Here is a 139401-nt window from a genome sequence, read left to right as displayed (position 1 = left end):
AGAAAAATTCTTTCTAATTATAAAAAGCTCATGACAGAGAATGAGAGAAAAACTCGAGGCCGTAAAAAGTGCTCTACAAGAAAGGAAATGTAATTATGGTATACTAGGTTTTGCAATGAACAATATTTACATAACATTAATAAGTTAAACTTATTTTTTAAACTATATTGGCAAGATGAGGGGACAGAGCTACAAGTACGCTAAGTCTTCATCTAATGATAATAGATTATGTTTATAATTTCTATAATTCCTATCTATAAACAATGTCTAAAAATGGTAAACCTAGGTATAGCAGTAAAAAAACCCGCATTATTTACAAATAGGTAGCTTAATTACTCTGGGAATTAAAAGCAAATAAAAATTAAAGCAGTTAAATATTAAAAGCAGTTATCTCTAGATCTAGGTGGACTCATAGGGAGGGGACACTCAGTATTATTTGACTTAACATGTGCATATAATACATTAATTTTTTTAAAGGGAAAAGAATAAGATCATAACAGGGACTTTAAGGCTGTATATACGTTCTCACTCCACTTCTGCATTTTAATACCCAATGGAGAGGCAACGTGGTGTGACGGTGGTTGGATTTGGATCCACACAAATATGGGTTTGAATTCTGGCTCTACAACTGACTGATTCAAATGTCTGTGGGTAAGTCAGTTAATATTTTTGAGACCATATTGGTTTTGTATACAATTAGGCAATAATGATTTCCAGCATGCAGTGTAAGGACCATCAATAATCTATGTGAAGCATATGGCACGTAGAAAATGCTTATTTAATAGTAGTCGCTATAATTAATCATTATTTCTTACTAATGAAAACAGCAAACTATCAAAGTTTATAATTCTTTTTCAAGGATTTTTATTTATTTATTGACACAGAGGGAGAGTGCACAAGCAGGGGTCGCAGCAGGCAGAGGGAGAGAGAGAAGCAGACTCCCCGCTGAGCAGGGAGCCCGATGTGGGGCTTGATCCCAGGACTCTGGGATCATCACCTGAGCTGAAGGCAGATGCTTAACCGACTGAGCCATCCAGGTGCCCTGAAGTTTATAATTTCTAAAGCTACAATCTTATTTTAAAATCTGAATCATATAACTATCAGGTGAGTTTTATTTTCTGTATTTTATAGTTGAGCAAAAAGGAAAAGCATACTTGCCCAAATCTATTAGTAGGAACTTAAATTGAAACAAAACTGCAAATGCTCAATCTCTTTCAAAAATAATTCTCATTCAAACAATAAATAGGAAAGCAGAGAAGGCCTTTTCTGAGTAGAATGTTTTAATCAACAAAATTCTTTCATTATAGTTAGCAATAGGATGATTAATGGTGGGAAAGATATAAGAAAAGTTTCAAAGAGAAAACAGCTGTGAATCTAGGTATCAGTTCCAGGCCCAAGGTTTCCTAATACTCAAAAGATAGAGAGAAATTTAATTATTTTTACCTAAAGTAGCCTACATAATAGAACTAACAGAACTCTAATAGTAGAGTTAGATTCAATTGTGATCATGTACTTCCTGACCTAACTTTGTTACTCATTTGTACCTTAGCCCTCATAATTTTGTAAAGCATGCTCAAAAATTTATCATTCCTTTAAAATGACAGACTTTCAGGAAGGTGGGCTCTAATGTAACTTTTCAGGTCTTATGCTGTCCTGCCTTGTTATAATTCACTGAATCAAAGAAAGAAACATGACATCTACTTCCTAAATCTCAAGCACAGTGTCTAGGACACTGTCAACCACCTATGAACCCCCTTTGAAAGGCTGGACTTGCAAATCCAGGTCTGTGAACAATGAACTAGAATTCCAACTAAATTTAAACTTTGATGACAGGGAAGTTGGTGAGCCTTATTCACCACTGTATCACCAGTGTTTACCACAATGCCGGGCAAACAACAGGTGCTCAGTCAATATTTGTGAAATGGATAAAAAGTGTATGAAAGAGTTAATAATAATTACTAAGTGATTATTTGAGTTTTCATTCTGCAAAGATAAAAGGACCAAGTACAAAATTAATAATAAATTTATTTTATTCATAAATCATAAATTATTTTTCCTTAATTAAAAAAATAATGTAGATTAAGTGAAGTGCCACTTTTTGGAGTAAAAATTCTGCCACCTGCATACACATAAAGTCAATATTATAGTTTCACTACTTCTGTTTCATAATGTACTTTTACCCATCCCTTAATAACAAAAATAATTCAAACAGTCATAGTAAATGCAACAGGATTTTCTAATCTAAAATACTATGGTCGTTGTACTATAGGCCTGACATACATTATCTCATTCACACTTTACAACAAACTTATGAAACAGATATTATCACCACATTTGACAGATGAAGAAAATGGAATTTAAAGAGGTAATTTGTGCAAGGTCACAAAGATGGTAAAATCCAGATTTAAGGGAAAAAAAGTCTAATTCTAAAATAACTGGTTTAGCCATAGGGACAGTTAACACACACACACAAAGTCACACCACATCTAGCCTGCTATCCAACCCCAACCATGAGAGAATATTTTATCTATTCTTTCAACATCTATTGTATACCAGTTATGCTCCTGGTGCTATGCTACGCTCTCCTAATGATCACTTGTAATTCTGAAATACAGTAAAAAATGGTACTTACCAACACTGCTCCCTGGAACCATACTGTTGAGATCCATACTCTGAAAGTTTACACACTCTGTTCATATGCATGTGTGACATGTGTGCTTTTGTTTGTCTTACTAAGCTACACACTTCTTTTAGGCAGGGTGGTACCAGGTTTATTTTTATATCCCCTAAAAATGCCTAGCACAGTGCTTTGCTCATAAAAAGTTCTTAATAAACACTGTTCAAAAATAACACTATGTGTAAATTGAACTAAATTTCCTGGGCTGAGAGAAAATGTAAATGAAGATTTTATCTTCAAATCTGTGCAATTATCTTATACTTAAAAAAACCATAAATTCCAAAAACAAGACAGTTTTATTATTTTAAATATTTCATTGGTAAGCTTTAATAAAATTGTTAAATTTTCATGGAAACAAATATAAAATCTATTCTGATAAATCTCATTTAGTATGTAAATAGACTTAATTTGCTTTTCATATATTAGAACCTAGGTAATGTTCTTTTTATAATGTGGTCTTTCCCTACAATCGAAGTTAGTACATATGATTGCACAAGGATAAAAAGATTCCATTTTAAAAAGGATAAATAATAATTTTTCTATTTTTTCTCAGAGACATTATTATGATTACAGAACTATATGAATACTTGATTCTGTAAGAATTATATATAAAAAAAGAAACCACATCCTGGCAGGAATTATTTTATTTCCTTTTCTGACACTGCATTTTGCTTCTTAGTCTAGATAAAAATAAAATCAATTTGAAAGGACAGATTTTAATCTCAGATGATACTGAGCATTTATTTATTTATTTTTTTGGTGGAAAAAAAGATGTGGCAATTCATACTATGCATTAGAGATCAGAATCTGGCCCTGAGTTTACATGATTGATGGGTTTCTATCCAAATAGGCATAAATGTGAATAGTAACTGTTATAATGCTTACCAGAGAGAATGGATGTGACCTCAACCAGTTTCCCTTTTTATCTTTAGCATTAAATTGCTTCCTCTATAGTGAAATGTTTTTGAAAAACACACACAAAATCCTATGCATTACTTAAAATATAACACATATTAACACATATACACATCCATAACATGATTTCAGTAGACAAACAATGATGTTAACTATTCATAGAAAACCTCATTCAATAACCAATTTCTGAAATTACATGCTTGCCCGGGGTACAAATCATTCATTTGTTAGTTATAAGTAAACCTAGAGGATGGAATAGTTCATTACCTCGTGGTATATTTTTTTACTATTTTCTTTAATTACCATATACACAAACACTACTTATTTTACTAGCCCGGAGTATTCTCACTGAATATTCTGTCTGGCTCTAAAATTGAAAACTTACTTAGACTCATTCTTCTCTGATAGGAAAAAAAATACTACCGTGATTATCTTTTGGTTACCAGTCAGTTGGCTGGCTCCTAAGGGCTCATAGAAGAGAAAAGGACATCACTCAGCACACTGACCATGTAGCCTTACTGCTAGTAATCTTTGTTTTGTTGTTCCTCCTCATGGAAACAAATATAAAATCTATTCTGACAAATCTCATTTAATATGTAAATAGTTTATTTGCTTTTCATGTATTATAACCTTGCAATTACAATCAGGCAGTTTCTGCTTCTTACATGGGATAATATTGAAACTGGAACTCCTGGGAGGCATAAACTTATCCTGAAGAACTGATTTAATTAATCTGTACTCCTATTATTTAGTAATAAAATCTTAGGTAAGTCATCCACATTCCAACCTTATAGAATAATTATAGTAATAAAGGGTAGCAGCATTTATGAATGCCAATGAAGTTCTAAGCTCTGTGCCACATGTTTTACATATATTGTAAATATTTGATATTCAAAAGCCACTAAGCTTATAAGGTAAATATGATCATTTCCATTTTATATATAAGGACACTAAAAACCAGAAATTTGAAGTAATGCCATAATAAATGGCAGAGCTGGGAATCAAACCTAAGTCTAAGTGACTAAAATGATCATGAAATGAAATAATATACATGAATATAAAATAATGAAGTAAATAGGTAAATATAAAAGTAAAAAAATCTCAGGAACTGCAATTCCAATAATGGTGGAGTAACTTGAACCAGACTTGTTATCCCATGATAACAATTTCAAACTGTGAAAAAATACTAAAACAAATAAATAAAAAACAACTATTTGGAGATTGACCAAAAGTAGGCAAAAACAGAAAGAGGCTCAGACCCTTGAAAGAAGAGAACATTGCTGGACAAGATCTGTATTTATATAGCTTTTCCTTTGAGGTAAAAAAGTTGTGGGAATAGCCAGAGCTGAAGCAGAAAGCCACATTCCTATTGGCTTGAGGTAATAAAGACCACAGTTCAGGGCTGAAAGAATGGCTGATAACTGGGGGCTGGGGGAGGTGATTTTGGAAAGTGGGGAAGTGCAGAGGGGGAGTTAAAAATTTGTATATACATTCCCACTCCTGAACTATATATACATGGGGAAGACTCCAAAGAACCTACTGGAAAATAATACCTGAAGGTTTGAAAGGGATTTTTGCTGTTGCCCATTGCATGAGACAGAGTTTGGAGTTTGAATTCATGCAGCTTGGTGAACAACTTAGGCTTTCCACAGAAATCCCCAAAGGACCACATTTCAGGAGTAAAGACTATTCCTGTATTAAAAGAGTCACCTGAGGATTTAAGGCAAAACCAAAAGAGACCCACTCTAACAAAACATAGAACCAAGCCTTTATTAGACAAAGATAAGCAGCCAGTAATTTAACTGTTAGATTAAAAAAAAAAAGTCATATTCTTCAGAGGAAGATAACAGAATCCAGAGTCTCAGAAGTATATAATATACCCAATATAGAATAAAAAATTTCTACAAATGAACAAAAAGGAATATGTGATCCAAGTTCCATAGAAAAACAGCAATAGAACAGATTCTGTAATGACTCAGAAAGTACTTCCATGCAAGTACTTTATTATAAAGAATGTGGGGCACCTGGCTAGCTCAGTCAGTCAAGCATGTGACTCTTGATCTTGGGATTGTGAGTTCAAGCCTCATGTTGGGTGTAGAGATTACTTAAAAATAAAATCTTATAAATAAATAAATAAATAAATAAATAAATAAATAAATAAATATTATCAAGAACATTAAAAAATCATCATGATTGGGCACCTGGGTGGCTCAGATGGTTAAATGTCTGCCTTCAGCTCAGGTCATGATCCCAGGGTCCTGGGATCGAGTCCTGCTTGGGCTCCCTGCTGAGCAGGGAGGCTGCTTCTCCCTCTGCCTCTCTCTCTCTGTCTCTTATGAATAAATAAATAAAATCTTTCAAAAAAAATCATCATGATGAATGCATAAAAAGAATCAAGAGAAATGGAAACAAAAAAGAGTACACTTAAAAATGGTTAAAATTATGAACTTTATTATGTATATTTTACTACAATAAAATTTTTCTAAAGATTTAAACTGAAATTATAGAACTGCAAGTGTCATATCAAAATAAAAAATTCACTGGATGACTTAACAGCATATTGAAGATGACAGGGAGAGAACTTGAAGACAGATAAACAGAAATTTCTGAAGAGTCTCAGTGACCCACATAGCCAAGAAACAATATCAAGTAATTTATTATACATGTATATGGAGTCCCAGAAGAAAATGAAAGAGAAAATGGGGCAGGAAAAAATATTTGATGAGGTAATGAGTAAAATTCCCCATGTTTGCTGAGAAAACATCAACCTACAGATCTAAGTAGCTCAGCAAGACTGAAGAAAGAAACACACGAAGAAACATCATCTAGTCATGTCAATTGCTGAAGAACACAGATAAAGGGTAAATCTCAGAGTAGCCATTGGGGGAAAAAAGACAATTCTGTCATCAGAGAATTGATTCTTATAATTCATATAACTCTAGAAATTCAACTGTTCATTCAGTTCTGTTTCACTTTTTTAAAGAATTTTTTGATTTGCAATTACTTATTTTTCCTTTCCTCAGAGTTATGAGAGCTGTAATAGTATGTATTATTAAAAGTATTTGTGGGCCCAAAAATGTTAAAACAATTATATTAATATTGTTCTGGATGTATTAGCTAATTATATAGGAGAAAGAGATATAAATATTAGAAAGGAAGAGACACCACTCTCAACAATGGACAGATAAATCCAAACAGAGACTTAATAAGAAAATAGTGGATTTGAACAATAATATAGACCAAATGGACCTAACAGATGTGAAAGAACATCCCATCCAGTAGTAGTAAAATATACATTCTTTCCAAGCACATATGGAACATTTTCAAGGACAGATCAAGTATGAGGCCACAAAACAAATCTCAACAAATTCAAGAAGACAGAAATTATATAAGTATGTTTTCTATCACAGTGGTATGAAATTAGAAATTATAACAGGAGGAAAGCTGAAAAATATACAAATACATGGAAATTAAAGTGTACACTCCTAAACAACCAATGGATCAAAGAAGAAATCAAGAGGGCACCTGGGTGGCTCAGTTGGTTAAGCGACTGCCTTCAGCTCAGGTCATGATCCTGGAGTCCCAGGATCGAGTCCCGCATCGGGCTCCCTGCTCAGCGGGGAGTCTGCTTCTCCCTCCGACCCTCTTCCCTCTCGTGCTCTCTATCTCTCATTCTCTCTCTCTCAAATAAGTAAATAAAATCTTTAAAAAAAAAAAAAAAAAAAGAAGAAATCAAGAGAAATTTAAAAAATATCTTGAAACAAATGAAAATGGAAACACAACATACCAAAACATATGGGATACAGAAAAAGCAGTTCTGACAGGAAGGTTTGTAGTTATAAATGCATACATAAAGAAAATAGATCTCAAATAAACAACTTAATAGTACATCTCAAAGAATTAGAAAAAGAACAAACTAAGCCCAAAGTTAGCATAAGGGAGGAAATAATAAAGATTAGAATAGAAATAAGTGAAATAGAGAATAACAATAGAAAGGATTAATAAAACTAAGAATTGGTTCTTTGAAAAGATAGACAAAATTGACAAACCTTTAGCTAGACAAAGCAAAAGAAAGGACTCCCAAATAAAATTATAAATGAAAGAGCAGGGGCGCCTGGGTGGCTCAGTCGGTTAAGTGTTTGCCTTTCGCTCAGGTCATGATTCCGGAGTCCCAGGATTGAACCCGCATCTGGCTCCCTGCTCAGTGGGGAGTCTGCTTCTCCCTCTGACCCTCCCCGGTCTCAACTCACTCTCTCTCTCTCTCTTTCTCTCACTCTCTTTCAAATAAACAAAATCTTAAAAAAAAAAAGAAAGAGAAGACATTATAACAGAAACCACAGAAATACAAAGGAAAATAAGAGACTACAACAAATAATAATATGCCAATAAATTGGACAATCTAGAAAAATGAATACATTCCTAGAAACATACAACCTACCAAGACTAAATCATGAAGAAACAGAAAACCCAAACAGACCAATGAGTAAGAAGACTGAATTAATAATCAAAAACCTTGTTACAAACAAAATCCCAGGATTAGATGGTTCCACTGGTGAATTCTACCAAACATTTAAAGAAGAATTAATACCAATCCTTCTCCAACATTTCAAAAAATTTAAGAGGAGGGAAGATTTCTAAATTCATTTTTACAAGGCCAGCATTACCCTACTACAAAGGCAGATAAGAATATACCAGCATTGTTTACAATAGTCAAGACATGGAAACAACCTGTGTCTATCAATGGATGAATGGATAAAGAAAACATGATATGTGTGGATGTGTGTGTGTGCTTATAACATGAAATATTATTCATCCATATAAAGAAGGAAATCCTGCCATTTGTGACTATATGGATGAAACTTGAGGGCATTATGCTAAGTGAAATAAATCCAACAGGGAAAAACAAATACTGTATTATCTCACTTATATGTGGACTCTAAAATAAAACTGAACGCATAGAAACAGAAAGTAGATTGGTGGTTGCTGAGGTGGGGTGGGAGATAAGGTGGGAGAAACGGGTGAAGGTGGTCAAAGGGTACAAACTTCCAGTCATAAGATGAGTAAGGTCCTAGGGATTTAATGCACAGCATAGTGACTGTAATTAACAATACTATATTGTATACCTGAAGTTGCTAAGAGAGCAGATCTTAAATGTTCTCACCACACACACACACACACCCCTTCCCCAGCGTAACTATATGAGGAAGTGATGGATATGTTAACTAATCTTATTGTGGTAATCATTTGCAATATATACTTATATCAAATCATCACATTGTACACCTTAAACTTATGTTATGTGTCAATTATTACTCAATAAACTTGGTTGGGGCGGAAGAGACAATTCTGTCCTTATTTCCATGATGACATGCATGTATACATGCATGAAACCCAAGAAAATCAATGGAAACCCCCCCTGAAAAGTTTAGAAAGGTAGCTAGTTACACAGTATATGAAAATACATGATTCTCCTATATATAAGCCATGCCCAATTAGAAAACAAAAACTAGAAACAAACCCATTTAATATGAAAAACACAACATAAATATATAACTCAGAATAAACAAATCCAGATATCTGTCAGACATGTAATCTGTTTTCAGGACGGATATAATCAATATTCAAAGACTCATTATTCCGACTAAATTAATCTATTATTTTAATAAGATTCCTATTAAAATAGCAATAGGATTTTTTATTTTCAAAACTTGAGAGATGATACCAAAGTTCATCTGGTTAAAAACATGTCATTACCTACAAATATTTTGAAAAAGAAAAAAAGAGGAGTACAGAGGACACCAGTCCTTCCAGATAGTAAAAACACTGTAAAGATAACAGCAATTAAGGAGTTTTATACTAGAGAAGAAAATAGACAAATAGAAAATGTATACTGGAGAATCCTGAATATACTCCAATATACATAAGATTTTTATATGTAATAAAGGTGACTAAAAAAAAGATTAATCAATGCCCCCCCAAAATTAAAATTAAAAGATTAATCAGTAAAAGCTGCCGGTACACTTACAAGATGCCAGATGATTTAAAAATTTAAATATAAAATATTTTATTTAAAAATATTGGAGGATGAATAGGCAGAGTAGAGAGGATTTTTAAGGCAGTGAAACTACTGTGTCAGATACTGTGATAGTGAGTGAATGCCTTTATAAATTTGTCCAGATCCACAAAATGTACAACACCAATAGTGAACCCTAAGGTAAACTGTAGACTTTAGGTGATAATGATGTGTCTATGAGGTTTATCAATTGTAACAAATGTACCACTATGGTGGGTAAATTGCTAATGGGGAAGACTATGAATGTTTGGGGGCAGAGGGTCTATGGGAAATCTCTATATGTTTCTCTTACTTTTGCTGTACACCTAAAATTGCTATAATAAAGTCTCTTAACAAAAATTAATCCATAAGGGTGGGAAAGAAGAAATGGTGTTATGTATTTTATAATCTTGGACATAAACTACAGAAGCCCTCAGAGGAAAGACTGATTATTTGATTAAACCAAAACTTAAAATTTCAGCATGGGAAAAAAGAAACTACCATAAATCAAGTTGAAGTGCAAATTAAACAGCAGAAAAATGTTTGAAACACCTAAGAGAAGATACCTTTTATTAGTATTCCAAGAGCTCTTAGAAATCAACAGTAAAGAGACAAAGGAAAGGCCACTAGCAAAGAACAATGGATATGCTGCATTTATGTAAAAAAAAAAAAGCATATGCATGTGTATGTACATGTGCATATGTGTGTACACACATAAACTTGTATGTGGATAGAAGATTTCTGAAATGACACATAAAATAAGCTAATACAAGTTACTTGTGGAAAGTAGAAACAGGATGGTTTCAAATTTTACTTTTTATTTTATACTTTTCCATATTATTTGTTTCTTATTTTAAAAATCATGAGTATGTGTTGCCTCAATAATTCAAAAGCAAAACCTAACAAAACATATTCCTTCTGAAGAAACTCACCAGTAATATGCTGATTGTTTAAACAAATATATGTGGTCTCTCTCTTCACTCATTGACAGTATTACATATTGAATTCTATTATGGAGTTAAAACATTTCAAAAAAGGGACTGACTTACTAAAATCCAGTAAAACATAAAAAGAGTAAAACTCTAGAATAAGGAAAGTTATCTAAATATAAATGTAAACTCAATTTTACTTGTGGACTTTTTTCTTCTCAAATTGTTTTTGAAATATACAGCAGAAGAAAGGAAATAATTACTGCTGTTTTCATTTTGCTTCTTTCAAGTCAGAACTACAGAGTTTTCTCTAGAAATTCCTTTCCCTTCACTCCTGCTGGGGCTCCGGGATCAATTGAGTCCTGTCCTCCAAAGCCCATTACACTCAGACCTTTATCTTATGGATGCTGTTTCTCTATCCTCAGCAGTTTTTATTCCAGGAAACTGGCCTCTCTCCCCAAGATTCTAGCTATTAACAAGCAATAGCTGCATCAAAAACAACTTGATCAGTTGCATACTCAGTAAAGGAGCATGCAGGCAAGGAACAATGAGAGTAATTAACATTAGGATCTGAGTCTTAGCCTTTAGTAATTAGAGCGAGATATAGTATATTGCACATTGTATAGACTTTTCAAGAAGTTTCTCCTCAAACATCCTGGATCGAGATGACATTTTTCTAATCATCATAATGCAATTTCTTTCTGACCATTTAAGTATATTGGGATTCCTAGCTCATGTATTTCAGTTAACTCCTATAATAGAAATAACCAACACATGTATAAATGAAATACAATTATTTAAATGTTTCCACTGATTTCCACTTCCACTTTATCATAGTGATTATCAAACCTAGTATATTCTATTTCTTCATGTTCACAGATTTTATCTTTTGGTATAGTGTCTGGCACATAAAAGTTTTCAAAATGTATAGATAAATAAATACATGTAAAGAAAGGACTGTCGATTATTTACAAACATAGCATGTTAGAGTTGTAAAGGGCCTTAGAGGTTTTCTAATCCATAAGAATTCCATAAGCTGCCCCTACTCACCACCATAACTACCAATGTCATACTTCTTGCAAATACGCTCATTTACTCTCACAGCGAACACGCTATTGATGTTAAATACTCCATCTAAGAAATCAGTCCATTCCAGTTTCAGGCATATCCTGGACCTTCGAATACAGACATTGAGGGCAAAAGTACAATATTCTCATATTCTCCCTAGGTATTTTTACCAGTAATACGAGGTATTTACTTTACTGTTACTGATGTCTATCAAACTATAAAGTCCTTATTTTTCAGTTCAAAGTTTTCCTAATTAGATCAGCACACCTCTAAGTAGATATTGTTTCCAGTTTCTGTGAGGCACATTCTTATCCAAAAGTCCAGTACTTTTGTATCATCTCCACTTCTAGAGAATCCAATTTTATGGAATAAAAAAATGCTCAGTCACACAAGTAGTAATTAGCAGAACCAAAATTAACCAGTAGAGATAGGGTGAAAACATTTACATTTTTAAAAAGCTTTCCAGGTTATGCTGGAACATAGGGTGGAGAACCACTGCTTGATCCATAGTTTAGAAAATCAAACCTCACTCTTTAGTCAACTAGTCGTTTAACCTTGCACTTTATGTTTTCTTTTCCCAAAGTTTCAAAATTCATATGGAAAAGGAGATAAAAATACAAACCAAAACCATAAGTCCCTCAGTTTACTGAAAAATTCTAGGAAATAAAGAATTTTCTCCACTTTGCAGCATTTCAAACTCTCTAGTTACAATGTGTGTTTATCTTTTATACCAAATTTAAAGAAAATATTTAACATGAAAGGTGTGTAACTGAGTTAGCTTCAGAGTTGCCTTACTTTCAATATCACTCCTGGATGCTGTCTATAAGCAGAGAGGCTAATTACAATGTCCTTCATGCACTTCATAAACATTTATTAAGTACCTATTATATGCAAAGAATAATTTGTAGCAGGTTTTACCTGCAAGAGAGTATGTTTTGGAAATTTTATATGTTTCATGCAACAGTGAAAAAACACAAGGGCCTGAAAACAGGGTTTTTTTTTTTTTATCTTACTATTTTTTAAAAATATTAATTCCAGTATAATCACAATAAAGTATTATATTAGTTTCAGGTGTGCAATATAGGAATTAAAAAATTCTATACATTACTCAGTGCTCATCATGGTATATGTACTCTTAATTCCCTTCACCTATTTCATCCATTCTCCCATCCACCTCCCCTCTGGTAACCATCACTTTGTTCTTTATAGTTAAGAGTCTGTTTCGTTGTCTCGTTTTTGTTTGATTTTGTTTCTTATATTCCACATATGAGTGAAATCATATGGTATTTGTCTTTTTCTAACTGACTTACTTCACTTAGCATTATATACTCTAGCCCCATTCATGTTCTTGCAAATGACAAGACTGCATTTTTTTGTTATGGCCAAGTAATATTTCATTGCCTATCTATACCACATCTTCTTTATCCATTCATCTATGTGTGGACACTTGGGTTGCTTCAATAATTTGGCTATTGTAAATAATGTGGCAATAAACATAGGGGTGCATATGTCTTTTCCATTTAGTGTTTTCATATAGTCTTTGGGTAAACACATAGTGGAATTACTGGATCACATAAAGTTCTATTTTAATTTTTTGAGGAACCTCCATTCTGATTTCCACTACGGCTGTACCATTTTGCATTCTAACCAAGAAGGCATGAAGGTTCCTTTTTCTCCACATCCTCCTCAAAACTTGTTTTATTTTTTATCTTAGCCATTCTGACAGGTGTGAGGTAATATCTCCCTGTGGTTTTGATATGCATTTCCCTCATGCTGAGTGATGTTGAGCATCTATTCATATATTTGTTGGTCATCTGCATATCTTCTTTGGAGAAATGTCTGTTCATGTCTTTGGCCCATTTTTCAGTTAGATTATTTGGTTTGGGGGTGTTGAGTTGTATCAGTTCTTTACATATTTTGGATACTAACCCTTTATTGGATATGTCATATGCAAATACCTTCCCCCTTTCAATAGATTACCTTTTAGTTCTGTTGATTATTTCATTCACTGTGCAGAAGCTTTTTACTTTGATATAGTCCCAATAGTTTATTTTTTGTTTTGCCACCCTTACCATAAGAGACATATCTAGAAAAATGTTGCTATAACTGATGTCAGAGAAATTACTGCCTATGCTCTCTTCTAGGATTTTATGGTTTCAGATATTACATTTAGGCCTTTAATCGATTTTGAGTTTATTTTTGTGTATGGTGTAAGAAAGTGGTCCAGTTTTTCCAACACCATTTGTTGAAGAGACTCTTTTTCCCATTGCATGTTCTTGCCTCCTTTGTCAAAGATTAATTAACCATATAATTCTGGGTTTATTACTGGGCTCTCTATTCTGTTCTACTGATCTATGTGTATGCTTTTGTGCCAGAACCATGCTGTTTTGATTACTACAGCTCTGTGGTATGTCTTAAAATCTGGGATTATGATATCTCCAGTTTTGTTTTTCTTTTTCAAGATTCTTTTGGCTATTCAGGGTCTTTGGTGGTTCCATACAAATTCTGATTATTTGTTCTAATTCTGAAATTCTGAAAAATGCTTTTGGTATTCTGATAGGGATTGCACTAAATCTGTAGATTGCATTGGGTAGTATGCACATTTCTGCAATATTTTTTTCTTCCAATCCATGAGCATGGAATGTCTTTCCATTTGTTTGTGTCATCTTCAATTTCTTTCCTCAATTTTTTTTTTAAAGATTTTACTTACTTATTTGTCAGAGAGAGTGCAGTAGGCAGAGGGAGAAGAGGCTCCCTGCTGAGCAAGGAGTGTGATGTGGGACTTGATCCCAGGACCCTGGGATTATGACCTGACCCAAAGGCAGATGCTTAACCAACTGAGCCACACAGGCATCCCTTCTCAATGTTTTATAGTTTTCAGAGTACAGGTCTTTTACCTACTGCTATGTATTTTATTATTTTTGGTGCAATTGTAAATGGGATTGTTTTCTTAATTTCTCTTTCTCTACATTATTAGTGTACAGAAATAAAACAGATTTCTGTAGGTTGATTTTGTATCCTGCAACCTTACTGAATTCATTTATCAGTTCTAGTAGGTTTTTGGTGGAGTCTTTAGGGTTTTCTATATATCGTTTCATGTCATTTGCAAAGAGTGAAATTTTTACTTCTTCCTTAGCAATTTGGATGCTTTTATTTATTTTTCTTCTCTGATTGCTGTGGCTAGGACTTATAGTACAATGTTGATTAAACGTGGTGAGAGTGGACATCCTTGTCTTGTTCTTGACCTTAGAGAAAAAGTTTTTCACCATTGAGTATGATGTTGGCTGTGGTTTTTTATATAGCCTTTATTATGAGGTATGTTCACTCTAAACCTCTTTTGTTGAGGGTTATTATCATGAATAGACATTGTACTTTGTCAAATGCTTTTTCTGCATCTATTTAAATGATCATATGGTTTTCATCCATTCTCTTGTTGATGTGACATATGATGTTAATTGATTTGTGAATATTGAGCTAGCCCCTGTATCCCAGAAATAAATCCCACTTGTGGTGAATGATTTTTAAAAATGTATTGTTGAATTTAGTTTGCTAATATTTTTTGAGGATTTCTGCATCTATTCATCAGAGATATTAGCCTATAGTTTTCTTTTTTTGTAGTGTCTTTATGTTTTTGATATCAGGGTAATGCTGGCTTCATAGAATGAATCTGGAAGCTTTCCTTCCTCTTCTATTTTTTGGAATAGTTTGAGAGGAACAGGTGTTAATTGTTTAAGTGCTCAGTAGAATTCACCCATGGAGCCATTTGGTCCTTAACTTTTGCTTGCTGGAAGATTTTTGATTACTGATTCAATTTCATGGTTGGTAATCAGTCTGTTCAAATTTTCTATTTCTTCCGGATTCAGTTTTGGGAGGTTATATGTTTCTAGGAATTTATCCATTTCTTCTAGGTTGTCCAATTTGTTGGCATATAATTTTCCATAATATTCTCTTATAATTCTTTGTAAATCTGTGGTGTTGGTTGTTATCTCTCCTTCTTCATTTCCAATTTTGTTTGAGTCCTCTCCAGTTTTTGATGAGATTGACTAAAGGTTTATCAATTTGGTTGATCTTTCTAAAGAACCAGCTATGGGTTCTATTGTTTTTTGTTTTTGTTTTTTTTTAGTTTCTATTTTGTATATGTCTGCTCTAATCTTTATTATTTCCTTCCTTCTACTGATGTTGGGTATTGTTTGTTCTTTTTCTAATTCATTTAGGTTTATTTGAGATTTTTCTTGCTTCTTAAGGTAGGCCTGTATGGCTATAAACTTCCCTCTGAGAACAGGTTTTGCTGCATTTTGAAGATTTTGGACCATTGTGTTTTCATTTTCCTTTGTCTCTTTTTGATTTCCTCTTTGATTTCCTGGTTGACCCATCCATTGTTTAGTAGCATGTTATTTAACCTCCGTGTGTTTTTGGTCTTACCAGAGATTTTTCTTGTGGTTGATTTTAAGTTTCATAGTGTTGAGAATAAAAAAGATGCATGCCATAGGACTCCAATCTTTTTGAATCTGTTGAGATTTACTCTGTGGCCTAACATGGGATCTATTCCAGAGAATGTTCCACGTGCACTTGAAAAGAATGTGTATTCCACTGTTTTAGAATGGAATGTTCTGAATATATCTGTTAGATCCATCTGGTCCAATGTGTCATTAAAAGCCACTGTCTCCTTTTTGATTTTGTGTTGGATGATCTATCCATTGACATAAGTAGGGTGTTAAAATCCCTTACTATTACTGTTTTACTATTCATTACTTTTATGTTTGTTATTAGCTGCTTTATGTATTTGGGCGCTTCCATGTTGGGTGCATATATATTTACAATTGTTATATCTTCTTGTTGGATTGTCCCCTTTATGATTATGTAGTGTTCTTCTTTGCTTTTGTTATAGTCTTTTTTTAAAATTCTGTTTTGCCTGATATAAGTATTGCTACCCTGGCTTTCTTTTCAATTCCATTTGCATGATAAATGCTTTTCCATCCTTTCACTTTCAATCTGCTTGTGTCTTTAGGTCGGAAATGAGTCTTGTAGGCAGGCAGCATGTAGATGGGTTTTGCTTTTTTATCCATTCTGTCACCCTATGTCTTTTGATTGGAATGCTTAGTCCATTTCCATTCAAAGTAATTATTAATAGGTATGTACTTATCGTCATTTTATTTCTTGTATTATGGTTGTTTTTGTAGTTCTTCTCTGTTCCTTTCTTCTCTTACTCTCTTCTCTCATGGGGTGCTGGATTTCTTTAGTGATATACTTGGATTCCTTTTTTTGCATATTTATCACCCGTTTTTTATTTGTGGTTATCATTAGGTTTATATGTGACATCTTATGCATACAGGAGCCTATATTAAGTTGATGGTTGCTTATGCTTAAACCCATTCTAAAAGCACTAAATTTTAACTCCTCTCCCCCCATGTTTTAGGTATATGGTGTGATACTTGACATCCTTTTACTTTATGAATCCCTTGATTTTTATATATATAGTTAATACCGCTGTTTTTGTGCATTCTACTTTTCTTCCTCCTGCGTATGGTCTCTCTTTTCCACTCTAAGAGTTCCCTTGGAGCATCTGGGTGGCTCAGTCAGTTACGTATCCTACTCTTGATTTTAGCTCAGGTCATGATATCAGGGTTGTGAGATGAAGCCCTGCATCCGGCTCCATGCTCAGCCAGGAGTCTGCTTGGGACTCTCTCTCTCCTTCTCCCTCTGCCCCTTCCCCCGCTCTTATGCTCTCTCTCTCAAATAAAAATCTTTGAAAAAATGTCTCTTTAACATTTCTTGTAAGGGTAGTCTAGTCATGATGAATTCCTTTAGCTTTTGTTTGTCTGGGAAACTCTTTGTCTCTCCTATTCTGAATGATGGCCTTGCTGGGTAGAGTATTTCTGGTTGCAGGTTTTTTTTCCTTTGAACACTTTGACTATATCACACCACTCTCTTCTGGCTTGCAAAGGTTTTGCTGAAAATCAGCTGATAGCCTTATGAGGTTTCCCTTGTATGTAACTGTTTTCTTTTCTCTTGCTGCTTATATAATTCTCTCTTTATCAGTACTTTTTGCCATTTTAATTACTATGTGTCATGGTGTGGTCCTCTTTGGGTTGATTTTGTTGGGGGCTCTCTGTGCCCCTTGGATCTGGATTTCTGTTTCCTTCTCCAGATTTGGGAAGTTTTCAGCTATTAGTTCTTCAAATACATTTTCTGCCCACTCTTCTCCCTCTTCTTCTTCTAGGATCCCTATAATGTGAATGTTATTATGAATGATGGTGTCGTTGAGTTCCCTTAATCTATTTTCATTTTAAAAATATTTTTTCTCTTTCCTGTTCAGTTTGATTTCTATTACTCTGTCCTCCAGGTCACACTGATCCATTCTTCTGCTTCCTCTAGTCTATTATTTATTCCCTCTAGTGATTTTTAATTTAGTTATTGAGTTCTTCATCTCCTATTTGTTCTTTTTTATGCTTTCTATTCTTTTTTAAGGGTCTCACTGAGGCCTTCCACTCTTTTCTCAAGTCCGGCGAGTATCTTATGATCATTATTTTAAATGCACTATTAGCTATATTACTTACCTAGGTTTCATTTAGCTCTCTTGCTGTGATTTTGTCCTATTCTTTCATTTAGGACATATTCTTCTGTCTCATTTTGTCTACCTCTCTGTATGTGTTTCTATGTGATAGGAAATGTCAGCTGTATCTTCTGCTCTTGAAAGTAGTGGCCTTACAAAGAAGAGATCTTGTAGTGCCCTGCAATGTAATGTTCCCTGTTCACCAGAACCTGGTGTTTCAGGGGTGTCTCCTGTATGTGTTGCATGTGCCCTGCTGTTGGGGCTCTGCTGCATTTGTCTTCAGTTCACTTGTCAGCAATGGCTATCTTTGCCTGTTAGGGCATGGTTTGGTCCCTGTGTTGTTAGTGGGCCAGTGTGGGGCCACCTTGGGCTTGAGCTGAATTAGAGCAGGCATTTGCCAGAGCTGTGGTAACAGTGAACTGCAGTGCTCTCTCCCTGTGTTGTTCCCTGAAAAGCTTTTATTGATGAGTGGGGCCTGCAGTCAGACCAGAAGTCTAACTCTAGCCCACTAGGGGTCATAGTGGGACTGGTGTGTATGGTTATCTTTCCTTCTCCCCTCAGGACAAGAGTCATTTTGAAGTGGTGCTCACCCCTGTTGTACAATGCCACATTTGTGGCACGACTTTGGATCGACTCCTCCTGAGGGCAGGTCCGCAGGAGAATGCAGGGGCAAGGCTTGTGGGTTCAGCAAGGTTTGCACTGGTGCGCCATGGGGAAGGATCTGCTGCTGATTCAGAAAACTTCTGCCCCTGGGCTGGAGGGGATGAGTCTGTAGGAGAGCATGGGGGGGGGGGGGCGGTTGGGCGGAAGGTGACATGCTATTAGCAAGGTCCATGGGAGGAGACCTGCAGCTGCCTGGGAAAACTCCTGCCCAAGCTAGGATAGAGGGGCTAAATCTACAGAAAAGAGGGGGTAGGATGTGCTATTAGCAAGACAGTGTTTATGTTGCACTGATTCTTACGGGTGTCCATTTACCTAGGCTAGGGGTGGGGGAGTGAAGTGGTGCCCACTAGCTCTTTTGTTATTGGAGAAATCTCCAACAGATCCCTGCCCCTCCAGCATACACTTTGAGATTAGTAAACAAATCTCCCTCCCTTATACCCCAGGCATTTTTCAATTGCTGCTTCTAAGCTATATTTCAGCAGGGTTGTTTGTTATTCTGTCTCTTTAAGGGTGGGGACTCAGTTTCCTCTCACCCTCCTGGCTCTCACAGAGCTGAGCTTGCTGATTTTTAAAGTTCTAGGTGTTAAGCCTCACTAATTATAAGAACTCACAGAATTATGCTCCACTGGTTTTCAAAGCCAAATAATATGGAGACTTGTCTTCCCTGTGTGGGTTCCTGTTCTAGGGGTGCCTGGTGTGAGGATCTGTCTTTTTCCTCTCTCCATGCCCTCAGCATCTTTCTCTCCTGCAGACAGTCCTGTGGGTTGATTTGACTCCTGACCACATCTCCTACTCTCTACATTTATCTTTGGAGAGTCTGTTCTACCAGTCTTTGAGTCATTTTCTGGGTTATTTATACTGATGTGGATGTTACCTAGTTGTAGCCATAAGATAAGGTGAGCTCAGGATCCTCCTACTCCATCTTTCTTCACTCCCCAAACAGGAGTTTATAATGCTTTACATCCCTTCCTTGTCAGAAGCTCAAAGACAAGAAAATACACATAAAATCCTCTCACTGAACTTCTGAAATAAGAGTGTACATCCTATGGAAGTTTTATTACATGGAAAATTTGTGACAATTATCTAAATATATGGAAGATGATCATAAAGAAGATAAAAATGTAGTGATGATCTATATACCACATACCAAGTTATACATTAAAAAGACTTCACTAGAATTAGCTTTACTAGAATAAGCTGTAGAATTAATGTTAAAAATATATAGTAGCTATGTTCATTTTGAAAGATTAAGAATATTTTTAAATTTGAATTTAAAGTGAATTTCCTATTCATGAAAATAAAAAGTGGCTCTGGTTTGAATCAAAATTAGCAAAGGAAAAACTCAGTTCATTTACAAAGTGTAACTACCAGTACAATTATAAATATAAATACAATACCACCTCTAAAGTCTTTAGAGAATCTTATTTGTTGATATATGTAATATGGATACAAGCCTTAATCATAAAACTGTAACTCTATTATTTGAACTCTGAGCTCAAGTAAACAAACAAAATGGTAGATATTGTTTTATAATTAAAAAAAATATAGCTATAGAGTACATGGGCAAAAGTGTTAACAAGAAATTATGTTCAAGAAATGGTATTGCCGGGGCGCCTGGGTGGCTCAGTTGTTAAGCATCTGCCTTTGACTGAGGTCATGATCCCAGGGTCCTGGGATCGAGTCCCGCATCGGGCTCCCTGTTCAGCGGGAAGTCTGCTTCTCCCTCTCCCACTCCCCCTGCTTGTGTTCCCTCTCTCATTGTGTCTCTCTCTCTGTCAAATAAATAAATAAATCTTAAAAAAAAAAAGAAATGATATTGCCAAATCATTATAAGCAAAATATGTACATCTACTCATAGACCATATCTTGTCACAAGTGAAACAACTTCTTTCCCAGGAAAAGAAAATTCTCTTGTTTTTAGAATCAATTTTTCTGCCCTAACTTTATTCTCAGTTCAAAAACATATATTAGAGAGTGTTATTTGAAAATTGTGTCACCTCCCAAAAATGTGTTTAAATCCTAATTCTTGACACCTGAATGTGAACTTGTTTGCAAATAGGGTCTTTGTAGATGTAATCAAGTTAAGATGAGGTCATACTGAATTATGGTGGGCTCTAATCTAATATGACTGTGTCCTTATAAAGAAGAGCCGAAGAGACAAAGAAACCCGGGGAGAAAACAATGTGATGAGGGAGGCCGAGATTGAAGTAATGAGTTTATAAACCAAAGAATGCCAAGGATTGCCAGGCAACACCAGAAGCTAAGAGAAAGGCATCTAACAGATTCTTCCTTAGAGCCTTCAAAAGAGCATGGCCCTGCAGACAAGTTGATTTTGGACTGTTGGCTTCAAGAATTGTGAAAGAGTAATTCTTTAAAATTTGAGCCATCCAGTTCATGGTAATTTGTTACAGCACAACTAGTAAACTAATATAAAGACCCAAACTACTGTTTACTTTTATTTTTCTAGTGTAAATATTAGTTTCTCAGACTAAGCATCTGATCAATGTATACATAAAAGATACTTAAATTCTTTTTTTTTTGAAGAAGAAGAAAATTCTTCAAATCACTCTGCCTTGCCCATGGATTATTTCTCCAAATAATAGTGGTTGATACAAAGTTCAAATTTTACAACAGGCAGTGAGTCCATGAACACTCAAGTAAAATTACTTGCAAAATTTGGAATGTACATTCAAAGACTCAAAGGTTAACAATAATTTTTTTAACTACATTTTTAAACAGTGAATTTTTTTTAGGCTCTGTTTTTTTTATTTATTTAAATTTTGTTAGTTAACATACAGTGCAATATTGGTCTCTGGAGTAGAATTCAGTGATTTCATCACTTATATACGACAAGTGCCCTCTTTAATACCCATCCACCCATCTAGCCCATCCCCCACCCACCTCCCTCCAACAACCCTCAGTTTGTTCTCTGTCATTAAGACTCATTTATGAAAAAAAAAAGAGTCTCTTATGGCTTGGGGCGCCTGGGTGGCTCAGTCAGTTAAGCATCTGCCTTTGATTCAAGTCATGATCCCAGAGTCCTAGGATCAAGCCCCATGTCAGGCTCCCTGCTCAGTAGGGAGTCTGCTTCTTCTTCTCCCTCTGGCCCTCCCCCCATCTCAAATGAATAAATAAAGTCTTTTTTTTTTTAAAAAAAAAGGAAAGAAAACAGTGAATATATGGAAAGGAGTAGAGGAAAAAAAAGAGAGAGGGAAACAAGCCATAAGTGACCTTTTTTTTTTAAGATTTTATTTATTTATTTGAGATAGAGAAAGCAGGAGTGAGGGGGAGGGGCAGAGGGAGAAGGAAAAGCAGACTCCCCGCTGAGCAGAGAGCCTGACATGCAGCTTGATCCTAGGACTCTGGGATCATGACCTGAATCAAAGGCAGATGCTTAACTGACTGAGCCAACCAGGTGCCCCCATCTGTTTTCTTTCTTAAACTCCACATATGAGTGAGATCAGATGGTATTTGTCTTCTCTGACTGACTTATTCCACTTAGCATAAGATACTCTAGCTCTATCACATTGGTGAAAATGGGAAGATTTCATTCTTTTTGATGGCTGAATAATATTCCTGTGTGTGTGTGTGTGTGTGTGTGTGTGTGTGTGTGTGTGTACACACATATATATATATACATATATATACCACAACTTCTTTATCCATTCATCAGTCGATGGACATTTGGGTTCTTTCCATAATTTGGCTACTGTTGATAATGATGCTATCAACATCAGGGTGCATGTATCCCTTTGAATCTAAACAGTGATTTTTCTTATAAATTGCATTTTCACATGTTTCAACATAAACTACTTGTTGGGAAAATTCAATGAATACAATTTAGTAGCAGTATGACAACAAAATGATGTAAAAGAAATTTGGCATGAGTATAATGGACAAATTCATTATTTCTTTTGTAAGAGTTGAGCTGGCCATTAGGAAACCTGTTTTCAATCATTTTACAAAAAGTAGAATAACTATATCACCTATTTATTGAATTATGATCTAGGCAAGTGCTAAATACCCAAGATATTTACTTAAAAGATGTACAAATTGGGAGTGAAAGAGAACCAGTAATTTGTCTAGGGTCACAAAGCTGGTAGGTGTGGCAGAGTTGTGGTTGATCAGTTTTTGTTGTTTTTTTTAAGATATTATTTATTTTTTGACAGAGAGAGAGACAGTGAGAGAGGGAACACAAGCAGGGGGAGCGGGAGAGGGAGAAGCAGACTCCCCGCTCAGCAGGGAGCCTGATGTGGGGCTCGATCCTAGGACCCCAGGACCATGACCTGAGCTGAAGGCAGACACTAAACAACTGAGCCACCCAGGCACCCCAACCACTGATTAGTCAGTCTTAATATGTTCTTTGAATTTGTGTTTTTATACAGCAGACTTGTAAGTCATACCTGGTGTGTTCTAATTGCCTTTCAAAGTACTAAAAGTTTTTACAACCTTAGTATTCAAATAAGCCTTAAAATATGGGAAATAAATGAAATAGCACTTTTGATGAGAATTATAAGTATCTGTGGCTTATTAATGACACGGTCATAAACAGAATCAATTCAAAGAGAACAAAGGGCTGTTTCTTAATATAAGGTGGAAGAAATATAAATTAGAGCTATCTGACATAAGATACATTGCTGTGGTTAAAGAATAACTTAAGATCAAAATAGGATATGTGAATGAGTTAAAAAAGGAAATATTAGAGAACAAAATTTGATAAAATAGGTTGCTCATGGAGAAGCACTGTTTACAGAAACTATTTCTATTAATTTAGCAATGGTCAATTTTAAGTATTTCCCTTTTTAAAAAACTATTTATTTATTTTAGAAAGAGAAAGCACACGAGTGGGAGGAGGGGCAGAGGGAGAGGGAGAGAGAGAATCTCCAGCAGACTGCCCATTGAGCACAGAGCCCACCATGGGGCTCAATCCCATAATCCCGAGATCATGACCTGAGCGTAAATCAAGAGTCGGACACCCAGCTAATTGAGCCACCCAGGCGCCCCATTAAAATTTTTCTTAAAATAGTGAAGTTGATTATATCAAACTAAGGAAAGATTTAAATCGTGATTAAAGTATAAGAAAACCTGTTTTAGAAACGATTACTAAAACTACGCAAAGGGTTATTAGAAAGAACTTCCTACTCCCGAGAGCTGTTATACTAGATTGGTTTGCTGAAGGAAGTAGTGGAAACTATTTCTTTAAAGATCCTTAGGAACAGAAGGCATACATTACCAGCAGCTCAGAAAGGGTTAGGTGTGTCTCTGTCAGAAGGCAGCCAGTGGATAACCACTCTTGGTTCTATAAAGCCCAGTGACTACACAATAATGCTATTCTTATAACAGGGAGGCAAGGGCAACACAGCTGCTTTTTCCTTTCTTTGGTGATCAGGATTTGCTTTCCAAAAAGTTCCAGAATAATTTGAATGTAATTAGATGAAATTTTCCCCAACAGAAAAGCAAGAATTAATTTTGACTCTAGTTACTGAAAAAAAACTGAGAAGCTCTACACTGGGCTTTTTAAACATTTATGTTCTCCTTTACTTGGAAAAGTGTTCCTCTATGTACAACTTAAAAAGCAGACTGGTTTGGTTTGCTAGATTACCTTAGGCTTATGAGTTGAATTAATACTAAACAAAAAATTGTGAGCACATCTACAGTTTCTTTGTATAAAATCCTTTGAAAAATTCAATTTTTGTGCATTCTACTTAAATTTTATGAGTTTATTTTTATTTCATTTTATATTCATCTACTTAAGTCTTTATATTTCATGAAGGTGGAGAAGGCAGATTCCTTATATTTATAATTTTTTTCTTTAAAATACAGTCAATTTCTTTCCAAGCCAACTTTCCCTTTAACTGGTAATGTAATTAATTTCAATTTTGAAGATGGCACTGTGGTCCACAATCCTTGGTTGACTGTTCTTCCAAGAGCAATAAGAGCTGCTGGAAAAGGAACTAAAAGTTCCATAAGTTCTTTTGATGCAGGATTCTTACAAAATATAAAGCTGTGAGGAATGTAAAGGGATTACTTCCTAAGATTTTGGAGCACTTCAGAATAGTTGTTAAAAATAAGTGAGAAAAAATGCTGGAATTAAACAAAAAAATTTCATAAATGGTGTGGATAATCCCAAAATAAACAAAAAATAATTCCAACTTCCCGAACTATTTAGTATTTGTATTTAGATGATTATGTGTCCAAGAAGGATACAAACGGCACTGTTTTCAAACATGGGTACTTAATTTCTGTTATTTAAATTTTTATTTTGTATTTAAGGATTTAATGCAGCTCTATATTATGAAATACAATATGCAAAAAGAGCTTAATGTAGCTTTTGACATGCAATAATGCTCAGGAAAAAAGAAAAGGAAGAGAGAAATAGCTATATTAGCTATGCTTAATATATAAAATTTCTATATTAAAGAACACTGTTTTTCTTCATTAAAATGCAAGCTAAAACTACCTGTTTCCACATACTTAACAACAGAAAACTCATAATATAAACATTTCATTGCTTGCCTCCAAAAAACTGTTGACATCCTCTGTGGCCATCTGCCAAGGTGGTCATTACTTTGTGTGTGATGGAATTAGAGAAGTATCAGGGTTCTATGGATTGATGAAAGAAAATATTCTGTGCTCTTGGCTTCTGGTATTTATTTCCTTGGTCCTGTTAAAAAGGAAAGAAGAGTGAACTTACCAAGTCTGAACAGACAGCCAGTTATTCTGTATTTCTTTAGATTCACATTTAAGGACATTTTGAGAGTTTTACGAGTTCTAATTAAGAATCATAGAATTTTAGCCTTACACACAAGACTTGCTAAATTCAAGAATGCAGTAAGAAAGAGCTATGTCAATCAGATGATTCAATTCCCACACTTTGCACTATAGGAAACTGAAATCCAGACAGGTTAAACAACTCAACCAAAGTTACTGTAGTGGCAGAGTTAGCATGAGAAAACAGTTCTTATTACTCCCAGTTCAAGGCTTTTTCATCTGGTTGTCTCTCAACAGGTACAAGAGAAGAATCTTTTTTTTTTTTTTTTAAGATTTATATATTTTGAGAGAGAAAGAGAGAATGAGCAGAGGGAGAAAAATCTTTCAAGCAGACCCTGCCAAGCAAGGAGCCCGACATGGAGCTCAATCCCACAACCCATGAGATCATGACCTGAGCCAAAACCAAGAGTTGAACGTTTAACCAAGTGAGCCACCCAGGTGCCCCAAGAGAAGAATCTTTGGAAGAGGAAGGGAGACTGGGAAAAGCATTATCATGACCAAGCTAACTTCTCAGCCTTAATGCTGAGCGAAAATTCTAGAAACAAAAAACACAATAGTTTAATGGTATTTAGATTAATTCATAGCACAGGACTTGCTCAAATAAATATTTTATTAAAGTATGACTAAGATATTGTTTTATTAATAAAATAAAATTTCACCATTAAATTTCTGAATTTAACTCAGAGCCATGGTCATTTATTTTTCTAAATCCTTACTACTGTAACAATCTATCATCCACATAGCAAAAGAATGGTATTTTTATTAGAGTAACAGAGTGACATTTTTAAAAAGAAAATTGGATTTTAGACTGCCTTGCTCAAAACTCTCCAAAGATTTCCCATAGCAGTTAGGATAGGGTCTTACCCTATGTGACACGATTGGGCCTCTGTTTACCTGTCAGCCTATCTCACCACTTTTCCCTTGTTTGGTATTCTACAGCCTTAGTGGCCTTCTTGTTCTTCCTCAAATATGCTAGGCACACTTTTGGTTTATGTCTTTGACCTTGGTCTTCCCTCAGACTGGCACACTTTTCCCCAGATAGCCACATGTTTGTCCCAATAACTGAAACACTCTTTTCTTTTCCTTTGAGAGCTCCATTGCCTGTTTCAAGAATCTGCTCAAAAGTCACTTCCCAGAGAGGCCTTCTCTTACTATGTAGCCAAGCAACCTCCACTCTCAACCCCCATTCTTTATACCCATACCTGCTTCATTTTCATTCATAGTATTTATAATTTCTAAATGTTATATAGCCCAACACAATCCTTACAGTGACCAGATGTGTTTTGGAATTAAGTATTATTTGAGTTTTTAAAGGCAATATGGTACATGTGCTGTAATTATGTAACATGCTCCTCTTCCCTCTGTATCTGAGAGGTGTAGTAGGTTAATACATCTACAGGAAAACGTATATTCATTCTAGGTGGAATTTTTAAAAAAGGCAATAAATAGCCTCATATCACTTTTACTACTAAACGAGGTAAGATTAGGTCAGGTTTTACCACGATATGAATTACAAACACTTTCAATTTCAGAGCTTTTTGATTTTGGAATTGCACAGAAGATATTATAGAATATCCTACCTATTGTTTGTGGAATATTCTACATATTAATTTGTTTATTGCCTGTCTCTCCTGTATGTTTGTGTCCATCACACACAAAGGAATGAGCACTTGGTATGCTCACCAGACCAAGGATTATTTTTTTTTACTGTATGCCCAGTGCCTAACAGATAAGTATTCCATCAGTATTTGCTTCTGTAAGGACTCGTTGTTTTTGCTTTTTACATTATAAGTAAATCCTACCCTATAATGTAGTTCCTCTCAATTGAAGGAATAGTTAAGAAAGCATTTTAAAAACTTCTTAAAATTATTTCTTCTTTTAAGGTTCACTAAAAGAAAAAAACATGATAAATGGCATTTCAATAAAACTATAGGAAACAACACCTGGGCTGTATGATACAGTGAGCTAGAATTCCACAGATCTAGGTTTGCCCTTCTCTGCATTCTTGTTTTCTATTTAGTTCCTTATCTATCGGTCATCCATCCATCTTTATCCATCTAGCTCTTTCTCTTTCATTTGGATATCTTACCATTCTTGGCCCAATGCATTATCTGTAAAACAAGAGGACTAAACTCAGTGGTCTTTAGCAGTTCTGTGATTCCACTTAACAGTTAAATAATTGAGGTAGTAATCACTCTATCCCAGAAGTTGGCTTACCAGTCTGAGAGACACATAATCTTGCTCATCTAATCATAGTAACAAAAAGAGACTAGTTTTAAATTAAATTTAGCATGTGTGTTCAACACCAAGGAAATGACACATGTCCCAAATACGTATTTTATGTAACATATATACAACACTGAACTTTTGTGTGAGTTTCTCCATAAGAGTATGCCCAATAATAATAAATACTTATCGAGCATTTACTCTTTGCCAGGCACTATTTTAAGGTCTTTACGTATACTGAACTTATAATAATTCTATTAGATAAGTAGTAATTTTACCCACTGTGGTAGATTGGATCATGCCCTTTTTCCCTAGCACACCTCCATGGAAGGTCTATGGAAGAGGTATATATGTATATACCTCTGCTTTGTGACTTTGGGCCTAGATTTGCTTTGACCAACAGAGTAACAGAAGACATCATGCAAATAGCCTTGAAATATGCTTGTGCAGTTACACTTCTTCCCTTGTTATCTTGTTGTTGTTTTTTCTTTAAGTAGGCTCCATGCCTTGTGCAGAGGCTAACGTTGGGCTTGAACTCACAACCCTGACATCAAGACCTGAGACCTGAGCTGAGATCAAGAGTCTGACACTTAACTGACTGAGCCACCCAGGTGCCCCTCTTGCTTTTTAATCTGAGAAAAAAAAATGCTTTAGTTAGCTCCAAGGAAAATGAGACATTTGGCTCAGACTTAGACCTTTCCTCCACTTGGAACCATGTCCACTTGAGGCCAGGCTGGATCATACCTACTTCAACTTACCCACAGACTCCTGAGCAAAAACTAGAAGCTTATTGTGGTATGACAGTGAGATTTTATGGTTTGTACTACAGCGAAAGCTCACTGATAAACTTTTTACAGACAATAAAAACGAAGGACAGACACTGTGTAATTTATCCAATCTTTCACAGTTAATTAAGTGATACGGGATATGAAGCCATGCAAGTCTGGCTCAAGGGCCACTCTCTTAACTCCTATGCCATAATGCCACTACATTATACTGGCTGTATTATATGATATTAAGCCATTTATTAATATAGCAGCAGGTGGCTTGGCACAGATTAAAATTCATAATTATACAGGTAGTCTAGCTATCAATAGACAAAGTTGTCTTACAGTGAAATGTTTCTTTTGGAAAAATTAGTAAGTAGAAAATAAATGTACTATTTCCCAGAAGGAGATTAATAAGACTAGATAGCTCTCGAGGTGGCTTTCTAGCTCATCCTGCTAGCATACAGTAGCCCTTAGCACTGATATCTCTACTACACGATTCCACTATCTGACCCTGGCTGACTAATTCAGGCATGCATCTGTGATTCAAGCTGGATCAGTTGGGTTTCTCTTCTGGTATTTTGAAATTTGGACCCATCACTGGGAGCCACCGTTAATGGCCCTATACTGGAGAAAGCTGAAATCTCCAGAGCTACTCCTGTTACGTTCTTTCCCACCTGTCAATTCTATGATGGTATCTTCCCAGACAAATGTGCTTTTTAAGTAAGCTTACTAAAACCTATTTTTCTTGTTGCAACCAAAAGAAATTTAACAAAATAGATTTTTTAAAAAATCCATTGTTTTTATTATAATTTAGAAGTGCAAAGATTTCTTAAAGAAGAGACCTGGTAAAGCTTGCATTTGTTTTACATTCTATCAAAGTAATTCTGCAATTTATAGTTATGGATTGTGTGTTTTCTGATAACTAGTTAGAAATCCTTCCATATTTTAAGAGCCAGCACCATGGACTGTTTGTGAATAGAACTACCTCTCAGGAAAGTTGAATAAAGTCAATTTTTCTTTGCAATCCTCTGTGCTTTATTTTATGCATTTAAAAACATTTTGTTTACAATGAGCTTTGTATATTCCTTTTGGTAACAAAAAGCAAGTAAACATATGGGATTATTTTCATCACTAATTCAACCCAGAAACTGTATATGAGACCCAAATATATCCTAGACATTGTTTTGTGTCCTGTGGATACGGCAAGTACAAAATAGTCTCTGCTCTCACAGAATAGTATGTGGAATATAATTTGAAAATTTCATAGTACTACTAGTAATTAACATGATAGATCTAAACAATAAAGAGATAAAAGTAGCTTAAAAGTGTGAGTATGGAGGCAAAATGCCTGAAGAAAATTTATGTGCAATCTTTAATCTATTCCTAGACTGAAGAGGGATATGTCAGCATAGGGAGCTCTGTCCGAAATCATATGTAAGAGTAAATAAAAAGTGCAACAACCACCACAGTGGCATATTTATGTGACACTTTTTACTTTACCAGTGATTTTCATATCTCAGTGATTTCATGTATTACAACATGACCTCTTAATACTTCCTTGAGATGAGCAAGTGAGAAAATGGCGCCTCAGAAGTTTGAGAAACCTGACCACTTAGAGTAGTGGTAGAACGAAGGCTACTGTCTGGTTTCCAAGTCTCCCAGTTTTATTTCCATTACATCACATTACATCATCTTTACAAAAGACAATTCGTTTCACAGCAGGCAGGGATGAGGATGTTTTTATTTACTTCTATGAGATACTTGTGGAGTGGGACTGAGAAGCAACATTATTGGAGTCACACAGAAGCTGCTGGTGACAAACTGAACATCTTTTGTCATCAGGCATATGCTCAAATTAGTAAGAACTCTGGGATGGTGTGACAGACTTGATAGTGGAAAAGTTTACGAGCTGATTACTTAAAGCAGATTTTCTTAACTGGAGGATTTAACCATTTACAACAGGAGCTAGCAAACTTCAGCATGTAAAACAAATCTGGCCTGACACCTGTTTTTGTATGACCCGTGAGCCAAGAATGGTATTTACATTTTTAAATGGATCAAAGCATCAAAAGAAAAAAAATTCTATGACATCTGAAAATGACATAAAATTTAAATTTCAGTGCCCATAACTACAGCTGGAGCACAGCCATACTCATTTGTTTATGTATTGCTCATGGCTACTTTCACACCTTAGTAACATAGCTGAGTAGAGCCAGAGACATGCTGGCCTGTGGAGCCTAAAATATTTACTATTGACCTTTTACAGAAAAAGCTTATTGATCCCCATCTAGAAGATCACAGTCTTCCGAGGAGTTCATAATGATAACAGCAGTAATGACATCTATTTAAACTTGTAATTAAAAAAATTAATAACTGCATAGTTAACTATTTCTTCCCCTTAAGAGCATCCAAGGCATAGGAGTGAATGACTATTATAGGGACCTTAGAAGCATGCTTGTTTCAAAGCCACTCAGATATTCCCGTGGATGACCTCCTTGACATTATGGTGTTTGTGATTATTATAGAAGTTTAAATTGTTTAGCTCTCAGTCCTACCTTTTGAAACTTATTGTCACATAGATTGCTGGTTAAAGATAGCAAGCACAAAGAACTTTTGGTGGCATATAATTAAGGAGAAGCATAAAATTACTATGAAACCTGTAAATTTGCGTTAGGATAACCATCACCAAACCTGTAAACTGCACTTATATAATCAAAAGGAACTCCTAAAAGTCTCAAATACTTTTAAAAAGTCATAACTAAAAAGAATATGGTCCTATCCTTAATTTTCTTGAGCACCATTTTCTTATTTAGAAATTAAAACCAGCTGATTTCAAAAGCATAGAGGATGAACTCTGAAAGATGAGATCATAAAAGCAGTTTGGCACCTACTTTTGATGCTGTAACTTAGAGTTTTCAGTATACATTTAAATACTCATTTGGCCACAAAGTCAAGCATTATTTAAAATATTGTCATAATTTTAAATTTACTAATGTCAAATCATTTTCTCTCCACATAATTGAAGATAAATTAAATAGCACTTACTAGCAGTGAAACCACTTGAATGTCCTTATTATGTATAATAAATATTAATTTACAGGGGCATCTGGGTGGCTCAGTCAGTTAAGCGTCTGCCTTTGGCTCAGGTCATGATCCCAGGGTCCTAGATCAAGCCTGGCATCAGGCTCCCTGCTTAGCGGGAAGAATGACCAAATTCTCCTTCTCTTTTAATTTCCAGATACTACAGACAATCACTCATACAAAATTTTTGGGAGCCAGATGCATTGTGGAATTAAGAAGTTTTTAGAATTTTGAAAGGCAAGCTTAAATCTCTTACAACTATCAAACAGACACACAAAAGCCTTTTTTAAAACACCAATTTTAGTGTCTAAAACACATCAAAGACTGCTCAGTACCAAACTATAATTTCAGGTTTTTTGTCACTGAAGATTAATAACTGATTCAAAAAGAATGGACTCTCATGAACTGATGAATAGATACACAAAATGTAATATAATCCATACAATGGAATGTCATTTGGCCATAAAAGGGAATGACATTCTGACACATGCTACAAGATGGATGAACCTTGAAAACATTATTCCATGTGAAAAATAGACACAAAAACCCACACACTGTATGGTTCTATGTATAAATGTCCAGAATCGGCAAATCCATAGTGACAAAAAGATTAGTGGTTGGAGGGACTTGGAGTAGAGGGGAATGGAGAGTGACTGCTAAAGGGTGTAGGTTTTTTTCCTGGGGTGGTGAAAATGTTCTGAAAGTAGATAGTGGTGACTGATGTACAACACTGTAAATATACGGACAGAAAAGAACCAAACAGCACAATTTAAAATTGTGAATTGTATAGCATATGAATCATATCTCAATAATGCTATCATTAAATTTTTTCTTTAAAAAAAGAATGAATTCATTTTTATCAGATAATCTTATAAAATAAGCTGCCAAGATACTAGGGGAAATATTTCGGTTCATGACTGTGAATAACTGTTGATCTTATAAGATATACCTAAAGAAAAATAGTTGTATATTTCTTCAGATATTTCACATTTAAAAATCTAAACATACATAAATAAGTCTAAACATGGAACACACATAATTAGTATAGATAAAAAAAGAAACATAGGGAAAGAATTAAACAACAGAATAAGGCTGGGCTAGACTATAGTATGTCCTTATTGCAATGCTGAAAATAGTTATAGAAAGTTAATCTGGCAAATTTCTCCTTAAATCTAAAGTCCAATTTCTTTTAATTTCCATTTAAGTTAGAGAATGTTTATAAACCAATATAAAGCTACTTATGTTGGTGAACAATGGCTTTTGGAAATGAGAAAATTTAAAATTGAATATTTAACCAGAAAAATGAAAGAATGAAAAAAACTAGAATCTGTCTGCATTTGAACAATGTTAAGTTTTAGCTTATAAAAGATGAATTATAGAAGAAAAAAGAAAAAGAAAGCAAAATCCACCAAAATCTATGTTAATTTATTTGGGTTCCTGAACTTGATGATCATCCTGCACTGAAGATGTTTTACTCACTAGAACACATAAATTGGCTTGATAACTAGGGTATTAAGATCTACTAAATGTCCCCTTCCAGTAGCAGATCACAGTTAGTTAACAAAAAGTAAAAAGAGAAATTTTCTTCAGTAGATTAGGAAAAGCTACACTGATTTTATACTGCATGGTTTTCTCTTGTATATATACATATATAATACACACATATATACACATATGTATACATGTATACATTTATATATAAAAGGAAATAACTAAAAATTTTTAGAATATAAATAATAAAACATAGGTACAACTGAAAATTTATTAAAAAACCCTGAATATATGTAGCAAGAAACCAACACACTTTCTTTGATATTCCTAGAAAATAAATTTTAACAGGATAAAATTCTTACCAAATTACCAATGTTTACTTAGTCATCTAAATTATTTTTTATAATTTATGTGTTTTATTCACATTGAATAAGTAAAATGGATAAGCTTCAATTTATAAATACAACATACCATGATTACTAGATTCTGTTATATAACCATGAGCTAAATTCAAGCTGCTCCCAATATTTATCCCAGTATGTGGTATTCACAACATTAAAATTTCTTTTTTGTTTTTTGTCCTTTAAGATTAAATATAAGTTTAATGTTATGAAAATATTTAATAAGATAAAGTATAAAATATAATTGGATCTAGGTAATTTAGCAAAATGTGATCTTCCCATTTTATAAAACATGCTATTTCTTGAGTAGTCTGTGTAAAATAATACGGCATGTCTGAAGTATTAGAAAAAAATAATTCAGCCGTCTTTCATAAATTGTATACTCTTAACATTGGAGGTAGAAAGGAATAATGGGAAGGGCACATATACGTTAAGATAATGTAGCAGTAGCAACTGATTTGTATGAAAATCAGTCTGTAGGTCTTATTTAGGATGAAGAAATTCAGCTAACGTTTGCAGTTGGAAATAAAGTAGTAGTTATATAGAAATAAGTAGTTTCATGACTTTACTTTTCTTTTTTGAAATGAAAATGATATTAAGATCTACTATATAACATAAAGACACTGTGATCAAATAGTACTCATTAACTTCTTAAATGAAGTTCACACTAGAATTTTAGTTGGAACTGAAAAAGCAATAAAAGACTAATGCCTTCCATATATATATATATATATATTAGAGGGAGAGAGATAAAGAGCATGCGCACATATACACACAGAGGGAGATGGGGGGTGGGAAGGGGCAGAAGGGGAGAGAGAGAGAGAATCTCAAGCAGGCTCCACGCCCATCACTGAGCCTAACACGGATCTCACAACTCTGAGATCATGACCCCAGCTGAAATCAAGAGTCAGTTGCTCAACCCACTGAGCCACCCGGAGCCTCTGTATTTTTATTACTAAGTAATATGTGAAACTAAAAATCTCAAACAGCATAAGAATATATATAATTAAATGGTCATGTGCAGCAAATTCAGCTATATGGACTACTTTGTCACCACAATCAGTTTTAGAAGGTGATAGAAAAAAACTATGCATTCATGGTAAAATCAAATGAAGTTGCATTATATTAGGCTAATACCAATTAAAAGACAGAAGTAATAAGAAGGGTTAAAATCACATTTGGATTTGGAAAAATTTTGTATTAAATATAAATATGTTTAATAAATCCCCAAACAGAAACATAACTGGAGACACTTAAATTCAATTTGCCTCAAATAAACTCTTTTACTATAATTTATAGAATAGAGGCACATGGTGACACTATTTCTACTAATTTTATAATTCATGGAAATATTTGCTTTGTTATTAAAAGCTTAGTTTGAGAGTTTCAAAGAAAAATAAGTAAGAGAAAAGTTGGGGAATGAAGAGCTCATATAAGTGACAAACAGGCAAAAAGAATCTATAAAAATAATTGTAATAGTCAAATGATCTTTACAAATAACTTAAAAAAAGATAACTAAAAATGTTGAGTAAGAATTAGGTATGTGGCAAGATCACAAAATTATTTCTAGTCACACATTTCACCTGGAAGAAATGAAGAGTCTTATAATTTAAGCCTATTAATGTAGCTATCAGGGTAAAGCAAAAACACAGTATACTGCCCTTATTTTATGTTTTCAAAATTGTATGACATGCAAGCTATATTAAAATCAATTGATTAATTAACTAATTAATGTGGAATAATGAAAGGAAAATTCTACCTTCTCCATTCTCCATTGCAGAATATTTTCAAGTCCTATATATACAAATATAAAGTATAACTGGGTATTATAAAGAAAAATTAACAGATCTGTACAACTGGAAAGGCCAGACCAACCAAAGTATACACCATATGTATTTTTACCTTATATCACCTTTCCTTCTGCTATGCTTTTCCATTGCCTGTCTCATTATCATATTTTAAGACTTAATCCAAGCCCCAAATTTTCCATAAAGTCCATCCTATCCACTCTAGCTCATAGTTATCTCCACTTTCTCTAGACTCTTGGTTAAGACTACCACCTACTTAAAAATCGTGAGATAGAATGACAATTTTTCCTATCACAGAGATATACCATAATTCATTTTTAAAATAACTTTTTATATTAAAGAAATTTATGATCAATATAATTCAAAGTGCATAGAAGGATATGAAGTGAAAAAAAAAAGCCCCAATCTTCTTGCCACAGATAAACACCACCAATAATTTCTTATGTGTCTCATTTTACAAATTTTATATACCTCTTAGAAACTCTTGGGGACAAATTATTTAAGAATTTGTGGAGTTTTTTAGACTTAGAAAGGTAATCTGATGCATTTACTGCATTACTCAACACCAGCCAATGGTATCTAGGCAGCATGTCACAATAAAATACATTAATATTTCTGGAGTGAATAGTCACACTTTGATTTAAATACAGAACATAAATAATTTCACATATTTGCAATAAAATAGCTTTTATTTTTTTTCCTCAGAGGATGTCTTTTTTCGCCAACTTCATTGAGGTATAATTGACATATAAGACTAGTAACTTCAAGGTATACAACATGATGATTTGATACACGCTTATATTGCAAAATGATTACACAATAAGGTTAGTTAAAAATTTCATAAATTCACTTAATTACATTTGTGTGTGTGTGTGTATGTGTGTGTATGTGGTGAGAACATTTAAGATCTACTCTCTTAGCAACTTTCAACTATATAATACAGTTATTGCTAACTACAGGTACCACGCTGAATATTAGATCCCAAGAACTTAATTCATTTTATAACTGGAAGTTTGTGCCCTTTGAACAAAATCACTTCCCCATTTCCTTCACTTGCCAACCCCTGGCAACAACCACCATTCTATTCTCTGTTTCTATGACTTGGAGCTTCCCTCCACCCAAGTTTTCATTTAAATTCCAATTAGTTAACACACAGTGTAATATTAGTGTCAGGTATAGAATTGAGTGATTCAACACTTATATACAACACCTGGTGCTCATCACAATTTTTTAAAAAAAAATTCCACATATAAGTGTGATCATACATAAGTCTGGCTGACTTATTTCACTTAGCCATAATGCTCTCAAGGTCCGTCCATGTTGTTACAAATGGTAGGATTTCCTTCTTTTTCTATGGCTGAATTTTATTTATCTATATTTTCTTTATACATTCATTCATCCACTGATGGACACTTAGGTTGTTTCTGCATCTTGGCTATTGTGAATAATATTACAATGAGAACAGGAGTGCAGATACCACTTTGAGACAGTGATTTTTTTTCCTTCATATATATATATACCCAGAAGTGAGACCATATGGTAGGTCTATTGTTAGTTTTTTGAGGGACCTCCATCCTCTTCTCTAGAAGGGCTGTACCGTTTATGTTCCCACTAATAGTGCATAAGATTCCTTCTTTCCGCATCCTTACCAGTATTTGTATCTCCTCTCTCTTTGATAATAGCCATTCTTGTAGGTGTGAGGTGATATTACATTGCAGTTTTGATTTGCATTTTTCTGATGATTAGTGATGCTGAGCATCTTTTTATGTACCTGTGGGCCACCTGTAAGTCTTGTTTGGAAAATGTCTATTTGGGTCCTTTGGCCCATTTTTAATCAGATTATTTGTTTTTTGGCTATTGAGTTGTAAGTGTTCCTTGTGTTTCAAATATTAACTCCTTGTCTGTTATATGGTTATGTATAGCTTTTAAATTCATGATGAATTTAAGAAGGCCTGTAATGTCCTCAGATCAGTTACGTTTTGCCCAAATGTGCTGAGGGAAAAAGAAAACTTTTGGATTGCAGAGCTTTTTGCCTTTTAGAATTGTAATTATAAACCTGTACTAATACTACCCATAAAAACACAATATACTACATGTATGATGATAAATTGTATTCTTTTGTTCATTCATTTGCTCCACTATGAATGACACACAACCTTGTTCTCAGTCACAGTGCTCAATGACTGAAATCTATAGAGAATGTTACATATTTGACTCTCACTGAATACGGAGAGTAAAATTTAGTACCCACTAGAAAAAAGTCTTATTGCTCAGTTGTTTCTGGATTTGTATATATTTCCTAGAAGGAGATCAGCAGAGAATTCAGATATTGGGGCAACTGAAGATGCTCTATCAGATGGCATTTGGTGTATTCACTGAATGTCTTTAACTACTGTCTCCAGTATCATCCCTTACATTGCTTCTGGATGTATCCCACATTCCCTCTTTTGCCAATGATTATAGCTTATTAATTATAGACATCTTTTATACATATTTAATTCATACTTTGATATTTTCTTCCTTTCATCTTCAACTGTTGTGGTTTTTCTTTTTATGATCTCCAACCAGCTATTTTCAGTACATGCTCATTCTGGCTGATAATCCATCTAACTCTTTCTGATATGCAGGTATGGATTCAATTTTTCTATCCAGATAGCCAACCCATTATCTGAACAACATGTATTAAATAGTCCACCTTTTCCCATTGATATGTGATGCCATCCATATCATTTTCAATATTTCTTATCAAGTCTATTGTTAGAGTTTATAATCTTGTTTGTTCTGTCAATCCATATAACAATACAGCCTTTTCAAACTAGGGTTCTGTGAGAGAATTAAGTTCTAAAAAAGTGATATGTAACTATTTTCTCAATTATCCCACAGGTAGTACTTTTCTGATTCTCCCAAAGACAGTACATAGCTAGCACTATTTTACATTCCATAGAAAGGAAGTTAATTCATTATATACATAGGCTGAATAATGGCTACCAAAAGATACCATGTCTTAATGCCTGGAACCAGTAAACATTACTTTACAAGGAAAAAGGGTATTTTCAGATGTGATTAAAGGATTTTGAAATGAGCAGATGATCTTGAATTATCCAGATGGGCCCTAAATGCAATCATAAAGGTCCTTATAAGAGAAAAGCAGATGTATACAGAAGACCAGGAAGCAATCAGGCCATAGAGCCTGATATCGAAGTGATGTGGCCATAACTCAAAGCATGCTGGTCGCCACTAGAAGCTGGAAGAGACAAGGAAAGGATTGCCCACCTAGAATCTTTAGAGAAAGAAAGCCCTGCCAACATCTTGATTTTGGCCCAGTGACACATATTTCAGATTTCTGGTATCTAGAAAAGTGAGAAAATCATTATCTGTTGCATTAAGCCACAAAGTTTATGGTAATTTGTCATAGAAGCCATAAGAAATTAATATACAAACAATGTACCTAAGCTTATTGTAAATACCCAAACAATATGTCCAGGCACAATATGGCACTAAGGCTTAAAGTTATTTTGGTATACATGAAAGTTACTCATATGGATACACTATTAACCTTGTACCACAATATATCTTATTATTTAAAGTAGTTACTCAGTTGATTTTATTTCGGGTGATAATTCCAGGTAGATAATCATATCATCTGCATGCAGGGGTTTAACTTCACCTTATTGATTTTTAAAAAACTTCTAATATCTTTCCCGTGGCTGGTTCCCTTCATCACAATGTTAATGATAGTCATGGCAGTGGGCATCTTTACAATATTCCTGACTTGTACAAATGCATTTGCAGTGTTTCCTCTTTCCTTCTTTTCCTCCAACACCTGCTCAATCTGTCATGAACTGTGAGGAAAATGAGTAAGCTTCTCATGTCTAGTGTGTTTTTGACTATTTTCTTGTACCTGCACTGTTTTTGTTATATAATTGTTGGTGTCATGGTATTTGGTTTTAGATATTCATAAATTATACATCATCATTGAATTACACTCTTTACATTAAAAAATAACTTCGTTCATTCTCATGGGATGTTAAAGTGGATGGATTCCTCTGGTCTGAAATAAGTATTTTGTTTGCTTTTATTTGGCTTAATTTTTATCTTTAGTTTTCAACATTCCTAAAATTCTTTTATTTACTTGTGTTTCTTGCATATATCAGAGAGTAGAATTTTGCTCTGTGCTTTAGGTGGAAATCCACTTTTTAAAACACTAACATGAATTAAGTCCATTTATATTAATTTTTCTCTTGGCTGATTCCCTTCAGTATGATGTTAAATGATTATTGTGACAATGGGCATGTGGTAAATAGAAATATCTTCATTCTATTATTACTTCAACTCGTTTTCTGGATTTCAAAAAAAGAATATATTTTATCATTGTTGTTTATCTCATTTTTCTCCATGTTTAGTTCCTCTCTCTGTTCCAGTAGTTACAACTTTATGCAACTTTTTTATAACTTTTTCATTTCCTTATTCAAGATCTATTTGTTTACTCCCATAAGTAATTATGATATTAACATATTTTCCACTGCCGTGTCCTGCTTTTTCATTCATTCATAATATTTCAGTTAATATTTTTCAGTGTTTTTCTTTGTACTATTCAACTCTGCTCATACTTTTATTATTTGCAGCTTTAATTGACCTAGCATTTCCACCAACAGTGAAGAGGGTTCCCCGTTCTCTGCATCCTCACCAACATGTTTATTAAGGTACTTTCTATAATGCTTAGTTTCCCTCGTGGTCTTTCCAATTTTATCTTTGAAATAAATACTTCTTTCATAAGTTTGGCCAACTCATAATTCATCTCTTACTATCTTTACAACATTTTCCCAGACTTCTTGCTTTCTAGACCATGAGTTTCACTCTGAGGTAATTGCTTTATTCATTTTCTCTCTTCTCTCTCTGCCTGTGTCCATCCATCCATCTATCCCTTCCACCCTTCCTCCCCACTTTCCTCTTCCTTCCCTTTTTTCATGGGGAAGCCCATACAATAGATTTTCATCAATATTAAGATTCAGATAATAATGCTCAAACCCTAAAATAGGCAAAAGTAGCTGAGACTAGCAGAAACCACATAAGAGTAGGTGAGGAGAAACAGTCTTGGAGAAATGTAGTGGACCCTTGTAGTGTTAGGACTATAAAGGACCCCCAAAAAATGAGAGCAAAAAGTATGCCCTAAAGGTATATAACATTCGTAAGTTGTCTTGTTTGCAATCAGGGTGTGGAACAGAGGTGAGCTGAGTTGTCAGCAGAATCCACAAGACTCAGGTTTAAAGAAGCAGAGAGGGTAGGAGCTACACAAAGAATATACAGACAAGCCTACTCCTTTGTGAAGAATAGCAAACATGAACCCTCCTACCAAAACACACACCCCTCTTAAAAATTCTTAGCCAGCTAAAACCATTATAATCAACCAAATTCATTAAAAAAGAACTACTACAGCACTGTTAATACTCTAAGAAAAGAAGATGAAAAGAATAGCAAAACATAGTAACAGGCAGCAATCAATCACTAGGAAATGGTACTAAAGTGCAAGGCAGAGGTTGGACAATTGAATATTTTCATATGTGTATTAACCATTTGCAATTCTTCTTTGATAAACTGCATGTTCATGTCTTTTATACAAATGAGTTTTTTTCTATATTGAATTGTTAGCACTCTTCCCATATTAAGAAAATCAGCATCTTCCTTATTATAGTTACCAAATATTAATTCTTAGGTTTTCAAGTAACTTCTAATTTAATTTTTGGATTTTTTTCTAATTACTTAGAAATTTTTATAGTAAAAAAATCAGCCTATTATTTTATGGCTTTTTAAGAGTTGCTTTTTAAATAAAACCCTAAAGTTATCACTCAATGTTTTGCAAAGATGTCTTAATTTCCACAAATCCCATCAATCCCATACTTAAAACCCACAAATGGCTTCTTGTCATGGTCAAAATAAAACCTAAATTTAGTATTCCTTAACATGACCTCTAAGGTCTTTACATGTTTGGCCCCTTCAATCTCTTCATTCTCATTTCAAACCACTCTTTCTCTCACTTTCTCCATACGAGCACATGGGATTTCTTGCATGCCTCAGACACATTAGTTCTTGCTGACCAACCAGCCTTTCCATTTGCTGTTCCATTCAGTTACTCTGGTGACTCTCCCCCCATTCATGGCTTCTACTTCCATCATCTGGGTGGTTTCTGCTTCGGTATCATTTCCTTAGAGTCTTTCCTGACCACCATATCTAAATTAAAATAGCACTCCTAACTCTTCATCGTCTACTATCTATTTACCATATTTTATTTTTCTTTCTAAAACATGTCACTTTCTGAAATTACAGTATTTAACTAATTACTGGCTTATTGTCTATCTCCCAAAATAGGTAGTGAGCTCCATGAGGGCAGGGACTTTGTCTTCTTCATTGTATATATGAGCTTCTACAATAATCCCCAGTAAATAGTTGGTGCACAAATATGTATTTTAAATGAATGAATGAATAAATAAATGATGTTTCCAATGCTTAATCTTAAAAAAATATTTTAAAGCAGCTTTAAAAAATTGCCTCTATTAGTTTAAAAAAGGCATATGAAGACAAACTGTTTAGATCAAAAGCACTTCTTTAGAAGTTCTTGTTTTTAAATTTTGCCTTTATGATATTCTGTGTTTTTAAAACCCATCAGTACATGTATAACATATAATTCGTTCTGTGGTGAGACCAGATCATATGTGTATTTGAAAACAATTTAACTTTGATTTACATTTGCTTTGCATGTTACATTTTTATAAAAACTGAGATTTTTTACCTAAAACCAATTTGAGAAAGTAAGTGTAGTAAATTGCAAAATCCTTGTCTTAGTGTCATTTAGCTTCTAGTGTGGGCACACAATAATTATTACATTACATACTGCATTAGAAAATTTAAGCTTATAAAAAAAGAAAAACAAGGTAAGATGAAAAAGGGTTGCAGTTTAAAGTAGAATGGTCTTACAAGAAGAAAACCAGAAAATTCATAAATATGTGGAGATTAAACAACATGCTACTAAACAACCAATGAATCAAAGAAGAAATCAAAGGAGAAATTAAAAAGTACCTTGAGACAAATGAAACTGGAAATACAACATATCAAAACTTATGAGATGTAACAAAAACAGTTCTAAGAGGGAAGTTCATAGCAATAAAGGCCTGCATCAAGAAACAAGAAAATTTTCAAAGAAAGAGCCTAGCTTTACACCTCAAGGAAATAGAAAAAGAGTAACAAAGCCCAGAGTTAGTGGGAAGAAGGAAATAACAAAAATCAGAGCAGATATAAATGAAATAGAGACTAAAAAATAGAATAGAGAAGAGAAATTGAACTAAGACCTGGTTCTTTGAAAAGATAAAATTGACAAGATAGATGGTCATTAGACAGACTCACCAAAGAGAAGACTCGAATAAATAAAATCAGAAATGAAAGGGAACACATTACAACTGATACCACAGAAATGCAAAGAATCATAACTATGAAGAATTACATACCTATAAATTTGACAAAGTAGAAGAAATGCATAAATTCTTTTTTTTTTTTTTAAAGATTTATTTATTTATTTGAGAGAGAGAATGAGATAGAGAGAGAGAACATGAGAGGGGAGGGTCAGAGGGAGAAGCAGACTCCCTGCCGAGCAGGGAGCCCGATGCGGGACTCGATCCCGGGACTCCAGGATCATGACCTGAGCTGAAGGCAGTGGCTTAACCGACTGAGCCACCCAGGCGCCCCTTCAATAAATGGTGTTAGGAAAACTGGACAGCCACGTGCAAAAGAATGAAACTGGACCACTATCTTACACCATCTACAAAGATTAACTTAAAATGGATTAGACTTGAGTATAAGACCTGAAACCATAGAACTCTTAAAAAAAAAAAAAAGGTGGTAAGCTTCTTGATATTGGTCTCAGTGATGATTTTTTGGATTTGACAACAAAAGCAAAGGCAACAAAAGAAAAAAATAAATAAGTGGGACTACATCAAACTAAAAAGCTCTGCCCTGCCAAACTATCAAGATGAAAAGCAAACTACTGAATGAGAGAAAATATGTGCAAATCATATATTTAAGAAGCGGTTAATATCCAAAATATATAAAGAACTTGTAAACTCAAAAGCAAAGCAAACAAACAAAAAATATGATTAAAAGGGGGCAGAGGATCTGAATAGATATTTTTCCAAAGAAGACATACAGATGGCCAACAGGTACATGAAAAGATGCTCAACATCACTCATCATCAGGTAAGTCAAAACCACAATGAGATATCACCTCATACCTGTCAGAATGGCTATTGTCAAAAAGACAAGTAACACATGTTGGTGATTATGTGGAGAAAATACATGCACTATTGGTAAGAATGTAAATTTGTGCAGCCACTATGGAAAACAATATGGAGTTTCCTCAAAAAAATTAAAAATAGAACTATTACATTATCCAGCAATTCCACTTCTGGGTAATTTTCCAAAGAAAATAAAAAAAAAACCATTATTTTGAAAATATATCTGCACCCCCATGTTCATTGCAGCATTATTTACAATAGATAAGACATGGAAACAACTAAGCATCCACCAATGGATTAATGAATGAAAGAAAACAAAAAACAGACTCTTAAATATAGAGAGAAAAACTGATGGTTGCTAGAGGAGAGGTGGGTGGGTGAGGGATGTGTGAAATAGATAAAGAGGATTAAGAAGTACAAACTTTCAGTTATAAAATAAGTAAGTCATAGAAATAAAAGTTACACCATAGAGAATATAGGCAATAATATGGTAATAATGTTGTTTGGTGATAGATGGTGACTGTACTTGTTGTGATGAGCACTGAGTAATGTACAGAATTGTTGACTCAATATGTTGTATACCTGAAACTAATATAACATTGTATGTTATACTTCAATAAAAAAGAACTTGTTTAAAAGAAGAAAATGCATATATAATGGAATATTACAGAACCATAAAAAGGAAATGCGAAATGTGGTGTATATATAATGGAGTACTATTATTCAGCCATAAATAATAAAATCTTGCCATCTGGGACAACATGGATGGACATTGAGGGCATTATGCTAAATGAAATAAGTTGGACACAGAAAGACAAATACCAAATACCATATGATCTCACATGTATATGGAATCAAACAACAACAAAAAACTCCCAAAATCATGAGCTTGTAGATACAGACAACAGATTGATGGTTGCCAGAGGTGGGGATGGGAGTGGGCAAAATGGGTGAAAGGGGTCAAAAGGAACAAATTTCTAATTATAAGATAAATGAGTCATGGCACTGTAATATACAGCACAGTTACTATAGTTAATAATACCGTACTCCATTTTCAAAAGTTGCTAAAAGAGTAGATCTGGAAAAAAAAAAAAGAAATAGAATGGTGAGATAAGTCTTGTTGAGGAGGTGAAATTTAAGCAAATGTTTGAAGAAGATGAGGGGACTTAACAATGTAGTCAAAAGAATGCATTTCAGGCTCAGAAAACAATTCTAGAAGAGCAGTTCCAAATTTTTAAGAAATGTTAGCATGAGATAAACATACAATTTCTCAAGATGATTATTTTAGAGGACTTAACATTCATTTGCATGGTATGATATATTTGTTTAAAAGTCAAATCACTTTAGTCATATTTTAAATTATAGTATACTATACATGGTATCTTTGTAGAGTTGACACTCATAGGAAATACAGAGAACAGTGTCAATAAAGAAATTCACAGACTCTATATTGATAACAAATGTTTTCCCCTTTAACACATTAGTGTATTTATTATTTGTTGTTTTTCTTTCAAATGCCACAGTTGAAAGTATGAATACTGAAATGCTAAAATGTATTAATATTAAAATCACCATCAAAAGCCTGCCATACTATTTGCCTTTCTAATGGTTAGTTTTTTGCATCAGTTTGGATAGGCTAGAGTAGTTATTCAGTTAAACACTAATCTAGGTATTGCTGTGGAGACACTTTACATATTTTTTATAGATGTTAACATCTTCAATCCACATAATCTATGAAAATGTAGAATCATTACAAGTTCTCTGTATGAGAAAATCTAAACTTATTGAGCATTCTTTGAGTGTTTAAAATAATATAATATTAAAAAACTAAGGCAAGTGCTTTATGTAAAGTATTTCATTTACTCCTTACAAGAACATGAGATAGGTATTATTCATATTCCCATTTTAATGAGGAAGCCAAAGCACAGACACTGAGAAACAAAACTAGGTATTCAGAGGTAGAGTTGTCATGAGACCATGAGAACCCAGGCAACTGTAGTGCTAAACAAAACAAAAAGCATCTAAATAGAGTTCAGACTTGTTCGATCTTGGTACAAGTTAAAGAAATTCAAACTACAACAACTCTGCAGTATACCTTTACACTTTTAGCAGTTAAAAAGGATAATGTTAAAAACTATCAAGGCTTGGGAAAAAATAATGCAATCTGTATTGATTATGGTAATGTAAAATATTTTAACTTTTTTAGAAGTTAGTGTAGCTAGTCATTAAAAATTTCAGATGCTATGGCATGATAATTCTACTACCAAGAATAAAGTCTCTACAAATAAAAAAAAGGAAAAACATTTTTTTCCTAAATCACATGTAACAGCAAAATGTTGTAAATAACCTAAATGTTCAAGCAAAGATACATAAAGAAGCATGATGGTTTATCAAAAGAATACATAGCCATTAAAATGATGACTATGGAGAAGCATTCTCCAATAATATATGAGATGCTTTATACAAAGTACTCTATGATCTTCTTGGAGAGCATCACACATATTAGCACATGAAGGCTTTCCTATAGAAGAGAAACTTCCTTTGATGTTCAATTAAGTATTTTCCAAACTTATCTGAAAACAGAATCCTTTGTGTACCAGTTACTTATTGTTGCAGAATAAACAATGCATATTGTTTACAAGTTTAGGCAGAGTTCAGCAATAATAGCTGTTTCTGCTCAACTCAGTGCCAATTGGGGCAGCTTGAAGACCTGGGAGTGGAATCATCTGAAATTTGCTTAATCACATGCCCAATATGACATCTCATGTGACCTGGACTTCCTCACAATATGGGGGCTGGGGTCCAAAGGGTTAGCACCCCAAGAGAAACAGGCAGAGCTGTACTATCTATAATGACTAAGCTTCTACAGCTATCTAGTGTCACTTCCACTACATCTACTCATCAAGGCAGCCAAATTTCAGGGAAAAAGGAAATATTTCACCTCTTAATGAAAGAGTGGAAAGGTTCTGGAAGAACATGTGGGATCAGAAATATTTCTGTTATCAGTTTTGGCAAATACAATTTGTCACATATTTTTCAAGTAATAACTACTAATTTCCCAAGTTTGGTAAATGTTGGTGGATGTACAACAAAAAAGCTATATAATGTTTATATCACATACATGTTATATATCTATATATTAGTATATATATTCATATATACACACACAAACACACACACACACAATTTGGCCTAGAGAAAAATTCCCCATGTTTGACACAGTAAGATAGTCCCAATCATTGTGAATGTATCCATTCAAATTTATATGAAATAACAAGAGGAATTAGTTTTCCCATCGACCAGCTCAGTTTTCCCACTGACCACTTGGGTTATCGTATTGTCTACCTTCTTGTATTTCACAAGAGACAAGTTTTCAAGATAGTGATGAAAAAAATCTTAGTAAGTTATCTACACAAATGGACATGTATCTGTTTTGGCAAACACGGTTGTAAGTAAGGAAGTTTCTTGAAGGGAATTGATCCTTTTAATAGAAATGTCTTCTGGAATTTTCTTTTTTACCAGAGAGAGTTTTTTAGAGTACTTCCCTTGTGTAGTTACAACCACTAAATAGAAACTATTTTTTAATGGTGGTGCAAAAACATTTTTAAACAGCTACTGTTAATTACCTTTACAAAACATGACAGGTTAAGGCAATATAAATGAAACCAAAGTGGAAAATTCTAATGTCTATGGAAATTTAAAACTTAGTGAGAATGTTGGGAGTAAAAAGTACAGCATAGGGAATTGAGTCAATGATATTGTAACAACTCTGATAACAGATATGAACTACACTTATCATGGTGAGCACTTTGTAATGTACCTAATTGTTGAATCGCTATGTTGTATACCTGAAACTAATGATATGTCAACTATAACTGTTTTTTTAAAGTAATACAGGAGTAAAAAAAAAAAAACACCAGAATTAAAATTACCTCCTATACATCCTTTCTCAAGAAACCTCTGCAAAATTCACTCCACAAAAATGAGAGAACAAAAGAAAAAAAGAAGGTTTAAGAAACAGGAGTTTCACATAGAAAAGAGAAAAAGGGAATGTCACAAACAAGGAAGAGATAGCCCAGAACAATACCTGTGCCATCAGGGATAGCAGCCAGACCAGACTGCAATGTGACTCAAGTTGAGGGCTTTCACCAAGATTCCCCACAGGCTATTTTAGTGGCTTTTCCTCTTTCTCTCTTTTATTTCTGTATCAGTCTAGCAAGAGGTTTATCAGTTTTATAGGTATTTCCAAAGAACCACCTCTTGCTTTCACTAATCTTTCTATTGTTTGGTATTTCCTAATTTACTGATTTCTGATTTTGTATTATTTCCTTGTTTCTAGTTACTTTAGATTTAATTTACTTTGCTTTTTCTTAAAATTTTAAATTTCTCCTTAAGCACTTTACTATATTCCACAAATTTTCTATGTGTTTTTATTATCATTCAGTTTAAAGTATTTCCTAACTTCCCTTATGATGTCTTATTGATTCATAGGTTATTTAGAAGTATGGTGCTTAATTTCCAAATATTTGGGAATTTTTCATAATTTTTTGTTATTGGTTTGTAACTTAATCCTGTTTTTTCTTCCCCCACAGAGAACATATTCTGGATGATTTTAAATCCTCTAAAATTTACTGAGACTTATTCTATGGTCCAGCATATAATCTATCATAATGAATGTTCCATGCAGAGTGTTAAAGAATTCATAGTCTGCTGTTATTGGGTATATGTTCTATAAATGTCAATTAGGTCAGGTTGGGTTTTACTGTTGTTCAGAGTCTCTATTTACTTACTGATTTGTCTACTTGTTCTAAGAACTGTTGAAAGAGGACAGCTGAAACACCCAACTATAACTGTGGATTTGTCTATTTCTCCTTTCAATACTTATCAGTTTTTGTTTCATGTATTTTTAAGATGTATTGTTAGGTATACACACATGACGGTATGTCCTCTTGATGTCTTGAAGTCTTGTATCAGTACAAAATTTCCCCTTTATCTATGGTAAAGGTGTCTTTCTTCTTGTCTAGATGTCTATTTTGTCTAATATTAATTTAGCCACTTCAACTTCCTGATGATTTTTGTTAGCACGGTTCACTTTACTTTTAATCTACCTGTGTCTTTTATATTTAAAATGTACTTCCTCTATCCAGTATACTAAGGGTTGGCAAATTATGGCCCATGGGAGAGCTACGTTTTTGGTAAATAAAGTTTTACTGAAACACAGGCACAACCACTTGTTTACATTTTGTCTGTGGCTGTTTTCTGGGGCTACAACAGCAGAACTGGGTAGTTGTAACAGAAACTGTATGGTCCTCAAACCTAAAATATTTACTATCTATCCTTAAGGAAATGTTTGCCAACCCTTGTGAGTTTGTTTACTAGATTTTTATTAGTCTAACAAAATATACCAATTCACTGGAGTGTTCAGACAATTTACATTTAATATAATTATTATATAGTTGGATATAAACCTACCATCTTGCTATTTTCTACTTGACCCATCTCTTCTTTCATCTTCTGTTTCTGCCTTCTTTTGAATAAATTCAATTTTATTGTATCCCACTATACTCCTCTATTGACTTATTAGTCCTCTCTCTGTATGTGGTTATTCTGGGAGTTAGATATGCAACTTTAACTTATCACAGCATAGATTTAAATAATACCATATCACTTCCTAAATAACATAAAAATCTTGTGACATTTTACCTCCAATTCTCCCTCCCATTTTCCCCCATTGTCATACATTTTACCACTACATACAACAAAAACCTCACAATATTTCATATTTTTTATTACTTTTTTGATTTAAACAATTATTTTTTAATTAAAAATATTTTTTATTTCAGTATAATGAACAGTGTTATATTCATTTCAGGTGTATAATATAATGATTCAACAGTTCTATACATTACTCAGTGCTCATCACAAGAAATATATTCTTAATTCCCTTTATCTATTTCACCCATCCCTCCACCCACCTCCCCTCAGTCAACCACCTGTTCTCTGTATTTAAGAGCCTTATTTTTTGTTTGTCTCTTTTTTTGTTTGTTCATTTGTTTTTCAAATTCCACATATGAGTGAAATCATATAGTATTTGGCTTTGTCTGACTCATTTCACTCAGCATTATACCCTCTAGGTCCATCCGGGTTGTTGCAAATGGCAAGATCTCATTCTTTTTTATAGCTGAGTAATGCAATATATATTTATGTCACATCTTCTTTCTCCATTCATTTATGGATGCACATTTAGGTTGCTTCTGTATCCTGGCTATTGTAAATAATGCTGCAAAAAATACAGGGGTGCACATATTTTTTTCAAATTAATGTTTCCATTCACATTGGGTAAATACCCATAGTAGAATTATTAGATCATATGGTATTTCAATTTTTGACTTTGATTTATCTTTTAAAAATTTTTAATGAGAAAAAACCACTTTTATACTGACCTATGTATTTCCTATTTCTCTGGCTTTTCATTCTTTTGCGTGAATTGTGTCTCATCTAATACACTTTTTCTTCTTCCTGAAGACTTCATTTAATATTTCTTGTAACAAATGTCTGCTGGCAATAAATTCCCTCAATTACTTTGTTGTTTTATCTGAAAATGCCATTATTTTGGATTATTTGCTGGATATATAATTTTAAGTTCATAGTTTTCTTTTGGTGCTGATCTCTTTCCAGTGTTTTCTGATTTTCATTGTTTCCGTAGAGAAGTCAGTAAATTTTTTATCTCTTGTGTTTTGTATGTAATGTGTCTTTTTTCTGGGCCTTTATGATTTTTTTTTTTATTACTGGCTTTCAGAAATGATGTCTTGGTGTGGTTTTCTTTCCTGTTTGAAATTAGTTGAACTTCCTGGTTTCGTGAGTTTATGTTTTTCATGAAATGTGGAAAAAGTTTGGTCATTATTTCTCAAATATTTCTTCCTCCTGGAACTCCAATTACACATTTTTTTTTAGATCACGTGGTATCAGGACACTGAGGTGTCATTCATTTTATTTTTTTATTTTTTTCAGTTGTCTTACTCCCTGCTTCTGCTTGGAAAATTTCTTTAAAGTCCACTTATATTTTTACCTACAGTGTCTAATGCATTGCTTAACCAATCCAGTGGATATTTCATTTCATCTGTGGGAATTTCTAGGGCTAAAGAACATATTTTCCATGACTGTCATTTTTTCTTTAAATCTTGAATATGTAAACAATTAGCTGTGTTAAAGTCTTTGCTAATTACATCATCCCTGTCAATTCTCGGTCTGTTTTCCCCTGGATTCGCTACTGTATCTGGCATTACATATGGGGAGAGGCCAGCCCTCAGTCCATGCCATTCTCAGTGAGCTCAGAGGATATATGTGCCATATGTATGAGGATCCATGATCCTCACATACACATCCTCATACACATAAGACACAATACCTTCTTCATAAGAATGTTAGAGTTAGAGATAGGAAGTAAAATAGTTTGAAAACATTTTAATACAGATATAAAATTAATGTTAAATATCCACAAATAAAGGCTATCTATACAAGCCCACAAAGGTCAAATAAGCCTTCTAAATAAACAGTACAAGTCATCATGATGTCCTCTGTTCTTTACAACTCTAAAGAAAAATGTCTGATTATTCGGATGAATTAGTTTCCTTATTTTGATAAGGCAATGAAAATTATATAAATTAATTGTTTTTTACTTCTTTTACTCAATTGCAAACTTTCAGAAAAGAATCAAATGAACAAACAGAGAAGAAAAATGCAAACTAATGCTTGGCACATCCAACCCCCCACATTCCAGTTGATTGCTTCTGCTTTATTAAAATATATGTATTTATTCAGTAATTTGGAGTACAAAAGCAACATATGATTATTATAGCAACTTAGGAAAGCATAGAAAAGCAGAGCAAAAATAAATTCACCCATCATTTTATACTAAAAGATAATTTCTGTTACATTTTGGAGCATGTGTGTAGACATTCATTCTTTTAAAAAACAAAAATGAGTAGTGAAAAGTTAGTTATCTCAGAATAGTTTATTCTATCAATATATGTTGAACATTTTAGTTGGACACTTGTTGGCCATTTTAGTTGTTTTCAAACATCATGATAAAATAATTCTTTTTTTTAAAGATGTATTTACTTATTTTAGAGAAAGAGAGAGAGAGAAAGAGAGAGAGCCAGCAGGAGGAGGGGCAGAGGGAAAGAGAGAGAGAGAATCTCAAGCACACAACCTGCTAAGTGTGGGGCTTGATCCTAGGGCCCTGAGACCATGACCTGAGCTGAAACCAAGAGTCAGATGTTTAACCGAATGAGTGACCCAGACACACCAAAAAATCCTTGATAATACACTTAGGAAAAATTTTTAGAAATGTGATCCCTGGGTAAATCAGTACACACCTGTAAAGCTTTTGTTAGAGTTTCCTCCATGGTTATTTCTTTTGTTAGAGTTTCTTCCAGGAAGATAACACGAAGATGTTGGACTAGAACAACTGCTGGATCTCTCTCTAAGCATCAACTCCAGTAGGAATTATAGACAGAAAAAGCCAAGAAAAAGAAAACTTGAAAATTCTTAGGGAAGGCAGGGTGGTATAGAGGACTGCTGTGAACTGGTAAATGTGCTTGGGCCTTGGAACCCAGGCCTCTAGGGCAGGAGGCCGCCTATCGACTGTGGGAGGACAAAACTGGAAGTGAACTGTTAGAGTTCTGCTTTTGATTCTTTCCTATCATTGCCTTGAAATAAAAATTGACTGCCTCCATATCTGCAGGGACTCAGACTACTATTCAAATGCTCGAGCACTGTGAATTGTGTAAGACTGTTGAATCACAGACCTGTACTTCTGAAACAAAGAATACATTATATGTTAAAGAAAAGAAAAAGAAGAAGATAGCAGGAAGGGAAGAATGGGGGGGAAATCGGAGGGGGAGACGAACCATGAGAGACTATGGACTCTGAGAAACAAACTGAGGGTTCTAGAGGGGAGGGGGTGGGGGCATGGGTTAGCCTGGTGATGGGTATTAAAGAGGGCACATACTGAATGGAGCACTGGGTGTTATACGCAAACAATGAATCATGGAACACTACATCAAAAACTAATGATGTAATGTATGGTCATTAACATAACATAATAAAAAAAATGCCCTTAGGTGTAAACAGAGTACTTATATAAAGAGCTGAGAAACAGCCATCAGAAAGGATGAATACTTACCATTTACATCGACATGGATGGAATTGGAGGGTATTATGCTGAGCGAAATAAGTCAATCAGAGAAAGACAATTATCATATGGTTTCACTCATATGTGGAATATAAGAAACAGCACAGAGGATCATAGGGGAAGGGAGGGAAAACTGAAAACTACATGAGAAGGAGCCAAACCACAAGAGACTCTGAACTACAGGAAACAAACAGGGTTGCTGGAGGGGAGGTGGGTGGGGGGATGGGGTAATTGGGTGATGGGTATTAAGGAGGGCATGTGATATAATAAGCACTGGGTGTTATACATAACTGATGAATTACTGAACACTACATCATCTAATTTAACTTACAAAAAAAAGAGCTGAGAAAAACATGGGGGGCCTAACAAACCTTGGGCAGTCATATCCCCGCCCTTTCCTACCAAATCATAGAGTTGGTGAATTAGAATCATCATCTATGGATGCTGCTTCTTCTGGTGGGATGGGGGAGTGAGGGGAAATGGTGAGGCTCAGATTTGATGTATCACTTTGCTGACTTGATAAATTATTGTGATTTCTTGGTGCCCTGAGGCTTATCTACCTAACTGCCATCCCCTGAGCTCACTGAGAATGACATGGACTGACTGCTGGCCCATCCCCATATGTAAGGCCAGAAACAGTAGCCAATGCAAGGGGAAATGATCTTTCAGGCCCAAATACAAGACATATGAAGAAGCACAACTATTTCCAAAGAAAAATAACATTGTCTTACAGATTCTAAGAAAAGCAAAAATGTTAGATCTGATGGCCCAAGAATTTAAAAATAGAGTAATAAACACCCTAAACCACATAGGGGAACATATTAGCAATATATAATAAGAACAAGAAACTATGAAGCAAGAAGAAATATGAGGTATGAAAACTATAAAACCTTAAACATATAGATTTGATAAAAAGTAGAATTAAAATGAGGAATAAATTAATGAATTTGAAGACCAGTTTCAGGAAATATTCAAGGCTAAGAAAAGAACAAGGAAATAGAAAATACAAAAGAATGATTAAGGGATTGCCACTACCAATATCTGAATAACTGAGATGCAGAGAAAAATAAATAAATAAATAAAAATAAATATGCAATATAAATAACGAAAATAAAATTAATAATAAATAAAAATATTAAAAAGCATGTATTTCTAGAAATGATGGAGAAAACAGGACAAAAGACCATGGATTTTCAAAGTATTGAAGGAAACTCAAAATCTAGAGTTTTATATACAACTATGTAATCATTCAAATATGAGGCTATTATATTTTCAAGCATGCAAGGCCTCACCAAACAGCTGTTGATGAGACACTCAGATAGAAAGAAGCAAATGGGGGAACCTGGATGGTGCAGTCGGTAAGCTTCTGACTCTTGGTTTTGGCTCAGGTCATGATCTCAGGGTCCGGGGATTAAGCCCCTGCACTCAGCAGGTTGTCTGCTTGAGATTCTCTCTCTCCCTTTCCCTCTGCCCCTCCCCCTGCTGGCACTTTCTCTCTCTCATAAATAAATAAATAAATAAATAAATAAAATTTTTTTAAAAGAAAGAAGCAAATGCAGAATGCATTTATTTATTTTATTATGCAGAATGTATTTAAGAGATGTATAATCAATAAGAGAAAGCATTAAAAATCATTTAATCATTTCAAGGGATGCAGAAAAGGAATTTGACAAAATACAACATCTTTTCATGATAAAAACCCTCAACAAAGTAGGTTTAAAGGGAACATACCGCAACATAATAAAATCCATATATGAAAAACCCACAGCTAACATCACACTCAATAGCGAAAAACTGAGAGCTTTTCCCCTAAGATCAGGATGTTCATTTTCACCACTTTTATTCAACATAGTATTGAAGTCTGAGATGCAGCAGTCAGAAAACAAAAAGAAATAAAAAGCATCCAAACTGATAAGGAACAAGTAAAACTTTCACTTTTTGCACATGACATGATACTATATAGAAAAACCACCAGAACTGATAAATGAATTCAGTAAGGTCACAGAATGCAAAATCAGCATACAGAAATCCATTGCATTTCTGTACACTAATAATGAAGTACTAGAAAGAGAAATTAAGAAAACAGTCCCATTTACAACAGCACCAAAAATAATAAAATACCTAGGAATAAACTTAACCAAGAAGGTGAAAGACCTTCTGGTACTCTGATATCTCTAAAATATTAATGAAAGAAAATGAAGACAACACAAACAAAGGGAAAGATATTCTATGCTCATGGATTGGAAGAACAAATATTGTTAAAATGTCCATACTACCCAATACAATCCACAAATTTAATGTAATCCTTATCAAAATATCAAAGGCATTTTTTGCAGAACTAGAACAAACAATCCTAAAGTTTCTATTGAACCACAAAAGAATCCAGATAGCCAAAGCAATCTTGAAAAAGAACAAAGTAAGAAGAATCACAATCCCAGATTTCAAAATATACTACAAAGTTGTAGTAATCAAAACAGCATGGTTCTGGCACAAAAACAGACTCGTATATCAATGAAAAAGAATAGAGAACCCAGAAATAAAAGCACAATTATATGGTCAATTAATCTTCAACAAAGGAGGTAAGAATATGCAATGGGAAAAAGACAGTCTCTTCAACAAATGGTGCTAGGAAAATGGGAGAGCAACATGCAAAAGACTGAAATTGGATCACTTTCTTACACCATAAACAAAATTAAACTTGAAATCAATTAAAGACCTAAATGTGAGACCTGAAACCATACAAATCCTAGAGGAGAACACAGGCAGCAACCTCTTTGGCCTTGGCCATAGCAACTTCTTACTAGACATGTCACTGGAGGCAAGGAAAACAAAAGCAAAAATAAACTATTGGGATTACATCAAAATAAAAAGATTCTGCTCTGTGAAGGAAACAATCAATCAAACTAAAAGGTAACCAAATCAAAACCTCAATGAGATACCACCTCACACCAATCACAATGGCTAAAATTGACAAGTCAGGAAACGACAGATGTTGGCGAGGATGTGGAGAAAGGGCTACCCTCCTACATTGTTGGTGGGAATACAAGCTGGTGCAGACACTCTGGAAAACAGTATGGAGGTTCCTCAAAAAGTTGAAAATAGAGCTACTGTACAACACAGCAATTGCACTACTGGGTATTTACCCCAAAGATACAAATGTAGTGATCCAAAGGGGTACGTGCACCCCAATGTTTATAGCAGCAATGTCCACAATAGCCAAACTATGAAAAGAGCCAAGATGTCCAACAACAGATGAATGGATAAAGAAGATGTGGTATATATATACACAATGGAATATTATGCAGCCATCAAAAAACTAAATCTTGCCATTTGCAAAGATGTGGATGGATCTAGAGGGTATTATGCTAAGCGAAATAAGTCAATCGGAGAAATACATGTATCATATGATCTCACTGATATGAGGAATTCTTAATCTCAGGAAACAAACTGAGGGTTGCTGGAGTGGTGAGGGGTGGGAGGGATGGGGTGGCTGGGGGTGATAGACATTGGGGAGGGTATGTGCTATGGTGAGCGCTGTGAATTGTGTAAGACTACTGAATCATAGACCTGTACCTCTGAAACAAATAATACATTATATGTTAAAAAAAAAAAAAAAGAAGATAGTAGGGAGGGAAAAATGAAGGGGGGGAAATCGGAGGGGGAGATGAACCATGAAAGACTATGGACTCTGAGAAACAAATTGAGGGTTCTAGAGGGAAGGGGGGTGGGGGGATGGGTTAGCCTGGTGATGGGTATTAAAGAGGGCACGTATTGAATGGGGCACTGGGTGTTATACGCAAACAATGAATCATGGAACACTACATCAAAAACTCATGACGTAATGTATGGTCATTAACATAATAAAAAAACTAAAAGGTAACCTATTGAATGGGAGAAGATATCTGCAAATGACCTATCTAATGAAGGGTGAGAACCCAAAATATATAAAGAACTGATACAACCTAATACCCCCCAAAATAATCAAATAATCCAATTAAAAACGGGCAGAAGACATGAACAGACATTTCCCAAAAAAGACATACAGATGGCCAACACCCACATGAAAAGATGTTCAACATCTTTAATCATCATGGAAGTGCAAATCAAAACTACGACAAGGTATCAACTCATATCTCTCATAATGGCTAAAATAAAAAACACAAGAAACAACAAGTGTTGGCAAGGATGTGGAGAAAAAGGAACCCTCTTGCACTCTTGATGGGAATGCAAACTGGCAAGTCACTGTGGAAAACAGTATGCAGGTTCCCCAAAAAATTAAAGATAGAATTGCCATGATCCAATAATTCCACTACTGGGCATTTATCCAAAGAATACAAAAACACTATTTTGAAAAGATATGTGCACCCCTCTGTTTATTACAGCATTATTTACAACAGCCAAGATATGGAAACAGCCCGTCTCCATCTATAGATGAATGGATAAAGAAGATGTGGTATATATACACAATGAAATATTACTCAGCTATAAAAAGAATGAGATCTTGCCATTTGCAATGACATAGAGAGATCTAGAGGGCATACTGCTAAGTGAAATAAATCAGTCAGAGAAAGAAAAGTACCATAGAATTTCACTCATATGTGTAATTTAAGAAACAAAACAAAGAAAAAAAGAGAAGAAACTGATGTTTACCAGAGGGGAGGTGGGTGGGGGATAGGTAAAGTAGGTGAAGGGGATTAAGAGTATACTTATCGTGATGAGCACTGAAAATGTATAGAATTGTTGAATTACTATATTGTACACCTAAAATTAATATAGCACTGTATGTTAACTGCACTGGAATTAAAATATTTTTTCTAAAAGGAAAAAGAGAAAAAAATACTACACTTATTTAAACAATGGTGTATAAAGTAATGCTGATAGAGTATCTTGGTAAAGTTTGTTGTCTTTAAAAGTAGCTAGCAGCAAAGAAAAAGAAAAATTGACTGCAAGAGTTTTTTGTTTAGATAGTTTTAACATGATGGAATTGGGGAAGGTGAGAGAGACAACAGGATGTCAGAATGTATAAGAATCTCTTTAGGGAAGATATATAAATACTAAGCTGTTATTTTTAAGTAAGAAAAGATTAAAAAGAAGATACACAAAGTGTGTGAAAAAAACTGAAATAAGATGGTAGAAACACTCAACTGTATCAAAAATTATAACCATTATATGCTTGACAGTTTCTTGTTAGTGGGTCTATGAAATTCTCGCTTATAATCTCTACTCTTTTTTCTTTTTGTAAGTGGAAATACCTTTAATTTTTCTTTTAATAATACATGGTTACTATAAAGTTTCAAATTCTGGAGATGAAATGAAAATCTTCTAGAGTTAACTACAATTTGGTATATACTGTAAAGGACATTAGACCAGATGATTGCCTATCTTTTACCAATACTTACCTTCCCTGAACTTATATATCTTAGTTATTCTTTTGTCAAAATATTTACTTTTTACATAACCTTAACACATGTAACCAGAAGTATGGCAACAGTTTTAGAAGATGAAAGAAGTCAATACAGGGCATTATTAACCAAAGTTTCTGTTTGTGGAATAGTAGAGAACTAATGGAGTACAGAATTAATTTAGGTATGTGGCAGTGGGAATTTAAGTGAAGCAACATCAGAGCCCATTGGTCAGAGTTAAAACACTGAATCCCTGGTCAGTTCAAAAGGCGGGGGGTGACCATTCCATGGCTCAGTTAGATATGTACACTGAGACTGTCTACGTTTTTCCCCAGTCAAAGGAAACTGGGTCTGGGCTATACATGCAGGTGAGAAGACTGTCAGGTGTCATCAGTACCTATGGGAGGAGACTGGAAGAAACAGAGGAAAAAATCTGAATAGATCAAAAACTGCTTAAAGACATCAATAGCATTCAAAAAAATCTCAAAAAGATGCTCAGAACCAGATAATTTAACATGACTTTTAACATACATCTATTTCTTTAATAGAAATAGTAAATTCATATCTTGTAAAGTTTTTTCAGAAAATAGATGAGTAAAAGCTGCCCATCTTATTTTATTAGGCTAGTGTAATCTTAATTGCAAAATAAGGCAAGGAAAATGAAGAGAAAACAACTACAGCAGATTACACTTAAACAATGTAGATTCTAAAATCCTAAATAAAATATTTGCTAACTAAAAAATAACGTGTTAAAAATAATACGCCATGATCAAGTAGAATGTAAACTAGAAATGCAGGGATGGTTTCATATTAGAAATTCTATTCATATAATTCACAGCATTAATATACTACAGGATAAATGTCATGTGATTATTTCAAAGATGCATGAAATGCATTTTATAGGGTTCAATAGCTATTTATGCATATCAAGCTAGAAATAGAAGAACTTTCTTAATTTAGTAAAGGTTATATATTAAAAACCTTCAGCAAGCATTATACTTAAGTGAGAAGTGAGATACTAGATACATCCTCTTTAAGACTGGGCATAAGTTAAGGATGCCCACTGCCATTATTACTTGTTTAACATACTTCCAGAAGAATTGATCAAAGGTATTAGAAAGAAGAAAAAAGTAAAAGTATGAGGATGGGAGAGGTAGAAAGAAAACTTTCGTTATTTGGAATTGATATATGATCATCTGTCTAGAAAAAAGAACCTGTTAAGAATTAGAGAGTTCAGCAATGTTGTTAAAACCAAGATAAAGTTTCAAAAAATCAGTACTATTTCTCTACACAAAGAACAGACATCAAGAAAATATTTTAATTAAATATTTAAAATATTGATGTCTACTCAAAGAGCATCATGCACAAAATTAAAAAGTTGAAATAATGGAAGCAGATAGTTTTTAATATCTAAAAGTAACAGGAAATGAATATCTAGAATATAAAACAATCTCTTAAAGAGCATTTATCAAAAGACAAGAACCCATATGAAAAATAAATAGTATGAACAAGCAATTTCAGAAAAGGGAAGCCAAAAGGCCAATAAAAATATGAAAAGGTATTCAAACTCATTACTGATAAGAGGAATTAAAATTAAAACAATAAGCTATAAAATTATGCACGTGAGATGGAAAATACTAGCAAGCTCAATAATGTCAAGGGTTGACAGGAATGAGAGGATTACTGGGAATGCAACTGGCAGGACTTGGTCAAATTAAGTATAAACATGTATCCTATTACCAGCAGTTGTGCTCCTGGATATATATCACAAAGAAATCCTTGCAAAGTTTTATGATAAAACAAGTATGAGGCTATTTATCATAGCAGTGTTTGTTGTGACAGAAAATCTGGGTGGCAATCACTGGGAAATATGGGTAATTAAAACATGGTAGCTACAAACTGTGGAATACTATGCAGCAGTTAGAAGCAATGTAAACATGACAACGTTAAGTAAATGATAAACACATATGGTTTAGTAAAATAAAATAGGGAACAAAACAAGATACACAGCATAATATCATATATGCATAATAAAATTTTGCATACATAAAATGGGGGAGGGGGCAGGGTGGAGATATAATTAATGCAAGCCCAACCGAGAGATCCATGAAGGGTCATAATATATTCTCTTTTCTTTTATTTTTTTGAAATTTTCTGCTTAAAATATTTAAAAACATGTATATAAAACAATACTCACATTATGAAAATACATATAAACCAAAGAAAGCGTTTCAGTAGTTATTATAATGACTATCATATTAGAATGGTTCTCTATGGGTCAAGGTCAGGAGTATGGGACTAGAAACAAAAATAAAATGTATAAATAAATAACATCAGTACTTTGCATGGACCAATGATGACAATGTACAATGAACTAAGGAGCATGTTTAGCTCTATTTTCTATGCAAAAGATCCTTTAAAAAAAAAAAAGATTCCTTAACGGCTATTTTTTCTTAAATTGGAAAGATCTGGTTTTAGCTTGTGGAGATGAAGGAACTACAAAAATAATTGTCTAATTATTATAATTCAGAAAACAATTGAATAGCTGTTCCAAGTAACCAACTCACCATATGTAACTATAGAAATGAATTAGAAATAAGTAATGTCATTTATATTTTCAAGATAAGTCATTTCTGACAATATTCATCACAAAAAACTAGCAAATCAGTAAGCTGCTACCCACAAATTAAGGAGAAAAAATAGACTCTAAAGTACTTGCACTCTAAAAGAATAAAGAAAAATAGAACAAAGGGAAAAAATTTCCGCACCAGAAGCTGTAAACTGTTTTATTTGGTTCACACAGTTGGCAAAAGTAGGTTTTTTCACAGGCAAAATTTTGTGCTGACATTAAAATTTAGAACTTTTCAAAATCCATATTTGTTTCTTCCGAAAACATCATAAAATCAGATTTTACAGGTCTCTTATTTCCACCTAGAGAGGATTCTAGAGCTGAACAAAAGCACCCCATTTACTGGTCACATACTCTCCAAGGTTACATTGTAACTGCCTGACATGCAACATTATTTTAAAACACCTTTTTTTGCATTTTGTACTCCTCATATCTCACTCAAAATTTTACCAAAATATATTCAAAAATTTACTTAGTAATGTAAGCATGTAAGCAGTCATGGGAGGCATGAGCAGAACATGCTAAATGAAAGGATATGATGGGTCAAGACAAATCTTTGGGTATTAGAGAAATAGTGAAAAGAGGTTTGGTATTCAGAGGTAATACTGTGAGTATTTGAAACTATGACAGGGTTTTTTGGAGTGGTTAAAGAACAAGTTTCTAATGTAGTTAAGGAACTGATTAATGAATATAGTACATTAAGAAGAAAGTGCAGTGGATAGTAGTTTTTGTTTAATTATTCTTTCAAATTAAACACTACCGAGTTCTGCTCACAGTTTTAATGGAAGCTGCTTCATTTCTTCTCCATTCTTCTTAATTGGTTTGTACACTTCCATAATAATATATCAATTTTATCAATTGTCTGTTATAAATGAAATATGATTACTTCCTGTCAAGATAGTGTCAGGGCATACAAATTTGTGTCTGAATATGAATGAATGTGGTTTTGAGGTTGCTTAAGTAGGGCCAGTGATAAAGCCAGTTTAGCAACTCAAAGTACAGTCTGGAAATCCTAGTCATTTAGATGAGATTATTCATGATGTTGTATTTATTACTTACCTTGAGTATCTATATTTTAAAGATCTTGTCTGTAAACCATATAACCTTCAATATCTACTTCCCACACGTAGAAACTGATTTCCTCAAAAAGCATCTAAAAAAGAAACAAGAAAATATCATGAATTTGAGGATATATTGTTTCATTTATTTTAAATAAAAAAGCAGATGTCAAAATTATTCTTTATGACTTTATTTAGTAAATTTGGATAAGGGGAGGTGTATCTCATAGGATATATTTTATATAAATAAACAGTAGTAATAATGAGATTTTTCCATTTAGAAGAATCAGAAATTTCTATGAAACACATATTTTGATTCATGTCATAAAATTTTATACTTTCTACAGTATTAATTTTATCTGGCTACTTAGCTTCTACAAGCATTGTTAAGAAATATAATTTTAGGTATGCCTGGGTGGCTCAGTTGGTTGAGCTTCCAACTCTTGATTTCAGCTCTGGTTGTGATCTCAGGGTTGTGGGATCGAGCCCCGAGTTTGGGATTCTCTCTCTCCATCTCCCTCTGCCTCTCCCCCCAGGCCCCCACTTGTGCTCGCTCTCAATAAATAATAAATAAATAAATAAAACATTAAAAAATATATAATTTTAAATACATTGATTCTGATGTCCTACATGAACATAGCCCTACCCTAGAAAATATTTCCTTATTCAAAATAGATTACAAAAATATATTCTTGATTACATCTGAGTTGCTTATAAATGCCAATATCATAGAGATCAACTAGTTATTGTCGTCATAAAAAAAGGTCTGTATCACTTAAATCACCCAGTCAGTACTTTCCACCAATCTAGGGAAACTTTGCAGAAGTCTTTTAAGAGAAATTGCCACTAAGAGAGAATTAGGATTATCCAGAGAAAATGTTCTTTGCTGAAAGATTTTGATTCTGACTCTCCTTGATTTTTTAAAAAAGCCTAAGACAAGCAGTTAGGGAAATAGGATTTGGAGGCTGAAGTGCCATACCTTTAGTATGTGGTTTTGAGTACTATGGATTCCCAAGCCAAACATCAATAATTTTTGGATTAAACAACATGATTATTAGTGTAGATCTCTCATCAGTGTAGTTTCTCAGTCGCAGCTGCACATTAAAAACACATGGGACACTTTTATCTATATTGAGACGTGGTATATTTCTTAGATATTGGGCCAGGGTGTAGATATTTTTTTTAAAAAGCCACTTAAGGAAGGATATCTGTTCTTCAGGCGAAGAAACAATCTCACTGCAATTATTCCATTTAATTTCTACAGATCAATAAGACTAACTTAAAAAAAATGCTGTCTAGAGATATCTATGAAAACTACTGAAAACTTGCTAATCTGATTACTAACAAGTATGACATAAATGGTGGTTGCAGTGAATTTCAAAGTACAATGCACTTAAGGAACGAAAGGTACTACTTTAAAATGTAGATTCCTGCCAGGTGTCATGCTGGAGATTTTGATTCAGAGAAACTAGGCTAAGGCCATGGATTGTCTATTTTTACAGACATTTCTGGTGATTATAATGCAAAAGGTCTACAGTTCCTATAAAATAGTGGTATAAGAATTTATGAACACTACTACTAGACTCATTATTAGCATTTATAAAAATACTTCTTCAGTTTTATTCTAAGGTAATATTTCTAATCTTAAAGGATAATCCTGAGATGCTCAGAATAAGAAATAACTTTAAATGTAAATAAGATTTTAGCAATAAATCAATGTAGATAAACTAAAATAATGTTTATGGATAATATAATTTGTAAGTTGTGCTATTCTCCTAAGTAAACTATATAGGTAATCAACAAAATACTGTGGCAAACAAGAAAAAACTAGATATTTTGTAATGAGAATTTAACCTAAAACTACACATATAACTACAAACATGCCCTAATGTCTCAGAATTAAATATTTTTTGTCCCTAACTTTGCAGGGGGGAAAAGCTCTTCTAGTGTCATTTGCTCTAAGAGCAAAGCTAAAATTTTTTTAAAGAAAAAGTCTTGAGTCATTTCCTTCAACATACACACTAACATAACTTACTAAAAATAATATGAAATAGGCTGTTAACACTTTAGCTCTGAAACTTCTTATAAACAGGTCCAGAAATACTTTGTAATAAAAATAATATATTCATATGCACATATTCTTTAGATTCTTTCTGAAAAAGAAAAGTCTAATAAGTAGGGGTAAATATCCAAGTCTCTGCTCTACATAAGGATGGTGATCTCAAGTAACTACTAAACCTTTGAAGAAAACTATATTTATTTTCACTTACCTACCTAGTATGGAGGTGCTTCTAATAAAGTATTCTTTCTATATGCATGTGCTGGTAAAGACCAGGTTTTTCTATTAAGTTATCATCAATCTTTAGTTTATGACTAAAGTTGATTCTTTTCCCAGACCTAGTGCTGCTTAATAGCTAGTAAACAATCATGGACTTCCCAAATGTCTTCATGAACACGAATCTGTCCCACCTCTCCAATCTGCAGGATCGGATGCAAGTCTGCCTCTGGTTTACAGCTATGCATTCAAGTCCCAATGTCTTTTGGCAAGATTCATGATCTTTTACTATTTGACCTCAGCTGCCTTTTGCTGTTTATCTCTCATCTCTTCATCAACCAAAACTTGGCTCAAATACTGCTTCCTCCTTGAAGGAAATTTCCATCAATCTGACACTAAAAGCTTTCTTTCTCTTCTGATTTCCAGCACTAATTATTGCAAATTACTTAGGTAATTAATCAGGTACTCACTTATGGTCCCTTATTTCTATCTTTTATTATTAAGATTTGGCATGTTTGTTTTATTCCCTCAACTAAATTATAATTTTCCAACAAGCCCTAGCCTGAAAGCATTTAATAAATATGTGATGACTTTATTTGTTGGTCTTCCCAGTAACTGACTATAGAATTTTACAATGATTGAGTGAGGCATCCAGCTTTTCTCTTTAGTATGCTTCACAACTATTAATGATTTAAAAATTATAACTTCCCTATGCTGCAAGAACTTTTTCATCTCTTTTGAGGCTACCACACCCAACTCTCTTAATGTCGCATAATCCAGGTAATTTTAGTTAACTGAGGGTAATGGTGCAATAATTGCTGTTAATAATAACAATGAATTAACAAGAATGCACATTTTAAAAAATAAATCAGACTATTTAAATATACTTAACACAGAAGTCGTAGGGAACAGGTTTAGTTTTTCCTTAGGAAAACTACATACTTTAATAAGAACCAATAACTGTAAATAACACAATATATCACAAAAGAATTCAAAGTATACATATTACACTTTAAAAATACAAACTTATAGACAATAGTGTCTGCAACATTTTTTTAAAATGCTGACACTTCTTCCTTGCTTTGAAATACAGTAATGAGAGCTAACATTTATTGATTTCTAAATCTATCATTAATTAATTTGATTTTTACAACAATCCTAAGAAGTACTATTATCATCTCCATTGCATAGATAAAGAAATTGAGGAACCGAGAGATTAACTCGTCCAAGGTGTTACAGTCAATAACTGTCAGAGCTAGATTTCAAACTCATGCAGTCTACAATTATCTACAGTATTTTTTGAAGTCACTGTCCATTAAACTAAATCTCCAGTAGTTCTGGAAGCCTTACTTAATGTATCATCATATAAATTTCTGCCTTATACTTTCCAACCTTTTGCAAGGTTTATCAGCTTTCCCACTCAAAGGAGAGTACCATGGGGGTCCACTTCCAACTCTTCTCACAAAGAGATGATTTCTAAGCCCTCATTTAGTGCTACTTAATGTACAATTTACATAATAAAGCATAATAAATACTAAAGATTTATCCTAAAAACCTCAGTCTTGCTTCTAATGTGATGTTCTATAAGCCTAATGACATTAAGGTTAAGTATGGTTCAAGGCTGGGATATATATTTAGGAGTTTTTTTTTTTTAAGATTTTATTTATGTATTTGACAGAGACACAGCAAGAGAGGGAACACAAGCAGGGGGAGTGGGAGAGGGAGAAGCAGGCTTCCTGCAGAGAAGGGAGCTGGATGTGGGGCTCAATCCCAGGACCCTGGGATCATGACCTGAGCCGAAGGCAGGCGCTTAAAGACTGAACCACACAGGTGCCCCTATATTTATGGTTTTAACTCATTAAAAAAATTTTTATGAGAAACTATACCTTCTTAAAAATAGGATAGCCCTCCCAATTTTGGCAGTTTTTACAGGAAGAAAACATGTTTTCTACTACCCTGAGCTATGGGACTATATCAAAACCTAAATTTTTTTTTTTTTTTTTTTTTTTTTTTTTTTTTTTTTTTAGAGAGGGAGAAAGTGTGAGTGTGGGGGAAAGGGCAAAGGGAGAACGACGGAGAAAATCTCAAGCAGGCTCCACGCCCAGCACGGAGCTCCATGCAGGGCTTGATTCTACGACTCTGAGTTCATGACCTGAGCCGAAATCAAGAGTTGGATGCTCAACCACCAAAACCTAAGCTTCTATAGGTGATTGCTCTCATAGCATAAGCAGAATGTAATTTTGTAGACCTCAAGATCCCATTTATTCTAATAGGTGACTTTTTAAAAAAATCTAATGCACAAATTTCATATGTGGCTGAATGGCAACAGATCACAGTAAAACACCATGGAATAAAATAAAACCTTTCAGTCTTTTATTTCAATAAAAATGAAACATTCAAAGAATTAAAAATGTATTTAACCCTTGTCTGCTTGCTTATTTGCCATGTCTGCTTTTTTAAAGTTTCCAAAGTTCTTCAGTATGACAAGAGTTCTAATCATGCAATGAATGGAAGATTTTTTTTCTCAACTGTTTTTAGCAGAGAAAATAATCTTAGCCTGAGTGTATTCAAGCCATTGCTTAGTACCAGTTAAGCCCGTTATTAGGTTTATTCCAGATCACTTATTTAGGGCACCTTGCATAACTTTTATTTATGGTTTTAATGCAACTGTTCTATTTAGTTGAACAGCAAGAATTCCCTCATTGGATAGCCCCTGTCATTGTAAAAAACAAAGAACCAAAGGTAATTCTAAATCCTCTCCACCAAGTTAGGCCTTGTCTTCAGCCCCCTTGTAACTTGTCCAGACGATCTGGCTTCAGTTAAGAAACTATATTTAAAGTCCAAAGAAACTAAAGTTCTTTCTACAAAGGTTGATAATAACCAGGCTATTCAAAGTGTAATAGTAAATGACATTTATTTTTCATTAGAGAAAGGAAAGCAGCAATCTTTGTTTCTTCTTATTTTCTTTCCCCACCAGCATTCTCTAAAACTACAGCCCACCTTAATTACATCTGTTATTTGGGAAATACCAGTGAGTGATTTTTGGGTATAATAATATGCAAACACCTTGAGAGCTAACCTTTTTGGGCAGAAAGATTTATGTACAACATTTTGCCAAATATAGTACCAAGAACATGCATATTAATATTCTGGCAATGACAAATTCATTATGCTTGTTATCCTATTGGGCTGGCTGATGGATAATTAATGAACTAATAGGGTTGGGACCTAGTAAGTGAGTTGGCAATTATTTATTACTCTAATTCTATGTAGTTTCTCCCAACTTCAAAAATAAGGTTCTTGAAGACCACTATGGATTGAGAACTCAAGGTTGAGAAAATAAGTATGTTGTAGAGAAAAAAAAAACAACAACAACAGGATTTGGAGACTGAAATCATGTGAATATGAAAGTCTAGGTTAATAGGTTTACATTCAATACACCAAAGAAATTACAAAGAAATCATTTCCATTTATTCTTTCAAATGGAAACCAGAACTTTTCAAGGATTTCCTCTGTGGCAGTGTTATAGAAATAAACTATAAAACTATTCTATATAGCTTTATTATATTTTTAAAGCTATTTTACTTTTAGAAATGATAAATATACTAGTGACCTTGCTATCTACCTTGCTCTCTGCCTTGCTCTAAGTGTTGCCAATGTTAAAATTTATGACTAGGATGATATTGATACTATCAACGTATCTTCTCAGGTTCTGCTTCTTGCCTTTCTGATTCCTGACTCAGTAGTCTCTATTAGACATTCTGGCAATATATATACCTGTTACTTTCTCATGGTATCTTTAGAAATTGCTACCACTGACATCACCTCCATTTTCTTTTTAAAAACATCACATTCCTCTTTTTCTCATTATCATCATTAGCAGGAGTTGCCTACATTTCCAGAATGCTGGAAATAAGATATTTTTTCAATACTAAAAAGGTCTACAGAGGAAAAAAAAAAACAGAGAGAGAGAAGAGAAGAGAAGCAACAGTGATAATTACTGCCGATTTCATTCTTCAGGATTATGCTAAAAGCATACAGGCATACCTTGGAAATATTGTAGATTTGGTTCCAGATCACCACACTAAAGCAAATATTACAATAAAGTGAGTCAAATGAACTTTTTGGTTCCCCAGTGTACATAAATGTTATATATAGTCTATTCAGTGTGCACTAGAGTTATGTCTAAACAATGTATATACCTTAATTAAAAGACACTTTATTGCTAAAAAATGCTATCACCTGAACTTTCCAACAAGTCATAGTCACTGATCACCATAACAAATGTAATAATGAAGAAGTTTGAAATATTGCAAGAATTACCAAAATGTGACACAGACAGAAAGTGGACAAATGCTGTTGGAAAAATGGCACTGAGAGACTTGCCCAATGCAGGGCTGCCACAAACCTTCAATGTGTGCAAAAAATGAAAAAAAGTAATATTCGTGAAGTGCAATAAAATGAGGTAAGGTGGTAGATGGAATTACTGGACAAAAGATAGAGATATCAAAGAAGGAATTTCAACATCAGAAAGTATGCTTAAATTCCTTATGAAACATGGTAACCTTGAAGGTCCCTTCCAAATCCATGATTTTATGAATCTATGATTAAGAATCACAAGAAATTTTATGGGCAAACAAGAGAATGCTTTGGAAAAAAAAAAAAGGCATTCACAAGTCAAATACCAAAGTTGTACTGCCCCCTTTTGGAGGCAGGTTACAGAAATTCATAAACATTTAATAGGATATCATTAATATTTTTAAGTTCTAAAGCAGTATGGTAAAATATAGGCATTCGTTATACCAGTCAGCAATTTATTCCTTAACATATTTAACTAACGCCTGTGTTTAAACAAACAAAATAATATAAATTGATGGGGCCCAACATGAAGAATAAAACAAAAATCTTGGAAGTGATACTGAAATTCAGGCCACCAAATAAAAAATTCCAAAAGAACTGGAATTTAGCCCAAAAAAAATGATGTTTCTGTTGCTGTTGAAACAGAAAATGGGTCCATAACCTTGTGTGTGTGTGTGTGTGTGTGTGTGTGTGTGTGTGTGTGTGTGTGAGAGAGAGAGAGAGAGAGAGAGAGAGAGAGAGACAGAGAGAGACACTATCGCTTTTGTGCACAACAATTAGGACTCTTTAAAGAAGTTTCATATATTTTCAAGTATTTTAATGGTGCTACGATGTAACATTTTGGGGCATTTGATACATAAGACACTATAATCCCAAATAAAAACACTACTACATAGATAGATTTCATGAAACGATCATAAATCTACTTCAATACCTAAAAAGAAATCCGTATCTGAATATAAACCATAATGCTTTATTTATATGGTGGTAATGAAGATAATAACAAGCCTAAAAGTGACTCCACTGTACTGAATAATCAAACTACTAGAGTGTTGTAGGAGCTTAAGTAGAAAATCCTGAATCAGAACTCGGAGAAAATCTTTTTAGAAAATGTTCTCTGTATAAAAACAAAAGAAAATCATGTTAGCTTAAAAAATATGGTAGACTTATTAACTAGTACTTGTTAATTAAGACTAATTTAAAAGAAAACGAATTAAAGGGAAGATATATTTAAATTAACTTATAACAATTTTTAAATATAATTTTAAGTATGTGCATAGAAACTAAAACTGTTCTCATAAGATTTTCAATATAAGCAGCTTCAAAATGCAGCTATAGGTTATTAAAATCAGCATATAAACTGCTTATAGAAAACATCAAATTTATGCTATAAGACCTTTTAAATGTTCTATAATATGGAAATACCCTCCTTCTAGTATTTATGGCATTGATAATATAAAGCATAATCTTTTTATATAATGCATACTTCAGCCAAAGTGACTTCTCAAATTATCAACAAAACAAAATAGAACAATCCTCCAAAATGCAGGGTCTTCATTAATGGAAATAAATCCTACGAGAAGAGATGTTAGCCAGAATAACTGACAAAAAAGCAGTAAGTAGTTGCACCTTGGGAAAATCAAATTTTCCAATAAAAACAAAAAGATATCAGGGAGAGATGTTAGAATCTTGTGCAAGGAGTTGAAATCCTCACATGTCCACACATTGAAATAATAAAATGACAAGCAGGAAAAATGCAAATAAATGCACAGAAGAATAGGAGTATCATCCTTAGTGATGTCTGAAAAGGAGGTTAATATGACTGGAATATCATAGTCACCAGTGAGTGTCTGGGGGAAACATCAGGCTTTGACTTTCTGGGTTTTTTTGTTTTTGTTTTTGTTTTGGTGCAGGCACTCATAAACAGCAAAAAAACCCATATTACATGAGAAATTTTATGAGCCAGTAGTAATGCCTGATTTTATGATGTGTGGAAACACCTTTTACCAAAAGAGAACAATATTTCAAATCCTACCAAGATCATTTCAGTATTATGCCAACCTGCCAAATAATGAAGAGTTTTATTAAAGAAAATAACACATTGACACAAGAATAAAATCCTTATAAATGGAAAAAGATGTCTGGGTTACACAAATTACCTCCAGGAGTAAACAACAATGGGGTCATTATTGACTGAGTGAGAGATAATTGAGAAATCAAAAAATGAAATCTAAATAGGAGCAAGTGCAACCAAAAAGAGCTTGAGTCACTCCTGTTTATTAGAGATTTTTCATGTTTAGAGGATTGCCTTGTCAAATTTCTTGAGATATAGGAAAGATAAATGGAATATCATTTTAGATCTTTCAAAGATAATAAAAAACTATACATACAAAATGTGAAGAATTTCCAGAGATTTGCTCCATCTTTTCAGTTTATAATGAACTGAAATGACTATGCAGAAAAAGAAGTACTTAAACGTTTAAACCACAACCTTATAGGTCATTGTGCTCTATAAGTGATTTGAGTCTTAATACCATCTCTCTCATAAAGCTTCAAATGCTATTTAAAATTAATCAAATATTAAATGTTCCCTATATTGCTGGCATTTATAATGCTGTGATTTTTCTGATGATTCCTTCCTTAGCACTGAGAATATAGCTGTAGATACCACTGTAGATACAGATACAAAAAATGCACCCTATGTAAATATATATATATATATATAATATGGAATTTTAATTTGGTACAGTGAACTGCAAATCAGTGCATGGAAGTAAAACTTAGTATGTTCAGTAAAAATTAAATACAAAACATTTAAAAATACCTACTGATGGGCTGGTTACAACAGAGAGCAATTGAAGCAAAAAATAAAATGAAATATTCAGTTGATTCAAATGGAAAATAATAAAAACAAATTATCTCAATATGTTGGGATGCCTCTCTTTTGGATTGAACCAGGTGAAATTGTTTGTTTTATTGTTCAAAAAAGACTGAATATTGGAAATTTCATTTGGTTTAAACTAAAAGCATTAGAGTTAACATATTTAATTCATTTAATTCTATGAAATATTGCAATATAAACCACAAAACAATGTCAATTCATTGACTAAAACATATTTTCAAATAATTTTACTACCACATAGAAAAGGTGAAAAAGGAGTAAACACTGTAAGTGATTTCTGTTGCCCCCAGATTATTAAATTAAGAGATTAGGTCTTTAGCAAATTTGAGCATATACTATGTAGATTCTTAGGTACAAAAAATCATCATCACTGTTTTATTCGTCTTAGATGTGGAAGATGTAATAAGAGGAAGGCTATAAATGAGAGCAAATTCACATTTAGAAGAGAAGGAAATCAACAAAATCCTCCATATTTACAATAGCTTAATAAATTTTTTGGCCAAGTACTGTAAGGTGAGAACTTCTTCCACCATGTTATTGCAAGTTCATAATTTTGAAAAAATGGTTTACTATAAATAAAGGCAATCTATGTTAACTGGCGATTGATCAATTAATCAATTAATGTAACTGAAAAAGGATCATATATTTATGTAATAATAGTTTAGCAGAAATTTCAAGGAATGAATTCTCAATTTTGCCTGATCCTAAAAATGTGTCCTAAAAAAATACCAACAAAAAAAAACAAAAATTAATATCATATTTAAGTTTTCATACATCTAATTATAACATTAGGTATATCAAAATTATGTATTTTGACATACCTAATGTTTGGTCAGAATGAAGAGTGTGGCTGTACCAGTTGTTAAATTCCCAATAGTAGGGTGCCTGGGTGGCTCAGTTGGTTAAGCAACTGCCTTCGGCTCAGGTCATGATCCTGGAGTCCCAGGATCGAGTCCCGCATCGGGCTCCCTGCTCAGCAGGGAGTCTGCTTCTCCCTCTGACCTTCTTCCCTCTCATGCTCTCTCTCTACCATTCTCTCTCTCTCTCTCAATAAATAAATAAAAATCTTTAAAAAAAATACCAAATAGTAAAAGGCTTTTATACTTGTTAGAAAATGGCCACTGCTCTCCATTTCTCTCCACATGGTCTCCTTCTCTAAGGACCTCATCCCCACCAAAAAGACTTTTCCACGTTCTCACCCCTAAGGAGATAACACCCAGCAGAATAGGGACCCACTCAAATTAGTTGGTGCCTCTGCCATACCAGTTGTTATATGTTTCAAATCCCTCCTCTGTTAATAAAACAGGGATAGTTGCAGAAGCTTTGTATTTGGAGTCAGACAATGTTATAGTAGCTCTACTACCTGGGTAAGTCAATGGACCTTTCTGAAATTCCAACTTCCTCTTCTGAAATAGTTATTAATAACTACTTAGTAGAGCTGATTGTGGATTGTGTGAAATGACATGAAGTGCCTATGAGCAATGGTAGGCATACCACTTACTCTCCCCTCACCTTACTAGAAATATAGCACAGTTGATCCTTGAACAACAAGGGATTAGGAATGCCAACCCTGCATGCAGTCAAAAATCCATATATAATGCTTGACTCCCCCAAAACTTAACTACAAACAGCCTACTGTTGACCAGAAGCCTTACTGATACCATAAACAGTTGATTCACATATATTTTGCATGCTATATGAATTATATACTGTGTTCTTACAATAAAGTAAGCTAGAGAAAAGCAAATGTTATTAAGAAAGTCTTAAGGAAGAGAAAATGCATTTATAGTACTGTATTTATCGGGAAAAAACCCTGCATGTATGTAAGTGGACCCACACAGTTCAAACCTGGGTTGTTCCAAGGTCAACTGTAAATACTACATGGGAAAATAAGCAAAAACTACAGTTCTTTATTCACAGATGGGTTACGTTTCAAACATTCATTTTTGAAGTCGGTAGTCTAGTAATGTATTTTCCTCATAGTGATCATTATATAAAAGTAGTAATGTATCTCAACAATTTTATAAATTCCAATTTCATCTATAATATACTGTTTTCATACATGGAAAAAAGCTTATGGGTATTCATATATGCTAGGCACTATTCTAAGAATTTTGCATTTAAGTTATTTAATCCTCAAAACAACCTTATGGAATAGTATGCTCTTATCATGCCCACTTAACAAATGAGGAAATCAAGACAAAGAGGTAAAGTAACATGCTCTAGGTCGTATTAGCTAGTAAATGGCAGAGCCAGGATTCATCCTAAACAACCAGGCTCAAGAACCTATGTTCCTAATCACTATATTATATTATCTTTGGAGTTATTTGAATCATAAAACATATAAACATTTATAAAAATCAAAACAGTGAGAAAAATTACATGGTAGTTTCTCAAATTGTGATAGAAATCAAACTGAGCAAAAGAAGAAGAAAAAAGTATACTCAATTTATCTTGCATACTGGTGGCTTGAAGAAAAGCAGCCTGAGATAGATTAGATTTGTGGAGATAAAGGCTGTCTACTGTTAAAGGTGTAAATGCTATCATTGCTTCTTCATCACAGCTAAAGCTCCTGAGTTATCTTTCCTTTCCTTATTTGCATATTTATCTTCCAGAGTAAGTGTCTTTTTAAAATACAGTTTGCAAATAGGCCCAAGGCCAACCAGTATTGACCTGGGCTCCCAAGTCTGGATTATCAACAGTGACCAGATTCTTGTCTGGCCCCTTTCCCAAAGATCAAGAGAATGGGAATATTTGTTCCAAGGAGATTAAGTTCAAATACTGCCCGACTCCCATCTTCTTCAGACTATACCTAGGACTTCCTTTTATCCTTGAGACTCTGAATTCTTCCTGTGACCATTTCTGGCTTTGAAAGCTTGTTCTTTAAATTCAGTTTTTGGTGTGCTAAAAATGGTTTCCATCTAATGCTCTTAGTACGTTTAGATTGTTCATAATATTTTCATTTGAGCTTTCTGCTACATTTTATTTTTAGTATCACGGTGGCTGTTAAGCATTTTATTCTTTTATTTGGTATATTAAATGCTCTGAATACTACTTTCCAGTATCTTAGAATCCTATTACTTTACTACTTCATTTTTAATTCTTTAGCATTTTAGGTATCCCTAAATATTTAACATTTGAGCATTTTAAGAGTATTAAGATTTTAGTTTAGACTGTAGGTCTCACTAAATTTTTTATCGGAATTGCATTCAATTTTTTTCATTAAAATGCATTTTTTTCCTATCTCCATTATTAAGACTTTTTGTATACACTGACTTCAGTAATTTAGTTATGTTTAGAATTTCAATAAAAGGGTGACTATGCAAGATCATTTTACTTATGTAATTTATTAAGTTTTATTCATATTTGATGGCTAACAAATCATTTTAACAGTGTGGGGTCACAAAAAGATGAAAAGGGATCTATCATACTATATATTTTCAGTCCCAAATTCAAATGGATCATCTTTATAACTGTCCATTTTACTCTAAACAACATATCATTAACAGTATAAATTAAATACCAGCCTAAATGGGAAGAATTCTTATCTTTGGGTTTGTTAAGTAGTTGTCTTAATGGGGTTTCTAAGGAAGCAGACTCTGGGACTAAGACTGAGTATACATAATTTATTTGGAAGGTTCAGAGAAACTGGCAGGGAAATGGGGAGGTGATAAGAGAAGGGCAGGCAGCTAATATAGGATACATTATTAAGTTAGCTAAAACAGAAGCCAACTGAAACTTAGTCTCATGGGGGGAAACGGGCAAATAGTGTAAGATACAGGTCTCAGAACTGTCTAAGCCAGGGCCAAGGAAGCTGAAACCTGTCAGTCATTGCTTATGGTCTAATCCCAGTGGCTTCTAGTAGCTCAAATGCAGTCCTATGGTTAAGAGGTAGGTGCTGTCCTTTGGAAGGCTGGTATGCACAAAATGGTAAGGGGCTACAAGGGTGTATGGTTAGAGTACCACATTAACTATTACATTAGCAAAACTATTAGGCACCCCCCCAATCATCAATCTTTTTTTTTTTTTTTAAATGAGCATGGAGCCCAACACGGAGCTTGAACTCATGACCCTGAGAACGAGAACTGAACTGAGATCAATAGTCTGATGCTTAACCAACTGCGCCACCCAGGCGCCCCAGTAATCATTCTGACAAAGTAAATTTAGCCCTGAATGTTGGTGAAATTTTGGCAAACCAGTTTTACCTGGAAGCAGAAAGTATGCTAACAATATTTAAGTATTACGAATGGTAAGATAGTGTATAACTTCTCTACTCAAAATGCTAACAAAACAGAAGCCTGGTACTGAGACACTAGGAAACAAGCTCAAGGAATAATATCGGCCCACGATTTAACTCTTTCAAGAAATAATATTCATTTCCTCCCTGGCCCTTGAAGATTGGCTAACTATCATGAATGACACACCTAGACTAGGAAAGTTCAGACCAATAGACTACCTCAGTGAAAACAAATGGTCATTGATGTTCTTCACGCCAGAAAGGCAGCAGTACCGAAGACAAAAATTGGGGAAAAACTAGCCAAAATATACAAGAACACATGAGATGTCATCTTTGTATTTGGATTCAGATCCCATTTTGGTGGTGGCAAGACAACTGGCTTTGGCATGATTGAAGATTCCTTGGATTATGCAAAGAAAAATGAACCCAAACATTGAGTTGCAAGACACAGCCTGTATGAGAAGAAAAAGACTTCAAGAAAACAGTGAAAGGAACGCAAGAACAGAATGAATAAAGTTGGGGGACTGCAAAGCCAATGTTGGTGCTGGCAAAAAAGTGAACTAGAGATTGAACAACAGAAGGACTAAAGATTCTGCAGTGACTTTATCTGTGGTGATTGTGCAGATTTTTCATGAGAGGGTTAATAAACCAGGAATTAAAGAAAAAAAATGAAAGAAAGAATCCTTACAGATCCCTATAATGTATCAAACCATCGCAAGGAAAAACACCCACCAAACAAGAGATGTGACGCATCATCTCAAATAATCAGTTTACCTAGTAAATGGGTACATTCCTATTGCAACTTGAAGGTACATGCTATAAAAGAAACGAACTATGGATTAAAGTCATTTGTAGAATCCACAAATTCTCTAAGAATTGCTTCCCCAACCTGAGTTTAATTTTTCTGATTTCTTTCTCATCTTTAAAGTTTTTCTGGGTCCTCCCAGTATTTGCCTGACTTGAATCTTGGGGTCTTTTCTTTGGAGTGTGCCATAGCATTTATGTTTCTCAAGGTCCAGGTCCCGGCTTCACTGTAATTCCAAAGCTCCTTTGGTCAATGAAATGCCAAGTCTGATGGATTATTATTTCTGGATCTTGACTCTGTAAACTGGATTAGTGCTTGCAGCCACTGGACAAAACAGACTAGATGGCTAAGCCTTGAGTCCTATGGGCCATATTAGGGCACCTTTGGTCACATACTGCCCACTAAGGTGGGTTTATTCAAGAGTAATGATCGTCTGAAAGCTAAACATAGTGAACAAGCTAAGTGTATGTAAACTATGTATCTGTACCCAAGACTAATATTTGTAGATGTAAAAGTGATTTGTTCATTATTTTTTTACAGAGAATAGAGAAAAAAGGTGGAAAACGTGTGTGTGTGTGTGTATATATTTGTGTATGTGTGTGTAAGTGAAGAAATGCCATCTCCCCCTAAACTGTGCAAGGCTATAAATCATACTATTTGGGACAATTACATATGCATTTACTTCCTCTGAATTATATTTTCACAACATAGTTGCCAAGTATTGGTCTATTTCTACTGCAGAAAGTAGTGCCTGGAATTTGTCAGGATACCTCTGCTATTACTCTGGGTTGTGTGGTTGTCAGACTTAGTATCAGTGTGTATGCATGGGGAAGGTGCCTAGGGTGGGTGGGCGGTGGGCAGGGAGGAGAGGTAACAGGAAATATGAAGAGTAAGAGACTTACCTACAAAGAATATTTCCTTTCTCAAAAAGAGTAAGTCTGGTAAAGAAATATAGTATAAAGCAGTAAACATTTAGGAAAAAAGAATAAAACCAAATTTTTATATATTTTAAAAGATCAATTTATAATATAAAATTATATACTATTAATAACTCTTGAGTATAACAATTTTATGTACAGCATGACTAATTTCTTATATCAAAATTTAATAACAATAACAGAAATTTACAGCTGGAAGGAACCTTAGCGATCTCCCAGACCTTGCCTTCATTTTCAAGAAGAAGATACAGAGCTAAAAGGTTGACTTGCCAAAGCTCATAGTCAGTGATAAAAGGGCTAGGACCCAGTTCTCCTCATTTCCTCTCAGATGTCCTTAACACAAATAATTTTGAAATATTAACTTTTTTTTTCAATTTGCAGAGCTTTTCATTTGAGCTCCACAACACATTTTCACGTAAATAGTATTTGTAGGAAATATCATTAGCATTGCACCACATCCCAACATGAACATATTTCAAATCTGTACATCTCTACTTTTAATTCATTTTCTTACTAATAGAACAGTCAATAAAAGATGTTTGTATATGGGTATATATTAAGAACTATGCCTTAGACTATTCTTACCAATTTCATTAACATGAAATACATCTGAATTACTGTAATTTTTAAAATTTACAGTAACCATCAATCTCAAAGATAGAGCTATTTTCTAAGTCATGCCTTCTAAAATCAAGCAAATTGTGGAAAGGAGGGGAAGTGAACCTGAATCTTTTTAAAAATTACCCAGCAATCTAATTCAAAGTCTTTTCCCCTTCTACTGTTTTGTTTTTCACCTTTCCCAAAAACTACATAAACTATATAATATGAGAAAAGTTCTTCATCAATCCATACAAGGTTTTTAAGCAACAATGTAATACTACTTCATTAACAAGTCTACTGGGTGCAGAATTTTTTGGTGTGGACATGGAACAGATTGAAGGAAGTTTCAGTCTTTAAAAAGCTGGCTCAGAATAAAGGCCAACTTGGAGAGGATGATAAACTAGTCTAGATCCCCTTGAGAAAAAGACTCATTTTCAATCAAAAATACAGTGAATACACTTGTATTCTTAAAAATGCAGAACTGTTTATGTTAAGAATAAAATAGCTTTTTGGGGAAACCATAATAATAAATCAATCCAATCCATAGCACAGTTTTTATAAGAAAATATGTTTTAGGTTCCTGCTTTGGAGGCTGGGAGACTGTCTTCCCTTTGCCATGGATGATGGCCACTGGCATGAAGGCAATATGGAGGCTCAAGGAATAAGCCTTCCTCTCCAGAGGAACATGGCATGAGCACAGTACAAAGACAGCATTAGTTATGTCTTCACAAGTCAGATGCTCAAAATCCATAATACCTAGACTCATATTCCTAGTGAATGGGACAATCTATAATAATGTGATAATAGGAATTACAGGTTTGAAAGGGATAAAATAAAATTTCTTTTCCCAACCCTTAAAAATCTGACCTGGGGGCGCCTGGGTGGCTCAGTTGGTTGAGCAACTGCCTTCGGCTCAGGTCATGATACTGGAGTCCCGGGATCGAGTCCCACGTTGGGCTCCCTGCTCGGCGGGGAGTCTGCTTCTCCCTCTGACCCTCTTCCCTCTTGTGCTCTCTATCTCTCATTCTCTCTCTCAAATAAATAAATTAAAAAAAAAATCTGACCTGGATCCCATTAACATCTAACTAAGTTTCTAGTTTATGTCATATACTTTCCCAAATATAATGTGATTTAATCATCACTAAAATCTTAGGGTAGAGGTATTATCAACCTCATTTAGCAGATGAGAGAACTGAGAGACTAAGAGAAGACAAAACTCTGGCTCTGGATTGGAAAACTGTGCAACTAGAACCTGAACCCAAGTCTAATGCTTTCTTCCATCTTTCTACACTGCTGTTACACCTCTGATAATGGCTTACAGTTGTATTAAAATGAAGACTTACCACATTGTAAAATGATTATTTATTTGTCTCTGTTTATTACAAGGTGATTGAGGAAACTTACAAAATATCAGTGCCATATACTGAAGTGTAAATAAGTGAGGAAATTAAGACAAAGAAAAATTATGATTGAGCAAAGTTTAAGAAAGTTGTAGGAATGAATGTTTTAACATATTGTGATGATGGTACAATTAACATAATAACACATAAGACTTTTTTCAAAATATCATTACCAAAATAGAAACTGCATGGGAAGTTCAGCTATGCTATAAGGTATAAATTCCCTCTGGAATTCTCTTTTCTATGAGTTTCTCTCATTTCCAGTGATGTAGCTTTCAACAATGATCCAAAATCAGGCAAGGCCTCCCTTTTCCAGGTGACTAGGATAATGTAATCTCTGGGAACAATGTCCTAGGAACCTAGTTCTATACACTAGTTCCTTTTGAAGACAGAAATATATACCCAATTCCAAAAACAGTAAAATACCAAAATAAAGTATAACTTGGGATTTAGGGTTCAGTTATTGCCTATTTAATGGAGTAATCCCAAAAGTCTCTGTGCAATGACCAAGAACATCTACACAGATATTTCTACTTTCTAACATTCATTTCCAAAGAGATTTTAATTCAAATCAGAAAAATGCACTTCAATAGATTACACTAATATAATACCCAATTTTGATCATACTATTTTGGAAATTGGAAGATATATTAGAGATGTTATATATGGAAAATGGAAGGAAGACATCATGAAAAAGTCAAACTTCTCCTAAGTGTCAGCACTTCCCAAAATAACACTTGTAAAATGCATTTCGAACACATTTTTTCAATTAAATATTTATTAATTAGAAATCAAACCACAATTTCTTCCTGGGAAAAAGCAGAGTGTAGTCATTTAACATAGTATGAAAATGGTGTACAATGTAACAAGAGTTACAAGGTTGGCTTTTATCCTATAAATGTTTTTGGCTCTTATGACATAACAAATTCTTCATTACTGTGGAGAAAGCTAACACACTGGGCTAAAAGGTAGAGTGTCAAGTGCATCTGTCAATATTAAAATTCATATGCTTCTGAAGTAACTGATATAGTGGGAAAAAGCGCAAAGGGAAAGAAGTTTAACCCCACCCCAGCTCAGTCCTACTTGCACGGTATTCTCCCAATCAGCCCATACTTTCGTTTACTGAGTAGGCATGGTTACTGAGGAAGTGACATTCTGGGTCCTCTGCTTCCAAGCCTGCCACTGTAAGATCTTGTGAGCAGACAAAATTACACATGATATACATTTTAAATTCTCCTCTCTGCTCACCTACTTACCTATTTTTCGTTCTTTCTTTCCTCTTTCTTGCTTCAAGGATAGAGATTAGAAATGGTATGGCGGGGTGCCTGGGTGGCTCAGTTGGTTAAGCAACTGCCTTCGGCTCAGGTCATGATCCCGGAGTCCTGGGATCTAGTCCCACATTGGGCTTCCGGCTCAGCGGGAAGTCTGCTTCTCCCTCTGACCCTCTCCCCTCTCATGCTGTTTCTCTCTCTCTCTCTCTCAAATAAATAAATAAAATCTTAAAAAAAAAAAAGAAATGGTATTGCTTACTTCCCCAAATACACTATGGGAATAAATGGATACTACTAATTTAACACTGAAATTTAAATAGTATGACTGAAATATAGCTCTGAAGAAGTAACAAATGCCCACTAACAAAAAGCATTTCCTGTTTTGTTAATAAAACCTGGCTCTTGAAGCTATGAACGATTTATTATTTCTAATAAATTCCACATATAATTGGATTTGTTTGTAATTTAGACTTCCTTATTGTTAGCATTATATATACATCATAGCTCCTCTATTAAACTAACATTAAAAATGATAACTGGGTCTTCTCCCCTAATTCAATACAATAACATTTTGAAACCCTACTATGCCCAAGACAGGTTTTAGATGCCCCTGGATGTTTTAAGGAAAACAAGCAGTTGGGGACATAAAATATGCACAAATCACTACAACAGCAGAGGTACAAATAAAAATGCCATGAAAGCCAAGAGGAGGGGGGCAATAATTCCTTCATCATTCTTAAAGAACTGTACAAAGCAAAGTAAATTATGGTAGACTGAGATTCAAAACCCAATCCTGAGGAGCTTAGACACAAGAGTATTCCTAATGATAACTTCTAAAATAAACTTCCTGCTTATCCTTCTCAAAGGTATCTCCTACAACATAGCCTATGTTTTGGAATGATACCACTCAACATCTTCCTGTCATATATCAAATGACCCCTGAAAATGCCATCACCTCTAGGAGGCTCTCTCACCTGATTCCAAGAGCTGTGGTTGTTTTCTATAGCACATAATGCCTACATGACCCATATTATTTACTGTAATATCAGTGTACACTTACATAACTACCTGAAACTTTTGGGACTTACTATGCATCAGGCACTGTGCTCTATCACCTTACTTGTATTTATTCTCTTGATCCTCCCAACAACCCTGTATGCTACTCTACAAAATGTACCCTATTTTATGCATCAAGAAACTAAAGTTTATACAGATTAGTCACATGCTCAAAGTAACAAAATTAATGAATTGCAGTCAGGAAGTCTAGCTCCGGAACCCACATTACTAATCAATAAGCAATACTACCTTGCTTAACATTTTTATACATATTATATTAAAATCTCTTGGATATGAGAACTTGAGATACCATGACAATTTCCATTTGCCTCATGCATACATGGGACAACTGTACACCAAAATCATCTGTGGAACATCTTACCACAGATATCCATAACCAAACCTATAAGGTATTGGTTCATTTTGTCCAAAGTTGGATTGGGCCTCTGTAGGTCTAGAAAATACCATAAATGTTTCTGATGTGTAGCCAGAGTTGAAAGTTATTGAGCATTACACACTTTTAGAACTCAGACAAATTTTAAATAGCAAACAACTTTCTCCTTAAGCATCAATTTGGGTTACTCAGTGACTGCCTGGTATACCAAGTTAAGAAGAATATGAAGGCCAGTGCAAGCTCAGGTTTCTTGGATTCAAATCTTCGCTTTGGTACTAATTACCTGTGTGAACTTGTGTGTTTCAGTTTCTTTACGTGAAAACAAACATAATACTGATATTCACTAGGGTTGCTGAGATATTAAAAGAGTTACTATATAAAGAATTTAGAATGGTGCCTGGCACAAGGAAAATTTTAAATAAATATTAGCAATTGTCATGGGAGTAGCATTAGAAGTACTGAGTTATTTGCCAACTCAGATCCGAGAAACACTCTTAGGGGTTGGCTCTTAATAAGTTTAATGCTATACCTATGAATAAAAACATTACATATGTATGTTTCTAATTTAGAACACAATTTATTTGCATACTGCGGACTGTTTATATTTGAGGCTTTGTGGTAGTGACGTCCAGCATGGCATCAAAAAATAAAAGCTACATTGTGTAGCAGTAGAAAAAGTAGGATTTGGAAGCAGGGAACTAGTGTTTGAGGCTTTAATTACCACCTCTGTAAACCAGAGCAAGTTACTGGATTTTTGTTTTCCCCTCTATAAAGTGGGTATATAAACAGTTTTCATATTTTTTTAAAGATTTTATTTATTTGTTTGTCAGAGAGATAGAGAGAGAGAGCACAAGTAGGGGGAGTGGCAGGCAGAGGGGGAGGGAGAAGCAGACTCCCCGCCGAGCAGGGAGCCAGATGTGGGGCTCAATCCCAGGACCCTGGGATCATGACTTGAGCTGAAGGCAGATGCTTAACTGACTGAGCCACCCAGTCATCCCCAGTTTTCACATTTTAATGCTTCTCTGAAGATTACATGGGATGATGGATGTGAATGTATCTAGTGGACAGTTGGACACATGGTAAATATTCAATAAATATAAGGTTCCATATTAGCTCCCCCAAATCCTATTTAACATATTTACAGCTAAAAGACAGTACAAACTGCCAAGTATACTCTCCCCATTCAGCATGTTAGTAATATTTTCTTCTGTCCTGGCTCTTTGTACCACAGTGGTTAAAGCTGTGGGTATAATGAACAGGCCACTGACAAAATCAGAGCCCTCATGGCTGAAGGTCTTAATACAGAGACAAATGCAAGAGACTTCAAATGAAACCTGCCATTTAAACTCTTTAGGACAGGGGCTTCATGTGCTCATAGGAGCTTAAGGAACACTTACAATTTTCCTCCAGTCTTATTCTATATATGCTTACTTTACAAAACTGTCCCAACTCTACAATTTTGCATTCAGTGTTCTTTATAGGACATATTCTCTTGAGCATTTCTCCACTTCATTAAAAATCTTTCACAAACATTATTTGCAATGGCTGCATAGTGGTCTAGCATATAGATGTATTACATATAATGATTCCCTTTCTATTAAATATTGATATTGTTTGTAAATTTTTGCTATTATAAATAATGCTGAACTGAACATCTCTATTCATTAACATTTGTATATTATTTCCTTAGGATGAGTATTTAAAATAATAACTTACTGGAGTGAAATCCACATAACAAAATTAACGTTTTTAAAACGAACAGTTCAGTGGCATTTAGTATATTCACAATGTTGTATAACTACCACCTAAAGTTCTAAAATATTTCTCTCAGGACTAACATTTTTAGGTATTAATGAGTATGAACATTTTCAAAGTTTTCAATACATAATGTTAATTTTTTTTGAGTTTTTAGTTGTGCCTTTATTCACCTTAGTTCATTAAAAATGTACTTGGTTTAGAGATCCTAGTGACCACCCACTAATGTGGTATTAGAAGTCACCCCTCTCTGCATGGTACTTTTTTTAAAAAGCAGACTTTCTTCTAGGAATCTCACTGATTACACAGTAGTTACAAGAATGTCAGAAATATATATATATATATGTATATAATGTTAAACTTCAGAAAAAATTGGACCAATTTACATTTCTATTAGTAGTATTTGACAGAATCCATTTCATCGCACACTTATTTTCAAGTGTATAATCTGTATTAAAAAATAAACTTTGACAGTGAGGAAGCCATAAAAAAACGTATCTCTCTTCATTTTCAAGGATTACTAGTAAGGTTTTAATTTTTAAGAATGTTACTTGCCATCTGAGTTTCTTCTTTTTAGAGCTGTCCACAGTAATAAGATAATTCTGAGATATCCTATGAAGTATCTGCAGTAGTTTTTAGGATGGATGCTTTAAAGGTTTCTGTCTAAAGCACACCTGGGTTTAGGCTGGATGAGGATGAGCTTGAGACTATTTCTGGTTAATATTTTTAAGAGTGTAGTGTTTTATCCTAGGCAATGAATGATTGGTGAAAATCATATTTAATGGTGATCATATAGCTTGACTGAAGGTAAAATAATTTTAAAAGATCATAAAACAAAAATAATGCACAAAGTATGATAAGGAAGTTTTTGCAGAGTTTTGAAAATCAGAACTAAAGATACTGCTAATGCAGTGCCTTCAGGTTCTTTAAAAAGGCACAATTCACATTCATAGATCAGACTGACTTGAGCAGGATAGTCTCTGAGAAAAGCCTGTCTTACACCATACACAAAAATAAACTCAAAATGGATGAAAGACCTAAATGTGAGAAAAATAAACTCAAAATGGATGAAAGACCTAAATGTGAGACAGGAATCCATCAAAATCCTAGAGGAGAACACAGGCAGCACCACGGCTGCTAGACATGTCTCCAAAGGCAAGAGAAACAAAAATGAACTACTGGGACTTCATCAAGATAAAAAGCTTTTGCACAGCAAAGGAAATAGTCAATAAAACTAAAAGGCAACCTATGGAATGGGAGAAGGTATTTGCAAATGACATATCAAATAAAGGGCTAGTATCTAATATCTATAAAGAACTTACCAAACTCAACACCCATCAAACAAAAACATTCAGTCAAGAAATGGGCAGAATATATATTATATATAATGGAATATCACTCAGCCATCAAAAAGAATGAAATCTTGCCATTTGCAATGACATGGATGGAACTAGAGTGTATTAATAATAAGTGAAGTAAGTCAGAGAAAGATGAATACCAGATGATTTCACTCATATGTGGAATTTAAGAAACAAAACAGATGAACATAGGCGAAGGGAAGGAAAAATAAAATAAGATGAAAATAGAGAGGGAGGCAAACCATAAGAGATGCTGAACTCTAGGAAACAAACTGAAGGTTGCTGGATGGGAGGTGGGTGGGGGGAAAGGGTAATTGGGTGACGGGCATTAAGGACAGCACTTGATGTAATGAGCACTGGGTGTTATATGCAACTGATGAATCACTAAATTCTACTCCTGAAAGTAATAATACAGTATATGTTAACTAAATTGAATTTAAGTGAAGAATTAAAAAAAGTCTGTGATTCCTTTGCTAGATGTGCTGAGCCCTATCACAATTGTGGGACTTAAATGAGCTATAAATTAGTGTTAATTCTTTCCTATAAATAATTCTCATTGTTCTTTAGTCTAAATTAACTGAGCCTTATTAATTGGGGCTAACTGCCAGGCTAAGGATACACAGACAAAAGCAAAACCACACCGATAGCCCCTCAGAGAGCTCAAACTAATGGAGAAGTTTAATATATAAACAAACTGTTATAGATTGAGACAACTGCAATGAAAAGATCACACAGAAGTGGGGTGGTAGCAGGGAAGAGGAAAGGATTAACTTCATTTGAATTTTCTGGGGAAGATTCCTATAGAAGATGACGTCTGAGGGGCACCTGGGTGGCACAGTCAATTGAGCGCCCGACTCCTGGTTTCAGCTCAGGTCATGATCTTGGGGTTGAGAGATGGAGCTCTGTGTCAGGCTCCGCGCTAAGCGAAGAGTCTGCTTGAGATTCTCTCTCCCTCTTTGTCTGCCCCTCCTGCTCATTCTTGCTCACTCTCTCTAACTCAAATAAATAAATCTTAAAAAAAAAAAAGGATGACCTCTGAGGTTATTTTTGAAAGATAAAAATGAATTCATGAAGTTGGGAAGGGCCAGAGAGCATTCCAAGCATTTGGTAGGGCCTGGAGACTTCTCCCTTCTGGAGTGTAATTATAAGCTGTCCTGCACTGCTAGTGTATAAAGTTAAGAGTGGGGCCTGAGGGAGCTGATGCTGAAGAGGCAAAAGTCAGATTAAAGAACCTCACATGTACATGTTGCAGAGTTTCAATTTAATATAAAGCCAATATGAGTTCTGGTTAGTGGGTTTTAGTTCTGGGAGATAAACTATGTATTATATTCAAGTTTGAAACAGATGATTTTGGTAACAGATGGATTAATCAAATACCCTAAAAGGGCCTGAAGATATCATACATGATCTGGCTCCTCTGTACTTCTCCAGCTTGATTTTGAGTCACCCTCGTCTGTCCTCCATCCAGCAACACTAAACCACATTCATTTCTATTTTCTGGGCATTTGCACAAGTGGTCCCTTTGCTTAGAAACACTTTCTTTTCTTTTTGAAGGTCTAACTCCTCCACTTATCTTTTAGATCTTAACAGGAAGATAATTTCTGTTGGAAAGCTTGCAGTAACCCTCATAAGTTGGAGCTACCCACCCACCATGTGCTATTAAGGCTGCTTGTAATGCCCTTCTCAAAGTGCTTATTTCACTGTCATGTGACTAATTGCCTATATGATTTTCTCTCCAGTTACTGTGAATTTTCTAAGGGCAAGCTTGATGGCCTGTATATCCACAATACCTAGTGCAGGGCCCACAATACAGACGTTGTTCAAAAATAGCTCTTGAATGGGTGCTGAATGAGAAGTGTGCAGCTAACAGCACATCAGTTGGGTGACCAATGATAAAGGCCTGAACTGAGGCAAAGGCAGGAAGAATGAACAGGATAAACAGGAGAGTTGGAATCAATAAAACTTGGTGATTTACCAGGGTTAAAGAGGAAGAAAAAAAAGGAAAATGATAGATTAAGTAGTGAAGGATGGTTACCAATTTTTCAGAAACTAGGTAGGCAGGGCAACACAATCATGGTTCCCTATAAACTCTCTGATTCTCTCCTATTGCTCCTACCTCAGTTTTCCCAAAATGCCAGACACACTCTTGCCTCACAATGTGCAGCTGCTGTTCCCTCATCTTGGAACAATTTCTCCCAAATGTCCCCATGGCTTGCTCCCTCACCTCATCAGGTCTTTGCTCAAAAGGTACCTTTACAGTGATGACTTCCCTAAGCATTCTACTTAGAATTATAACCCTATCCACACATCTTGGCTCTTCTTAGTTCTGTTCCCTGCTCTATTTTCCCCCCACAGAATTTATATCAGACACACAACATATTTATTTGCTTTGTCTCTTTCACTATAATATGTTCCCTGAGGGGTAAATATTTGTTAATTTGTTTACTTCACCTCTGTACCCTCAGGGTCTAGAACACAGGCATTCAATATATGTTTAATTGATGAGTGAACAAATGAATTAACAGTATCACCAACATCAGTACAGAGTGGGGAAAAAAGTATGTAGAAAATGATTATGTTCACTTTTAAATATGCTCAATTAGAAGAGGTCTCTGAGAAGAAAGATAAAGTTGGCAGAGTAGTAGGGGGACCCTGGGCTTGCCTCATCCCTCAAACACAGAGATCAACATCAAATCATTTTGAACAACTAAGAAATCGATTTGAGGGTTAAGAAAATAATCTGCACAATTGGAAGGAGAGAATGTGGCAGATGTGAGGTTTGGAGCGGTGAACTAGGGAAGAGAAAAGCTGAGGTGCTGGGAAGGGGAGGGAGCCATTTTTGTAGAGTGAAGACAGGGAGAGAGGGAGAGCGCAGGAGAAAGAACAGCGCATAGGGTTCCTGCAATATGCTGGGGTGAGGGGATTCCCTGAGTCGCACTGCGAGGAATCGCTCCCCCACCTGGAGTACTTCTGGAAGAGGGTATTTTGCTTTTCTGAGGACCAAAGACCTCCTGGGAGCCAATGAGTGACTGTTTAGCAGCAGGGGACAGAGGTGTGTGCAGAAGGCAGATATGCTGGTCACAGATTTCCACCGTGGGTCACAACAGACTCCAGCCACCATGTGTGCACACTCTGTGCGACTGCTTTTCTGGGCCAGAATGGTGCTGGGCATGCCGCAAGCCTCTCCTCCTAGGGAGAGAAGCAGGTCTACACCTTGCTGGGTCCTTCAATATTTGGAGTTCTGAATACCAGCCAGGTACAAAGATAAAACACAGGAGAACTGTGGCATGGCTAGGCACAGACAGGTTGAGGGGTAGCGATCTGACGAAAGCCCGGGACACAGGAGAAGAGGTTGTTCGCTTTTCTGAGGGCCTCCTGAACAGCAGCAGCTGTTGAGTTCTCCCTGGGGGTGAGAGGGTGGGGTGATGTGATCTTTCACACATCCCCTCCCCTCACCACCACCATGGTTGGACTTCAGAGAGAAACACAGCATCTCCAGGGGAGGCTGGAGTCCTTTACACCAAACCTCACCCTCGTGCACCCGGGGCAGGTCTGACTGTGAGCCAGCACAGGGGATCTCCCCCTCAGAAGAACATAGGCTGACCCACATGTAACAGGTCTGCTAATCACAGAGTGCTCTAAAGCATCCGCTTCAGTTCCAGTAGAAATAGGACCAGGTTTTCTTTTTTTTATTCTTTTATTTCTTTATGCTTTATTTTCTTCTTTTCTTTGGCATCAGGCTTATAGTTTTTTGTTCATTTGTTGGTTTGTTTCCTTTTGTCATTTTTTGTGGATCAGCCTTTTTTTCTTTTTTCCTTCTTTCTTTCTTTCTTTCTCATTCTTTGGAATCAGGGTTATAGTTTTTTGTTTGTTTCTTTGCTTTTTTTCTTCCTTTTCCTTTTCTCTTTTCTTGGGTCAGCCCTTATGTTTATTATTTTTTTAGTTTTATTTTTTTTAATTAGGCTTATCTTAACAAACAAATCAAAGCACACCTAGTGAAAGGTCCAAACGCTCCCCACTGCAAGCAAAGAGGAACTCTGCAGAGGACTACCTGTGGAAAAGAGCAGCCAAAACAAAACAGCAGAGTGCACAGAGCATACACCAGAAACACTGCCTGAGGAGTGAGGCCCTGGACAGTGTATGATCACTTCTTAACGTAGTATTACTCTCAGGAGCAGGAAACATAACATACTTTCATAACATGCAAAAGACAGAAACCTAGACATAATGATAAGACAGAGGAATTCTCCCCTAAAGAAAGAGCAAGAGGAAATCACAGCCAGGGATTTCTCAAAACAGATATAAGCAATAATCTGAACAAGAATTTAGAACAATAGTCATAAGAATACTAGCTGGGCTTGAAAGGAGCATGGAAGACACCAGAGAAGTCCTCACTACAGAGATAAAAGACCTTAAAAATAATCAGGCTGAAAAAAAAATGCTATAACTGAAATGCAAAACCAGATGGATGTAATCACAATGAAGATGGAAGAAACAGAGGATAGAATAGGTGATAGAGTTAAAATTATGGAAAATAATGAAGGTGAAAAGAAGAGGGAAAGATTATTAGATCATGAATGTAGACTTAGGGAACTTAGAGATTCAACAAAGTGCAATACTATCTGTATCATAGGAGTCCCAGAAGAAAAATAGTGTGAAAATGGGGCAGAAAGTTTATCTGAACAAATTATAGCTGACAATTTCCCTAATCTGGGGAAGGAAACAGGCATTCACGTCCAAGAAGCACAGAGAACTCCCCTCAAAAACTGACAAGAACAGTTCAACACCAAGACATATTAGAGTGAAACTCGCAAAATACAAAGATAAAGTGAGAATTCTGAAAGTAGCTAGGGACAAACGGTCCTTAACCTACAAGGGTGGACACATAAGGTTAGCAGCAGACCTGTCCACAAAAACTTGGCAGGCCAGGAAGAAGTGGCATGATATATTCAATATGCTGAATGGAAAAATACACAGCCAAGAATACTTTATACAGCAAGGCTGTCATTAAGAATAGAAAAACAGATAAAGAGTTTCCAAGACAAGCAAAAATTAAAGGAGTTCATGAAACACTAAACCAGCTCTGCAAGTAATACTAAAGGGGATACTTTGAGCAGGAAATAAGAGACCAAAAACAACAAGACTAGAAGGGAATAGAGACAATCTACAGGAACAGCAACTTTACAAGTAATACAATGGCACTAAATTCATATCTATTAATAATTACTCTGAATATAAATGGACTCAAGGCTCCAATCAAAATACACAGGGCATCAGAATGGATAAAAAAAAAGAAAACAACAACAACAAGACCCCCCAAGATGCTGCTTACAAGAGAATCATTTTAGACCCAGACACCTCCAGATTGAAAATGAGGGGGTGGAGAACCGTCTATCATGCTAATGGACATCAAAAGAAAGCTGGAATAGTCATACTTAAATCTGACAAACTAGATTTTAAACCAAAGACTGTAATAAGAAATGAAGAAGGCCACTATACCATAATAAAGAGGTCTATCCAACAAGAAGGTCTAACAATTATAAATATTTATAACCCCAACTTGGGAGCAGCCAAATATATAAATCAATTAATGACAAACTTAAAGAAACTCATTAATAATAATACAGTAATAGTAGGGGACTTTGGTACCTCACTCACACCAATGGAGAGATCATCTAAACAGAAGAGCAACAAGGAAACAATGGCTTGAATGACACACTGGATGAGATGGACTGTTAAGTCCATATTCAGAGCATTTCATCCTAAAGCAGCAGAATACATATTCTTTTTGAGTGCACATGGAACATTCTCCAGAATAGATCACATACTGGGATCACAAATCGGGCCTCAATCAGTACAAAAAGACTGAGATCATAGCATACATATTTTCAGACCACAATGTTATGAAACTTGAAGTCAACCACAAGAAAAAATTTAGAAGGACCACAAATACATGGAGGTTAAAGAACATCCTACTAAAGAATGAACGGGTTAACCAGGAAATTAAAGAAATAAAAAAAAATACATGGAAACAAATGAAAATGAAAACACGACAGTCCAAAACCCTTGGGATGCAGCAAAGGTGGTTATAAGAGGGAAGTTTATAGCAATACAGGCTTTCCTCAAGAAGAAAAGTCTCAAATACACAACCTTACCTTACATCTAAGGAAGCAGGAAAAAGAACAGCAAATAAAGCCTAAAATCAGCAGAAGAAGGGAAATAACTATGATGACAGCAGAAATAAATCATATACAAGTCAAAAAAAAAGTAGGACACATCAATGAAACTAGGAGCTGGTTCTTTGAATTAACAAAATTGATAAATCCCTAGGCCAAACTCATCAAAAAGAAAAGAGAAAGGATACAAATAAAAAAAATCACAAATGAAACAGGAGAGATCACAACCAACAATGAAGAAATTCAAATAATTTAAGAGAATCTTATAAGCAATTATATGCCAACAAATAAGGCAATCTGGAAGAAATGGATAAATTCCTAGCAATGTATAAACTACAAAAACTGAAACAGGAAGAAATAGAAAATCTGAACAGATCCATAACCAGCAAAGAAATTGAAGCGATAATCAAAAATATCCCCAAAAAACAAGCATCCAGGGCTGGATGCCGTCCCAGCGGAATTCTACCAAACATTTAAAGAAGAACTAATACCTATTCTTCTGAAGCTGTTTCAAAAATAGAAATGGAAGAAAAACTTCCATACTCAGTCTATGAGGCCAGCATTACCTTAATTTCAAAACCAGACAAACACCCCACTAAAAAGGATAATTACAAACCAATATCGCTGATGATCATGGATGCAAAAATTCTCAATAAGATTCTAGCTAAATGAATCAAACAGTAAAAGGTTATTCACCAAGATCAAATGGAATGTATTCCTGGGCTGCAGGGGTGGTTCAATATCATGGAGCACCACATTAATAAAAGGATAAGAATCATATGATCCTCTCAATAGATGCAGAAAAAGCATTTGACAAAATACAGTATCCTTCTTGAAAAAAACCCTAAAAAATGTAGGGATAGAAGGAACATACCTCAACATCATAAAGGCCATATACGAAAGACCGAGAGCTAATATCATCCTCAATGGGGAAAACTGAGAGCTTTACCCCTAAGGTCGAGAACATGACAGGGGAATCCACTCTTACTGTTGTTGTTCAACATAGTACTGCAAGTCCTAACCTCAGCAATCAGACAACAAAAAGAAATAAAAAGCATCCAAATCAGCAAGGAAGACATGTCTTCACAGACAACATGATACTTTATGTAGAAAACATGAAAGACTCCACCAACAAATTGTTAGAACGGATATATGAATTCAGAAAAGTCACAGGATATAAAATAGACATACAGAAATCTGTTGGGTAAATTTCTATACACCAATAATAATAAAGCAGCAGAAAGAGATATCCCATTTACAATTGCACCCAAAACCATAAGATACCTAGGAATAAACCTAACCAAAGATGTTAAAGTTCTGTACTCTGAAAGCTACAGAACACTTATGACAGAAATTGAAGAAGGCACAAAGAAATGGAAAAACATTCCATGTCATGGATTGGAAGAAAAAGTAATGGTAAAAGGTCTATTCTACCCAAAGCAATCTACACATTCAATTGCAATCCCTATCAAAAATAACACGAGCATTTTTCATAGAGCTAGAACAAACAATTCTAAAATTTATATGGAACCAGAAAAAAACCTAAATAGCCAAAGTAATAGAGAAAAAGAAAAGGAAAGCTGGAGGCATTACAATTCCGGACTTCAAGCTATATTACAAATCTGTTGTCATTAAGACAGTATGGTATTGGCACAAAAACAGACATATAGATCAATGGAACAGAATAGAGAAACCAGAAATGGACCCACAACTGTATGGTCAACTAATCTTCGACAAAGCAGGAAATAATAACCAATGGAAAAAAGACAATCTCTTCAACAAATGGTGCTGGGAAAACTGGACAGCAACATGCAGAATAAAACTGGACCACTTTCCTACCCCATACATAAAAATAAATTCAAAATGGATGAAAGACCTGAGACAGGAAACCATCAGTATTCTAGAGAAGAACACAGGCAGCAACCTCTTTGACCCCAGCCATAGAAATTTTTTACTAGACACATCACCAGAGGCAAGGGAAACAAAAACAAAAATGAACTATCAGGACCTCATCAAGACAAAAAGCTTCTGCACAGTGAAGAAAACAATCAACAAAACTAAAAGGCAACCGATGGAATGGGAGAACATATTTGCAAAATGACATATCAAATAAGGGGCTAGTATCCACAATCTATAAAAAACTTATCAAACTCAACACTCTAAAAAACAAATACTTCAGTTAAGAAATGGGCAGAAGACTTGAATAGACCCTTTTCCAAAGACGACATTCAGATGGCTAAAAGACACATGAACGGGCGCCTGGGTGGCTCAGTTGGTTAAGCGACTGCCTTTGGCTAAGGTCATGATCCTGGAGTCCCAGGATCGAGTCCCGCATCGGGCTCCCTGCTCAGCAGGGAGTCTGCTTCTCCCTCTGACCCTCTTCCCTTTCGTGCTCTCTCTCTCTCATTCTCTCTCTCAAATAAATAAATAAAATCTTTAAAAAAAATAAAATAAAAGACACATGAAAAGATGCTCAACATCTCTCATCATCAGGGAAATACAAATCAAAACCACAGTGAGATACCACCTCATACCTGTCAGAATGGCTAAAATTAACAACTCAGGAAGCAATAGGTGTTGATGAGGGTGCAGAGAAAGGGGAACCCTCTTGCACTGTTGCTGGGAAGGCAAATTGGTGCATCTACTCTGGAAAACAGTATGGAGTTTCCTCAAAAAGTTAAAAATAGAACTACCCTATGACCCATCAATTACACTACTAGTTATTTAACCAAAGGATACAAAAATACTGATTTGAAAGGGCACATGCACCCCAATGTTTATAGCAGCACTATCAACAATAGCCAAATTATGGAAAGAGCCGAGATGTCCATCGACTGATGAATGGATAAAGAAGATGTGGTATATATGTACAATGGAATATTACTTGGTGATCAGAAAGAATGAAATCTTGCCATATGCAATGACATGGATGTAACTAGGGGATATTATGTTAAATGAAATAAGTCAGTCAGAGAAAAACAAATACCATATGATTTCACTCATATGTGCAATTTAAGAAACAAAACAGATAAACATAGAGGAAGGGAAGTAAAAATAAAATAAGATCAAAACAGAGAGGGAGACAAACCACAAGAGACTCTTAAATATAGAGAACAAGCTGAGGGTTGCTGAAGGGGAGGTGGGTAGGGGGATGGGCTAGATGGGTGATGGACATTATGGAGGGCACTTGTTCGAATGTGCATTGGGTGTTGTATGTGGTTTATCAATAACTGGATTATGCTTTTGAAACCAGGGCTGCACTCTATGTTAACTAACTTGAAATTTAAAAAAGAAAGGAGAAAGAAAGGGAGGGAGGAAGAAAGGGAGGGAGGAAGAAAGGGAGGGAGGAAGAAAGGGAGGGAGGAAGAAAGGGAGGGAGGAAGAAAGGGAGGGAGGGAAGAAGGAAGGAAGGAAGGAAGGAAGGAAGGGAGGAAAGAAACAAGCAAAGTAACAAAGGATATAAAGAAGTAGTGCACAGAAAAATAAGTAAATCGTTAAGAAACTTGCAAATGTGTTTAATTTTAAAGACATGCCCATCACCGTTACATGTACCAGTTTTCAACCAACAGATTGGTAGAGATTAAAAATTTGGAAATGACCCACCTAATTAATGTTTGCAGGTTAAAAACACAATACAAATGCATACCCACATACCATACAAATATAAGGCTATAAATGAAGCAAACTCTTTTTTTTTTAAGATTTTATTTATTTATTTGAGAGAGAGAATGAGATAGATAGAGCACGAGAGGGGGGAGTCAGAGGGAGGAGCAGACTCCCCGCTGAGCAGGGAGCCCGATGCGAACTCGATCCCGGGACTCCAGGATCATGACCTGAGCCGAAGGCAGTCGCTTAACCAACTGAGCCACCCAGGCTCCCTAAATGAAGCAAACTCTTAAATAAAGTGCATTCCTTTCTCTTACCTAAAAAAAAAAAGAGAGAGGGAAAAAGAGGTCTCTGAGATATACAACTGGTGCCCAGGGAAAAGGTTTCAGCTGGTGTAAGAAGCATATCATACCCAGAAACAATGTGCAGGGGAAAAAGAAAATTTTAAAAATCTAGAGAAATTGGGAAACACCAATATTTAAGGACTGGGCAAAGGAAGAAGAGTAAGCAAAAAAATCTGGAAAAAAATCAGTAAAGGCTAAGAACACCGGAAAAGGGAAAAGGAGAGAATTTTAAGAGGTTCAGTAGTATCAAGTGTAATAGAAACTAAAATAAAGGAAGAGAAAGACCCATAGTATTTCATAATTAGGTCACTACTGACTTCAGTCAATGCAGTTTTAGAGGAGTACAAAATAATAATCAAGAATGACCACCACTTATTGAGCACTCACTTACAGGTTATGCAAGCTGGTTGGTGCTTCAAATATACTGTTGCTAATCCTCCCAACTACGTTACCAAGTAGCTCTTCTACTATCTAAATTTTATAGAAGAAAACTTAGGCTAAGTAAGGCGAAGTGGCTCACGGCTTACAGATGAACAAAATGTGGAGGAACTAAGGTTTGAGTCATAATAAAAATATACCTTATATACGTTTGTTCATTTGACACTCTTGATATAAATTCCACATGAATTAATTTCCCAGGTACAAAAACCTTGCCACTTTAAGCACCAACACTCACATATTTTAAAAATCTTCAAAATAATTTTTAAAAAACCTTATACTTGATAACTTATGAATGCCATTATGAGTATCAATTGCTGTATTTATGCCTTTGGGAACAGTTGAGTCTAGATTTTTAGCTTTTATGATGAAAGTCACTATGATGATTTTTTTTTTTTTTTTGAGAATCTGCGTCTTCATTTTATAATTTTTCTGCCTATGGGCTAGAACCATGCTAAGTGTTATACATATATCTTCTCAGGTAATCCTCACCACAACCATATGATTTAAGTTCTATTATAAGGAAAAAGAGGCATAGAGAGGTTAAATAACTTATCGAATGTCACATATTCAGTCCTAGCAGAGGTTTTAGGTCTCTGAGCCTCCAACTCCAAAGCTCTCAATCTTAATTCTGACTCAGCTGTTTTCCAGGGTGATATGCCAATGAGGTCCTTAGTCATTTTGCAGATAGACCAGATTTCCAGATAAGTATTGCCCTAAATGAACTCTGAGATATTCAACTTCCAAATATTTTGCTGTTAATTGGACAAAAAAAAGTTAACATTTTAGATATCTGGATAAATTCTAACATTTTAAGAAAAAAGAAAAGAGGAAGCATCAGTATTTTTGAGTGCTCTGTCATAATTGTTTAATAACTGGATTAATTTCCTACTTGTTACCAAAACAAATTACCACAAACTTATGGTTTAAAACAACGCTTTTTATTACCTTGTTGTTCTATAGGCTCAGTAACCTTGTACAGGTCTCACTGGGCTAAGGTTGGGCACAGCTGCATTCCTTTCTGTGCACTCTTAGGGGGAACCAGTTGTCTTGCCTTTTCCAGATTCTTGAGATGGCCCATATTCCTTGGCTTATTATGGTTCCTTTCCTCCATTTTCAAAGTCCACAAGAGCAGAATGAGTCTTTCTCACGTGAAATCTCTCTCACCTCCTCTCCTGCCCTCCTCTTCCTCTTTTAAGAACCATTGTGATTACACTGGGCCCACCTGGATAATCCGGGATACTCTCCCTCTTTTAAGGTTGGCTGATTAGCAACTTTGACCTCATCTGTAAACTTAATTCCCCTTTGCTGTGTAAAGTAACATATTCACAAGTTCTGGAGATCAAAACATGGGCATCTTTGGGGAACTAGTATTCTGCATACCACAGTAATTAAGAAAATTCTCAACTATAGCGTAGTATGTTCCTATTTTTGAAGAATAGGATGGTGAACATGTGTTCTCCATTTCTTTTTATTTTTTTTACTAACAGAAGGAGAGGGAAAAAGATACTAGGCTGATTGGGAAATACTAATTTGGATTATACTATCTTGAATTTTTAAAGTTTATCTTGCAGATCTTAAAAATAATCTTCAGATATCCTCAGTCTAGGCAATAAAACACAGGGCATAAGCTATGGTCCTGAAAGGTGCTTACTTTCTATAAAAGTAAGTGTATCTTTTTGTTAGTCTTCATCCATTCCTTCATCCTTTGCCCTCGCAATTTACAAACACTTTCATCCTTCCTGGGAATGAAATTGGCCTCTAAATTTACATATATAACCAAAATTCAAGCTATATGAATGTAACACATCTTTGATATTAGTAATTCCTCTTACATGCGAGTGAAGCCTACAGTTTTCAGAGGTTTTACTATACTTTCGAAAAGCTAATTATTCCAACTAATTTTTCCAGCAGTAGAATCACATGAGGGACACATTTTTAAGCCATGAGTGGGAAAAGTTTTAGTAACATCTGCTTATCAAAGCTCACCTTCCTCTTTCCCCAATATTTCTTCCAATTTCTCAGAGAGTAACCTAACATTATTCCCACTTCCATTGCAAGAAATTGAACAAGGAAGACTTGCTAACCATAAATATTTAAAATAATAATTCACAAATTGCCAAATAAGGGGAGGGTGTCTCTGATATTAAATAATAATTATAAACTAATCTTTATTACGATGCAACAAAAAAGATAAACTGCATAGGAATAAATTTAAAATGTAAGTAGTATCAATACAAAGAAAACACTGAAACTCTACTAGGAAAATAGGACATAAATGGAATAACATACCTTGCTGTTAAAATGAATATTGAAAGGGTGACAACTATCTTAAAATTAACACATTTTTACTTCACAATAGGAGGGTGCCCCAGACCAGCAGCATCAACATCACCCTATGAATTTTTTAGATATGCAAATTCCAAGGCTCCAACTCAGACTCAGTGAATCAGAAACTCTAAAGGTGAGGCCCAGCAAACTATGTTTTAACAAGCTTTCCACATGATCCTGACTGATACATGCAAAAATCTGAGATTATTGTCTTAGTGTAATTTTAACAAAAGTAACAACAGAAATTTTTCCTCAAGAGGGAAGTAGAACTAGACAAGCTGATTCTAAAGGTCATATGGAAAAATACACTTTAAAATTTTGGCACTAGAGAAAGGACAAATTGGCAAAGAAATCAATGGAAAAGAATAAAGAGTCCAGAAATATTCTCTCTATATAAAGGAATTTAGTACCTAACAAGAGTGGCATTTTAAATCAGAGGGGAATGATGCAGAGACAACTGATTAGCACTCACAAACAACAAACCAGCCAAATAAATAAATAAATAGAACAATGAGTTCCTAGAAGAAGTAAGAGATGAATTTTTATAAACTGAGAAGAAGAAATGCCCTTCTAAGCAAAACATAAAGACAGGAAGAAGACTGGAAAATCTGACTACTTAAAAAAAATTAACAAAGAAAAAAGTACTACAAAGTATGCCAAATGACAAATAATCAGCTAAAGAAAAGAATATTTGTAATACATAAAACAGACCAAAAATCCAACTACCCTAACTCACAAAGAGCTATTACAAATCAAAACTCAATAAAAAAAGGAGAAAAGGATATGAAAAGAGGTGCTCTTAGGTGTGGTGTGTGTGGTGAGTGAAGGAAGACTTACAAATATGTGAAAAGTTATTATAAGAGAAGAAAATTAAAACAATAAGGAGAATTTTTTCATCTTTGAAATTGGCAAAATATACTTGATAATCCAATGTGGCAAGAGTGAGGAGAAACAGCATTCTCCTTTACCACAAACAGAGGTATAAACTGATGAAATGTCACTGGAGAGGCAATTTTCCAACATCCATCAAAATCTGAAAACAAACACACCTTACATTTCATAGTTAGGAACTTATGCTATAGTAATACAAGCACACATGGTCAAAAAGATGTAAATGCAACAGTGTTCATCCCATCATTGTTTGAAATAACAAAGTAGTAGATCAATCCAAATATTTGTTACTAGAGAATGTGTAAATAATGGATTTTCCATCCATGGAATACCAAACAGCTGCAACAACAACAAACTGAAATAGCTCCATGTATCAATATGTTTGCCAATTTGTCCTTTCTCTATCAGTATCTTTTTTTTTTTTTTTTCAGTAAATCGGATGCCATATTAAGAAAACCTATAATGGCTTCTAGCATAACACATGCTTGACATTAGTTAGACTGTGGTAAAGCTGGAATTCAGTGTAAATCACCTTGAAAATACATGAAGCTAATTGAATCCCCATACTGAAAGACTGTAACTAACGTTAATACTATAAACTTATTATATGGTAACTTACAGATAAGTTAGAAAACACTTACAGGTCTTATTCACTCCTCTCATTAATACTCTATTATTTACACAGAAATGTTTAATATTTTCCCAATGAATTCATCAGTTCTCACATGAATTATGCCTTGTTTAGTCTTTTAGTCCTATAGTTCTAAAAAAGAATGGTGAATAATAGAGTATACAGTATATTTCTATATGTATAAAAGGAAATATAGATCTTTTATCTATATGTATACATGCTTCTCTAGGCATGTATTTATGAAGGATACACAGTAACTGTTAACACTAATTAATATTCGGGTTGGAATCCAGGGTTGAGGTGTTTAGGGTAGAAACCTTATTTACTATACTCTTTTGTTCTATTTCTATTTGAATTATTTTTTAATTTTTTTATTTCAGTATAGATGATATACATTACATTAGTTTCAGGTGTATAGCATAGTAATTCAACAACTCTATACATTATGCTTTCCATACCACAAGTGTAGCTACCATCTGTCCCCATACATTGCTATTACAATATCATAGATTATATTTCCTATACTGTACCTTTTATTCCCATAACTTATTCATTTCATAACTGGAAGCCTGTATTTCCCACATTCCTTCACCCATTTGCTCATCCCCCCACAGCCCCTCCCTTCTGGCAATCAACATTGTTCTCTGTATTTATAGGTCTGATTTTGCTTTTTGTTTGTTTATTCGTTTTGTTTTTTAAATTCTACATATAAGTGAAATCATATGGTATCTGTCTTTTAAAAAGCATAGCTTAATATTTGGAATAGTGGAATAAAGGCAATGGTAACACTGGCAAAACTGTCAAAATCATCTTTTTCAAAATTCTGCAAATTAACTTTAGTTAATTATCTCATTTTTCTCTTAATTCCATTCCCCTCTCAGGTTCTGGAGTAGCTTTGAAAACCAAGAGCCTCACAACTCTGGTAGCTACATAAACTAGTGGCCAATCAACACATAAAGGATTAGGGTAGGTTTAGAATTCCCCGAAATGTCCATACCTAAAGAACTGTCACTATTTGCCTTATCTAGCATCTCACCAAATGATTCCACTTTCAAGGCATTTTATTTCATGACTCAAGAGCTGCCTCTCTGCAAACAATCTTACCTCTGAGCACTTACTGAAGAAAATCAGTGGCAATTGTTTAACACTGAAACTGTTGGAGGGGGCTTTAACACTTGGGGCTAACTAGAGGCTGATCAAACAAACAAAAATTAAAGGGAAAATTGATGAATTAATGTCCACATGGAACTATGAAAAACTCCAACATATTCTTGGGATTCTAGAGGGTCATGAACATGGCAAAGAGCTTAGCTCATGACCATGAAAGACTTGAGAAGGCTCTAAGGTCTCACCTCTGGCTGACTTTGAGACTCTGAGCAAGCAGAAAGTGAAGGCTAAGGCTAAGGGAGAGTTGTAAACTGCCTGGTGGAGTGCTAAGATTATGCCCCAACAAATATACAGAGCCCCTCAGAAAAGGTTGAGAGACTTCTTAGTTCAATCTCCCATCAATCATTTGCTGACTACTAAGGCAACAGAACAGAGACTTTAAAAGTGGCCACACAACAAAGAATAGACTTTACAGAAAAATCACTTAAAAAACAAATAGCAACAACAACAACAAGAAAAACCCAAATAGCAATAACAACAAAAACAAACAGCAATAATAAACCCTGGGGAGGAGGGCATCTGGTGTCTAGAGTAGACAATTAAATTATTTTAAATGTCCAGTTTTGACCCCCCCCCAAAAAAAGATATAATCAAACAGAAAAGTATAGCCTCTATAAACAGGAAAAAGAGCAGTTAACAGAAACTGTCCTTGAGGAAGTCTGAAAGTTGGACTTATTAGACAAATATTTTAAATCACCTATAATAAATAAGTTCAAAGAACTAAAAGAAATCACGTCTAAGAATTAAGGGAAAGTATGCAAATGATATCTCACCAAATAGAGAATAACAATAAAGATATATAAATCATTATTTTTATTTTTTAAAAGATTTATTTTTTTAAAAGATTTTATTTATTTGACAGAGAGAGACACAGCGAGAGAGGGAACAGAAGCAGCAGGAGTAGGAGAGAGAGAAGCAGGCTTCCCACCAAGCAGGGAGCCCGATGTGGGGCTCAATCCCAGGACGCTGGGATCATGACCTGAGCCGAAGGCAGACGCTTAACGACTGAGCCACCCAGGCACCCCAAAAGATTTTATTTTTAAGTAATGTCTACACCCAATGTGGGGCTCAAACTCACAACCCTGAGATCAAGAGTCATATGCTCTACTGACTGAGCCAGCCAGGTACCCCTATTATTTTTAAATCAAAGAGAAAATCTGATGTTGAAAAGTATAACTAGAATGAAAAACTTCCCTAGTCTGAATAACATATTTAAACTTACAGAAGAATCGGTTAACTTGAAAACAATGAACTGAATACAGACAGGTCAATTGAGACTATCCAGTATTAGAAGGAAAGAGCAAAAGGAATAAAGAGAAATTAACAGAGCCTCAGACACCTGAGGCACACCATCCAACATCCCAACACATGCAAAATGGAAGCACCAGAAAAAGAGGGGGAGGGAGGGAGTGGGTGGGGAAGGTGGCAGAAAGAGAGAGAGAAGAGAGAGAGGAAGGAACAGAAAGAATATCTTAAGAAATAATGACTAGAGACTCTCCAGAAACAATTGAAAAAAAAAAAAGAACATTAATCTTAGAATCCAAGAAACTCAATAAACTTAGGTACAATAAACTCAAAAAGATCCACACTCAAACATTTCATAGTCAAAATGTCAAAAGACAAGGACAAGAGATAATCTTGAAAACTGCAATAGAAAATATCATCCTCAATAAGAGTAAAGACTGACTTCTCACTAGAAACCATGGAGGCCAAATGGCATTGAGATGACATAATCCAAAGTGTTGAAAGAAAAAAAAAAAACAAAAAACCCACAACTGTTAACAAGAATCTTACATCAGCAAAACCATTCTTTAAAAATGAAGGAGAAATCAAGATATTTCTAGAAAAACAAAAACTAAGAAAATATGTTGCTAGTAGTTGTGCCCAAGAAATGAAGAGAATATTTCAGGCTAATACTAGACGTAACTGTTTTACATAGTGAAACAGAAAGCACCAGTAAAGCAACTGCATAGGTAGATATAAAAGTATAGATAGATTTTTTCATTGCAATTCTTTTCTTCTCCTATATGATTTAAAAGACAGCTATACAATTTTAAAACTGTGTTGATGGGTTTACAATGTATAAAAATGTAATATATATGACAATAATAGCACAAAGTAAAGGGAAGTGAATGGAACTATATTGGAGCAAAGTTTTTGTAATGAAATTAAGTTGGTATTAATCTAAACTAGATTGTCTTATGTTAACATGCTAATAATAATCACCAGGGCAACCATTAAGATAACAATTCTAAAACATATAGTAAAAGAAACAAAGAAATTTAAAAAGTATACTAAAAAGAAATGTGTCAAATACAGAAGAAGGCAATAAATGAAGCAATGAGAAAAATGGGTGAAGACGCAAGAAACACAGACAGCAAGAAGGAAAACAGCAGATGTAATTCTTACTTTTAACAGTAATCACATTATATGAATATGGAATAAAGATTCCAATCAAAAGTCAGAGACTGGTAGAATGGATAAAAAAAAAAAAAAAACAAACACCATGATCCAATATACACAGTCTCTAAGATATATACTTTAGATTCAAAAACAGAAATTGGTTAAAAATGAAACTATGAAAAGATTACGCTACACAAACAATAATCAAAAGAAAGTTGAAGTGTGCATACTAATATCAGACAGAAGAAACTTTAAGACAAAAATTTTCCCTAGAGACAAAGAATAAAAGATCCTTTTATTACTATAGTAATAAAAGGATCAATCAACCCATCAGAAAGTAATGACTATTATAAACATATATGCATCTAACAAAAAAGCCCTGATATACTTGAAGCAAGAACTTACAGAACCCAAGGGAAAAATACACAATTAAACAATAATAGCTGGAGACCTCAGTATTCCATTTTCAATAATGGATAGAATAACTAGGCAGAAGGTCAACAGGGAAAGAGAAGACTGAAATAGTACTAAAAATCAACTAGACCTAACAGAGATCTATAGAATACTCCACCCAACAACAGTAGAATATAATTCTTCTCAAACGCACGTGGAAATTCACAGATGTGTGGGAATTAAATGACACATTTCTAAATAATCAACAAACAAAATACCCCAAGAGAAATTAGAAAATATTTTAAAGAATAAAAACATAAACAAAATATACCCAAACTAATGGGATTCAATTAAAGTAGTGCTTAGAGGGAAACTTAAAGCAATAAATGCCCAGATTAAAAAAAGAAGAAAATCTCAAGTCAAATCAGGAACAAAAGAGGAATATTACTACCAACCACACAGATTATAAAAGCATACTAATAACAATTATATTTCAATAAATCAGAAAACCTAGATAAAATGCACATTTATTAAAGTGTTTTTGTTGTTGTTTTTAAATGTTTGTATCATAAGTTCTCCAAAGTGTCAAATCAACACACAATTAACTCCTGCCTTCATAAAAGGTGAGATATTGTATTTTTAAAATTGATTTTATTTTTATCAAAGTAACACATGTATGTAGTTTATTAAGTAAAATTATATTAAAAGTCTTATAGTGAAAAACTGCATTCTTCTGCCACATCCCTCTCTATTCAGTCTCTGGAAGCAATTGTCCTCAACTTTTCTGGCTTTTTCCTCTGCGCTTTAGAGGGCTTTACATATATATGTATATATGAAGCCATATATACATATATATACACATAGACACATACACACACACATATATATACATATACACATATATACATATATATGTTAATAAATATACACTGTTAAATTGGTTTCAGGTATACAATATAATGATTCAACAATTCTATACATCACTCAGTGCTCATCATTGTAAGTGTACTCTTAAACCCCTTTATCTATTTCACCTATTCCCCCACCTACCACCCCTCTAGCAACCACCCATTTGTTCTCTTTATTTAAGAGCCTGGGTTTCTTTGTCTTTTTCTTTGTTTTCCTTCTTAAATTCCACATATGAGGAGAATCATACGGTATTCGTCTTTCTCTTATTACACTCAGCAGTATAACCTCTTTGTCCATCCATGTTGTCACAAATGGCAAGAATTCATTCTTTTTATAGTTGAGCTATATTCCATTATATATACCTATATATATAGATATATCTATATATCTCTCTCTATATATAGATATATATATATAGATATATATCACATCTTCTTTATCCATTAATCTATCAGTGGACATTTGGGTTGCTTCCATATTTTGGCTATTGTAAATAATGCCGCAATAAACACAGGAGTGCATATGTCTTTTCAAATTGGTGTTTTATTTTCTTTGGGTAAATACCCAGTAATAGAATCACTGGGTCATATGGTATTTCTATTTTTAATTTTTTTAAAAACCTCCATGCTGTTTTCTACAGTTGCTGCACCAATTTGCATTCCCACCAACAATGCACAAGGGTTCCTTTTTGAAATTTCTATTTTTAATTTTTTGAGAAACATTTATACTATTTTCCATAATGGTTGTACAGATTTGCATTCCAACCAAGAGTGCACAAGGATTTATTTTCTTTTTCTTCATATCCTCTCCAACCCTTGTTATTTCTTGTCTTTTTGATTCTAGCCATTCCGAGAGGTGTGAAGTGCTATCTCATTGTGGTTTTGATTTGCATTTCGTTGTATAGTGATGTTGAGCATCTTTTCATGTGTCTGTTGGCCATGAGCATGTCTTCTTTGAAAAAATGTCTATTCAGGTCCTCTGTGCTTTTTAAAACCAGATTATTCCTTTTATTTTTTGGTATTGAGTTGTATAAATGCTTTATATATTTTGGATATTAATCCCTATTGGATATATCACTTGCAAATACCTTCTTCCATTCAGTAGGTTGCCTTTTTGTGTTGTTGATGGTTTCCTCTGCTGTGCAAAACCTTTTTATTTTGGTGTAGTCCCAATTGTTTACTTTTGCTTTTGTTTCCCTTGCCTCAAGAGACATATTTAGAAAAATGTTGTGATGGCTAATGTCAAAATGACTGCCTATATTTTCTTCTAGTAGTTTCATGCTTTCATGTCTCCCATTTAGGTCTTTAGTCCATTTTGAGTTTAGTATTGTGTATGGATGGTGTAAGGAAGTGGTCCAGTTTCATTCTTTTGCATGTAGCTGTCCAGTTTTCCAAGAACTATTTGTTGAAGACTTTTTCCCCATTGTATACTCTTGCCTCCTTTGTCACAGATTAATATAAATGTGGGTCTAGATGCTACTCCTTATACTTTATTTTTCATTTATCAATTTAAAACACTACTGGTTAACTCCCAATCATATATGAAGACTTCACCCTTCTGTATTCTTATTCCACATTTCTACCCATCTCTGATATCAGAATAACATTATAATGTGGGATTATAAAAATAGCCAATATAAATATAAATAGTTAATGTCTACATTATTATGAGTTGTAAATATTATAAGCAAAGAAGTGAACTAGGACCATACTTATTATTTATCCTGGAGTTAATAACTACCTGATTTTTTTCACCCATCTAGTTTTCTATGTACTTAATACAATTATTACATGCTCTTCCAACATCACTGCTACACGCCTATTAATATTTTTTCTATATGTTCACACATGTCACTTTCCTTTGTTTCCTGGAGAGCTCCTTCCTAAGGTTCTCTTTTAGAGACTACAACATAGAACTGATTGCCCTCTTGGTCTGTTGAATAGCAGCCATGCTGACACTTCTTTATCCCTCTCCTGAGTGGGATTCTTTTTTTTTTTTTCAGTCGTCTATATCTTTCTCTTTCTTAATTTATTTAATCAACTGGACAAATCACATCCTCTAATAATTTCATAGGCATCAGTCCATGGAAAGTATTTTTTAGGGAAAGGAGGGACTACTCTTTCTTTTCTACCATCACACTTGATTTGGCTGAGTACAGAATTAACTAGTGAAATTGTTTCCCTTACAGTTTTCAAGAAATTGTTTCACAATTTCTAGTTGTGGAGAAGTCCAATGCCATTCTACTCTTTTGGATGTGAACTATCCCCATTCCTTGCATTTGGGAAGCTCTTATAACCTTTTCTTTATCTTTGGTATGCTGCAATTTTTTGATTTTTTCCTTTGGTATGAGTTTTCATTTATTGTGCTGGATATTCAGTGGGCTTTTTCAATGTGGAGACTCATTTCCTTCAGTTCTGAGAAAAAATAAACATATTAATTCTTTAATAATTTCTTTTTCACCTACTTTTTCTTTTCTTCCTTTATGGGAGTCTTACTTACAATATGATGGGTCTCCTGGGGTAAGCCTTGAATCTCATGCAGAATCTCTGCTTTCTGTTCCTTTTATTTTTTTCAGGTTTTTATTTAAATTCTAGTTGGTTAACACGGTAATATTGGTTTCAGGAGTAGAATTTAGTGATTCATCACTTATATATAACACACAATGCTAATTACAAGTACCCTCCTTAATACCCATCACCAATTTAGCCCATCCCGCACCCATTTCCCCTCCAGCAACCCTCAGTTTGTTCTCTATAGTTAAGAGTCTTTAATGATTTGCCTCCCCCCTCTTTTTTTCTTCCTTCCCCTTCTGTGTTCCTCGTAACCTCTCTGCTTCCTGTTTTATTTTCTAGGGGCTCTTCATAACTTTCTCTTCCAGTCTATTTAAGTTTATAATTAAATTTTATTTATCATATTTTTAATTTCAAAGTTTTGCTTTTTCTACTTTGAAAAATTTAAATAGCACCTTATTCTTATTTAATGAACTCAATATGTTTCATCGATTCTTTGAAAATATAGTTTGTCTCTAACATATATATATTTCTTTTTCTTTTTGCTCTTGTATTTTAATCTTCTAGCTACTTTCATTGTCAGTTTCCTCTGGATCACATTATACTGTTTGATTCAGATTATCATGTTTTTCATGTTGGAAGCTTTCCTTAAATTAATGGACAATTGTTGGAGTGAACTGTTGGATATTCATTCATATTAAGAATGAAGCACCAAAAGGAAGTGTGTGGGTAGGACCTGTCAACTGGTGGCTTTCACTGCGAGTTAATCAGGTTAATAAGACAAAGTGTCCTATTAGTAGGAGAATCTCCAAATGTCAGGATCCGAAAATCTTTTGCTCTGGGGATATTAAAGTGCTATTCAACAGTAAAGTACTATTTCCTTACTCTGTTTTACTATACAGGTTGAAATTCTACTTTGAGCAGGCTTTCTAAAATCTACAGCAATCTCAAAGATATTTCATAAATATATTCATCTAATCTGGCATTATAAAAATTATTTTATAATTAATTCTGAATACAAGCTTAAGTAATTTATCAATTTAAAATGCTTTAGCGAAAATGAAGTTCAAATTGTTTAAGACATCTTCACAGATTTTCACAATTTGTTAGACATGTTTTATACATCCTTCTTACCTCTAAATGCATTAGGAAAAAAAGGATGACACAGCATTGTAAAATTCAAGTTTTAGATAATGGCACTTAGAGAAATATAGAACTGGAAAGGATTTTGAGCTATCATTCCAAATAAACTATCTTATTTTATAGAATAAGGAAGAGTATTTGGATCCTTCCTTCAGTAGATTAACTAAAACAGAGAATCACGACTAGTTACCTATCTTTATATGAGATGCCAAGATGTAAATAAACTTTCAAAAAGGTAGTCATACGCTTAAAGTTATGCTCAATGAAAGATTCTCTTACCTGCTTTTGTCTAAAACAACATACATACTTACAGAATTTGGTCAATACCAAAGTTTTTTAGTGGTGTTGAGTGCTTTTGATTTAGTTATGTAAAAAATACATTCTTTTCTAAAAATTTTTTTTTAAAGATTTTATTTATTTGAAACAGAAAGAGGGAGAGAGAGCATACAAGGTGGCAGGGAGAGCAGAGGCAGAAGGAGAAACAGACTCCCCATCAAAGCAGGAAGCCCAACATGGGGCTCGATCTCAGGACCCCAAGATCATGACCCGAGCCAAAGGCAGATACTTAACTGAGCCACCTCAGTAAAAGGTGCCCTCTTTTTCTAGATTAAATCTAAATTAAATCTAAATTTAAATCTAAATTAAAGCAAAAATTTATTCTTGTTATACACAGAGAAATGAAATGTGTTTGGGATGATATTTAAATCACAAGTCCAGTATGATATGGTAAAAGATTACTGAAATGGGAATAAAGGAGTCTGGGTTCTAGTTCATTACTTGAATTTTCAACATGGGCAAATCACTTAACCTCTCTGGGCCTCAGCTTCCTCAAGTATAAAAGTGTTAGACTAGATAATCTCTCTTAGGGCCTCTCTATCACTGAAAGTTTCATTACTGCAATGCAATTATTTTCACAGCAACAAAATTATTTGCTAATTGATAATGAGTGATGGACTTGGTTTTACTTGATGTTTAAGTTCTGTCTAATTATTCATTTTGCCATCACCATGGAATAGGAACTTGACCTTAAAGGCTGGTTAAAAAACAAAAAAACAAAAAAACAAAAAAACAAACAAACAACAACAAAAAACAGGGTATGTTGGGGCCCAGCAAGTCAGCAAAGAGCAGGAACCAAAGTTCAGAGGTGAATATATCCGCACATGTCCAATGAACATATCAAGAGACAATGGGAGCAGAAGGGTCATAATAGTCTACTAGAGAAACAAGCCATCCTGGGGGGAAGGGTACAAGAATGACTGGGTCTGCACTTTAGGTTTCCTCAGGAGAGTGGACATAAAAAAGACACTATCTATGGTTATTTTCTCTGCATATAGCAAGGCCTAGATGTCACACTACCTTTTTCTATTATTCTTGCATGAGAAACTTAACAATCATGGCATCTACATATTGCCTTAAAAAAAAAAAAGTTTGAGGTCGGCTCAGTTGGTTAGTTATCTGACTCCTGATTTCAGTTCAGGTCATGATTCCTACTGCCTCACCTAGTTCAAAGTCACAGTTTTTTTGTGGGTTGTGGGATGGAGCCCCGTGTTGGGCTCTGCCCTCAGCACAGACTCTGCTTGTTTCTCTCCCTCTGCTGCTCCCCCCACCCTGCTCACATGTTCTCTCTTTCTCTTCAAAATAAATAAATAAAATCTTAAAAAAAAAGTTTAAAGAAAACATTTTGGGACAAAATGCTCATGAAATCAAACATTTCCCCTGTACCAATGCATCCCCTAAGCTCAGTCTCTAATTTTATAAATTACAGATAATCCATGAGGAGTATGGCTAGTCTCAAACTTGCTAAAAATCATAACTCAAAAATGAAAAAGTTTCTCTAAAACAACATATAAAAGTATTTTTCAAATAATGTATTAATGAAGTTACAAAGTATTAATTTAGTTTTTTAAAAATAACAAAACAACATTAGAAGCTGCATTTGAACTGTTGCCTCAGCCTGAAACCCAAATAATAATTCTTCCAAGGTAAATTTTTTTTTGAAATTTCAAACCCGATGCTAAATGCAATTTTCCCTAAAAGGGTTTATTTTGTGGAGTTCAGCAGACAAAAAATTTGAGGATTTGAATTAGGTACTCTCTCTTCCTTGCCCTTCACATCCATTCAAATATCAGGATATATATAATGAACTTCTATATCTCAAACATTCAAATTCTCTTTTGCATTCCTACTGCCTCACCTAGTTCAAAGTCACAGTTTTTTTTTTTTTTTTGAGAGAGAGAGATAGAGAGTGAACATGGGCATGAGTGGAGGTGGGAAGGGGCAGGAGCAAAGAGAGAGAGAGAGAGAATCCCAAGCAGGCTCCACACTGAGGAATGTGGAGCTCAACCCTATGACCCTATAATCATGACCTGAGTTGAAATCAAGAATCTGATGCTTAGCTGACTGAGCCACCCAGGTGCCCCAGAAATCTGATTTTTAAATTTAAAAATAAAATAATTGAAAAAAGGTGTGTTCCTGTTGAACCCAGTATTACTGGCTTATAAGGCCAAGTGGAAGAAATTTTGTCTGGCATTTTCACCATAAGCATCTTTGCCATCAACACTTTTGTTGCACAACTAATCAGCTGTAAAGCAGTTTTGCTATAAAAGATAAAATCATGAAAAACAGAAGAGGGACATTCATTGACACAATGTAACATGAAAAATGAATAAAAAGATTTTGTTGTGAAATACAAAATATTTGAATACATTCAAAATGTATAATTTCATGGCAATACTGTGCAAATAATTGATTTTATTTTGTGGATTATATCTAAGCACTTGTCTTCAATTTCTTTTGTTCATAGCATTATATGTTTTTGTTTTGTTTTTTGTTTTTTTTTTTCTTAGCTAGTTGATTCACCTGCTTGTTCGGCAGTGGTTTTTTTTTTTTTCACTAAAATTTCTTCCTTCATTAAGAGAGATATCAGTTTCCAAATACAAGGATGCATATTTGTAACTGAGTTTTTTATTGCATTATGAAAACCTTCTGCACTGTTTGTGTTTGGCATACTGCTACATGTCAGTTGATAGATATTCCAAAGTACCATGGTAAAGTGGGTTCAAAACTCTGCACCACTATATAGACTGGTGTGAGGGCTTAGATTTATATAATATAAAAATGGGAGTACTGCATCAATGGAGAAAAAAACCCAACCTGTCAACCAGTTGATGAAACTAACCAACTGTCAAACCAAACTGTCAACCAATTAGTTTTCTACCTTTTATGGCAAAATTGCCTTATGGCCAATTAGTTATGTAGCAAAAATGTTTGCAGTGAAAATGCTTACAGCAAAAATGCTTGTGGCAAAAATGCTTAAGGTGAGACTACCTAGAACCAGATGAAACATTTCAAAATATGGAGCAAATATAGAAAGAGAGGGAAATCTTCAGGGAAAACAGACTTGGAAAATAACTCCAAGAGAAATTTCCAGTAAGGAAGATAGTAATCATAAAAGAAAATGAGAAAAATAACAGAGGAAGGTTAGGAATAAAGAAATGGCAGAAGTAAAATTCCCTGGTTTGAAGAAGAATTGAGTTTGCAAATGAAAGGGCTAAGTTCTAGGTAGATTAATCAGAGTAGGGCATACAACTAGATATATATTGGTAAAATTCCTTTATTATGATTAAAAGGAAACATTACAAATTTCCAGAAAGAACAAGTTACTTAGCAAAGAAAACAATTAGATTGACATCTTTCTACCTGTAACACTTGAAGCTGGAAGATATTACAATACTGAGGAGAGAGAGAGAAAAGACTGCCAACAAACCATTATATGCCCACTTAAGTTAGCGTTTGTCTTGCAGGCTAAAGGAAAGAATTCTGGATATGCAAAGATGAGCTCTTCACCCCATCTGATGAAAATACTCAAGAAAAACACATGAACCAAATAATATAAGAACCAGAATAGAAATCTCAATAGGGAAGACGATGAATAGAAAACAGTGTAATAAGCCTTGCAAAATACATGTTAAAACTAAATGGATAATGATTGTCTGACTGGGAATTGATAATATAACTGCCAAGTAAGGATTCTTAAAATAGAAGAGACATACGGCAAAGGAAAAATCTAATAAATCTGGAACCAAATGTATTGAACTCTGTCAGGAAAATCGAGGAGTTGGAAGGGGGTAAAGGAAAGTAAAAGCACCCTAAAGGCCACGGGGAATGGAATGGAGAATGAAAACATTCTAAAGCATTCATCTAGGAGAAGGGAATAGAGTGGATTGGTAGAGAGTTTATTTGGTTTTTGGTTTTCATATACTATTATATAATTGTGGAGAAATATGTGTTAGGTAAAGAGCATCAGAAGTATCAGAATAAAAAAGCACATTATTTCCAGATTAATAAGGCACAAAGAAAAATAATGCACTGAAAATGAAATTAATAATAGCTTTAACAAATCAGCAAAAATAAAGGGAAAAGAGCAAACAATAAAATAAATAATGAACACAAAGTAACATGAAAGAATGAGGTATATAAGTTGTCACTGTCCATAGTGATAAGAGGATCCCTCTTAAATAGGGAGTTTCAGACTGGGTTAAAAGCAAAATCCAGCTATATGGCATTTTACAAAAAAACACATTTAAAAGAAATTACTAAATATCTTTCTTGGTTTAGTGCTAAGAATGTCAAAATATAAATGTAAACATATATATGTATATCTCTATATCTATCTATCTATTCATCTAACTAAAAAAGATAAACTAAGAGGTAGGCATGGTAAGTACTAAGTAAAATCAATTTCTGTACAAAGACAAATGACACCTGGACATTTAATAGAAACATTTTTTTTTTAATATTCCAGAATACTCTACAGGAATATTTTCTTTGTGATATTCATGGCAATTTGGATACCTACCTTCATTACCATTGCTCTGCAAATAAATTTTCCTTAGTGTAATGTGAATTTGGGAACAATTATTTTCTTTCAAAATAACTTAAAAATAGTATGTTTAACTTGCTTTTTTTCCTGAAAACGGTATGGTTTTATTTAAACATGCTATTTTCTATATTTGACAACCAGAATGACAGGAAAAACAAAGAAGAAAACAAAATGAAGGTAAAACTGTCAGACAAGAAAAACTTATCCAAAAGGATATAAAAACTTGAGGGTAAACAAGGGCAAATTCATACCTCAATATTCTGAGAATAACTTATTTGGAATAGTATAATTTGTAAATCTGAGGTTTATAAGGTAAACAGCAATAACAAATCTCTTGAAATATGAAAAAAGAAAATATACTCTACCTTAAGTAACATTTAATTACCCCAAGAAAAATGTATACAAAGATTGTTCTAAAAATGTGATGGATATGCCCCTTTAAGAGATGAAGAAACAGAAATTAAGCTATTATTGGATCTCAGAAATGGCAGAAGTAAACTTTTTGGTTTCCTTTATAAATGATTACATAATCCCTTCAAATTATGCATTCTGAGACACTGTCAATTTTTTTTCTTTAAAGTAACATTCTGGTATAGTACTATCCCAACTTTCCAATTAAAACTATGTTGTTAAGCATGGACCACCCAATTCTTGTTAGGTAGCAAGAACAGTATATGAATACATAAGATATGTTACATTACTAAGTTACCTTCAGATAAGGTTTCACTGCTTCATGCATTTTATGTAAATGAGCAAATATTCTTATGTAAATATGTGCATGTCTCTGTAAAAAAATTCATAGCAGCTTTACCCTACAAAAACAAGTTCTGGTTAAAAGGAAATCATACTAGATTTTAATATTCCAGTGAAATCCAAAATATCTTGAAAATGATGTATGACTAACTGAAGATTTAAAAAATTTACCAGTCCACCCTCACTGAACTAACCTAGATGAAGAGACTGATTACAGCTGAAATCTCACTTTCACTCCTGCATAACTTTCTCAAAGATTTGTTTGGAAACTGTCTCATGCTTAGTCACCCTCCAAATATGATTTTTATGAGCAAAAGCAGTTAGCTATTTTTGTGTTATGCAAGATGGGAAAAGATATATGAGTATTCTTTTTTAAGCAACATAATTTGATTTTTATGCTTATTCAATATTAAAAAAGCGGTTCATTTTTACATTTTAGAATTGCCATATGGATATATTTCACTGAAGATCCATTCCTATTGAAAGCCTGGAGAAATTTTGTTTACAACAAGAGGTAGAGCAACAGAGGATAATTTATACATTGTCTATGTATATTTTATTTCCATTCCAGTTTTTAAACAGTAGACTTTGAACAGCAGACTAAGTAGACTTAGTCTCTAGAAAAATAAAAACACAAAAGAGCAGATCCTAAAAAACCACAATGCACATAAAATTCTTTTTGTAATTCACTAATAATAGTTTTGACTATTTATTGAGAACTTTCCATGTGCCAGGCATTGTCCTGTAGAATATCTCATTTAATCCCCATAACAGATCTATGTGGCAGGCATAATTGTTCCCACTTTACTAAGTAAGGAAACAAAACTGGAGAGATCACATGGGCAGAATCTTAGCTCAAGTCTGACTTGAAAGCTCTTTGATCTAAAATAATGTAAAGGTTACTATCAAAGACATTTACCTCTAAGATGACAACGTGAAAAGTAGTCATTAGTGAATAGTACCCAAAGATGAACATGTGCACATGTGCGTGTGTACACACACACACATATACACACACACACACTTCTCCTTAGGTGTAGAGGCCAGCATGCTGAAAAGATACAGCAATATCTCATTCATCTAGAACCATTAAGGAATTAGAAACTTTAAGTAAAGGAGATTTTTCCAGATAATTAAAACATAGCACTCTTAATATTTAAAATATTTAAGAAAATTTTTCTAAATACTAATATTTCCTATATTCTTAACAGAATGAACTTTGAAGAACAACATAACTTTTCTTGATAATGCAAGCTTATTCTTATGAAAATTGGGATCTCTTCTGGTTAACAAATTCAGTGAATGTGCTATAATTACAGTGATGACCCTAGCTGTCAATGCGTGTAGTGCTATTTGCCCTTATTGTAATAGGACCTGGATTGCTTTTTGATTTTTTTAAATCTTTTCCAATATTTTCCTATTTTCTCTTATAAGTTGGCTACTATAAGCATGCCTACCTCTGCCCAGTATATTCCTGAGTCCGTTAAAAAAAAAAAATCCCGAAACAATTGCAGATTGGGAAATAGAAAAACAAACTCATCTTTCAACCCTCCTAACTTCTGTCCTCTTTTCTGTCTATTCATTCAACAAATATAATGTTGCTGTTTTAGGTCCAAGGCACTGTGTTAGATGCTGGTTAAAATTAAATTTTATGTTATAATAACCATGAAAATGACTGAGAAACAATTCCTCTATAATATTAACTCTTTTGCCTTTGGGACACAGAGCTCAACAATATATAGAGTACCCTATACAGTGAGAAAGCAGCTACCAGGCAGGATAAGTCTATAAAGTCTCCACTTAGGCCTTACACTTCTGGAGTGTAAGGAAGATGTTATCTTCTAGGTAGAAAGAATGACACTGTGATCATGTAAAAGGTGCATGTGAAGGCTTACAAGCAGAAGAGCCCCAAATAAGAGTACAAGTAAGATAAAGGCATCTATGTAAACAAAAGCAAAGAGAGAGAGAGGAAAAAAGAGAAACCTTTGAGGTCTATGATTATGATTATATTTTATATAATCATAGACTTCTAACATATTCTAGAGGTAAGTCAGAAGCCACATGCACTAGTCTGTCAGATCACTGGACTACTGGGCCCCATTCCACAGCTGTCTTAGATTCTGCATTGGAATGCTTTATTCAATCACTCAGCTGATGCTGTGCTGGTGGTCCAGCACCCACATTTTGTTCAGTACCATACTATATGACACTGGGGTAAAAATAATATCAATATTGTACTTGAAAAATAAACGTAAGGTTTTCTATAAATTTGAAAAAGAAAATGGCTGTGGTAGTTCTGGTATGACCCGGGCACTGTCTTGGGTGCAGTGTTTCTCAGTATGGTTCACTTACTATCTGTAAAATAATCACCTACAGTGCTTATTAATTAAACATGGATTCCTCAGCCTTATCCCTCTAGTGAATTAGAGAAACTGGGGCCTAAGCCCAAGAATCTGCATTTTTAAGGAACTCAATTCTAAGTATCTAAAAATCATCTTTTATAATAAACAGCTGTAACTGGAAGCTACATTAGAAATAAAATACTCTTACAAGAAGTTAAAATAGATTTTCTATCTTATCTACATACAAAGGCCATTCTTTTGTTCATTCATTAATGATTTATGGAATACTCATTACATGTCACACAGTGTATCTAGATGTCGGTAACACAAAGAGAGAGAGAGTCCCTGAACTCAAAAAGCTCCATCTAATGTTTGTAAGGATAGTAAAATCAACAGTCTTTTCACCAAATAAGTTCTAATTAAGTTCTATTATGGAATATGAACAAATGATAATTGCAATTAATTAATATAACTTGACCTATAAATCCTCTTTAAGAAAACAGCAACAAAATAAGTCCTTTTGAATGACTTCTATACTGCATTTTAGGACAAAGAACTTCTCATTTATCTCTTATGAGATGTTATGGATGAATGCAGTTTTTAGGTAAGTGAAGTTCACTTAAAAAGTACCCAAACTATTTGGACTCTCATCGCTTTGGCGAGCTTTCTAAAAATTAATACCTATTACCTGGTCTCCACAACCTTGCCAGGCCAATCAATAACCAACATTAAGTGAGTAAATTCCTGAGCTAGTCACCCAGCAGCATGCTACATGAGAAAGAGCTGGACAGCAAAAAGAAGTCTGCAATTTAGCAGGTCCATCCTTGGAACTTTTGATTGGAGATTCACATTTAACACCACTACTTTCTGTCTTAATACACATGCTTCTCTCTCTTGATCAGGAGTTTCCAGAGTAAATTTTGTTTATATTACATATCTCATGTTTTCAGTTAGACAGTCTCAAACAAGCATTTTAAATTTGTTGAAAATTTCTACATGCTTTTTCTAGATGTTTGTATGGTAACAAACAGAAACAACCCTGTCATACTAAGCAATATATCAAAAACAATTTTGCATGGTTTAATTAACCTTGCTCAACAGTTATGTACCATTCTATGAAATAATGATACTCTAGAGTCATTTGAGGTCTACAGGGTCATTGCTATACTGTGTCAAGATCAAGAAGTACAGTGCTTCTAATGTACTATATAGGAATTAAGAGCTGTCAGAAGAAACCAGAAGATAAAGTTTATTTAATCAATTTAGCTAAAACTTATATTAACATTTTACCAAAATTGTGTATTAACATTTTTTTAAATAGTAATAATGGTTATAGTCCTCTCTTTTAGGACAAAAAGTATGGGCTTTGCCCAGCAATAAACCCACGCTTATATGGTCAATTAATCTACAAAAGAGGCAAGAATATACAATGGGGAGAAGACAGTTTCTTTAACAAACGGCGCTCAGAAAACCAGACATCTACTTGCAAAAGAATAAACTGGACCACTTTCTTACACCATACATACAATAATAAACTCAAAATGGACTAAAGACTTAAATGGGAGACCTGAAACCATAAAACTTGTAGAAGAAGACACAGGCAGTCATTTCTTTGCTATCAGCCATCACAACATTTTTCTGGGTATGTCTCCTAAGGCAAGGGAAACAAAAGCAAAAATAAACTATTGGGATTACACCAAAATAAAAAGCTTTTGAACAGCAAAGGAAACCATCAAAAAACAAAAACGGCAACCTACTGAATGGGAGAAGGTTTTTGCAATATATCCAATAGAGATTAATATCCAAAATATATAAAGAACTTAAATAACTCAATACCAAAAAAAAAATCTGATTTTAAAAAGGGCAGAGGACGCAAACAGACATTTTTCCAAAAAAGACATACTCATGGCCAACAGACACATGAAAAGATGCTCAACATCACTATACAAAGAAATACAAACTGAAACCACAATGAGATATCACCTCACACTTGTCAGAATGGTTAGAATCAAAAAGACAAGAAATATGAGTGTTGGCAAAGATGTGGAGAAAAAGGAACCCTTGTGCATCATTGGTGGGAGTGCAAATTGGGGCAGCAACTGTAGAAAAGCGCAGGGAGATTTTTCAAAAGTTAAAAATATAAATACCACATGACTCAGTGATTCCACTACTGGGTATTTACCCAAAGAAAATGAAAACACTAATTTGGAAAGACATATGCACTCCTGTTTATTGCAGCATTGTTTATAATTGCCAAAACATGGAAGCAACCCAAGTGTCCATTGGTAGATGAATGGATAAAGATGTGTGTATATATAAAATGGAATATTAATCAGCCATAACAAGAATGAGATCTTGGCATTTGCGACAATAGGAGTGGACATAGAGGGTATAATGCTAAGTGAAATAAGTCAGACAAAGACAAATGCCATATAATTTCATTTATATAGGGAATCTAAAAAACAAAACAAATAAATAAACAAAAAGCAGAAACAGACCCATTAAGTACAGAGAACTGATGCTGCCAGAGGGATGGGGGGTGGGGTATGGGCATTTTGTGTGAAGGAGAGTAGGAGATACAGGCTTCCAGGTATGGAATGAATAAGTCATGGAGATGAAAGATATAGCATAAGGAATAGTAAATGGTATTATAACAGTGTTGCATGGCCATAGTAGCTACACTTGTGCTTAGCATAGCATAATGTAGAGACTTGAATTACTATGTTGTATACCTGTAACTAATGTTACATTGTGTATTAACTATACTTCAATAACAAAGAAATGGGGGGCATCTGGGTGGCTCAGTTGGTTAAGAGTCAGCCTTCGGCTCTTGATTTCAGCTCAGGTCAGGGGGCTCCATGCTTAGTGGGGAATCTGCTCCTCCCTCTCCCCTTGGCCCTCCCCTTAACCCCTGCTTGTGTGCTCTCTCTCTCAAATAAATACATAAATAAAAATAAAAAAAAGAAAATAAATAATTGCATGAGATCTGAAACTATTTTTTCCCTATACGTTTAGAGACTTTGTTTCCAGACCCATGGTTCTGTAACAAAGTTATTTCAAAGCTTATAGAAGCCACCAAAATGTCTGTAATGCCGCAAAATTAAATTTGAAAACTGTATTTGAATCACAAACATTTCAACAATGAAAAAAATCTTATTAATTTAAAATTTTTGGAAGTGTCAATTAGGAAGGTAGCCCAAATTTCAAAACGGTATTAAATAATACTTATTCTATAGACAGAAGTTAGTACAGAAAGCAAAAAGAATTTAAAGTCTTATATTATTTAACAATAAATTAAGTATGGATACCATATTCTGCATTTACCTAATCAATTATCCAGTAAAATATATTTATAATGCCTGAGTTATCAATTTTTGTAGTATACAGCCACAAAAAAGTGGATTAGAACTAATGAGTTCTTCCCCCAAATTTCAACAGTTTCATCAATTGCCATATGCTTAAAACTTATTAACAATGAAATGTTCCTTTTTGCTAATGTAAAATTTTAAATACACTGATATTTTAAATACACTGACAACATTCTTTTTTAAAAATTTATTTATTTTAGAGAGAGGAGTGGGGAGGGCAGAGGGAGACAGACAGAGAGAATCTCAAGCAGACTCCCCACTAAGCATGAAGCCCGCTGACCTGAGCTGAAATCAAGAGCCGAACGCCCAACTGACCAAGCCACACAGGTGCCCCCTGACAACCTTTTTTATACAGTGTATCAGCTGTATTTCCACTGAGCCTATCTTTTTAGACATAAGACTATGATTTGAGTCACTATTTTGTTTAAGAAGTCCCTTAAGTTTCCTTCAGCCATAGTTTGTATTCCACTTTCTTGTTAAGGACTGTTAAAAGTTCTTTGCTAATTTTAATTCTTCTGAAGAGGAAGGTCTTTAAAATTGGGGTTGGATGAGTAAAGACATTTTGGAAATCACTACAAAACTGACAAAAAGCAATATGAAATTGCTAGCTAAAGAAATAGAGCTAAAGATTCAACTTTTAAGATCAAAACTTTGTGCTAAATCTTACAATTGTGCTGATAGGAAACATTCAGTCTCATGCTGGAACTTTTTTCTTAAAGAAATAGGAATTGTGCTGGTACAATAAATAAGTGCAAACATTTTACACACATGAAATCCATTAATTTTAAATAAGGTTTTTGTAAGACAGAGGTGGAAGTGTAGCTTCACATATTTGCTGCTGGTAGAGGAGTTTTTAGATATTTAGAATGACTTGGCAATACATGCATATATGTACATAACTGTGTGTATGCATATGAAAAGTTATACATTACATTTTGTGTTGATTGTCATTTTCAGTCCATTACATAGCAAGCTGGTATAAAGGAAAAAGGACAAACCCATGAAGCAAGAAACGGGATTTAGTTTCTGCGCCAAGCCTATGTAATGTGTAACCTAAGACAACTGTTTGTCATTGAACTTCAGGATACCAGGACTTTTTCTACCAAAAATACAAGGTTATTGTAAGGATTTATAATATAGGTATTGTATATATTATATTTATGTAAAGTAATATATATAGACATGCTTTTTAAGGTATGGTTTTTCAACTAAGATTTCATAATAATTTTTTTAAATTTTATTTTATTATGTTATGTTAGTTACCATACAGTACATCATTAGTTTTTGATGTAGTGTTCCATGATTCATTGTTTGCGTATAACACCCAGGGCTCCATGCAGTACGTGCCCTCCTTAACACCCATCACCGGCCTAACCCATACCCCCACACCCCTCCCCTCTAAAACCCTCAGTTTGTTTCTTTTTACTGATAATTAGGTACGAAAGTTTGCAAAATAATTTTATTTATTCTTAATGTAAGAAGCATTCAATATACCCTTATACTATAAGTCATATTCTCTCTCTCTCACTCCCTTTCAAGTAAGCGCATTCTGATATGCTTTTTTGCGTAAGGAATGTGTTGTACATGTGACTGCCCATCCATCACACAGCCATGTTGAATAAGAGACTGTCAACTGTTATTTAAATATAATCAGCTAGGGGGAAAAGATGGTATTATCATTGTTCCTATTATTAAAACAGCCCAGGTTAGAGGTCTCCTCTTAAGGCTATAATTTATACAATTCATGCAATGTAATTCATACATTCAGTGAAATATAAGTGCAAAGGACTGCTTTGTCTGTTTTTTTCCTTTTGGCATGTGTCGAGCATGGGAAGGAAACACCTGGGATAAAGCACCGACTATGTATACTGAGAGATACCATAAACACTCTGGTTATCAATACGGAAAGTAATATTTAGCCATCTAATAACTAAAATTATATTTCTCCATTCAAAACCTTTAGTAATTTTTCCTTTCTAAGGTACCTACTTCTTGACCTATAATTCTCAATACCCAGGTTGAGTAGATAACAAATCCCTTGAACAGATTTTTATTTTAGTTACTGCTTCCTCTTAGGATGCCTCAAAACGGAAGAAAGCATGTACATGTAATGTCAACACATTTTTCATTTCCTTTTAAGCTAGTCATATACCTTGCTAAATTTTTTTACTTTCTTTTTCAGCATAGCAAAAAATTTTTCATAGTCAATCTTTTAAAAATATTTGGAAATATTTAAAAAAGATTTCACAGCATGATTCATTCTTTCAATATTTACTGACCTATTAAGTGGCAGATACTACTTCCACTACCCACAGAGTCCCAGACCTTAAGGAAGCCTAATACAAGAGATAGAAAAATTAATAAGGCATCTGTAGTAAAATATGATAGATGCTGAAAGGAGCTAAGCATAGGGGGCTATTGAGCTATGCTGGAGACATCTTGGAGGTTGAAGAAAGTCTTTCAAGATGACACCAGAGTTGAGTCCTGAAGTCTGAGTGGGAAAGTGAAAATTCAGAAAGGGTATTTCAAGCAGAGGGAATATCATAAGAATTTACATCCTACATTACTTACTTGTCATGATCACATTTACCTTTTAGAAAGATGATTATAACTGCAATATAGAGAACAGATTTGAAAAAAGCAAAAACAATATATTAACCATTATTCCATTTTCATAATGTATTCAAATTCACAATATAGCTTATAAGAACTTACACAAAGTGAAATAAACAACATTTAAGGTAGAAAATAATGTTCACCAAGCCATGTTTGGTAATAGTAAAAAGCTAAAAACAAAAAAATTTCCCCCAAAATCATAAAAAACAACAAAAAAACCCTAGCATATAAATAAGAGAATGGTTAAAAAATTATGAAATGCAACTAAGAGAAATAATTAATTACTATATTTTCATAGAGTCTAAGACGCTAGAAATGGTCAAATGTAACCTGTATTCAGAGATGTCAAAATAAAAAAGTACCTCATATTGATGAAACATACTAATTTTATATATGTGTGTATATATATAAATTTTTGTATTTCAAAGCATCTTGACTTTAAAATCATGTTCTAACAGTATATATATATACATCATATTACAAATTTGACCAGTTATAAACTATTCACATGCACGTGTATGTGTGTGCACACACACACACTGTAAAACAAAATATGCAACACAAAAAAAGAAATTCTTACAGGTTATTTTTTTACTGTAATTTAATGGAATTACATGCCAGAAATTTATATTTGTTTATACAGAGAGATACAGAGATATATTATACATATGGAAAGAACGTTATAGAACATGAAACTCATACAGGTGATATTCTTTTGTACTTAGTTCCTCCAGTAATGTGATTAAGATGAAAATAATTTGGGTGGAAGAAAATAGAGGTACATATGGTGAGGGTAGGCGAATGCAAAATGGAAAGATCTGGGGAAATTATAGAGACAGCTGTGATGTGTGCAGTGTTTGAGGAATGTATATAAAAACTGATAATGGGAATTGTAGTATTTCTAAAATATTGTTCATGGAGCCCAAGACAAGAAAATGTTGTTTTTAAAAATTTATTTAAGTGTCATAGATTGCTCTTTGACTTTGATCATATTGCATGACTGAGTCTTGTGAGTTGTGATTTATAAGAATTGTATCTATCAATGGGAAGATTGGAATCAAAATAAGTGTTTTGGGAATGGTTAAATTTACTCACTTATTTAAAAAAATCCATTAAATTTAACATAACATCAATTGTAAGACATCTTAATTTTAGATACATTAAAATGTGAAAACTTTTGCATCTGAGATGGGAGGAATACAGTAATACTTGCATATGCAAGAAAAATGATTAGAAAGATACAAAAGAAACTTAACATTTACTACTACAGGGAAGAATGCAGTTAGGAGAGGGGCATTTATTTTTCACTTCCTACCTTTTAGTAATTTTTAAAAATAACACAATGCATTACTCATGAAATTCACTGGGGACATTTGTGTTAATTGCTATCACCGAAAGTTACCTGTCCTTTGTCTTGTTGGATTCTTCACTCTTGAGTTCCTACTTTCCTAAGTGTTCTATCCAATTTCCTTCACTGGGTCCCCTTTTACTGCCCAATTTTATATGTTCCCCCACATTTCAGTTCTTAGCAGTCTTCTTCCTGCAGATACCTCCCTTGGAGACATTATCTATCTTAATGATGTCAGCTCATATCTATATGTTCCTTAGGCCTCACCTCTCACACATGAATAGTAGATAAATAAAATTGGAAATAGTCTATTACCAGTTGTCTGATAGATTTCCAAGTCGATATCCCATAGTCAACACACAATGAACATATTCAAGCATAACCCATTTTATTCATTCTCATTCCTACTCTGACAATTGCTTTACATCTTGGTTAATGAATCATAAACTTTCATGCTAGAAACTTCAGAATCACCTGACTCCTGTCCTTTTTACAAGGTCCCTATCGAGGTAGTCATCAGTCAACTAACAAGGTTGAATTTATATCTACCTTGTTTCTACCAGTCTCTCCCTTTCAAAGTCCTATAACTTGCACACATCTCTCATTTAGATTATAATAGCTTTCTGAGTTCTGTCTTTCTAATCTCTCCATGTCAATTCATATTAAATCATTTTCCTAAAACATAGTAAACCTATTCAGTTGATACTCCTAACTTAAAAATTTGAAAAAGCTTCCCACACTATAAAGCTCAATCTTTCCAGTTTTTAATATTTCCACAAATATTTAGTAAATATTTACTATGTGCCTGTGTAGGTGACAAGCAGGAGAAAGACTTCAAAAAAACATTGGGATTGAGGTAAATGCTAAGGAGAAGAGCAGCACTTGATGAGACCACAAATTGCATATTCTTAGCTATTACTGCATCCTACCCCACTCTCCACTGCCCACCTCCATCTGTCTATTCTTAGTCCTCTCTGCCTTCGGCCAAATCATTTGGCTTATATATGGCCTCTTGTATTCACCTATATCCTTCTTTAAGGGATACAGAAGAGTAAAACATAGCTTTAAAGGTGATGAAAATGGCTAAGAATAAACTCTATATAACACTTAACAATTTACAAAGGCTGCTTTCACATTCACTGCATTTAACATAATTATTGACCATTTACTTGACATTTAGAGACTAACATAGCATAGTTCACTAATTACAGACAAAAGATAGTCAGCCTAATGAATAGGTAAGCATAAAGCTTATTTTCATCAAGTCATCCTAAGAAAAAGTTAATAAAATACCTAATTTATGCAGGTTTTAGGAAACAAAGTATTTGACATAACTAATTTTCTAGGTAACTGATATTTACCATTTCAAATGTCAAACTTTAAATAAATTTAACCACTTTTGAAGAGAAGCATTCTAAAATACAGGCATACCTCATTTTATTGCACTTTGCAGATATTGTGTTTCTTTATAAATTAAAGATTTGTGGTAACCTTTCATCAAGCAAATCTATCAGTGTCGTTTTTCCAACAGCATTTATCACTTCAAGTCTCTGTGTCACATTTTGGTAATTCTCACAATATTTCAAGTATTATTATTATTATTATTATATTATTATTATTATCATATTTGTTATGGTGATCTGTGATCAGTGATCTTTGATGTTACTATTGTATTGTTTTGGGACGCAACAAGGTGTGCCCATACATCATGGCAACCTTAATCAACAGATGCGTTATGTTCTGACTGCTTCACTCACCAGCTGCTCCCCCATCCCTCTCCCTCTCCTCCGATCTCCTTATTCCCTGAGATTCAACCATACTGACATTGGGCCAATTAATAACCCTACAATGGCATCTAGGTGTTCGAGTGAAAGGAATAGTCACATGTATGTCATTTTCAATCAAAAGCTAGAAATGATTAAGCTTAGTAAGCAAGGCATGTCAAAAGCCAAGATAGGCCAAAAGCTAAGCCTTTTACACCAAACAGCCAAATTGTGAATGCAAAGGAAAAGCCCTGAAGGAAATTAAAAGTGCTACTCCAGTGAACACACAAATGATAAGTGAAACAGCCTTATTGCTGATATAAAGAAAGTTTTAGTAATCTGAACAGAAGAGGTGAACCCAGAGGAAGGCCCTAACACTCCAGTTCTATGAAGGCTAAGAGAAGTGAGGAAGCTGTAGAAGAAAAGTCTGAAGCTAGCAGATGTTGGTTCATGATTAAGAAAAGCCTTCCCCATAACGTAAAAGTGCAAGGTGAAACAGAAAGTGTTGATGCAGAAGCTGCAAGTTATCCAAAAGATCTAGTTAAGATAAGTAATGAAGGTAACTACACTGAACAACAGATTTTCAGTGTAGACAAAACAGCCCTCCACTGAAAGAAGAAGCCATCTAGATTTTCATAGCTAGAGAGGAGATATCAATGCCTGGCTTCAAAGATTCAAAGAATAGGCTGACTCTCTAGTTGGGGGCTAATGCAGCTGGTGACTTTAAGTTGAAGTCAAGGCTCACTGACCATTCAGAAAATCCTAGGGCCCTTAAGAATTATGCTAAATCCACTTTGCTTGTGCTCAAAAAATGAAGCAAAGAATCCTGAATAATAGCACATCTGTTTACAATATGGTTTATTGAATATTTTAAGCCCACAGTGGAGACCTATTGCTCAGAAAAAAAGATTCCTTTCAAAATACCACTGCTCATTGACAATGCACCTGGTCACCAAGAGTTATGATGGAAATGTGCAATGAGATTAATGTTTTCATGCCTGCTAATGTAACATCCATTCTGCACAGCCCATGGATCAAGGAGTAATTTTAATTTTTAAGTCTTAAAAAAAAACTTTCAAGTCTTTGATTTTCAAGCATTTAAGAAATATACTTAATAAAGCTATAGCTGCCATAGACAGTGATTCCTTTGATGGATCTGGGTAAAGTAAATTGAAAACCTTCTGGAAAGGATTCGCCATCCTGAATGCCATTAAGAACATTCATGATTTATGCAAAGAGGTAAAAATATCAACATTAACAGGAGCTTGGAAAAAGTTGATTCCAACCCTCATGGATGACTTTGAAGGGTTCAAGACTTCAATGGAGGAAGTAACAGCACATGTGGTGGAAACAGCAAGAGAACTAGAATTAGAAGTGGAACCTGAAGATGTGACTGAATTGCTGCAATCTCATGATAAAAATTTAACAGAAAAGGAGCTGCTTCTTATGGATGAGGAAAGAAAATGGTTTCTTGAGATAGAAACTGCTCCTGCTGAAGATGCTGTTAAGATTGTTAAAATGAGAACAAAGCATTTAGAATATTACATAAATTTAGTTGATTGCACAGTAGGGTTTGAGAAGATTGATGCCAATTTTGAAAAATGTTCTGTTGTAGGTAAATGTTATCAAATGGTGTATCATGCTACAGAGAAATTGTTCATAAAAGGTAGAGTGAATCAATGTGGTAAACTTCATTATTGCCTTTTTTAAGAAAATGCCATAGCCATCCCAACTTGCAGCAACCACCACTCTGATCACTCAGCAGCCATTCAATATTGAGGCAAGATCCTCCACCAGCAAAAAGTTAACAACTCACGGAAAGTTCAGTGTTAGCATTTTTTAGCAATAAAGTATTTTTTAATTAAGGTATGTAGATTGGGTTTTTTTTTAGATATAATGTTATTGCACACTTCATAGACTACAGTATAAACATAACTTTTATATGTACCAGGAAACCAAAAAACTCATTTGAATCACTTTATTGCAATATTCACTTTACTGTGGTGATCTGCAACTGAACCCTGTTCAGTTCACATATATGCCTGTATACCATATGCATTCTTGCCTTTCTAAGTAGAAAAGCAAAGAAAAATTTTAAATTTACTCAATAATTCCAGTATATCTAAAATGATACCCTATATTCGTATAATTCTGTGTCTCTATTTATTTTAGAATCCTCTTTAAATGGAGGTCATTTCTTTTCTATCCAAATACTTTCTCTATATTCAGGTATTTCTTCTTTTTTGTTCTAAAAAACTAGAAAAGTATGTTAGGAGTCAATAAGGTTAGTGAAGGTCTAAGGAGAAGAGGGGTTGCTTTTTTTTAATTTTATTTTTTAAAAAGATTTTATTTATTTGAGAGAGAGAGAGACAGAGATAGTGAGAGAGAGTGCAAGCAGGGAGGAGAGGGACAAGCAGGCTCTCGCTGAGCAGGGAGCCCAAAGAAGTGGGCCTTGATCCCAGGACCCTGGGATCAAGACCTGAGCCACAGGCAGATGCTTAACTGATTGAGCCACCCAGGCGCCCCAGGAGTTGCTTTAATACCAGAGCCTTGTGATAAGTATTTTCAGTGCTCGGGATCTTTATATTATTTTACTTCTGTATTAGGAGTTGTATTCAAATGCCTGCTTGTGCTAAAGTTTATTTCTTATAAAAAGTGGGGAGGTCAGTTAAATCTAGAATTTTCCAAGGTAGCTAAAAGAATGATTACAAAATGGGATTCAAACTTCATAAGATGAGAGTAAATCATATACAAGTGTTGTTCACAAGGAAATTAACATGCTGAAACTGATGATTTCATAGTTGACTCCAAAGAAATCCAAAGAATTTCATTTTGAAACTTCAAAGCTATATGTCTAACTCCACAACAGGAAATAAGAAAACATATCTGTCTTCTTTCAATTTATGTCCAAAGGAATTCTCAGAATACAAAGTATTTTTTACTCTGATATAAAAAGCCTAGACACTTAGTTCTTTAAATTTTAGGATGTCTTTAATGAATCTAGTCCCTCATGGCAAGATGTGTTGCTTTCCACAGCTATTCATTCATGTTCTCTAAAGAAGTAGCTTAGCTAAACTAAGTATCAAAACTGGGAAGATGCCTCTGAAGCTTTTTTACAGACATGGCACATGGCTTTTTAAAAGAAACATGATCTGAAGAACTGAAGTCACCTGTAATAATAGGCAAGTCACAAATACAAAACAAACTTACTTAAAAACTTTCCAAAAATTGAACAAGGGTTTCTGAATCTTTTATTATCTAATTTTGTAGGTGATAAGTATGTAGCCTTAGAAAAGTTTGCTTGAATAATCTTCTACCAAGAGGAATATGTGCATATCATTGTAAAAACAAAAAACAAAACACCAAAAGACTAAATAAAGCTTTGAATAAAATGTTTTTTTCTTAAACGAATGCCTTCTACGTATGTTACACATGTGAAAAAACATATTGTGACTTTGGCATAAATTATGCGTATTCTTTTTTTTTAAGAAGATTTATTTATTTATTTATTTGAGAGAGAATGAGAGAGAGCACAAGACGGGTGAGGGTCAGAGGGAGAAGCAGACTCCCCACTGAGCAGGGAGCCTGATGCAGGACTCCATCCCGGGAGTCCAGGATCATGACCTGAGCCGAAGGCAGTCACTTAACCAACTGAGCTACCTAGGCGCCCCAAATTAAGCATATTCGTAACAGCAACAGATACATTAGTGCTTACAATGGGGCTAGCTATATTCTAAATGTTTTACTTGTAAATAGTTCAGTCTTTAAAAGGCCCTTTAAGTTAGGTACTATCATAGTCAAAACCAATTTTGCAGATGAGGAAACTCAGGTGCACAGAAGTTAAAGCTGCCCAAGAGCCCACAACTAGAAAGTAGAGGCACTGTTTAATAGATAATAGAAGAGCTATTAATATAACTTAAGGATATCTTAGTACAGTCTCTATATGGTGTGAATTCTGAAATACAAATATTAAATCCAGTGTAAAAATGGAATAATGGGCATTTTTAATTCAATAATTTAAACATCACATGAAACAAACTAGAAATAGAAGGGAAGTGCCTCAACCCGATAAAAGGCATCTATGAAAAACCCACAGCTATCATCATACATAATAGTGAGAGACTGCATGCTTTCCCCCTTAGGATGAGGAACAAAACTTTTACCACTTGTATTCAGGGCAATTAGGCATGAAAAAAAAAGAAAAGCCAGATTTGAAAGCAAAAAGTAAACTGACCTTTATTTATAGAGAACATGATCTTATAGAGAGAGAATCCTAAAAAACTATTAGAATAGAAGATTTTAGTAAGAGAGCAGGATAAAAGACCAATATACAAAAGTTAATTGTATGTCTAGCAATAAACAATCTGAAAATGAAATTAAGAAAACAATCCTATTTACAATAGCATGAAAAATACTTAGAGATTAACTTTTTTAAAAGTATAAGACTTAAAATTTGATAACACTGTTGTGAGATATTAAAGAAAACCCAAATAAGTTGAAGGATATACTATATTTCTGAATCAAAAGGTTTAACACTGTTAAGATGATAATGTTCCTGAAATTTATCTATAGATTCAACACTATCTGTATAAAATTCCAGCTGTTAATTTTATAGAACTGACATACTGATTAGGATTTCACATGGAAATGCAGGAATAACTAAAACAATTTCACAAAAGAAGAACAAAGTTAGAGAATGCACACTTCACATAATCAAAATAATGTGGTACTGACATAAGGTAGACAACATGCACATTAATAGAACAGAACTGAGTCAGGAAATAAACCTTTACATTTATGGTCATTTGGTTTTTGACAAAGAAACTAAGACCATTCACGGGAATAGAATTATATTTTCCCAATAAATCGTGATGGGTTCAATTTGGAGATCCACATGAAACATAATGAAACTGGACTCCTTCCTTACACCACATACAAACATTAATTTAAAACTGATCCTAGACTTTAATGTCTAAGAGCTAAAACTATAAAACTCTTAACAGAAAACACAGGAATAAAATCTTTGTGACCTTGGCTTAGGCAAAGCCTTCTTCAAATATGACACCAAAATCACAAACAGGAAAAGAAAAAAAAAATTGGATGTCACCAAACTTAGGAACTTTTGTGCTGTAAAGTATACCATCAAGAAAATGAAAAGACAACCTATGGAACAGGAGAAATATTTTGTAGATCATGTAATTGATAAGGGACAACCCAAATGTCCACCAATTGGTGAATGGATAAACAAAACGTGGCATATCTATATATTGGGGTATTACTTGTCAATAAAAAGGAATGAAGTTAGGATACATACTATAACATGGACAAACTTGCAAACATGCTAAATGAAAGAAGTCAATCACAAAAGACCACATCTTGTATGATTCCATTTGTATGAAATGTCCGGGATAGGGAAATCTATAGAAAAAGACAGTAAATTTGTGATTTCTTAAAGTTTGGGAGGTAAGGGGGTGGGGGGAATAGGAATGACCACTAATGGGTACATGGACTTTTGGGGGTTAATTAAGACATTCTAAAACTGATTGTTTTGTCACACAACTCTATGAATGTATTAAAAATTATTGAATTGTACATTTTAAATAGATGAAATACATGGTATAGATTATGTATCTCAATAAGCTGTTAAAATAACTTAAATATCATCTTTTTACCTTATATATAAACTACTTGTGAATAAAATCTACCTTAGGTGGTGACCTAGGGAAATGCTCCCTTTGTGAAAGAGAGTAAAAAGTTTAAATCCTTTTTGTCATGTGCTCCCTAGATTGACCAAAATCAAGCAAGAGCAATCCTAGTATTGAACTATTATCAGATAAAATGGTTTAATATTAATCAATGTGAAACTAAAATTATTAACTTTTAATACTTTTTCTTGGAAATATAATTGATTTATAGCAATAATTTAATATGCCAAATTAATTCATTTTTGCAATTTGGGGGCACATTTTAAAACTAACTTATTTGATAGAATGAGATTATATCACGCATCTTTTTAGCAAGTCCATGGGAACATTATCACAGAGACTCACACATTCTCTGTGAACATTTACTGAGTACTGATTATGAGCTTGGTACTGTGATAAGTGCTAGGTATTTGATGGTGACCTTTTTTGAGGGCTATAGTGGAATAGTCGTAATGCCTACTCTAATAGAAAGCAAAACAAGATGCTTTATGGTGTTTTATGGTGAAAATTTCCCAGGACTCAGTCAACATTTTCCTGTGTGGTAGAGCAGATCCAAAACTCTTTTTTAATATTTTTACTTTTACTAAAGATGCAGCATGCTATAAACATGAATTTTAATTCAGATTGCATGGCTTTATTTTTTCTCTGTGTCTTAATTTCCATATCCACAAAATGGGGATAATTGAATCTACCTTATTAGGTTCTTATGAGAATTAAATGAGATAATCCATTTAAAGCACATAGATTATTGCCTATGCACCCGAGTAAAGACTCAATAAATATAATGATGATAATGATGATGATGGTGGTGGCAGTGGCAATGGTGGTAATTTAAATATAGGTGTTCCTTTATGTACAGAGGTGAATTCTATCTCCCTGCAGGTCTGTGTTCTGGTTCAGTTCTCTATTTATTTATAAAAGCACAAAGTTTCATCCTTTATTCATCTGGCTTTCAAAAATATATGGTATAACCTGAACTAGCAACTATGTACAATTGGTTTCAATCCAGCCTCTGTGCAATGTCTAGCAACAAAAATTGATTAGTAGGAAATTACTTGAAGGTCATGTAATTTTTCCATTCTTCTATGTACTGTAAATTCTATAATTGCATAAAACACAACTCCCAAAAGGCTACAAACTTGGACCACATATATCTTAGCAGTTTGCAGAACAATCAACAGTAAAACAGCAAAAAAAGTTATATAATCTACATATTCCCCTGGTACTTGAAAGTTAGTATTTCTCTATATACTCAGGTCTTATTATTTAAATTCCGTTAATCGGATAGTCAATAGACTAAATCCATTGTTATTTTTATTTAAAATTCTTAAATGTTTAGTTTTCAGTTGTTCATTGCTGGCAGAAAGCAATGATAAGATTCAGAGGTCTAGTAGAGCATTTCAAAATCAAATAAGGAATTATTTGTTGAGGGAAGGAAGTCCTATACACTAAAGGAGGCTGGCAGACATCACTGGCTCCTGATCAGTGAATACCAGTAGTGCTTTCTCAGTCACGGGGAAAACCTAAAAAGGATCCTAACATTTCCAATATGTCCCCTGGGGGAGTAGAGGAAGAGAATACTGGACATATTTTTTTTAAATGGAGCTAATATTTAAGAGTAGAAAATAAAAATGATAAAAAATCTCTAAAACAGAATAAAGGAAGATAATTTTATAATCTTTCCGTAGTGATTTCCTTTCTTACCATGACATAAAGACCAGAAATCATAAAAGACTAACACACTTGGCTAAACTAAAATGTAAAACTTAAATGCAGCAAAATATATAAAACAAAGCAAAAGACATGATGAATTGGGAAAAAATATTTATACTTTCAAAAGAGACTAGTAAATATTCTTCATATTAAAAAATTCTCCCATAAAACCAATGAAAAGGAAACTATCCAAAAGGAAAATAAACAAAAGAAATGAATAGGAAATTCACTAAAGAAGGAAATTTAGAACTATAGAGAAATATTACTCTTACTATGTGCCAGTACAACAAGTACCTAGTAGCTACCTTACATGAATTTCCTCATTAGGAGAGGATATAGAATTCTCAACAATTCTCTAAAGTAGTTTCTAGATTCACATCAATTTTACAGTAAGGTCAATTAGCTTCTAACGTTACATACCATGTTAGTGGTAGAGGCTGGGATTCAAGCTCTAATACCAGCCCAGAGTCTTATCATTGCTCTCTACCGGTAAGACAATTTCACTGCTGCAGGTGTATTAATTTTATGGAATTAATAATAAAGCACATAGATATCTGTATGAAACAGTAGGGGCACTTGGTAGATTTTTTAAAAAGCAACTTGCACAACAGAATTAGAGTATGATTTCACTTGTGTAATTTTAAAAATTAAATATATAATTGTAAATATTTATGCATGTGTATACATTACATATATAAACTCAGAGATATCTCTAAGGAATATAATTCTAGATAGGGATTCTTACTTTCCACTGTTTTATATTTGTAGAGTTAGATTTTTTAAAATAGCATACTTACATTTTATTATTTATAATGGGGCAATAAAAACACCTCCATATTGGAAAAAAACAAGGGAAAACTACATTAACTAAATCATTTCCTATAGAAGCTTATAGCTTTTATATATTAGTAAAATGTCCAATGCTGTCATATAGGTATTACTTTTATTTTATCTTGGAAATTCCTAATACGTTATTCCTAATGATAGCAGGTAGTAACTTATTCTCACCTCCAGATCATTAACCAATCTGGTTAACCAGCTTGCTAAGAGGTTATCTAAAGTTCTCAGACAGTATTTAAACCAGCCACCTTCCTTATTGATTTTGTCTAAAAATATTAAGCTATTTCAGTACAGAGTACTTTTAAAAAAGTAGTTGAAAAAGTAGTTGAGCCATATGTACCCCAAATTTTAAAATCTCAATCTTCTTTGATCTAGCCATTGCATTTTTTATTCAAAAGAAATTGTGCCCAAAGATTTATTTCATCAATGACATCAGAGCACTAGTCTAATAAAAATTTTAAACCAACAATGGGAGGCTGTTTAAGTAAGTCAAGGTACAACTACACAGTATCATACAGCCATGTAAAATAACACTGCAGGAGAAAACTAAGTAACAGGGATAGATGTTCACTATATACATTAATGAAAAAAATTCAAGTAACAAAATGGTATATACAAGATGAACTCATTTAAAAAAACAAAAATCCCTAAAAAGAGAAGGATGCGAGAAGATAAGAACCAAAATTATTATCTCGGCACCGTGTAATTACATGTGATCTTTGTTTTTCTCTTCTGTATCTTCTAAAAGAAATAAACATTACTTTGTAATAACAAAGTTAGCTTAAAAGTAGAAAAAAATCAAAATCATGTGTTGTGATATGTTTACCATATGGTATACAGTCATCTTTAGGTTATTCACGGAGAGAAGAAAAATGGAGCAAAGTGATGGGCAATCCTTTATTAATCCAGCTTCACCGTCCTGCTCTTTTCCTGGCAGCCTTTCCACGCTGAAAACTGGCTGCTCACAACAGGGTAAGGTAAGGTGCATTTGAGCTATTCACCCTCTTCCGCAACAGGGGAAGGTAGTGAAATGATTCCATTTTGGGCTTCTCTAAGCCTCTAACAAAACTGGTGATGCCAACATTTTCATTAGAGATTAGAAGCTGTTAACAGTAAATACAAAAAATATCAGCAGTACAAGTTTGAGAGTAGGAATTACAAATAAAAAAGTTCAAAAAAAAATGTTCTACAAGGTAATATTCCCAGCAGATGAGATGCAATGTACTTGCCATTATCTAAGAGTTAAACTTTATGTGCAAAAGCACCAATTACCAGATCACTGAATGAATTATTATAAAATGTAAGAAGCTGCAAGTCATACCACCTATTGTTCAAGCCCAACTTCACCTTAAGCGTTAGAGTTGAAGAGGATTTGTGTAATAAAATGAGCAATTTTTTTAGGTAAGGTTTGAGAGTGAACAGCTGCAGACTCCACATAATAAAGGGGGCATGACCAACTCACTAAGTAGAAGTAACATCGGTGATTCTTATCTACAACTCGTCTAATGAAGTTTTCAGATTACCAAGCAGACCCAGACATTTAGATGACCAAAGAGATGCCTGAGTTTTAGAGAGAGTCAGTGGCAGAACTGGGCCTCCTAAGATTTGAGTCAGATTGAAAGATTTTTTCCTTCAAGTTCAGCCCTATAATAATAGACTAAATGAGACTGACAAGCCATAAAGAGAATATGATGGGAATCAGATTTAAATAAAAATGAGTATAATTGGGTGGAAAAGTAAATAAAGAGAAAATAGATAATGACTCAGTGATATGCATTTAAAAATCGTAAATTTGTTAAGAAATAGCATTTTAGATTATTTTTAAATTAAGTACTGGAAACCATGAATTGCAAAGAGGCTCATGTGACAACTTCTCATGCTGATTTTATTTTGCAATGTGTGAAAAATTCACAAAGACATTCATTTTGCACCAAGTAGAAAGTATCTGGTACAAAGGCTTCTTAGGCCATTTTGGAAAACATTTCAAGAAAAGCTAATAAAAAGTACAGTTTTTTAAAGAAGGAAAGAGTATTTTAGTTCAGGATATTTATGACAGAGCAAAACCTCCAATAAAAAATAGACATGCGGAGGAGATTCCTTGGTGAATAGGATTTCAGTAGAGAGAGTAAAGGTTCTCACAAGTGCATATGTGCACATACACATGCACAATTTCTTTTTCTTGTAATAAAACTTTTTTTTAAAGATTTTTATTTATTTGAGACAAAGAGAATGAGAGACAGAGAGAGCATGAGAGGGGAGGAGGGTTAGAGGGAGAAGCAGACTCCCTGCTGAGCAGGGAGCTCCATGCGGGCCTCCATCCTGGGACACCAGGATCATGACCTGAGCCAAAGGCAGTTGCTTAACCAACTGAGCCACCCAGGCGCCCACACATGCACAATTTCTTATGAAAAAACATGAACTAAAACAAATTGTTAGAGAAATTATTACCAAGGTGATGTAGCTGTAGGTTTAAGATAGCTAAATTTAAATTTTTTGACATTATATACAAAAGTTACAAAAATATATTCTACTTTTCCAACCTTTTGTAAAATTTCGAACTTAAGGAAATTTCCAATAATAGTATCCCCACAGAACACTCAATTACCTTTCACCTAATTTAATGATTTTTAACCTCTTGCCACATTAACACTTCCTCTGTCTTGAATATCTGCTTGTGTGTGCATATTGTGTGTGTGTATATATATATATATGTGTATATATATATGTGTGTGTGTGTGTGTGTGTGTATATATATATATACTTTGCTGAAACATTTGAGAGTTAGTTGTATAAATGTGGTATTCGACCCATATATGCCTCAGTATATATCTCCTAAGAACAATGATATTCTCTACACAATTGTGATAATATAATTATGACATTCAGGACATTAAACAGTGATATTTAATATGATACAATTTACAATCCACATTTGTATTTTGCTATTTACCTCCAAAATATCCTAAACTTTTATTATTTTTGCCTTTCTTTTTTTCCAAATTAGGATTCAATCAATATTCATTCTGTTTTCACCTAGAGCAAATTCTCCAGTCTAGTGTAGTTTTTCACATTACTGAGATTTTGGAGAGTCTAGGTCAATTGTTTTTCAGACTTCTTCAATTTGAATGTGTCTGGTTAATTCCTCATGATTAGGTTTAGGTTAAACATAATTAGAAGGACTACAAAAAAAGTGGCAGCTTTTCCTTCTTAAGTGTTTATTAGGAGACACCTGATGCCAGACCATCTTTTATTGGTGTTCTGAAGTTTAATTTAGTTAAGATGATATCTGCCAAATTTCTCTAATTTAAAGGTACCTATTCCTTTCTAATTTATAAGTAATCTGTGAGGTGACACCCTGAGACCATGTTTGCAAATAGTCTTTTACCCAAAAATTTTAGCACCAGTTGGTGACTGTTGCTCAAATCAGTTATTACAATGGTTGTAAATAAAGGTGATTTCCTATTTCTATTATTCTTTCTACACTTATTAGATGGCATTTGTCTACAAAGAAGCACTTTATATTCACCCTTATTCTAATTTCTTTTAGGTGTTAGTGTGGACTCATTCATTACTATCTTTAATTCACTGTGTCATAATCCATTTCTATCATTATTTATTTTGATAGTTCGATTGTCCCAAATTTCTCCAGAGGGAGCCCCTTTAAAGCTGACGTCTGTGCCCTTTGGACATGTCTCCTCAGTTTTTGAGCCTGTCCTAAAAAACACTTTAAAAATAATGAGTTTTTTCAAAACAGAAGTCAATATTATATCCAATAGTAGAACCCTACTAGAAGTATTCCCTCCAAACTAGAAAACTAGAAAATTCCTCCGAGGGATAAAATAAGGATATGAATTATTACCAATATTATTTAAAATGGTTTTGAATATTTTTACAAATGCAAAAAAAGAAAAAGAAACATAATGAATTAATATAACAGGAAAAGGCAAAATATTATTTTGATAAAATGACTGTATGCTATGAAATCTAAAAGAATCAGCAGCACAGAAGTTATAGAACTAATGAGTTTAATACATTTTCCAGATATAAGTTAAATATAATAAAGTAATATCACCAAGTAATAACTAGCTAGAAAATACAAAGGAAAAAAAGATTTCGTTCCAAATAACAAGGAAAAACTGCATTATTTATAATGTAATTTAATGAGAGGTACATATAATCTTTATAAAGACAACCATTAAATTTAATTAGGAGATTTAAATTATGATTTTTAAATAAATGGAGAAAATGTCATATTCTTGAATAGGTGGCCATAATACTATAAAATGAGTTTTTTAGTTAAACATAGTAGATTACACATGTGTTCATCTCCACTCCTTCCTGAGACACCATTTAAATAACAGTAAATATATTTTTAGAAAGAGTATAATACTATAAGAAAAAACAAGACAAAACAGATAAAATATATCAGTACAATTTTGGAAACTGGAAATTGAACTGATTAAAGAAAGATAACCCAAGGGATAAGAAAGGTATGGAAGGGAAGGGAGAGAGAGAAAGAGACAGGGAAGAAGGGATAAGGAAGGGAGAGAAAGCAATTTTATTGCAGAACCTCAGAAAAGCTTAGGAATTGTCCTTCTGGATATAAGTATATAATAGGGCAGGCTTTAAGTGTAAGGATCTGTTCACAATTTTTTAAAAGAGGATGCCAAATAAACTAATCTCCTTCCCTAATCTGAAGCCAAGTGACTACTGGAGTAGGAGTTTTAGTCTCTAGAAGGTTGAATCAGAGAGGTTTCACTGTGAGACACCCAGAAGAGCTGAGAGTGGAATAATGTGCCTTGTTTAATAAGTGGGTTTAGGTAAAGGTTTATTTTACCATGACTACCTTTCCATTGATTGCCTCCCAGAACGCTGTCATCCAGTCTTTTACCCAGAGGCAAGGGACTAGAAAATTCCCGAGTATAATCTGAACTACCCAAGAATAAATACCTTCAGTTACTGACATTTGGTGATCTCCCAACAAACAGAGCACTTCATTGCTCATTCAACTCTTAGGGAAGCCCTTCAGTCAACAACTCTGCTTACAGAGACAGGATTCAAATCCAGAAAGAAGAACAGTGACGTCAGAGAAATTGATAAAATTCAGGAAACAGAAGAAACTTCAAAAAATACATTTAGAAACCTTGTATCCAGGAAACAATAATTAGAAGCTATAGGAAAGAAACTCTCAGAGAACAAAGAACAGGAATGAAAAAAAAAAAACAAAACCATGAATGTATAAAAAGAAGGTTCAAAGATAAAACCCAAGACTGCTTCCACAAGGTAGAAGAATATAAGGGAAATGAACAATAGGAAACAAAAGATAAGACAATTAGCATCTAAGAGGTCCAATATCCAAATAATAGTTCCAGAAGGATGAAAAAACAACATTACCAACAGCAAAATTAAAAGACAAGAAACTATCAAAAAAATAACATATGAGAAATTTCACCCAGGTCAAAGGATGAAAATAGAACAAACAGCAAGGTGAATCACTAAGGAAGTATAAAACACTGAGGAAAAAGAAAAGATTCCAAAAGCTTCCAGAGAGTGTGAAGGGGATGCTCCTATGTACAAGATGAGAATCTGAAAGTTACTGGTCTTTTTAACAACACTGGAAACTAAAAGATAATGGTCTTAACAATTCTGAAATAGACATGGTATTCAGGAACTAATGCAAACCAATTTTCATTCCTGTTAATATTTCCTGTTAACAATTATATAATAGTTTAAAAATACTACCAGAAAAAGCTCAGACAAATAAGAAAAACAATCAGACAAACCTGAATTGAATTCTTGCTCGACCTC

At 34.2% G+C, this 139401-nt stretch overlaps 1 pseudogene; it reads left to right on the top strand.

Annotated features, from left to right (window-relative positions):
* Positions 1 to 18309: 18309 nt before the first annotated feature.
* On the top strand, positions 18310 to 76308 carry LOC113920382 (annotated as a pseudogene).
* The last annotated feature ends 63093 nt before the right edge of the window (positions 76309 to 139401 follow it).

This window comes from Zalophus californianus, chromosome 3 (assembly GCF_009762305.2).
Source record: "Zalophus californianus isolate mZalCal1 chromosome 3, mZalCal1.pri.v2, whole genome shotgun sequence".
NCBI lineage: Eukaryota > Metazoa > Chordata > Mammalia > Carnivora > Otariidae > Zalophus > Zalophus californianus.
Note: the sequence above shows the minus strand (reverse complement) of the source record. Positions and strands in the feature narration are given on the sequence as shown.